Source organism: Engystomops pustulosus, chromosome 9, assembly GCF_040894005.1.
Source record: "Engystomops pustulosus chromosome 9, aEngPut4.maternal, whole genome shotgun sequence".
Classification (NCBI taxonomy): Eukaryota; Metazoa; Chordata; class Amphibia; order Anura; family Leptodactylidae; genus Engystomops; species Engystomops pustulosus.
The window spans coordinates 50,674,921-50,798,654 of NC_092419.1; the positions used below are offsets into that span (position 1 = coordinate 50,674,921).

General features: G+C 40.4%; 1 long non-coding RNA gene across 1 annotated transcript; it reads right to left on the minus strand.

Moving 5' to 3' along the window:
* Positions 1 to 43,640: 43,640 nt before the first annotated feature.
* LOC140077064 (uncharacterized) lies at positions 43,641 to 111,145 on the minus strand. Its single transcript, XR_011849695.1, has 3 exons — positions 111,063 to 111,145; positions 104,852 to 104,929; positions 43,641 to 45,546 (listed from the first exon to the last, which is right to left on the minus strand). It is a non-coding gene; the product is annotated as an uncharacterized lncRNA (long non-coding RNA).
* Between the last annotated feature and the right edge of the window lie 12,589 nt (positions 111,146 to 123,734).

A 123,734-nucleotide genomic window follows, 5' to 3' on the forward strand; every position in this document is an offset into this window, starting at 1 on the left:
GTCAGGTCAAATAAGAAGACCGCTGAAAGCTCCTAGCTCACTAAAGTTTTGGGTTTTTACCGCTACAACCATTCCAGATGAAAATGTTGTGCCACAATCGTAAACAGACGGAGAGAATTCTCTTCCACAGTTACTAAAGAGACTTTGGTGATTAAATTGTTTCTCAACTATGGCTTTGACTATATAATCTATCTAATAAAATGTACCTGGGGATTCAATATATAGGATACATAACACAAACATTGCCTTGCTGGTTCAATAAACATTGGAGTACTATAGAGAGTACATTTCCATTGCACAGCATGTACCAGAATGTTTCCGTACATCATAATAATAGACTGCAGGATTTCCAGGCAACACTGATAGAGCAAATAGGTACATCAGTCCCTTAGAGGTTACATTTTCAAGCAGAGGGAGATGTATTAGATCTTTAAGTTACAGTGCCCAGTGCCTTTGGAGTTAAATGAGAGCCTAGAAGAAATAACCTAACACTCTCAATTATTTTTGCATTGGTAACAAATATATCTCTGTATTCCCCACATCTAAAATATCCTTGTTTCCCATTGTTACTATTGTTTTTATGTTTTCTAGCTAATTTGTTCTCATATTAATTTTTTTTATAGTTTAATTTAATATTACTCGCTTTAACAGTTGTTTACTATACTTACTGCATTTCTCAATCCCCCTGTAACTGGTAATAATCTCATTTAGTTCAATGGGTGAAGTAATATTCCGTCATCACTGATCTATCTATGCTGGATAATGCTGGTCCTTTCAGTAATTTCAAAATGGTCCTTTATAAGATTATTCTTCTATATAAGATTGTTTTTATTGGTTAGTAGGTATGATTTTTACTGGTTTATTTGTAATCACATGTTCACATAATCATGAATTACATATACATTACCCATGCCAAACCTGATGAAGGGGGTTAACTTGAAACACATTATTGGGATTTTTTAAATATGTATTTTATTTGAACATTTTTTCATTATAGTTTAGTCTGTTTTTTTATGGACTATGACTACATGATTCTTGTTTCCACCAACCCCATCTAGACGATGGACTCTGTTTGTTTTTCTCTCCTTTTTGCTTTATTGTACATGACAAGCAATCAATATGCTCTAGGAAGAAGCAAAATATTTATCGAGGCAAAATTCATAGACACACAAAAACCGGATCAATAAATGCTTGAATTTGTAACTTATTATTATTTTGAGGAAAGAGTGGCGTTCCAGCACTTAGACCCCACCATCTTACATTTCTTACCTAGTAAATAATATATTGCTTGAAAACCCCCTTTAATGTGATGTATTACTCATGGATTCCTATTTGCTCAGAACTTGTTTATTTGGTATATTTAGGATTGAATATTTATGCTTGAAAATAGCTCCAGTGAGGAAGTGAAATGTCTCACCTGTACCATGAATAAAATCACAGAATATTTCCAGGAGTGCTGCTTCTCTGCATCTGTTTGGGATTTGACTTTATACACCTGGGAGTTTGGTATACCTGAGACCTGAATACTAATTGGGAATCTGATCCCTGCTACTAATTGTGCTGCTCTGCAGCTTGTGTTTTTTAGGCTACGCTGAAGTTTAGATGAGTCCTTACCTTGCGTAAGAGCCTATGTGGAGAAGCTTTTCAAAACAACACAAATTTTCATATGACAGGAAGTTTCTCTATGTGTATTTGTGTGACCACCCAGTTTTTGTGGAATGAACTGCATCTCTTTAGGTACCTTGTATACCTAGTGTAATATTGGATTGGTTTCATGAGATATTGGATTCCTTAACAAAAATTGACCTCAATTATGTTTACATATCTTTATGATTGTATCCTGTGTGGAAGCGTCAGATTACATGTAGAATAAAATAATCCCTAACAACGCAATAGTCATAAAGTATGAGTAACAGCTGGCAGAAAAACATTTCCATCTTTGCTTAACTTTTTACATAATTATGTTTTTGTTTATGGTTAAATCATTTATATAAAATCTTTAAATTCACCATATTTGATTAGCTACAAAGTGATCCACAGTTTACCTTAATTTATCAAGCTTGACAGAAGGTTAATTCTGTATACATTTATATTTTTACGGGTGTGTGCAAAGCACAAAAACTACCAAATGTTAAGAATAAAAATACTTAAAAACTGAAGGTGAAAGCAAATTTGGTATTAAGATGTTGTTGTGACAATTGCTGACTCAGCAATTAGTTTCCCAGCTTCATTTAGTATGTGGGAAACTGTGTAGAGATAGGTTTGGTATACTTCTGTGCACTTGACACTTTTATCACGAGCTTCAGTTCCCTTCTGTATCTTTGCTCCAGAGACTCACAGACAGCAGAAAGTAGGTTAACCAGTCTGCACGGATTCATCAAACAATATCAGATATTTCATGAAATTTGGAATAGGCTCTCCATACCACATTAAAATCACTTTTGAGTATTGTCATGTACACCAATGTACCGCATGAAGCAACAAGTGAAATAAAATAAAAGGTTAACACTTTAAGATCCCTCCAGTGCCTACATGAAAATTTTCATCCCCCGTCGCTGCAGTCATTGAAGCCATGTTTTTTTTTATAAATAGTTTAGAATTTTACATTTTAAATCATAACTATTCATTACAAGATCTCATTGCTATGAATAGAACTATAGCAGTTATATATAAGCCATACCATAAACACTGAAGATGATGGTAAGCACTGTATTATGTCTGTAGACAGCTCCATTAAGTTGTAATTTCTTGAAATCAATGGAGCAATTTTATTGTTCTGGTTCTGTTTTTGGGAGATTGTAGCTCTGATGCCACATGCTTCTTGGTGGGTATCTGTATGGGACCTTGTACATAAGGTCAGTTCTTTGCATAAACCTTGCAGTTGGCAGAATAGATGACGTTAATTTGTGTGTGAACTGTGCCCTATTGTGAGTCTTTGGATTAACTGAGCCACACCCTGCTCATTGCATTTCAGTCCTGCCCAGCAAGGGCTACTAACCTGATAGACAGTTGCCCCAGTGTGCTGCTGGAGGCGTGTCCAGGAACGGCCTTATATACCTGCCTATTCCCATCATACCTTGCTGGTTATTTTAAGTTTTACCTGTGTATCTAGTGCTCTTGCTATCTTGTTTGGTATCCTGTGTTTTGTATCCGATTCTGTACCTTTGCAGCCATCTTGGTTTTGACCCGGTTTTTTTGTCTCTGCTTGTCTGCCTGTATTTGTTGTTTGTCCGTCAGTATCGTTTACCTTGTAGTGTTGTCCAGCTTTCCCTGTCTCAGACCTGTGTTAGTATTCTGTGCACCAGTGTGAACACTGGTCTATTCCTGTATTCCAGTTACAAAGTAAGTCTTCCTAGTCATATTGTAGGGTCGCTCAAAGACCATCAGTTAGGTTCCTGATAGTGGTTTCATCCTTATCAGGGTGGTTTATCTGCTTTAGGCAGGGACTTAGCCCACAGGGATGTCGTAGGGTGAGTTTGCCACCACTTACCTAGTCTGAAAGCTAGCGCCAAGCCTGGTTGTGGTTTCGCGGTTTGCTGGACAGGTATTGACAACCAGATTATTTTTTTCCATTCTTGATGATTTTTCTTAATTACACTTCGAAAATGCACATGTTCCTACAGACAAATACAACATTTTTATACAATTGGTTACACACACACAAACATATATATTACTAACACAGCTATTTATAATAATAATAATAATATTTACAAAATCCACAACAACCAACCTTCCATTTGACAAAGAGTGTAAGGAAAAATTATATATACAAAATGAGAAATGAAAAGTTTTTGAAGTCAATGTACAGTATTTTTCAGACTATAAGGCGCACTGGAGTATAAGGCGCACCATCAATAAATTCCTGCTAAAACGTCTAGGTTCATATATAAGGCTCACTTGATTCTAAGGATGAATGACCAGCAGGTGGCAGACCTGTGCACAGTTCAAGGCAGCTGTTGTCAGTACGGTTCATATATAGTGCGCACTGGACTATAAGGCGCACCTTGATTTCTGAGAAAATCAAAGGATTTTTTTATGCGCCTTATAGTCCGAAAAATATGGTAATTTTATATTTATATTCAATTGTTCTCTTTTTTTCTCTTATATTTGGATTTTTTTTTTTTTTGGAATTTTCACTCACCTAGCAAAGTAAGATACACATGTTTCCTGCATGTGCGAAATCATCATACATGGTAGATCAATTAGATAACTTAAGGAGTAACCGTCTGGCATCTTCTAGCTAATCATTTTAGCGTCTATGTTTCTAAGCGATATAGATCTGTGCAACGCCATCTGCATCAGGTCCTTATCTTTAGTTCGGTATTAATATTATATTTTCTCCTGCCATTTAATCTGATTCCCTATCTCTACTGTACATCACCTTTGTAGTCTCCAGAAAGTAAGATAATAACACCTTTCCATAGCTCCTATATAGCCCAATGGGGAAACCTTTCCGCCTTGGGGATGAGCACCTTGAACAGGTGCCCACTGTCTCTTCTAGTTATAAACAGCCACCAAAGCCACCTTTCACCTTCCTGACACGGCCCATTTTTTCAAATCTGCCCTGTGTCTCTATAACTGGTTATAACTTTTAAACACTTTAACATATCCAGGTGATCTTGAAATTGTTTTCTCATGACGCATTGTACTCCATGTTAGTTAAAAAATTTGGTGATATGTTTTGCGCTTATTTATGAAAAAAAACGGATATTTGGTGAAATTTTAGAAAAATTCTCAATTTCTGAAATTCTAATTTTCTACTTTTTTGACACAGTCATAACAGCAAAATTATTTGATACATTACATTCACCGAATGTCTGCTTTATGTTGAAATGTTTTTTTATGTGTCCTCTCGTTTTTGCAGGTTGTTATGAGATTTTTCACATTTTCATAGAAAAACGCAAAATCATACTTTTGAGGGACCTGCTCTCATTTTAGGTCACTTTCATTGCCTAAATAATAGTAATACCCCTTAAATTACGCCAATAGAGAAACTACATCCCTAACCATATGTAAAACAAGTTTTTACAAAGCCTTTAATTCTTTTACATGGGTTAAAACCAAATTGTGTGCATTTTTAAACTTACCTTTTCTTTTTAAATAAATGCATTTTTCAAAAAATGTACACATTCTAAGTGGATAAAATAACAAAATGCTCCACAAAGTTTGATACCCAATTTCTCCCAAGTATAACAATACCCCATATGTGGTCGTAAACTGCTGTATGGGCACACACCAGTGTTTGAGGGGAAGCTGCGCCATTCAAAATAGTTTGCATTGTCACTTTTTAAGGGCTACACATTCCTTATTTTTTTGGCAATTTGGACACATAGTGGGTCCTCTGATTCCCATTCCACATTATGTCATTAGACTTTTCAAAAATCAAGGGGGCTGCCTTTCCAGGTAGCTAAGAATCAATGTTTTACTCATACCATCCTGGAAAACGTATTTGTATATTTTGCAGTGTTTTTGTCAGGGATTTTGTCATGGATTTTCCATCTGAAAGCCATTGGCCTTTCTAATATGGATTTTGTCAAGGTGCTTTACATCCATGTGCTTGACATGGTTGTGTGATCATACCTTTACAATCACACCAAAAATAACCTTACATGGATTAAACAGTAAGCTTTATTACCTTGACTTTTTCCTAGCAGAAAAGTTTTCACAAATAGTATTTGTTCCAAGTGCTTTATTTTTATATTCATGTAAATTGTGCTGTTATGTGCTAGTCTCACATGGTATAACAGTGTTATACCCTGGAGAAAGTGCCTGTTTAATGTGTCAATAACTGTCATTGAATTTCGACGCTACGCAAGCTCCCTGCATGCTGTATTAGTCGACGGTTGCAATTGCTTGATGATTGTATTTCAGCTGAACAAATTCAATCATTACGTTACTTAAACAAGGTATCAAGCCCATATTAGTAAAGTAATGAGATTAAAACACATTTTAGTAATGATCAGACTTGATAAATGCATAAATCATAAAGTCATGTAGTTAAAGGGAACCTGTCACCACATTTTTCACAAATACAGCTAGTGCCAGGTTCCCAAAGAACCCTGACACCCTTCTTCTAGCTAAATATTTTTTTCCCTCAGATCCCCATATAATCCACTGTATAACCCTGCCTTGTATATATGCAAATCTTTAGCCTGCTAAGATTTGCAAACTGTACCTCATGTATGAATCTGGTTACATGAAGTGACAGCATGCCTCCATGGAGGCATGGGGAGGAGCACAAGTCCATGCGGACATGCTGTGATTTCATGTAATTAGATACATACATGAGGTATGCTCATGTTTGCTCATCTTAGGAGGCTAAAAGACCTTAGATCATTTTTGTGTCATCACTTTTTACTTTCTATTTAAAACATAAGAAACATTTCATTCAATATGTGGGTCGGATGTTATAGAGAAGGAGGTACTGAGCAGATAAATATTTAATTTTGAGGGAAAGCATACAGTATAATTTTATTATATTCATTTGAAGGGAATGTGTCACCGAAATAATAAAATTAAATATGTAGAGATGTAAACTACTTTCTATTCATTAAGGATGATGAGGCTTTTATTTTGCCCCTATCGTGTGAAAAATTAAAAATCATAGATTTATTAAAAATGTATACCATTGCTGGCCAAATGTATGATGATTAGGGAGAGCTAAGAGTACTTCTTCTGAAAACTGTAGAGCAAATTTTGAAAACAGATGATACAGGCAGTCCCCTGGTTACATACAAGATAGGGTCCGGAGGTTTGTTCTTAAGTTTAATTTGTATGTAAGTCGAAACTATATATTTTAAATTTGTAGATCCAGACAAAAAGAAAATTTGGCCCCAGTGACAATTGGAGTTTAAACATTTTTTGCTGTAATGGGACCAAGGATTATCAATAAAGCTTCATAGCTTTACAGCTGATCATTGCAGACTGGGACTATAGTAAAGCATCCAGAAAGCTTCACCAGAGGTCAGAGGGGTCTGTCTGTAATTATGGGTTGTCTGTAAATCGGGTGTCCATAAGTAGGGGACAGAATAAAATCTGTACAGATTTTATTAAAAAACTGTATTTTAGAGGGGATTATATACCAATTTTAAAGGCCAGTTTGACTCAAGCCCAAACTGAAACTTTTGAAAAATTTACAAAGCTTCTACAAATTGAATCTTCACTGAATCACTCATCTCAATTGATTAACTGTTGTAAGATATAAGGCAGTTTTCAGTAAATTTTCACACCCTCTCTTTATGCAGGTAGCATACTCCCAACAAATTGATTACCAATTTATCAGTCAAGTGGAGAGAGAACCTATCAGGGTATCTCTCATACAAGGCAATGGCTATTTTGCACTACATGTGCCTCATCCAGCCACCCAGGTGTTCTATTGGTCAGCTGGTGGGGAAAATATTGTATTAGTTTTTTATTCTGACGGAATGGGATAAGGGTACTTATACGCACATGGGTTTGTTACTCGCATACTCTATGATTTTGGTGAATTTGCTGCCCAAACCTACAGCAGCAAAACTCAGCAGCTTTGTTTTTCTGTCTGGTAAATTTGCTAGATACAAATTCACTGTGTAGAAATAAAGATTGTTCACGTCTCTTATGTTAAGCTTATTCACTGTGGGTATGTCGAGAGTAAGATTGGTAATAAAACCTAACTTTTATTAATACATACTGATAAAAGGATAGAGACAACTAAATTATATACGTGTTAAAAACATTAGAGATCAGATCCCGGCTTCAGATAATTGTATGTCAATGCCTATAGGGATCTGAAGGATGTAGATGGGAGGCTGAGGCAGCTATCTAATGAGACGGAGACACTAGCCTGTACCTGTGCTGTTTAGGCACTAAACTCGCTAGGCTAGTCTGATATATTCTCTACCTAAAGCTAGCACTCCTCATGATAGTGTTATGATCCGACGCGTTTCCTGGAGAGAAGGAGAAAAGGGTGTAGAGGCAGACGGCGACGTAGGGACATCACAGGGAGAAACACCGCATCCCCCAATATGTTGTGAATCCTGTTGCTAGGGGACACATTTGTCATAGAAAACTCACAAAGGACAGGTTTTCATTGAGCCCCTTAGGGTCAACTGAGTCCAGGGTAAAGATCCATTTGGTCTCTTTTTGTTGAATTAGCCTGTCCCAGTTTCCCCCCCGTTTTGGTGGTCTCACTTTTTCTATGACTTGGAACCGTAGCAGTTTCGGATTGCTATTTCACAATAGCTGATCCCTGATGAATGTAATCAGGAAACGCGTCGGATCATAACACTATCATGAGGAGTGCTAGCTTTAGGTAGAGAATATATCAGACTAGCCTAGCGAGTTTAGTGCCTAAACAGCACAGGTACAGGCTAGTGTCTCCGTCTCATTAGATAGCTGCCTCAGCCTCCCATCTACATCCTTCAGATCCCTATAGGCATTGACATACAATTATCTGAAGCCGGGATCTGATCTCTAATGTTTTTAACACGTATATAATTTAGTTGTCTCTATCCTTTTATCAGTATGTATTAATAAAAGTTAGGTTTTATTACCAATCTTACTCTCGACATACCCACAGTGAATAAAATTTGCTAGATACACTAAGTAATTAAAGTGTAAAAATTTTTTTTTGAATGAATAATCATATATTAAAAATTTCAAACATAAAACAGTGCACATGTATACACATCACTGGCACAACTTAGTGGGGGACATACACCAAAGTTATAAATAGATAACAAACACATTAGTATAAAAATATGTGGAAATACATCAGCAATTCTTCAAGAGAGGTGACAATAGTGAATAATACTATTAATTACACATTCACAGGCCTGCCAAATACTAGCTGGGTTAAAATAAATAATGTACTATGTTAGCAAAATCACTATCCAGTAGTAGCAGTGCTCATGTTGTTTTGCTCATGGCACACCCACCATCCCCAAAATACGTTTCAGCTACCAAGCCTTTATCTGAGGGTGATGTCATATTAACCTGGGATAGTTTTTAAAGGTGATATCCACCAATCGTTGAGATATTACCAAGTGATCAAGGTTAAATATTAAAAAGAAACCGTTACCTGTTATCGGCACATGCGAACAAGCAGAAAAAAAGCTCAGAGACTTGGAAGTGATGTACCGCCCTGGTGTTTGCATGCATGACAGAGTAACCATGGTCATGAGATGCCGGCACGTCTGCCATTACACCCATGCAAGCGCACCTGGTGCGACAGACACAGAGAGCACCTGGTAAGTGTGTAGCATGTAGAAGATCATGGAATACCCCCAAAATATTAGATGTTATTGAATAGAGAGTACAATTCATAAATTTGCCATATCCATACCATATACAAAAATTGTCATATGCTGACAAAATAATATGAAAAAATAATATGTGACTGATAGACTGATAATGCTTTGTACTAAAAATGTGTCCATGCAAATAATGGATTATCTAAAGTGCATGAAGTGTTATGGATATATAAAATTGATTACATGTAAAAATTATTTTAACCAAAAATTCTTTATGAGAAAACATTATCCAATGGTTGATCAAGCAGGGAACAACACACAGGCTAACAGCAAACGGAATCCAGAATACCAAACAAAACTGTAAGAATTAAATAAGCAAGCTAAAAACAAACAAAGATAAATACAAACAAAACTAAAAAGAAGAGGGATGCAGAAAAACTACTAACACTTTTCATCATGAAACATACCAGTGATCAGACACTCATTAAAAACTAAAGGTTGCATGGTCTTCATATGGCAAATCCATTTAGTTTCTAATTGTTGTCATTTCTTCCTTAGAGAACCACTTTGTAAATCCATCTTGACAATGTTGATTCCATGAAAACATAGAAAGCTAGAGTTACATGAGTAATGTAGGAAAAAATGGCAATGGAATGGTTTTTAAATTCTCATCCCCGTCAGTTGCCGTAAGGGTAGCATTTGTAATTCCATTAAAATGTTCTCTTAATAGAGTTTTGATAAATTTATGGGCATGAGCACACAGACCGCATAATAAATCACACCTATGGTTGAACATATGATAGGCTAAGTTATATTTTAAGTAGTTGTGCGAGAAGAGTCAGTAAAAGATGTACAGTTGTCGATATAAGTACAAGCAATACAATTTCCACATGACATTCAGTCCCATATAGGCTTAGGTGCTCCAAAAAGCAGCTAAGTAGGTTGGCGGGATAAAAGCTATGTGCCAAGAGATCATGCAGGGTTTTATTGAAAGAGTTGAAAAAATGAGACAAGATTTGTGATATAATTGGATCCACAAGTAAAATAGGCCAATTTTTCTGGAGGCATGTCAACATGTCAGACTACTGATTGTGAAAAGTGGTGACAAATCTAATTGTATTGTTTCCTGTTGTCTCGGGCCATGGTTGTAATAGAGTACTTTGTGGGGCCTCCATTATGCCTTTTAAATGCAACTGATGAATATAATATTTATTATTAAAAAATTACAGCATTCCTGTTTCCTTTTGGAAAAAAGCATTACTTTACTTTTTTGATAAGGATGTCTAGAAATTCTATTTGGTTTGGATCTAATTTCCAAAAGAGTTTAATATTGACATCACTGTCATTTAAAGAATTTATAAACTCATTAAATTGCGTTTAGATGTCGTCAATGAACTGTGCCCAAAACATTACATGCTACAAAGGGGGATAGATATTCCTTAGACCACTTACAATGGCCAGGCTTAAATTACCTACATTATTTTTCAAAAAGTTGCACTCACGCAACCAAAGGAGCCCTTTGGCCATAAAATATAAAATTTTAAAGATCTTAATTCAGATCTATTTTGGACTGATACAATTGTGCATGTGAATAGTGACAATTAAAACAATGGTGGTGGTAGTGGCTATTATGTATTTAATGAGTTAGTATTTGTTACAGGTCTCTGGAATACAGTGTGTATTCGAGAATGATATGTTTTGTCCTTACATCATTTATCCTGATGCTGGGTTGTAATTATTATCTCACATCTAGACTTCGTGGGTACACACTTCTATTTCCTTGTCCCACAACTAGGTGTTATAGTCATACGATGATCATTGCTTTCGTCCCACACTCAAACCTATACGCACATACTTTTTTCTTAGGTAGTATTCAGGGATCTGACTCACTTTCCTGCCTGTAAGTATAATTATTATTATTATTATTTCCTAATACGTCTAGTCTAGTTGTCGCTGCAGTTCAACCCTAGATTACTCACTGAATGCTACTATATCACACCACTTCACTAAAAGAAATGCATTAGATCAATCAGCCCCCCCCCATCATGTTTCGCCATTTTTAATGGATGCCATTTAATTTTGGTAACCAATTAGACGAATCACGTAAATAAGAGGGCAAGAGCTCAACAAGTGGTTTGAGAAACCAATCAATGTACTTACAAATATTGTCTGTTAGATTCCCGCTACCAGAAATAATCTGTGATGATTTCCTCATTTACTCCGGTGTTTTAAGATCTGTTTGTGAATGGCACTGAAGGAGGATAAAGGATTGTATGTCAGTTTTCCAACATTGGTGTTGGTGGTTTGCGTTTCTTTCGTACATGACCTTAGGCCATAAAACCACATTACCTCCTAGTGAGATAATCCTAACAATAGTTTGTTCTTTCTCTTGTACTGTTAGGTTGATTAGATTGTAAGCCCCATGGGGACAGAGACCAATTTGGCATGCTTTGTGCAGCACGGCGTAATCTGTAGGCGCTATATAAATGAAGAATTATTATTGATGTATGAATAGTTACATCCCTAGTTCTCTTTTTGCATTATATTAGATAGCTTTTTTTGGAGTGTCAATATAAGAGAGGAGATTTAAATTTTATCACTGTCCAATCATGCACGTGTCTGCCTGTCAAGTTATCCATTGGACTGTGAGTGTATAATGTATATAGAGAGATACTGCTGCAAAATATTTACAGTGTTTAAAAAATGGAAATGGAAGTATAAAAAATGGAAAAAGTCCTGATTATTGGAATGTGGCTAAATACATATGCTGTATATATTTGTCATGTATTTGGCAGTTCCGTTACTAAAAATTTTTTAAATAGATGGCTAATGCTTTTGTCTATTCCTTTGATGTACGCACCGAGTCAGCGAATTATTATCGAAGCCATTGTAACCTTTCATCAAACACTTTTAAAAACATAAAAATATTCCACAAACAAACATGCTCAGCATCAGCAACACAATTCTCCATTGTATGCAGAAGAGAAGAGACTGGAGGGTTTATTTGTATTCATTAGAGATTTTTTTTTATCATTTGGCTCAAAGCAGAATGATGCAAACATCCATTAAATGCCATTAGTTCTCTTTTTTGTTAGGGGATCATTACACATGAACAGCTAAGATATGTTATAACATTAAATGAAATAGAAGCAGTAATTATGGGTATAAATCCTGAGCTCCATTGTGCTTGAACAGTCAAATGTGGATGGAGTGACGAGCCAATAAAAAAATAAAGCCGTGAATTATCCAGGCCAGAGATGGGAGACTTGTAATGGACGGTTCAGCACTTTTTTGCACTTAAAATAAAATGTGGATTAAAATGAGAGATACATTGCTGACTATAATGGTAAAAAAGAAACTTTCTCCGTTAAAAGCACATTTAAAATTGAAAAATGTGCTTGTTTTAAATAGCAAAGAATAAGATATTGAGAAACTTGAAACCAAAGTATTGTTTGTAAAGATAATGCCCAGCACTAAAGATAAACGAAGTCCCAAAATTCACTTCATGGCTGATTTTTGTTGCCAGATTTGTTCCAATCAAAATAATTTTGTTACATATAAAAAGTGCTCTGAAAAGCTCTACATTATACTCTGAGATATTCTATGACTGTATCCAACCCATATCAAGCTCTATTGCCAAGGCAATTATAAGGCCAATGCAAATGGCCATTTATATCTCATTTTGCTCTTCCACCTGAATAATAATAATAATAATAATAATAATGGAAATACCGTATATACCCGAGTATAAACCGACCCAAGCATAAGCCGAGGCCCCTAATTCTACCACAAAAACCTGGTAAAACCTATATATTTTTTACTCGAGTATAAGCCGAGTTTGGGTTTTCAGCACATTTTTTTGTGCTTAAAAACTAGGCTTGTACTCGATAATAATGGAAATATAACATATAAATAGAATAGATATAAAATTTGACATAATATATTATTAGATTATTAGATTTCTACCATTGTATTTTACATGTCTCTCTTCTTCTTGCTGCTGCATACTGCTCTTATTTTGAAATAAATATTAATGCAGGCTGATGACAAAACAGAAGAAGGATGGACTGTATTAACATGTCCCATATCTTGGTCTGGATTCAAGTTATTCACTGACTATTTTTGTTTTTGTTTTTAGATTTTGTGCATGCACAGTTTTACCCATTTGGTTTTATTTGGTGACACCAACTGTTTATGTACTGTGCTACCTAATGTTCACACGCTGCAATACGTAGCACTAGTAGCCGTATAGGATGCAACCAGGCACTTTGTTGAAGGTGCCATTTGACCCCGATACTATACAAACACAAAGTAAGATCTTATACCATTCACCTAATGTGATCTATGGTGATGTCCCAATGTTATTACATATAATAATGTGATTTTATGTTCAATTTTATGATACACAAAACAATTGTTAGTGATGTGCAATTTTATGCAATAAACACATGTTGACTAAAAGCAGCAAGCAGTGCATGGTATACATTTGAAATGTATCCAATTTTTTAAATATACCGAGGGGCACACTGTATTACTAGAGCAAACTTCCCACTAGGGTTTTGTCCAATAGGTTGAGAGTGCAATCTATAGATTCAAAACAGAAGAAAGATTTCTACTTTATTTTTACATTAAATATAAGTGGATGGAGGGGAATTTCTTTGTATCCATCATTTAATTTTACTGTAGCTTCATAATTTGAAATTAAAAAAAAGACAAAGATCCAATCTGATGAAAATGTAGTTGAAAACTTAACCTTTAATTCCTCCAATAAAAATACTAATTTAAACCTAAATCCTGATCAGCAAAATTATAATAAGAACCTGACCCAAAGGCATTTGTAATTCCCAGCCAATTCTGCCAACCTCAACATTCGTCCAAGGTCCAAGATCATTTAGACGTATTCACCAAGTATAGTTGGGACAAGATGCAGATATTCTTTCATGAAATAACACAGACAAATTTTGAGATACTTAAACGAGGCCCGAAAGGTCTTCCCATTGTGACTTGTCATCAAATTATACAATAGTGAGTTACGCTTGTGATTCTCTATAGTTCTAAGCCTCTGTGTTTATCTTTTCTTTCTTTTATTCATACTGTGGGACTGTTTGCACACTTGAAGGATGTGGGCAGAAGAAAACAGTTATATTGTGGGCAGGGCTTCAGGCTATATAGCGGGGGGGGGGTCAGGGGCTGCAGGCTATATAGTGGGGGGGGGTCAGGGTATGCAGGCTATATACTGGGGGGGGGGCAGAAGCTGGCATGCTATATACTACATGGGGGAAAGGTCATATACTACAGGGGCTGGCTATATACTGGGGGGCCTGTGACCAATGCATTTCCCACCCTTGGCTTATACTCGGGTTAATAGGCTTTCCCAGTTTTTTGTGTTAAAATTAGGGGTCTCTGCATTTACTCAGGTCGGCTTATACTCGAGTATATACGTAGGATCTATTGGCACCAAATAATAGGCTGGTAACAGTTCTTTTACTTCAACAGTGTAAGTAATGACCAGTATAGAGAGATACTGCCCAGAGAGTAAGAGTGTAAGGAGGTCAGAAATAAAATGTAACCATTGATCCCACAGATAAACTTAGATTCAGTACAGGCATACCTTAATATTCTTAAATCATGTTAAAAGACAAATGTATAAAGTTTTTCATAGGATAATATTAACCTCCTACTCGGCCTTATTGTACTTTAGAATCTTTTGCATTAAAGGGGCTTGCCCACGAAAGAAAGTTCTGAAATTTCAATCCCCTAGTAAGATAATAATAACCTTTAACACCTTTTTTCAAAATTGTGATCAGCTTTTTGTTGTCTGCTGCTGCTCCTGTCCCTCCATTAGCTTAGTGTAAAATTCTGATGCGTGGGCGTGGCCTAGCTGAGCAGTAACATGGAGGTGACTGGTGGAGGAGGAGGCAGTGCAAAAACCTTACAACATCATCCTATTGTTTCTGTATACACCTACAAGTCTTTCTGCTGGACACCCCTATTATATTAGGACAATGATGGCGAACCTATGGCACGGATGGGATGCCAGAGATGGCACTCAGAGCACTTTCAATGGGCTTCCAGGCTGTCTCCCCAGGACAGAGTTTACTAGACAGGACTCAAATCTTCCTGCAATCCCAGACATCTTGAGATTCTGCTCTTAATGCCCTTTTAAGGTGACAAATTCTTGACTGTTTAGAACTGCAGCAATAGTGAGAAGGGCCGGTTTATGTCCCTGCTGTCCAAAAGATTCTTCCTGTACAGAGAGAACCTGGAGAGAAGCTACAATGATGTCTGAATTTACCCTTCTGCTTTCATCTCACGCACACATCACCACCACTCTATCATACACACTAAAGAGCATCTCACCCACACATCACCGCCACCACTCCATCACACACACTGCAGAGCATCTCATCCACATAACACTGCCACCACTCCAACATACTCTCTGCTGTGCATCTCTTCCACAACTCCATCATACAAACTGCAGAGCATCTCATTCACATATTCTCTGCAGAGCATCTCACCTGCACATCACCACCATGCAGAGCATCTCCCCCATATAATCACCAGCACTACAACACACACCCTGCAGAGCATCTCACCCATACATCAAAGTAGCACTGGGCATTACTGGCACCATGTGCCACTCTCCTTCGCAGCAGGGGTGGCACAATGTGCTTTTCCTTTATGAAACGAGATTACCCAAGGCATCCTCACAGAAAACAGGAAGGGATCAGCAGGATAGAAGCAGGAGTCTATGAACGATTATTGCACACATCTACCTCCATAGAGCACAAACTCTAGGAGAAGATGGGTGTGGGGATGGAAGTATGGAGGTGCAGAGGGAGGGGCAGGGGCTTCACTAGGTCAAAAGATCCGGGACTTATGCCCGGATCTCCAGGACATCTGCCCAGCTGCCCAGAAGATTCCTTCCCTCTCTCATCACAATCTGTGTCCTCAGGACCAAGATCGCGATGAGAACGAGTGCAGGCACTACTTTCCCCTGTAAGGACCTAGCCTCCGGGACTCCCAGAGGCTGAAGGACCGGTGATGATGTCATAATCACATGACCTTCCGGGGAAAGCAGTGCACAGAGCTGCATCAGTGAGGTGAGGGGGGAGACATGATAGGGAAAGGGAAGAACATGGGGGGCTGTGTGGGCACATTACTTACTGGAGATCTGTGTGGGGCACATTACTTACTGGGGGGCTGTGTGGGGCACATTACTTACTGGGGGGCTTTGTAGGGCACATTACTTACTGGGGGACTGTGTGGGGGACATTACTTACTGGGGGGCTGTGTGGGGCACATTACTTACTGGGGGGCTTTGTAGGGCACATTACTTACTGGGGGACTGTGTGGGGGACATTACTTACTGGGGAGTTGTGTGAGGCACATTACTTACTGGGGGGCTGTGTGGTCACATTACTTACTGGGGGGCTGTGTGGGGCACATTACTTACTGGGGGGCTGTGTGGGGGACATTACTTACTGTGGATATGTGGGGGCTATGTCATTAACTATGGACAGAGCGGAGAAGGCAGAAGCGGTAATATAAACTGCATCTCCATTCTCCCTAGGGTCTTTGGGAGTCACTGCTAGTGCAGGAGCTATGAAAAACAGGTTAAATTACAAAGTATGTTATTTTTCTTTTATGAATGCAATTAAAAATTTTTGCCTTTGTGAGAATACTTCTTCAAGTACTATCCCTCATAATCTCACTGGGCAGTGCTTCCCCTGGGGAGGTGTGCACTGGTGGTGATTGGCTAAGGTCCAGTCAAGTGTCAAAAGAGTCCTCTGAATAGTGTCTTTGCCCAGGGAGACCTTAGTGTTTTTGCCAGGTAGCAGAAAGGGATGCCGGAACAAAGTGGTAACACTACCTAGTACCAGTCGGCTATATTATAGATATTGATAGGTCAAATAAAGTAACTTTGTTGAGATTGTGATAGCTGGTAATGGCCAACTGAAATATAAGATGTAAGAAGCAAGCTTTCGGGACAGCTTAGGTCCCTTCATTAGGCATGGTATAACAGGCTTTCTGAAGTGATACAGATTTTATATATATACAATGAACAGAGAAGCAATGCAAATAACGTAAACAAAAAGACAATAGCAATAGCATAGTTGAAACACCAGGTCCTTAACCCCTACGGGACACAGCATCTTTTGGCCTAAAGGACGCAGCCCCATTTTTCAAATCTGGCCTGTGTCACTATAAGTGGTTATAGCGTGGGAACGCTGTGAGATATCCAGGGGATTTTGAGATTGTTTTCTCGTGACATATTGTACTTCAAATTCGTTTAAAAATTTGGATGAAATCTTTTGCGTTTAGTTATGAAAAAAAACAAAATTTGGCAAAAATTTTGAAAAATTCTTTATTTTCAACGTTCTAAATTCTCTACTTTTGATTCAGAAAGTCATAGCACCCAAATAAATTCATAACTTACATTTCCCAAATGTCTGCTTTATGTTGGCATGGTTTTTTAAGATTCCACATATTTTACTAGAATGTTATGAGGCTCAGAATTTGGGTGCCATTTTTCACATTTTTTGTAAAATCGCCAAAACCTGTATTTAGATGGACCTGCTCAACTTCTAATTGACACTGAGAGGCCTAAATAATAGCGAGACTCGTAAATTACCCCATTGTGGAAACTACACCCCTCAACATATGAAAAACCACTTTTAAGAAGTTTGTTAACCCTTTACGTGTTTTATAGGGGTTAAAACAAAATGGAGGTGGAGTCTGCAAATTGTAATATTTTTTCACAATACACTCATTTTGGGTGGAAAATTTTACATTTCTAATGGATAAAATGAAAAAAGGCTCCACAAAGTTTGATACGCAATTTCTCCCGAGTACACCGATACCCTACATGTGGTGGTAACCTGCTGTATGGGCGCACGGCCGGGCATAGAAGGGAAGGAGGCGCCATTCAAATCAGATTTGCTATGTCACATTGTACAGGCTATAATTTTTTTCTTTTTTTTATTGTGCACCTATAGGGGCTTATTTCTTTTGCCACATGAGATGCACTTTTCTAATACATAATTTTGGGGCATCTATAGCTAATTGGTGAGATTTAATTAACTCTTTGTTGGTGGAGGAAATGAAAATCATCAATTTTTAGGAAAATTTTTATGTGTTTTTTTTTTTTGGCCGTTAACCATACCATGAAAATAGTATATTATTTTTATTCTTTGGGTCGCCACGTTTATGAAAATACTTCATTTATATATATTTTTTTATTTTTTCCCATTTTTTACTGTATAAAAAGTAATTTGGCAAAATTGTTGTTAATTTTAGCATCACCGTCTTTCATATGCATAACTTTTTTATTTTTCACCTCAAAAATCTGTTTAAGGGCTTATTTTTTGCAAGAATGATAGCTCTTTTTAGTGGTCTTATTTTAGATTGCGTAACTTTTTAAAATCACTTTTTTAGAGCATTTTTAAAGGGCATTAATAAAAAATCATCTTTAGCAGAGAGAGTTTTTTTAGGTTGTTTTTTACGGGGTTCACTTTGCGGATCTAATAACGATTCTGTTTTATTATACAGATTGTTACGGACGCAGGGATACCAAATATGTGGGGGTTTTGTGTATTTTATTCAATTGTACTGAATAAAAACTAATTTGGAGAAAATCTTATTCATTTTAGCATCACCATCTTTTTATATGCATAACTTTTTTATTTTTTGGCAGATAAATCTTGTTAGGGGCTTATTTTTTGCGAGAACAGTTGTTCTTTTTAGTGGGCTTATTTTGGAGTGCATAACATTTTTTAAATCACTTTTTAGAGCATTTTTTATAGGGTATTAATTAAAAATTATCTTTTTTCGGAATGTTTTTTGCGTTTTTTTCCTCCGGCGTTTACCGTGCGGGTCCAGTAACGATTCTGTTTTATTATGCAGATTGTTACGGACGCGGCAATACCAAATATGCGGGTTTTTTTTGTGTTTTTATGTTTTTTATACTTTATTAAGTTTTTTTATGGGAAAGTGACATTTTAGGGGCTTATATTTTTATGTATTAATTTTTTATTTATTATAATGTGTAGTGTTAACTGTTTTTGCATATTTTTACTTATACATACTTGAACTTAAACCAGTGATGCTCTGATCACTGGTTTAAGTTCAATACACTGCTCTACAATACTATTTTATTGTAGAGCAGTGTAATCTGTCTGGCATGCTTGCGCATGCTCAGACAGTTTACAGCCAGACCCGGAAGGGGTCTGGCTGCCATGGAGACCGGGCAGCTCCGGGGCACATGCCAGTCCTCGGAGCTGCCCGGAAGAGGATCGGATCCCCCGGTAAGCGGCACGGGGGATCCGATCCACAGCGCTAACACCGTTACACGCCGCGGTCATGTTTGACCGCGGCGTGTAAGGGGTTAACACCCGCGATCGGAGCCGGCTCCGATCGCGGGTGTTAGCGCAGGCTGTCAGCTGTACTAGACAGCTGACAGCCGCTGCTTCTGGTACCGGCTCCGTTCGTGAGCCGGTGCCAGAAGCAGGACGTTATAGAACGTCCCCGTGCGCTAAGTATCTAGCCCCGGGGACGTACTATAACGTCCAGGTGCGCCTAGGGGTTAATTGGATGACTTGGGCAGTTTGAATGTTTTATTGCCTCCAAGTTAATGACTCTGGGGTCTCTGATGACCTCACTATCTCAGGATAACATTTGTTAGATGTTGTAGCAGGTCATGAACCCCTTTGGTAGATTGAGTCCTGTGTGGAGGGTGTCAAAGAGGTTAATAAATTTCTATTCCCAAAATTTGTCTCTCATTTTGTGACGGGAAATTGCCCTTTAATACTAGAACTTTCATATCCAGGGTATCATGGCCAGGACTGCAGAAGTATTTTGCCACTGGTAGATGTTTCTGCTTACATTTTGTGTGGAGATGAGACCTTATCCGGGCTTTTAGTTTTTGTCCCGTCTTTCCTATTTTGTGCACACAATCAGGTAGACCACATTAGAAGTGGAACATGAGAATGTCCCCGGTATGTTATATTCCTGCTGTGTGTTGGGGTTCTGCATCTTGTCTGTGGTCAAAATCAAAAATCAGGTTTTGCAGCTCCTGACATTACAGGGGAAAGTCCCTTTTTGTATGTTAGATGGTAGGGAGCTCCTGACCACAATATTCCTCAGGTTTGAGGATTGCCTGTAGCACAGCACTGGAGGGTATGGAAACATTGTCTTTAGGCGGTCATCTTTATGGAATATGTGGTTGAGGTTATTCTTCATATTTCTAAATGTGGATTAAAAGTCACAACCAGTGGAATATGATTGTTGTTTACCTTTTTTTTTGTTCTGGAGAAGATGGCTCCTGGGTATCCTGGTGGCTCTACTGATTTCATCAGCATAGGATGGCATCCCTGATTTAGAAATCTTTTCCTCTTCCTTGGGTTTTGGATAAGATACAGCGATCCCACTTTCTACAAGAAAAAAAATGATTTCTAAAAAAAAAAAATTAATATAGCAAAAAAAATGCTAATTGAAAGCAAATAGTATCTTGAAATATCTCATACTACTTACATTCTACTCTGATCTGCATTTTCTCATGACCACAGTAGTGTCAACATAGCCAAAATTATTATGAAGTAATTATTAAACAGTTGGTAGGATCATCATTTAATTTATCATTGCCCTTTAATCCCTTTATTTATATCAACAAAAATATTGAAAACTTTATGCAAAAGTGATGCAAAACACAGTAGAAATGGAACTTGGCTGAATGGCTTTGATAAGCCGCCAGATACCATCTCTATGTATCATAGCAACTAAGAAAGTTGGTTTTGTTTTCTACATTTCACATTAATACTGTTACACACCTGTGGTCATCATCTGCAAAGAAAATAATTACAAAGCCATCTGGAATTAAATTTAATAAAGTTAATTTTATTCAAAACCGTTTGGCAATAGTTGTGAATATTTCTGTAAACTCATATTATTTGGTTTGTCTTCTTCTATACTTCATGTGCATATGGAAAACACAAAGTATTATTCCAATGTTACAATAGGCACAATTACATTTTCCAGTAAATATTCTATATCTAATAACAGTTATTCAAATACATAGTCAAGGAATGTGTTCTTTGTGAAAATTGAATATGCATCAATTTTCGGTAATATTTTTCATCTATGAATTAATTGTTCATTTTCATTCGTCTAAAATAACATCTTCCCACAATAAAAATATATATACAAATTTTTTAACATTTTTTGCAGGAAGCTCAAGTGCATGCTATAAGCTATAAAAACATTTTAAAAATTGTTAGGCCGCAAACAACCGACCTGTGGTTTGTGAGGACAGCTCACATGAGGGCTTGTTAACTTCAGGACAAATTGTACTTTTTCGTGGCACCATTTAATATTTCTTGCACTCTAGGCTATCCTTGTAGCCACTTGCCCTTTGATAATGTCACTGATTGCCATTGCTTACTCCTTACACGGCAGGTTTCAGCTGTATAACAAAGTTGGCACCTGCCTCTAACTGTTGCGGTTAGTTCTGGCACCGATAGTGGCAGTTAACCTTGGATGGCCAATCTGTGCCCACCAACAGTGCTGTTAGGTGCCACCTTTGGATTCAACCACAGCACTTAAAAATTCTCAAGTTGCAACCCTCTAGTGATGTTTACACAGCAAAGATAATTTTTATCCCATTCCTTTACAATTTTTCCTTTACAGTTTTATTGCTCTTTTTAAGGGTGTTTCATTTAGGGTACATTTTCATTTTACTTCTGTATATTCACACATAGAAAGAGAGGTGAGACAGATCATAGATGATGAAATCCATGAGACACATATTACATCTTCACAGCTGTACTATTACAGGCATAACATACAAAGATCTGCTATATCTCACCTACAACACTGTCAGATCTTATGTGCCTCCCCTTCCTTCCTGGATCTTATCTGTCTGTAGCGTTACTCTCCTCACGAGCTGCCTGTCGACAGGGAGTAAGTGTGTGTCTGTGTGAGCTTGTTCTGAAATGCAATGGTGGGTGCTCACTGAAGTGTCAAACAGAAGAGCAAGATGGCTGCTAACCCTTAACTCAGAAGAGTTCTTGTATGAGCTCTCTGCATACAAACCCAGCAGAGAGGTGATTAACATTAGATAAAGAAATGGTAATTTGCCCCTTTGACTACGCAGTCCAAACACCCTCCATAATGTATTTTCATATCTGTTATAATTATCCACAGCTCCTATCACCCTTTATTCTACCACTGGAACAGAAGTGTCTACTACTTTTACGTCTACCACATTGAGGGTGGGTGACTATAATCTATTTTTTGCTATCCCTTATGAATTTATTTAATTTAATTAATCTATTTACTGCTGTTCCTTATGAATTTATGTATTGCTACTACCTTAGACAATATTTATATAGTTGGGTCTATCAAAGTATAAGACACCCAATATAATAACTTGAATTAAAGAGAAAAGACGGATGTCTATGAAATTTTTCAATGCAAATAACAATTTTATTTAATTACAGAAGACAAATGTATTTTTAAAAACATTTAAAAAGCACAATTCTGTGCTGCACATGCCCCACTATCACAAATGGTAGATAAATCTGCTAAGGATATAGTAGGTAAATGGAGATATAGGTCATTGAGGCTAAAGTTAAAATGGACATAAGTAGAAATGAAAGACCAAGGTGAGCATCAAGCATATAGCCTATAGAAAGTCACAATTTACCTCAATGTCTAGATCCTCCAGCTTGGGGATAGAAGGGGCAAGAAACAGTCCCCACGCGTTCTGCCTGTCTGGGCAGGCTTCCTCAGGGGTAATGTGCAGAAAGGAAGTTCAGGGAATATATAGGGTACTCACCCCCAGAGTCTAACACTCAGCAGCTGTGTCCAGTGAGTGCCTGCGTGTGGCGTACGTTTCAGCTGGCCGGATGTGACGCAATGCGTTCCACCCGGTCAGTAAGACGGAAATGGCAATACATCACTTCCGGGGTTTGCGATCCACGATATTTAGGCGCTGCTGCGCCACAAAATCAATACATTCACACAGATACAAAGTGCACGCGCATAGGCGGTATAGCAATAAGTGAACAAGCGCCGAAAGCATTATAAGCCCTGCAATACCCTAGGGCTGGAAAAAAGTGCCTAAGTGCAATAGAACAATAAAGAATTTTTTGTTTAAAAAGTACAGGATATTGAACCAGCTGCCATAAGAGGGTCAGACTCTGAGGGTGAGTAAGAAACATAGAATAGATACCATATACAAATCTTATCAACATAATCAACTTACAAATATATTAGTTAAACACAATGGGGCAGATTTATCAAGTGTCTGAAAGTCAGAATATTTCCAGTTGCCCATGGCAACCAATCACAGCTCCCCTTTAAAATATTCATGAGCACTGGTGAAATGAAAGCTGAGCTGTGATTGGTTGCCATGGGCAACTGGAAATATTCTGACTTTCAGACTGCTTGATAAATCTGCCCCAATGTGTTGGAATTGGCTAAGATAGATAAATAGTGTGCATAATAATCAACAGTGATGAACAATATAGGTAATATAATTTTTGTAGTTTTAGGACTCAAAAGGTCAGAACCGTAAGGAGTTAGAGCGCTTAGTACCACAATATTTAAAATTTAAGACACATGGCAAAGTGAGAAATATGGACGAGAAGAGAAAAACCATATCCATGAAGATATCAGCTGATGCACATTCTTGGGGAAGTTTGAACCCAGGAGTGCAGCCTTCAATGCGGACAGATGATAAACAAGGTATCGAGGAAGTCGAGGGTTTCCGGATCAGGTGGAGTAATAAATTCATAACGTACAGGGTCATAACCATCTAAAAAGAGTGTTCCAAAAGAAATTGTAAAGTTAGTAAGTGATGGATATGTGGAAAACCTAGTAAACATAAAAAACAGGAGGAAGAACATATAGAAGCAAGCCGACTACACGGCGGTGACCCGAGGAATATCAAGTTCACCGCCGCGTAGTACAGCTGGCACCAATGTAGAAGAAGGTCCATTGAAAAATATATATCTAAATCATAAGAGGACCAGTGTGTAATAGAGTCATGAGCAAAAGATGAGGAGGATGATTCCTGTGAACAAGCTCCAAAAGGAGGAAGGAGAAGAGTGGGAGGAGTAGGGGAAGAGAGGAAAAGGGGTGGGGGGGGGGAAAGGGGGAAGGAGGGGGAGACTGGGGGGAAAGGGGAGGGGAAAAAGGGGGGGGAGGGGGAGGAGGGGGGAGAGTTGGAAGGGGAAGAATAGAAAGGAGAGAGTGAGTGAGAAAATGGACAGGTGAGTAAGTGAGAAATAGGAGACGATAAACCCTTACATAGATAGAAATTGTATATCTAATCCTTATAAAAACCCGCATATAGGAGGTCTTCGTTTAATCCCGAGGGGGCCAGTGAATTGAGTTGATAAATCCACTTAGATTCTATTCGGAGAAGCTCTTTAGTCCGATTCCCCCCCCCGTGGGTTCCAGTGTAACCTCTCCATTCCACAAACCCGAAGACTGTGGTTTTTGCCCCGGTGTACCTGATGGAAATGGGCAGCCACCGATGAGAGGGTCTTACCTTTCATGAGGTCATTGGCGGCCGTTGTGATGGAAGAGAGGTGCTGTTGTGTTCGTTTTCGCAGTTCTTGTCCCGTCTGTCCAACGTAAATCATGGGGCAGGAGCATGTGAGCAAGTAGACCACTTCTTTGGTCCTGCAATTTATATAGTCGTAAAGCCTATGTGATGATTGGTTGTTAGGATGAACAAAGGTATTTAGGATCCGTGGGCAGACTGAGCAGTCCCCACAGGGGAATGAACCCTTTAGGCGTTGACCCCTAGTGAGCGATGTGGTAGGTCTCTGAAAGTGACTGGAAGTGAGTACATCTTTAAGATTCCATGCCCTTCAACCTCGGTTTATCTGAAATATGAACATGTAATCTTTTGTCACTCAGCAAAATATCCCAGTTATTTTCCAAGATGTGGTAGATATCCAACCACTGATTGTTAAATGTAGTGATCAGGCAGGGTTTGGATTCAGTGTTCCGTACCTGAGGTTCCAGCAGGGTCTTGCGGTCACTGTCCCTGGCCCTGATAAATGCCTTGGAGATAACCTTCTTCGGGTATCCCCGTGCTTGGAATCTTTCAGTTAGGTCTTTTGCATGTGTACGGAAATCCATGTCATCACAGCAATTTCGACGGACACGGAGGAATTGTCCCACTGGAATGCTCGTTCTTAAGTGTTTGGGGTGAAAACTGGCAAAAGACAGAAGGTTGTTGGTAGCGGTCGGTTTCCTAAACAGTGATGTTACCAGACGGGTCCCATTCTTACCAATCTTCAAATCCAGAAATTCAACAGAGGTTTCAGAGGTATGAGCCGTGAGTTTAATTTTCCAGGGATTAGAGTTCAGACATCTGAAGAAATCTTGAAATTCATCAGTCGTTCCCTGCCAAACCAGAAGCACATCAACAATATACCTATGCCATCCCACCACATGAGCCCGGAACGCAGCCAATTGGTACACAATGCGCTCCTCCCACCACCCCAAAAATAGGTTGGCGTAGGCCGGAGCGCATCGTGCACCCATGGCGGTTCCTGAAACCTGTTTGAAGTATGATCTATCAAATATAAAATAATTTTGGTGGAGGATTAAGGCTAATAGGTCTAAAATGAATGAGTCGTGTCGTCGATCGAGTGATCCTTCTTTGTTGAGAAAGTATTTCACAGACTCCAGACCTACCTGATGGCCAATAATGGTGTAGAGGGATTCAACATCAAGTGTGATTAGTAGTGTGTAGTGTCACGGACATACGCAGGGAGTTTGAGGACCATCGGCTGTAGAAAGAAAGAAATCAACATATGAGCAGAGTTTTTCATTCAGTCCCCCGATTCCATCACAAAACACTCCGAACTTTAAACTTTTCCCAGCTATACAAATCTTCTTTGAGCGGGTAACGGCGGATATCAAAAAGTTGAGGGACGATAAGAACAGAATGGAGAATCTAACCAAACAGGAACGGCGAGCTTTGACGGGTTTACGTAACAACAAGAACTTCCTAATAAAGGAAGCAGACAAGGGGGGTAACATCGTGATTTGGCCTGTTGAATTATATATCAAGAAAGCGAAACGACAACTTGATAACAAAGATTTTTATGTTCAGCTTCCTTCTGACCCAACGCAGGTATTTAAGAACAAAATTGACCGCACACTTAAAGCGGCACTGGACTGCGGCATCATCAACAAAAAAGAAAATAAATTTCTGACGGTGGACAACCCAAAAATACCGACCTTTTATATGTTGCCCAAGATTCATAAGTCCCTACAAGAGCCTCCAGGTAGGCCAATAGTATCTGGAATCGGGGGACTGAATGAAAAACTCTGCTCATATGTTGATTTCTTTCTTTCTACAGCCGATGGTCCTCAAACTCCCTGCGTATGTCCGTAACACTACACACTTGATACAACAGATCGAAAACCTGACCATCCCGCCAATGCACTACTAATCACACTTGATGTGGAATCCCTCTACACCATTATTGGCCATCAGGTAGGTCTGGAGTCTGGGGAATACTTTCTCAACAAAGAAGGATCACTCGATCAACGACATGACTCATTCATTTTAGACCTATTAGCCTTAATCCTCCACCAAAATTATTTTATATTTGATAGGTCATACCTCAAACAGGTGTCAGGAACCGCCATGGGTGCACGGTGCGCTCCGGCCTACGCCAACCTATTTTTGGGGTGGTGGGAGGAGCGCATCGTGTACCAATTGGCTGCGTTCCGGGCTCATGTGGTGGGATGGCATAGGTATATTGATGATGTGCTTCTGGTTTGGCAGGGAACGACTGATGAATTTCAAGATTTCTTCAGATGTCTGAACTCTAATCCCTGGAAAATTAAACTCACGGCTCATACCTCTAAAACCTGTTGAATTTCTGGATTTGAAGATTGGTAAGAATGGGACCCGTCTGGTAACATCACTGTTTAGGAAACCGACCGCTACCAACAACCTTCTGTCTTTTGCCAGTTTTCACCCCAAACACTTAAGAACGAGCATTCCAGTGGGACAATTCCTCCGTGTCCGTCGAAATTGCTGTGATGACATGGATTTCCGTACACATGCAAAAGACCTAACTGAAACATTCCAAGCACTGGGATACCCGAAGAAGGTTATCTCCAAGGCATTTATCAGGGCCAGGGACAGTGACCGCAAGACCCTGCTGGAACCTCAGGTACGGAACACTGAATCCAAACCCTGCCTGATCACTACATTTAACAATCAGTGGTTGGATATCTACCACATCTTGGAAAATAACTGGGATATTTTGCTGAGTGACAAAAGATTACATGTTCATATTTCAGATAAACCGAGGTTGATCTCTAGAAGGGCACGGAATCTTAAAGATGTACTCACTTCCAGTCACTTTCAGAGACCTACCACATCGCTCGCTAGGGGTCAACGCCTAAAGGGTTCATTCCCCTGTGGGGACTGCTCGGTCTGCCCACGGATCCTAAAGACCAGTACCTTTGTTCATCCTAACAACCAATCATCACATAGGCTTTACGACTATATAAATTGCAGGACCAAAGAAGTGGTCTACTTGCTCACATGCTCCTGCCCCATGATTTACGTTGGACAGACGGGACAAGAACTGCGAAAACGAACACAACAGCACCTCTCTTCCATCACAACGGCCGCCAATGACCTCATGAAAGGTAAGACCCTCTCATCGGTGGCTGCCTATTTCCATCAGGTATACCGGGGCAAAAACCACAGTCTTCGGGTTTGTGGAATGGAGAGGTTACACTGGAACCCACGGGGGGGGGGGGGGAAATCGGACTAAAGAGCTTCTCCGAATAGAATCTAAGTGGATTTATCAACTCAATTCACTGGCCCCCTCGGGATTAAACGAAGACCTCCTATATGCGGGTTTTTATAAGGATTAGATATACAATTTCTATCTATGTAAGGGTTTATCGTCTCCTATTTCTCACTTACTCACCTGTCCATTTTCTCACTCACTCACTCACTTTCTATTCTTCCCCTTCCAACTCTCCCCCCTCCCCCCCCCCTTTTTTCCCCCTCCCCTTTCCCCCCAATCTCCCCCTCCTTCCCCCTTTCCCCCCCCCCCCACCCCTTTTCCTCTCTTCCCCTACTCCTCCCCCTCTTCTCCTTCCTCCTTTTGGAGCTTGTTCACAGGAATCATCCTCATCATCTTTTGCTCATCACTCTATTACACACTGGTCCTCTTATGATTTAGATATATATTTTTCAATGGACCTTCTTCTACATTGGTGCCAGCTGTACTACGCGGCGGTGAACTTGATATTCCTCGGGTCACCGCCATGTAGTCGGCTTGCTTCTATATGTTCTTCCTCACGTTTTTTATGTTCACTAGGTTTTCTACATATCCATCACTTACTAACTTTACAATTTCTTCTGGAACACTCTTTTTAGATGGTTATGACCCTGTACGTTATGAATTTATTACTCCACCTGATCCGGAAACCCTCGACTTCCTCGATACCTTGTTTATCATCTGTCCGCATTGGAGGCTCCACTCCTGGGTTCAAACTTCCCCAAGAATGTGCATCAGCTGATATCTTCATGGATATGGTTTTTCTCTTCTCGTCCATATTTCTCACTTTGCCATGTGTCTTAAATTTTAAATTTTAAATTTTAAATATTGTGGTACTAAGCGCTCTAACTCCTTACGGTTCTGACCTTTTGAGTCCTAAAACTACAAAAATTATATTATCTATATTGTTCATCACTGTTGATTCTTATGCACACTATTTATCTATCTTAGCCAATTCCAACACATTGTGTTTAACTAATATATTTGTAAGTTGATTATATTGATAAGATTTGTATATGGTATCTATTCTATGTTGCTTACTCACCCTCAGAGTCTGACCCTCTTATGGCAGCTGGTTCAATATCCTGTACTTTTTAAACAAAAAATTCTTTATTGTTCTATTGCACTTAGGCACTTTTTTCCAGCCCTAGGGTATTGCAGGGCTTATAATGCTTTCGGCGCTTGTTCACTTATTGCTATACCGCCTATGCGCATGCACTTTGTATCTGTGTGAATGTGTTGATTTTGTGGCGCAGCAGCGCCTAATTTGTCGCAGCAGCGCCTAAATAACGTGGATCGCAAACCCCGGAAGTGACGTATTGCCACTTCCGTCTTACTGACCGGGTGGAACACATTGCGTCACATCCGGCCAGCTGAAACGCACGCCACACGCAGGCACTCACTGGACACAGCTGCTGAGTGTTAGACTCTGGGGGTGAGTACCCTATATATTCCCTGAACTTCCTTTCTGCACATTACCCCTGAGGAAGCCTGCCCAGACAGGCGGAATGCGTGGGGTCTGTTTCTTGCCCCTTCTATCCCCAAGCTGGAGGATCTAGACATTGAGGTAAATTGTGACTTTCTATAGGCTATATGCTTGATGCTCACCTTGGTTTTTCATTTCTACTTATGTCCACTTTAACTTTAGCCTCAATGACCTATATCTCCATTTACCTACTATATCCTTAGCAGATTTATCTACCATTTGTGATAGTGGGGCATGTGCAGCACAGAAATATTGCTACTACCTATGAATGTATATCAACCCGAAACTGAATGCAATCTCTTTATTGCCACTTCTAATCTTATGCATTATCACTATATTTTTTCTTCATATCTTAACTACGTGGCTATACTTACTTTTATATATACTTAAATTTATTTTTATATATATTTTTATCGTTATATAAATTTTTATTGGTATATGAATTAATGTCATGCTTTACCCTTATATCATTTCTAACTATTTATTTATATTCACTATCCTAAAAGACGCACTTTATACCAGATTTTAAATACTATGTATTTATTGCACTGTTGTTCTTATACAATTTTATGTGAAATATTCTTCCAGAATATAATATCGGCCCTGGTGAAGGGAACGGTTCGTTCCCAAAACGCGTAGTCCACCCTGTACAAGTTTTTTGAAAATAAAAATCTGAATCCACTAAGCAGCGCATCACAAGACCTTATCGTTTTTGCATCTCTCCCCTAACATTAGATAAGAAGGCTTTCTTTTCCATCAATTTTATATTGTGGTATAAAGGAGTTATTCTAAAAATGACAAAATAAATTATTTTTGTCAGTATACACAGCTAGAATTGTATTCATCATGCCTGTAGAATTGTATTTAGTGTAGCTGCTGTATTCATTTGATGCTTCAAAGCTACTCTACAGTAGCTTATTTATATATCACTTTGCAAACTGTACTATTCACATGCTCAACATTTAGGGAAACTGCCTTGTTAATCCAGGAGAACAGAAAAAGTACAGCTTTTTAAATAAACTGAAACACTGATTTAAGCTACATGCACAATGCCGCTACATACACACGGCAGCGCAGTTAGAGGAGGCGGAGGTGAGCGCCGCTCACCCCCGCCCCTCACCATAGGAAGTCATGGCGCACGGCGCATGGCGCATTTCCTATCTTTTCCCGGGCTATGGAGCGGTACGGTGCCACACGTGTGCTGCACCGTACCGCTGCTGTACCATGCCGTGAGCCCATAGAAGTGTATGGTGGACGTATATCGGCCGTATATACGTCCCCCATACATGTGTGTGAATGTAGCCTTATGAGTAAGATATCTACTTATTGTACTAATAAGCTGGAATCAGCACCAGTGTGTACCAGCATCAATCAATCACCAGTGTGTCTTTCTCCTGTGTGTTGATTCTCCAAACTGCTTGTTCCTTATCTGGACACCCTCAAATATAGGGCTAAATCACGGCATACAAGATCCTATTCCAACCATAGTGACATCCATAAATTACCATCAATTGACATTAAGGGCTCTTTCACGTTGGCTTTCTTTTTCACCTCTGTGGTTTAATGATTTCCACGGATGCCTCATAGAGCCATTGATTTCTATTAGTGTTTTCACATTGGCTTGTATTACACTGATCTGTTGTCCGTGGAAAATATTATAAAAATAGTCCTACTTTTTTCCCAAATGTGGAACATGGAAGGCATTCGAAGTCTATGGGTCCTCAAAAAAAACAAACAAAAAAAACAATTGAAACATCCCGGTGTGATGTGTTCAAACTAATGTTAAACTTTCAGGTTTTTTTTGCAGACACAGAGACAAAACAGAAGAAAAACAGACACAACAGAGACAAAATGCAACGGATGCGCAACTGAAGCTGAACACCAATGCCAATGTGAAAGAGCCCTAGTTTGCTACTGTAGTGGATTTGAATATAATAATTTAATTCTAATATTTCTATAAAGGCATGATGAGTGTCATGCATCCTCTGGACAAGACATCACAGAGCTCATGGAAAACGTTGCTTTTATCCATTTCACATGACTTGCTGAGACCTGTTTGGTTTCCCTTACAGCTGTTCTTTGACAAATCATCCAAATTAGATGCGGCACTCGCTATGACTTTCCTAAGTGAGTTCATTTTGAAAATGTGGTATCTGAAGCAAGTAGGCTGGCAGCCCCTAGAGGGCTAGATAGAACCTTATCATCCTGCCTAGACTAAAGCTTTGTGAAACATAAAAATATACATTTTTCAGTTCTTCCATTAAAAGACTTTATATAAACAAACTAAATCTCAACCCTTCTGAGATGAACCACATCTGTAAGCAAACCAAATACATGCCATGAAAAATCTGCCAATATTATGCATTTGTGTAGGTGAAATATTGGTGAATGTTTAATGAAGTAACATAATTGGAAAGGGAAAATATTAAATATTTAGCATGGATCCAGTAGTTCAATAGGAAATCTACAACCACATAAACCTGTTGTGGTTCCTGGTAATGATCGCTGTTTTCAAGACACTTATTTGTTTTTCAGCGAAATCCACTGTTACTGTTTTGCTATTACAGATGCTTTATGTAACATTTGTTAGAATCTTTGCTTGCTGTTATGGCAAAGATGCAAGTTGTTTATTGGTATTTTTTACAAGACAGTCCAAAAAATTACACATTCCTCATTGGCACTGCAAAAAACAAGCAAAAACTCACTTTTATTTTATTTATTTTATTGATAAACTTTTAGAAACGTGTTTTTGTGGGTGATTACACCAAAAAAATTGTCATAATTGCATTTTTCCTACTTCGTTCATGCTGCAGAATTGTGGCACAAACAGAATTGTACAAAGATAGGTGGGGTGACACACACCAAATGATAAGGTTTCCCACATCTGAGTAGATAATTGTATAAAGTCAGACAAGAGAAAGCAGATGCAAAGGGATATCAATCTTTATTGAGCATACAAAAGGACTATTAAAAACATTTAAAAACCCATTTGGGTAAACAACACAAACTCCCCTTGAAGAGTCGTAAATATATTAAGGAACCAATTTTGTAAATGCACAAAAGAATAAGAGAGTAATGGAGATGCCCACTCCCCTTATTTTCACGGTAATGTAACCAATTTGTTTTTTCACACACGGCTGTTTATAGGAATTACCAGGGACTGAACAGTATCATGTACCATTGAATTAATACAGAGGGCACTTGCCTGTGTGGTAGACACAACGGAGGTGGACACAACGGGGGGATGTATTGGCACACTTGCGCAAAAATTCTGGTAGTTTTGCACCTAAAACACTAGATATATTCTGACTTTCAGACAGCTTGATAAATCTGCCCAATTATTGGTTTTCTCTTCCTGGCTTCAGTGATTTTTCACTCACCCCTTAAAGAACCATTGTTTTCTACTGGCTTTTTCATACTTCAGTTTGGATAACGTAGAATGTAGAACCTGTCCTTTATATGTTCACCAACAACATTGGATTAGTGGAAAAAAATTGGAGTGTGAAAAAGCCCAATGAAAAGAATGGTTCAGTAAAGCATCAGAGAAAAATCACTGGAGCCAGTAAGAGAAAAACAACTTTATGTGTCCATAAGCCAGAAGTAAGTACTTACCTCTACCATTAAACTCTTTTCTATGCCACAGTCACTTTGATTGAAGCATCTATGTAGTTAGTGACTGCCTTTGATCTTCTAGCCAGATCCATGCTCACTTCTGAATTACCCTCCGTAGGGTATAAAGCTGCCCTGCTATGACAACGGCACAGCCAGAAAAGGAAAGGATTTATTTGGCGATTACGTATACATAACTGTACATATTTCTTTATTGATAGCATGGACCTGTTTGGTTCATGTTTTGTAAAATGTGTTTGATGACTTATTTGTTTATTTCCAATATGTATCCTCACATTCATTACCCATACACATGCTCTACTGATAAAAGTTTGCGATTAGTTACTTTCACTTTTGCAAAGATGCAGTGATATTTAGTAGTTGTTTAAGATTTTTGGAGCAAGATTTTTATTTTAGTTACTCTTCCGCATTATGTATAAGTAGTAGATAAATAAAAAAAATAAAACAAAGAGAAATAAAACAAAGACTCCTAGTTTTATATCAAAAATCTGACTTGCTGACAACACTAAAGGATAAATGCCACATTTGCAATTGTTTCTCTGATGCCTGACCTTTAAGTAAATATAGTCGGTGTGTAAAGACATGCAAACTGTTTGGCTTTCTGACAGCACCTAGGAAAATGTTTATTTTTGCAAAAGGTCAGTTTTCACCAATTAATAGAAAAACACACAGGTAGATCGAGGTGAATCATAAAACTTCATTGCATATTTATATTTACTCATAGAGACTTGTGACATTTACAGTAATACAAAAAGGAATTCTTACAACAGGAAATGTTCTAAAAGTAAAAGAAAAATAGTATTACAGGAATTAGAGTTCACATAAAGCCTTAAAATTGCTTTATCATAACTAAAGAACAAAAAACTATTTATGGTGCCACAGATATAAAAATAAAACAAAAATGTTATAGTGTGAAAAGGATTATGGATGTTTTACATCAACCTAACAGTCAGCCTGTAATGGTCCAGAGACGACACATTGAGGTGTATGGAGAGTTTTCCAGGTCTACTCTGTGCAGAGACAGACAAAGATGGTAAGTGACTTGATCTTTGATCTTGGGTGAGTAATGACGGGTCAGTGGTGTTGAAATGCATGTTTTTCTCACTATTTGACATGAAATCAGAATAACCCTTTCCCTTTTTAGATAAATTAGGATTACCAGGATTATTTATTGCTAAAAAAGATAAAAAAAAACAAGCGCTTCCTGGTGCGATAAATTTGGGGTAACCCTGTTGAGTTTTTACTAATAAAATAGTGCGCCCACCTTGCGTGGTTGTGCGTATAGGCACAACACTATTGAAGCATGCATCGGGTGCTGCCTAGTCCACGCCGGCACAGGATTACCGGATACCAAAGTGCATCAGATCTCAGAGAGGCAGGAACTCACCTCCGTCCTCGCGGGTATAGAAGAAAATTGGGACTTTTTGAAGGCACTCTCCGATCCAAAAATAGTCAGCTTGAGATAAACTATTATATTTTTTATTGGTAAAACCAAAATTTTAAAAAGTAACAAAGAAGATAAAATGAAATAAAATAAGACAACAGGTTTTGCGTCCTTTACACTGGACGCTTCGTCAGGTCTGAATAGCTACTGCCAGCACCATGATATATATGTGTCTATACAAGAAGTGATGTCATCAGGGGAATGAACCTTAACTAATGCATAATTTTATACATATAAGAACCACCCAAAATACCGGCCTTTTATAGTATTAGATACAATAATTGTAATAGCAGAGGATATAAATTTCAATGTACTGAGCCTCCGATAGAAACTGTGAGGCATGTCGAGGCTGTAAAATGGAACGCAGAGTGACTACTCGTCGGAACGCAAGGTTCCGGAAGTGGTTGTGGATGAGCCGATCATGTGTTCAGAGTCAGGTGACCCGTGCTTCCTTCACCTATTTGGATACAAGATCGCTAACGGGTACATATAAAAAAACAACACGATCTAACCGGGGAGCTACGAGCGACCAGGTAAATCAAGGAAAGTGATGGAGTTTGCTTGATGCAAAAAGATATCCCCCAATCGTTTTCACAAAGGTATCTAGTAAAAGCGTTTGCATCATCAACTGAACCTGTCCATATTAGGATCAGGTCGTCTATATAGCGATGATAGAAATGTATAAATTGTCTATATGGGTGGTCAGATAGTATATACTTTGTTTTGAAGGCCCCCATAAATAAATTTGCGTACCGATAGCAGTCTCGCACTTCTGGTGAAACAGGGAGGTGTTATAAACAAAAAAATTGTTCTCCAATACCAGAGTAAAGAGTTGAAGAAGTAGGGACTTAAAGTTGGTAGTCAGGGATGGATCATCATCAAGGTACAATTTGATACACTCAATACCTATTTTGCGCTGTATGTTTGAGTAAAGGGCTGTAACGTGTAGTGCAGTGATGGGCAACCTTTTGAGCTTGGTGTGTCAAAATTCGAAAAAAAACTGAGCAAAACTCGGGTGCTGTGTCACCTTTAGAAAAAAACCTAATTTTTTAATAACATGTCCAGCAGCGGCCTCCCCTTATTAATAACATGTCCAGCAGCAGCCTCCCCTTATTAATAACATGTCCTGCAGCGGGCTCCCCTTATTAATAACATGTCCAGCAGCGGCCTCCCCTTATTAATAACATGTCCAGAAGCAGCCTCCCCTTATTAATAACATGTCCTGCAGCGGCCTCCCCTTATTAATAACATGTCCTGCAGCGGGCTTCCCCTTATTAATAACATGTCCTGCAGCGGCCTCCCTTCCCTAATAAAATACCCCAGCGGCCTCCCTTTACTATTAAAATGCCCCTAGCGGCCTTCCTTCCCTAATAAAATGCCCCAGCGGCCTCCCTTTACTACTAAATTACCCCTAGTGGCCTCCCTTTACTACTAAAATACCCCTAGCCGCCTCCCTTTATTACTAAAATACCCCTAGCCGCCTCATTTTACTACTAAAATACCCCTAGCTGCCTCACTTTACTACAAAAAATACCCCTAGCCGCCTCCCAGTGATGTCGTCTTCCCTGTAGCTTTACTGCAGTCGGCTCGGCACCTCCAGGTTGCACCGCGTGCCTCAGGTCATGTGACTGAAGTGACCTGATGTCAGGTCGCCTCAGTCACGTGACGAGCAGCGCACATTGCAGCCTGGAGGAGCTGCAGACGGTGGGCGGACCAACGTGGTGCCGGACAGGTAATTAGGGGGCAGAAACACAGGGACGGGACATTTACACAGGGACAGCACATTACACAGGGAGGGGAGGCGGATCGCGGGCGCTGACACGCGTGTCATAGGTTCGTCTTCACTGGTCTAGTGTAAGAAACGAGAAAGCAGCTGGTAAGTCTAAACTATGTAGTTCAGTGATCAATTGATCGGAATCTTTGAGGTAGCTAGGCAATTTTACAACATATGGCTGAAGATGTAAATCCACATAATGGGAAATATTGCATGTAGCTGACCCCATACTGCTATGATGGGACGTCCAGGTGGTGCTTCAGTGCCTTTATGAATCTTAGGGAGAAAATAAAAGTGGGACATGGATGGAAAAGGAGCAAAGAGAAATTTATATTCCTCTTTTGTGATCTAATACTATAAAAGACCGGTATTTCGGGTGGTTATTATACACTCACCGGCCACTTTATTAGGTACACCTGTCCAACTGCTTGTTAACACTTAATTTCTAATCAGCCAATAACATGGCGGCAACTCAGTGCATTTAGGCATGTAGACATGGTCAAGACAATCTCCTGCAGTTCAAACCGAGCATCAGTATGGGGAAGAAAGGTGATTTGAGTGCCTTTGAACGTGGCATGGTTGTTGGTGCCAGAAGGGCTGGTCTGAGTATTTCAGAAACTGCTGATCTACTGGGATTTTCACGCACAACCATCTCTAGGGTTTACAGAGAATGGTCCGAAAAAAAAAACATCCAGTCAGTGGCAGTTCTGTGGGCGTAAATGCCTTGTTGATGCCAGAGGTCAGAGGAGAATGGGCAGACTGGTTCAAGCTGATAGAAAGGCAACAGTGACTCAAATCGCCACCCGTTACAACCAAGGTAGGCAGAAGAGCATCTCTGAACGCACAGTACGTCGAACTTCGAGGCAGATGGGCTACAGCAGCAGTAGACCACACCGGGGGCCACTCCTTTCAGCTAAGAACAGGAAACTGAGGCTACAATTTGCAGAAACTCATCGAAATTGGACAGTAGAAGATTGGAAAAACGTTGCCTGGTCTGATGAGTCTCGATTTCTGCTGCAACATTCGGATGGTAAGGTCAGAATTTGGCGTCAACAACATGAAAGCATGGATCCATCCTGCCTTGTATCAACGATTCAGGCTGGTGGTGGTGGTGTCATGGTGTGGGGAATATTTTCTTGGCACTCTTTGGGCCCCTTGGTACCAATTGAGCATCATTGCAACGCCACAGCCTACCTGAGTATTGTTGCTGACCATGTCCATCCCTTTATGACCACAATTTACCCAACATCTGATGGCTACTTTCAGCAGGATAATGCGCCATGTCATAAAGCTGGAATCATCTCAGACTGGTTTCTTGAACATGACAATGAGATCACTGTACTCAAATGGCCTCCACAGTCACCAGATCTCAATCCGATAGAGCATCTTTGGGAAGTGGTGGAACGGGAGATTCGCATCAAGGATGTGCAGCCGACAAATCTGCGCCAACTGTGTGATGCCATCATGTCAATATGGACCAAAATCTCTGAGGAATGCTTCCAGCACCTTGTTGAATCTATGATGTAATTTTTTGTAACTTTTGCTGATGTTTCCACATGTATCTCACAATAGTTGGTAGCAATTTCTCCTGATATAACTGAGCCATGTTTGTAGGCTGCCTTGCTCACACATGCCTTTAGAGCTTTGCCCATAAATCTCCAAAAGGTTTAACTTAGATCAGAGCTTTGTGATGGCCATTTAAAAACAGTGACTTTGTTATCCTTAACCCGTTAACAACCTGGCCCTTTTTCAATTTTTTTTTTTCAATCTAACTTTTTAAATTTTTCAATGTAGAGAGCTTTGTGAAGGCTTTTTTTCTGCATAACAAATTGCACTTCATAGTGTTAGTATTTAATATGTACTGGGAAAAAAATTCCAAATGCAGTTAAATTGGTGAAAAAATGCATTTATGCCATTTTCTTGTGGTCTTGGATTTTGCAGCTTTCACTGTCGGTCCGATCACAGGGATAACAAATTTGAATAGGTTTTATAATGTTTTATTTTGCCATCTTCTGGTGCTAATAATTTTTTCATATTTTGGTTTATGGAGCTGTGGATGGTGTAATTTTTTGTAACTTTTGCTGATGTTTTCAATGCTTCTATTTGTAGGACTGTACGACCGTTTGATCACTTTTTATAGAATTTTTTATATTTTTCAAAATGGCAAAAAAGTGCCATTTTCGACTTTAGGCGCTATTTTCCATTACAGGATTAAACACAGTGAAAAACAGTTATTATATTTCAATAGAATGGGGATTTTTGGACGCAACAATACCTAATGAGTTTATGATTTTTAATGTTTATTTATATTAATATTAGTTCTAGGGAAAGGAGGGTGATTTGAATTTTTAAGTTCTTTTAATATAATTTTTAACTTTTTTTGTTTTTTTTCATATTAAATTTTTATTTAGTTTTCAAATAAAATTTTTACAAACAGCGCTCTACAGGAGCGTCTAGAAAACAAACATAATATAACAGTTACTACTGAGTCGAAACCCAGTATCAGACATTTAACAGCAATAACAAGGTCTTGACTACCTCACAAATAAAGGGTGAGGCGCACTCGTAACAATTGGTTTAACAAGATTGCGTGAGAAGAAGAAGAAAAAAAAGGGGATGGGAAATAGAGAGAGGTAAGAGGGTTAGGTAAGAGTAAAGAAAGAAAGGAGAGGCATGGGTCAGAGGGGGAGGGGAAGGCTAGGTCCCCCCATTCTCCCCAGCTCAGCAACCTTTTATGATCAGATCTCCTCAGACACCTCTGGGGCACCAGGCATCAGAGCATTGTAGGCCGATGAGGATTTAAAGACAAACCAGTGTTGCCAAGTCTTCCTTTACCGAGTCGCTCTCTTAGGATCAGCAGACTCTCCATCCGACTAATCTCCTCCACCCTCCCTAACCACTGGAAGACTGTAGGTGGTTCAGTAGATAACCAGCAGGCTGGTATACATGATTTAGCCATGTTCAATAAATTTAGAACCAGCGAACGCCTATATGTGGCAAGGGAAACCTCGTTATGATGTATCAAGACCCAGGCGGGGTTGTTTTGTAATGCTTTACCTGTCACCTCGCGAACCACCTCAAGGATGGGATCCCAATAAGAGGAGCGCCTAGGACACTCCCAGAAAATATGTAGGAGTGTTCCCTCTCCCCCCCCCCCCACATCGCCAGCAACATGAGGGGGCCTCTGGATACATTTTGTGTAAGATGTGTGGGACTCTATACCATCTCGTGAGAATCTTATAATTGGTTTCTTGGTAGAGTGTGCTTATAGTTGTTTTGTGGGCCATGACCATCACTTTCTCACGCTGTTCTTAACTTTTTTTGTTTTAACTATTTTTTAGACCCCCTAGGGCAGTGATGGCGAACCTATGGCACGGGTGCCAGAGGTGGCACTCAGAGCCCTTTCTGTGGGCACTCAGGCCATCAGCCCAGGCCAGAGTTCACCAAACAGGTTTAAATCCATTGACTGTTTGGAACTGCATGAAAAGTGAGAAGGTGTTGTGAAAGAACTGCATTATCTTTGGAGGTCATCCTGCTGGACCCACCATTCTTCCTAAACAGAGAGACCCTGGAGAGAAGCTACAATAATAGTCTGAATTTGCCCACTTTGCTTCAACTGTATGGGTGGCCTCAAGGGGCCGATACAATTAAAGAAGTGAAAGCACAGGTAACAGTAAGTTACTGCTTAAAATGGCACATTGGCACATCAGGGTAAATAAGTGGGTTTTGGTTGCAGTTTGGGCACTCGGTCTCTAAAAGGTTCGCCATCACTGCCCTAGGGTACTTTAACCCTAGGTTGTCTGATTCATCCTACCATATACTGCAATACTACAGTTAGAAGCCTCCTGCAAAGCTGATGGATGGGATAACAGCCGTGATCGGTGTTACCAGTAAGTCTTTGCTACAATATGCAGCAAAGACGTACTGGTTATGGAGAGGGCTAAGCTCGTGAGCCCTCTCCAAGCACCTGCAGATGATGGGCGCTGTAATATTACTGCGTTCGTTGTTAAGGGGTTAACCTACATTGTAATTAGTTTGGCAGTAAATTTCAGGTTATTCTCCATTTGAAAGACCCATTTGCGCAAACTTTTTAAAATTTAAATCTGACATTTCTAGTACAAGGACATAACAGCAAAAAGTTCTTGTCCAAATATACTCACTCCCATCCTTAACCCATTAGACAGGGAGTAGTCCAAGAATAGTTTGTCCATAGCGTCTATAGGGTGCCCACAATTTTGCCACAAAATGTTCTTTCCTTATTATACCATCTATTTTGTGAAGTCCACCAGTCTCTTCTGCAGCAAGACAACCCCACAACATTAATCTGTTTTTTTTTAATGTTTCTTTTGGAGTAATGGATTATTTTTGGAAGAGTGTCCTTTCAGCCTGTAGCGATACAGGACTTATTTCACTGTGGATAACTACACACTCTTACCAGCTTCAGCTAGCATCTTCACAAAGTCTTTTGCTTTTGTTCTTGTGTTGATATGCAGATTTTGGACCAAAATCTCTGGGACACAGAGCCATCTCCTTACTGAGTGATATGATGGATGGACATTGCAATCTTGTTTTAAATTTTCTGGATGTGCACATTTATATACTGTAGTTTGCATTGATATATTTTTTTATACTTCTAAGTGCCTGTCTAGCATCTCATGTAGATGGTTACAAGTGAGTGTTTGCATTGACTGCATGAACAGCTAATCTATGGCAAAAACATTAATTACATCTTTCTAAATATATCCCATTTAATCAGATTTTTTTGTAGGCTAAGCTAATTATCCCACTTCACGCCAACAAAATAAATTAGTAAAGTTAGCAAATTACATGCTACAATGATTATTTCAAAGATTTGGAGTAAAGTGAATATTTGATTACATTACTATACAACAATAACTGGTGTATAATTTTACAGGGTGCATTTGCAAAGTTAGAAGTAGTTACCGTTTGAGCATTAAATATTAAAAGTTTCATAATATACAGCATAGTCTTCTATAAGTACATATCATCACATTATATTTTACACTTCTGCAAATGTTTAACGTTTTTCTATCACTAGATGATCACAGTCCTGGGGATAATCTTCTAAAAAATAACAGATCAATGTCCAACAGGGTATTCAGAGGCAATCTTTTTAAACTCATATGCAGATAAGAGTAAGACTTTAAGGGAACCTGTCACCACATTATCACAAATACAGCTAATAACAGGTTCCTATGGAGCCCTATTAACTACCTGACACTATTTTATTAGGCAAAAAATTGTTTCCTTTACATCTTATATTCCCTTGAATCAGAGGGGGCATGTCTTGTCTGGCTGGCTCCTATCACCTACTCTTCCCCATGCCTTATACCTCCTTACTATTCAGCAGTTCATGTCATATGACCAGGGTGATGTCATCAAAGGTCCTGTACCCTTTACATTTCAAAATTTACCCCATGTATCTTTTTGATGACATGATATCTCAGCAGCCTCTGAGGACTTCTATTCCTCTCCATTCTGTATGAAGGCTGCTTTGATACGTACTGTACAGATACAGTACATACAATACATAGAGTACAGTGCGGGTAAAGTTTGCTAATATTAGAAAGCTAACGGACCTGAGATAATGTTACTCTGGTCACATGACATGAATGTAACACAAGGCTGTCAATCAAAATAATGGGGTGTGGTTTACTGGCAGCCCAGGAGACAGGAAGTCAGCAAAGTTAGTTTGGATATCAGTAAAACGTCTGTAATTAAGGTACATTGCCCCACTGGCAGCTCATTTTCGGTGATATGGGAAGGACTTGTAATCCATTATCAGCAGACATTATTGGTTTAGAGGGTAAAATTGTGGTGACAGGTCTTCTTTTATCTTCATTACTATTTAAAGTTTAAGGTGTCTTGTATTATAACGTGCCTAAAGTTACAGTCTCTCATTGATGTTAACACAGCATTCAGTATTTCTTGTATTCACTGTATATGTATGTTAGTACCATTTGTAAATATAGCGCTATATAAATATATCCTTGTATACCAGGGGTGTCCTCCAGTTCCTCCGGTTTCCTCCCACACTCCAAAACTTACTGGTGGGTTGATTAGATTGTGAGCCCCATGGGGACTGGGACCAATTTGGCAAGTTCTGTGCAGCGCTGCGTAATCTGTGTGCACTATATAAATAAAGAATTATTAATTATAAAACTTGTCTGTCTGCAGTACAGGGTTTGTTCTATCTAGGCTAGCTATCTGGCATTAGTCAAAAACAGGAACTCTAAACACTGAGCGCCGCCATCACTATCCCAGAACAGACCCCAGAGGAAGCCAATTTTACTAGTGAAACATGTCGGGGGGCTAATTCCCCTTAGATAGCTAGCCCAGATAGAACTAACCGTGTACTGCAGACAGTTGTGTTAGAATTATATACTATATACTCTTACTTGGAATGGAATATAGTTCCAGCAAAGCAGTACTGATGTTTAATACCCAGTCATATGTGGTTTGAGGAAGCGGATCTGGGATAAGTCCTAGATCTGTATGCTGGCCTCTTGGGGCTACAGCGATATATTTATATAGTGCTATATGTATAGAGACGGTACTTTGCAGAACTTAAACATTACTTTATCAAGATCCTGATGTATATGGCATTATCTCATCAGGGAAAACCTGTGGCTAAAAAAGATGTTCAGTAGTAAAATAGATAATGTACAGTGATATTCATGGCTAGATCTTCCTGGTTGCCATAAATGTAGATATAAGTGCTGCAAAGCATGTGATTAGATTGATAGTAACAATACCTTTACATCATTTGTTACACAAAAGACTTACAGAGTAAAGTCACACATCAATTGTAACTAGAGATGAGCAGGTTGGTCAAATTTTTGGTTCAATAGGTTTTTCTGAATTCTATAAAAAATGTTGATTTAGGCTCTGTACTTTGGGCCTCACTTTAACTTCAATGGGTTTGTGTTAAGGTTAGACGGGACCTGGATTTTAACAGCCAAAAATATAATATGGGGCTTATAAAGGGCAAGATTGCTGAAAATGGTGGAAATAACAGGGAAGTTATAAAAAAAGAGAAAAAAAAACCCAATTGACACTCTTATGCACTGTTGGCTGTGAAGACATCGCTTGGAGACAAACGCTGTGTTGCTACAGTTTAGTATCATCAAAGAAGAAATGGTGTTCTCCAGCAAACCCATTAAAAACATTTAAATTTTATTCCATACAGTTTACAAACATGATAGTGTGCACAATGTCAAAAAATAGTTAACGTGTTTCAGACGGAGAACCGTCCTTAGTCGTAACCTAATACATAGTAAAAGCAGCATGTTTATACTAAAAACGATATGACGAAACACGTTGACGTGTTCCATAATTCTTTTCTTAAATTTATGAAAAGTGCAGCCAATGTATTGTACATTGCAGATGTTACAAGTGATGAGATAGATGACATGAGTGGTATTACAATTTGTGAATCTATTAATGGGGTGTTGTGAGTGATTAGAACACAAAGAGAAAGGTACTACTATGTATGTAATGGCACATGCCACATCTTTTTTCACCACATGGATAATTGCTTTTATTCTGTAACCAAGTGTGAACAGAGGCAGACTCTGAAGAAAAGACATTAGGAGACGATCTGTTGCCTAGTGTTGTGGCTCTCTTGGCTCAAATTTGCAATCATTACTTAGAATTTGGGCAGTGATATTGTCTTGTTTCAGAATGGGCAAATTATTGCGTATGATACAGACAATTTTATTATATTCTGTACTGTACGTGGTACTAAATGTGACTTGATTTTTGTAAAAAGTTGGACTTAGAAATAGAGTTAGTGTTGGAAATATTAAAAAAATCATTTTCCCGGGATTTTTTTGGATACAATGTAATATTGTCAATGTAATATTGGTCTATTACCAAAGATATAAAACTATGTGCACACCACAGCTAATGCCCTTTGATCGTCATTCAAAATACAAACTTAAAGGGGTTTTCCCATGAAAGAAAGTTCTCAAGTTTTAATCCGCTAGTGTTGTTTACACAATAAAGATCCTTTTTAACCCCTTAATTTGCATATTTTACTTATTTTTAATGTTGTTTTTTTAGTTCTATCACTTCCTAGACAGTTCAGTTTAAGAATTCAGAGTGAGGCCAGGGACTCTCTAAGCAGCCAATACATGATTCCTCTGTGCTATACGTTGCAGTGTTGCAGTTGCAGCTGACACATAGAAAAAGAGAGATGAGACAGATCAGAGATCCAGAAAAGATCCATGAGATGGTTATAAAAACACAATAAAAACTCTCAGCTCTGCTCATTCATCTAATCAATAAATCACAGAGTCAACCCTGCTTATCTGTATGTAGCTTATAGAGTAAGCCTCTGCACACTGCGGCTTGCCAGCAGGAAGTGCCTGTGTCTGAGCTGATCTTGTAATGCAGAAGGGGAAAGGATCTGAAAGGATCTAAGATTCTATCTGGTATTGCCTATACAATAAAGGGATATTATAAACATAGTTACACATTTAAAGTATTTAGCCATGAGTGTGGCCAAAGAACAGAAAATTTACATGCCACGCTGCAAGCTACATCTTCTACACTTCTGAACCCTACTGAACGACACTATAAAAGGCAATTGATCTGTAGATGCCAATCAGATGAAATATGTTGCAATTTTATTTCTCTGTAAGATTGCACCCTGCTGTGACAGAGGAATTTATGGACAGGATATGCAAATGGATTATATAGAGAGTGAATCACTAATGAAACTGCTACCTATGAAGTATCAGGCAATTTTACCTTTGTGCGCTGTAATAGTAACATGTTAATACAAATCAGGACATGTCTTTGGTGAAAGGTCAGTTCTGACAATGACAAACTATTGTGCAGTGTTGAACAGGCATTTATCACCACCATTTATACTAGCAAACAAGGATTGCTTGTAATTGTTTTATCTGCCTTTGTTGATCTCACTATACTCAACAGAGTTTCAGACAGATGACAGAAATTGATACAGAAAGGATTGCCATTTTTCTACTTCATAAAAGAATGTATAATGGGTATGGGATCCCATTACACACATAAAAGTTAGTTATGGATATGGGCATTCATCACTTGACTTGGAACATAACCGCTGTTTCATTCTTCTTTGAGCCAAACAGTCCCTGTAAATGACACAAAACAAGTAGCACTACATGCTGCTCTTGGATTTCAACAAATCAGACAAATAAAAAGAGCAAAGCTTTTATATGCTTTTAATGGGAATTCTGATGCAAGCCAACACTTCAGGAGTGATATATAAAATACACTGCTTCTAGATTACCATAAGGACTGTTGCATTTATTGATTCAAAGTCTAATATTTCTTTCCTGATCAGAGCAGAGGCCTTATTCAGATGGCTATATTTGATCCATGAAATAAATACAGTGTGCTGATCAAATTTCCCACCCAAAATAATGCACTACCGTCACTAGAGATGCGTGAATCATTCGAGAATGGCTTCACTGAAACCTTGCCAAATTATCTGTAATATCTGATTGAGCCTGAATCTATTTAGCCTGAAGTAATCTTGGTTCAACTGTAGTCAAATCATGATTATTAACTACTGTATATAACAGAGCAAATAGTTGTTTGCGTGATAGGTAATTAGGTAATTGATCAATAATCAGCTGTTATACTATACAGTACCAAAATAACACAGGATAGTTGGTATCGTATCAGTTGCCTAAAAATAATAGAGGAGCTGCTCTCATTGAAGTATATCATCCCTTTGGTCATCCCTTATTCTGTTACAAAATGTGGGCTACCAGTAGTTTTTCATTTTAGATTCTCTCATATGTCAAGATTGTTCATATTTGAAGAATGCGATAACAGCTCTTGATAAACGGTCATTAATGTGTTATTAAGTTTACCATTCACCATTAACCACAAGTAATTGACTGTTGAGAACATAACTGTACTTTTTGTTTCCATGGTCCAAGTGCATAACTTTACATTTATCTACATTAAACCTCATCAGCCATTTCTTTGTCCACTCCTCAAGCTTCCACAAATCTTTGTAATGCTAAACTATTGGCCTCAGTATTATTTACTTTACAGAGTTTCGTATAATCTGCAAATATTGAAACTCTACTACTCTATGAGATCATCAATAAAAATATTAAAAGGAAATGGCCCCGATACTGACCCCTGTGGCACCCACATCTGAGATTGTGCCATTAGCAAGCTAATTGCTTACCCAAATCCACAGATTTTTCCCTAGTCCCAGCAGTATCATTTTATGCATAAAAATACAAAAAGTACACCTAAATATGAATAATGTTTACTGTGCAGCAGACCAAGGTAGCACAAGGTAGACCAAGGTATGCCATATCTCACTTTGTAGAAACATGTGTAGATAAATACCCATATATAGAGCCTATTGCTATAGGAAATTTCGCCTTCTGTAGTAATGTGTTAACTCAATATAGACAATAACACCCCTGCCGTTTACCTGCACTGGCCCGACAGTTTGTGGTGCATCTTTAACATAAGGCATGCAACAGACTTTGCATTTTAAATCAGGCTCATGGTCCGACTGATCGTCGTAGCGCCCCCTAATTTGTGTTGCATGGTGCCTAGTGCAGCTGCGCCACAAATAGTCGCATGCAACACATTTGTGGTGCAAACACTTTTTAAATACCTGTGCATGCAGTTTACACCTAAAAGAATGTGCAAAGTCCCTCAGAAAACTGTCACAAAGCCCTTAGTAACCAATCCCTCATAAACCCATGCTGATGCTAGGTTATAAGTAGAAATGGGCGAATTTTAAAAAAATTTGATTTGCCGAGTTTGCAGAATTTTCGGACAAAATTGAATCGAATCATGGCGAATCATGTTAAAAAAACAGGTATTTCTAGGCTGCAGAGAGCCTGTAGAGTGTTATAAAACGTTGTGCCATGCTCAAATATGCATAGGGAGCGTGGTTTGTTATTCAAACAAGAGGCTGTCGGTAGTAATTTTGCATTGACCTCACTGATCATTTTGCCCTTCTTTTCATCTGTCAGTGTCAAACAGGAGTTGATCCAAAACAGAGATGACCAATAAATGGGATATTTGCATGCCATCTGTTTCCGGATCCCCTTCTGCTTTTGGCTATTAATCCTGAAGCTTTTCATTCCTTCTGACAGATGGAATGAAGGGGAAAACCAAACATAGCGGCAACGTCATAGAGTGGTGGAGGGTGAAAACAGCATTATGGAAATCACAGGGTGTTCTAGGTAGACAGTGGTCAGTTGGCAGCAGCATGAGTAGACTGCAGAGTGGCACAATGAAAAATTATGGAGGTGGCAGCAACATCGTAGGCCACAGAGTGGAACAATTACAGAGTGTGGAGGTGGCGACAGCAGCATGAGGTCAGAGAGTGGGACAATGACAAATTCTGAAGGTGGCAGCAACATGGTAGGCCACAATGTGGCACAACAACAGAGTGTGGAGGTGGCGGCAGCAGCAGCAGGAGGCCAAAGAGTGGCACAATGACAAATTCTGGAGGTGGCAGCAACATAGTAGGCCACAGAGTGGCACAATGACAAAGTGTGGAGCCAGCAGCAGCAGCAGGAGGTCAAAGAGTGGCACAATGACAGAGTGTGTAGGTGGATGACAATTCCAGTCCCTGGTAAAGATGGTGGGAGTCAGATGGAGCATCTGGCAGCAGATTTGTGGCAGTATCAGAATAGTGGCTGAGGCAGGTAGTTAGAATCCAGACTCATTTTTCAACATCTGGGGGAGTCGTCATGGCTGATCTAATCTGAGGCATTGGTGTTTTGAAATTCTGGTCCATCCACGCCTGATTCATCTTGACATTCTCTCCACATTATAGGTGGACAAGCAGGTTCTCCTAGGGGTGACATGGCCCCCGCCACACAGGACACCTTCTCTACTGCAAACTCTGCAAGTTGCGGCCACACATAAAGTTTACCTGTCAGTCTACCTGTCTACCTGTGGTGGTAGAGTACTGTCCAAGTAGGCCACCACCTGCTGGTGCACCACCTGCTGGTGCAGTCCCTTAAGGACTCCTGACTTAAGCTGCTGCTGATGGAGATGCTACTGCTCCTACCCCCCCATCTCCCCACAGCAGCCAAGGCAGTAGTACGTGAGTGATGACTGCCAGGAATCCCCTGGTAAGACCTGACAGAGGATGGCCAACAGCGCACATTGCAAGTGGCCAACTGTCTGCACAGTATGACAGTTATTCCTCCCTCTTGGCAGCTGGAAAAAAGGCACTCATTTTGGACCAGTAGCAAGGTCATCCCTATGCCAGATGTTGACTATTCGGCTGTCACTAGTTAGGCATAGCAGCATGCTTCGGGCCATCTGACTCTGAGGGACTCCCGACCTTCATCTCCACTGTATACTGCCACGGTACTTCTGGGTCATCTGCCTCGATTTCTACCTCCTCTGGATGCTCCTGCTCCTCTTCTCCTGTCACCTGAGTAGAAAAGTCACTAATTTCACCAGACTCTGCTCGTGCTCCAATGTCTTCATCCTCCTCCAGTTCAGCCCCCACAGTTCTCATGTGGCCATGAGATGTAGTCGGGACTTCGCCAGTGCCCTGACCAGACAGATTTTGCATCATTTGTTCCAGGACATAAAGCAGGGGAATGACGTTATTCATCCCGTAGTCATGGCGACTGACAAATAACGTGGCTTCTTCAAAGGGCCTGAGCAAACGACAGGTGTCACACATGAGCTGCCAGTGGCTGACATCAAAGTTGTACAGGGGAGTACTCCTATCCGCTTGCATCATCAAAAAGTCCCTAAAGGCTTTTCTCTGTTCATACAGGCGGTCTAACATATGGAGGCTGGAATTCCAGCGGGTGGAAACATGGCATATGTTGGTGGAGGCTGTTCTGCCTCTGCAACTCGAAGAGGGTGGGCTTGGCTTTGTAAGAATGGATGAAGTGCATGCACAGTTTCCTGGGCATTTTTAGAATGTTTTGTAGATGGGTGGAAGATTTCAGGAGCCATTTGGGAACCAGATTGAACACGTGCGCCATGCAGGGTGCATGGACCATCCCTTCTCGGTGCAGCGCGGACACCATGTTCCTCCCATTGTCTGTCACCATGGTTCCGATTTTTAGTTGTTGCGGAGAAAGCCACACATTGATTTCTTCTTGTATGACATTCACCCAGGCAAACCAGGTGTAGAATTAGACCACCATATCTGAGACATGTTTCTCCCAAGCCATTGGATGGTGACACTGCATGTGTTGATGCAGGGCCGTGGTGCCAACGTTAGCTTCCTGGCCATGCTTCACTTTCTCCATGCAGATTATACATATACACACGCTCGGCTCCTCTGGTGTCTTTACAAAAAACTGACACACCGCGAGTAGGTAATTTTACCGTCAACACTCTATGACTACTAATGCCCCTGTGCCACTGCTTACTTGGACCTGCAAAGCGGGTTTTTTACCCCGCGGCCATTTGGCTCCCATCCTCGCACTGCTGCTACCCTGCTGACTCACAGCCACAGTAGCGATTTGCTACCTGGCCATGCCAACTAAGCGTTGTATCTGACAAACCCACACACTCTTGGCTGGGGTTGTCAGATGTCATTTGGGAGGACGTGGATGATGTAGTCAATGAACCCACACACTCTTCTCTTGGCTGGGGTTGTCAGATGTCATTTCGGAGGACGTGGATGACCTTTGGGTTGTTCATCAACACACTGACACTAGATGACACCGGCAGTTCTGACCTCACAGAGGCACAGATCTTTTCATATCAACTTTAGCAACAAAAAAAATAGAAATTTGGGGAATACAGAACCTCAAAAACTGACACCCTGGACTTTGAGCAAAAATCACTCCATCAGCTACTGAGTACAAGCAGCTAGACTCTAGAGACAGCACATGCAGTATGAAATGACGGGATTGCAAATGTACGTCTATTTTTATAGGGCTGTGACATCACATACGCCTGCCATTCACTGATTGGCTTAAATGTCTGCACATGTGATCCAGGGTGTTCCTTTCTTCTTCCCAGAGTTCTCTGCCCCATGTAACATGTTGTGCTCACGGCCTTTTGGCTAATTGAGGGAAATGAACAGGACAGAGGCTGGTTGAGTAAGGTGAGGGCCGCTGACCCGCACCTGGGCCATGCCAACTAAGGGTTGTATCTGACAAACCCACACACTATTGGCTGTGGTTGTCAGATGTCATTTGGGAGGACGTGGATGACCTAGTCAACCAATCGAGAACCTTTGGGTTGTTCATCAACACACTGCCACTAGATGACACTGGCAGTTCTGGCCTCACAGAGGCACGGATCTTTTCATATCAACTTTAGAGACAGCACATGCAGTATGAAATGAAGGGTAAATGGGCGTCTGTTTATATAGGGCTGTGACATCACATAAGCCTGCCGTTCACTGATTGGCTTGCATGTCTGCACATGTGATCCAGGGTGTTCCTTTCCTCTTCCCAGAGTTCTCTGCCCCATGTAACATGTTGTGCTCACGGCCTTTTGGCTGTCACCTTATGGCTTTTCACCGTAAGCTTTGGATTCATGCAGAATCTACAGTGATATACCCCGGAATAGCATCTCTACAAACCCCTAAAATATTTTCCCCTCAACAGATGTTAGACTTAAAGGTCTGTTGTTTCCAGGATCACTTTTTGATCATTTTTTCATAATTATTGGCACCACATTTGCTATGCGGCAATACTGTGGAACAGAACCTGTCCTTAAAGAAAATACCACCAGGATCAAGGACTGTAAGCCAAGCACACTGATGCCCCTTTGGCAGGATTTATTTTTCTTTAAGCTTCTTATCCCCTTGTTTTTAAGAATAAAAACCATTAAACCTATTGAGCTCGGAGCCCCTAAGGCTAATTTGCTTAATTTTAAAATCCTTTTTAAAGAAGCTAAAAGATTAGCAGATCCTGCTAGTTTACAATCCTTGATCCTGGTGGTAGACATCCTTTAAGGAATCTTCATAATTTATGCATATATTTCAGCCCCCCCCCCCCAACCTGTAATTTTGATATTCTGTCTGTTGGTTAGGATATGGTCCAAAAGTTCCCCCACTTTTGTTGGCTCCAGGACTAGTTTTGACAGGTAATTGTCTTTTATGACTGGAGCAATCTGAGTATGGCACAGGTATTTGTTACAACATGCATACACTGTATCTATTATATACATCTTTGAAACAATATTTATTGCATGTTTATGTATGAATTCTAGTGATGTAGACATTAGAACTAGTATCTTTATATATGCAGGTGAATGCCATGTGATTTCCACTCCAATTCATTCTAGCTGTTGGCTCATGTAAGGCTGATACACTTACCATGAGATTAGAAGTGATGTTTTCATTGCTGCCGCTTGAATAAAGTGACACACAGCAGGGCACATTTACTAAGAACAGTGCGAACTACACTTTGTTTGCAGGGGGCACCAGATCCAGGATTCCTTGTGCATGTTCTTCATGAAGAATAGAGTGCACCCTTTTTTTTCTGGTGTACCTTTAACATAGCATGTGCAACACATTTCTGTCGGAATTTGCATGATGATTGTGGTCCGGTATAATTTGTATATATACCGGTATTTATAATGCCTTTTCTTAAAAATTTGGATCCTGAAAGTCAGCCCCGGTGGAAGGTCTAATGTTTTTTTTTTCTTGGGTCCCAAGGAAGGAATATCCTTCACTGGATCGGTCAAGGGCTGCGACTCTTCTACATTTAAAGAGTGATTAAGAGAGCTGTGCCTGCAAGCACAAACTCCAAAAAATATAACCTAAAAATGTTAACTTAAAAATATCCACCGTGAATAATCTTGCACCAAAAGGCACTTTTCCTCCGTAGTTCATTTCACACTCTAGAGAATGTTATTCAACCTGATATGTAATAGTGGCATACTATAAAAGATCATTTGAAAAATCCCAATACACTACAGTAGAAATGCTGTATTTGGCAGGTTCAATCAGACCCCATAAGTTTCAAGTACCCTAGGGGATAAACAAAATGTGAAAAATGTAAAACATTTATGGAAACCTAAAAGCTTAAATCAACTCCCTTTCCTTAGAACTGATTACAAAATAAAATAAAAAGATGTTAGGTATTGCAGCTTCCCAATATGTCTGATCTATAAAATATAAAAACAGTTATTCCCACGATAAACACCCTTAACAGAAGATAGCACCCAAATGTAAGAATAGACACTTTTTTACCATTGAACAAATGGTCACAAGGTCCCAGAAATTATAACAATGAAAATGCCATCTCGTTCCTCAAAAGTACGGTAACACCTTACAAAGTTCCATACACATATATATGAAAAAGGTATTGGCCTCAATCTGGTTTTGTACAAAAGATTGAACATCTTTTTAAATTTACTAAAACATAATAAAAACTATATGATGGGTCTGTCATATTTCTGGTCATACAGACCCAAAGAATAAGAGAAAGGTGTATATGGTTTATAATCTGAATATTTCATGTTTTATAAATGTCATTTTTATCTGTTCTATTTGGATGACTTTTCATACATTTTATTAACCCATTTCCGTAACTTCATCAGAGATTGTTTTCTCACATCAAGAATAAGCCGGCTAATTATATTACCATAACTTAGAGGCGCTGTACAGAAAACTTGTCCCACAAGCAGCTAACTATTTATTTTGCTCGCTCTACAGCAAATTCTCTTGGGGAGATGATAACATCTAACATGAAATAGTGTTTTGAAAATTAATATAATGCAATTATTTATATATTTCATTTTATATTTTAATCTATTTCTTCTGGTTTTTACACTTCAAAGCCTTACACTTTCCTATTTCTGTTCAGAACATCAGCATGATTTGCTCCCAGGTACAATAATTTATTATCAATGCCATTTCTCCAAGAGGGATATTGTTCTACAACTTTCCAGTAATATAACCTGATCATAAAGTATAATTGTTTCTGAAGTGTTCATTACCAATATTGTTATAGGAGAGAAAGACAAATTAAAATGAAATCAGGGATCTCAGTATGATATTTAATTAAATTTTACTCATTAATTAAAAATGTATTTACTCTTTTATTTAAGTACCTCTGGAAATATTGCCAAGTTCCATACAAACTACATCTCGTATAGACTAAGATGAAGTTACAATAATCAGTGTATTCCAGTACATTTAAAATATGTTTTTTATATTGAAATCAATATCAGAGATCTTGGGAAGCAGTTGGCCCTGCAGTCTGCGTAGTTGCCAGGCTTTGAAACTACAGGTTGTTACTCCGATATTCCTCTCCCAGACACTACACAGAGCCAACTTCTAGATCCGTTCTCGGAGTTTTGCCAACCAGCATCTGGTCAATGAAGGGCTATGGTGATTTTATTGGCCAAACCAGAGAATAATCATCAATATCTGATACTCGCCCCAGCACTTAACAACTGTTTGGGTTCCATGCTAAGCGGGCTTATCAGAGAGCAGTTGGCCCAGTAGTGGAAAAACGAAATCCATCTCATCAATCCAGTGTATCATTACTTTGGTGCATGGAAAAGAAATAAAAATCCTACGATACAGCATAAAAACAAAAGCACTCCAGCATGTCCACGGAAATATAGGCTAAAATTTTCTTCTTTATTCAAGTCATACAAAATCCACAGCAGGCAACACATAGATATGGACATAGCATATATAACGACATGTTTCACACTTAATTATGCCCTTTAGACTGTGTAGTAGACTGTGTAGTTGCCAGGTACTGAAATTGCAGGTGGCTGCTCCAAAACTCCCTCCCAGACACTACATACAGCCAAGCACTAGATCCATTCTCTCACCTGTTTTGTTGACCCACACCTTCTAGTCACTGCATGGGTCAGGTGATTTTGAAGGGCTAATCAGACAACAAACCAACACCATCTAAGCCAATCAATTGAAAAGGTTTTTAGTTTTAAATAAAATGTTACTTGTTTTAAATAGTATTTTAATTAGATTACTATTTTATAAAACTTATTAGATGAAGTCTGGTAGCAATATTAATATAGTTGTGTCAAGACAGAAAAAGGCGTGCAGGGGTGCTGAGCTAGCACATAACCCGATTCTGTACCTAATTGCCTCATCTACTAATCTCTTTATGTGCTTAGAACAGATCACAAACGCGGTACAGACAGACAAGAGTGTTGGCATGATAACCAGGTCAAACCAACGTGGCAGCAAGGTACAGAGTAGTCAAAGACGTAGCAAGAGTCAGGTACACAGTATTTAGCAAAGAAATAGAACAGAAAGATGAGTAGAGACAGAGCAAATATTTAAAGGAGTTTGGTTGTCCTTCACTCAACCCACAGCTGAGAGGTACACTGAGCTCATAGATACCATCCATTTTTCCATAAAACACACACTCAGATCAGCCGAAGAAACTGACTCTGCAAGGCAGCTGTCAATCACAGCTCAGGGCAGAACATCCCTGAGTGTGGTTCAGAGGCTCAAATCTCTGCAGCATGGACCATACAGAGAGTTATGACAGTTTGATAAACAAGTACACAATGCTTTGTAGTTTAGGGTCTCCACATCACAGTAGGCTACTTTCACACAATTATTATTTTTCTTCTGGCCGCAAACTAAGGCTCTCCTGCCACGTGTCATTCAAATGTTATCAGTTTTTGTGGAACAGGCTGGTACATAATTGTGTTATCTTGCAACTGATCCTTAAATACGGATGGCACACAGATGAAAACTGTTTCAACTGTACATTTCACAGTCCCATAAACTCTATGGGAGAGCAATGCAATGGACCTGTGCATTATTTGGTCCAGGAACAACAGGTTGTGTGTCAGAGCTTGCAGCTGCTCTCACATGTACATAGGACTCCCCTGCCACAAAGACATGTATAAATCAAAAAAAAAAAAAAAGAAAAAAAACCGAAAACAGAGGGCAGCGCCTTCCAGAAAAGAAGAAATATAACCAGCCCTAAATAGGGGTGCTCAGCCTGGTGACGTCTTGTCTTATGGCCAAATACCCAGGGCACGGGGTGCTCGAATGACCGATGGTCTCTCTGTATGGATATGTTGGATCCTGACATGATTTTGCAGCCACTCGCCAAAAAGTTCCTAAAGGTTTCAGAAAATAGGAACTTGGAATCACTATGCATATACACTCACCGGCCACTTTATTAGGTACACCATGCTAGTAACGGGTTGGACCCCCTCTTGCCTTCAGAACTGCCTCAATTCTTCGTGGCATAGATTCAACAAGGTGCTGGAAGCATTCGTCAGAGATTTTGGTCCATATTGACATGATGGCATCACAGAGTTGCCGCAGATTTGTCGGCTGCACATCCATGATGCGAATCTCCCGTTCCACCACATCCCAAAGATGCTCTATTGGATTGAGATCTGGTGACTGTGGAAGCCATTTGAGTACAGTGAACTCATTGTCATGTTCAAGAAACCAGTCTGAGATGATTCCAGCTTTATGACATGGCGCATTATCCTGCTGAAAGTAGCCATCAGATGTTGGGTACATTGTGGTCATAAAGGGATGGACATGGTCAGCAGCAATACTCAGGTAGGCTGTGGCGTTGCAACGATGCTCATATACATACATATATAAGTATACTATAAAAAAGATAATAAAAGTCCTTACTGACATGTTTCGGGTATAACACCCTTAATCAAAATACAGGACAGAAATTCAAATTCATTTCTGTCCTTCATTTTGAGAAAGGGTGTTATACCCGAAATGCATCAGTGAGGACTTTTAGTATCTTTGTTGTCTAAAGTATCATAGTATCATAGTATATAAGGCTGGAAGGAGACGCAAGTCCTTCAAGTCCAACCTTTAAGAATTAAATAAATGTTTTATCCCCATAACCCGTGATATTTTTGCTCTCCAGAAAGGCATCCAGGCCTCTCTTGAACATGTACATAGAGTCCGCCATAACAACCTCGTGCGGCAGAGAGTTCCATAGTCTCACTGCTCTTACAGTAAAGAACCTTTGTCTATGTTGATGGTAGAATCGCCTCTCCTCTAGGCGTAGAGGATGCCCCCTTGTCCTGGTCACAGGCCGAGGTATAAAAAGATCTTTGGAGAGATCCTTGTACTGTCCGTTCAGGTATTTGTACATTGTAATGAGGTCTCCCCTCAGTCGTCTTTTTTCTAAACTGAATAATCCCAAATTTTTTAATCTGTCAGTGTATTCTAGTTCCCCCATTCCCCTAATAATCCTGGTTGCTCTCCTCTGCACCCGTTCCAGCTCTAATATATCCTTTTTATACACTGGTGCCCAAAACTGTACACAATATTCCATGTGTGGTCTGACCAGGGATTTGTATAAGGGCAAAACTATGTCTTTATCATGAGAATCTATTCCTCTCTTGATACATCCCATTATTTTATTTGCTTTAGCAGCAGCCTCCTGGCTCTGGTCACTAAAATTAAGTTTACCATCCACCAATACCCCCAAGTCCTTTTCAGCTTCAGTTTTACTAAGTAATTGACCGTTTAGAACATAATTATACTTTTTGTTTCCATGGCCCAAGTGCATAACTTTACAGTTATCTACATTAAACCTAATCAACCATTTCTTTGCCCACTCCTCAAGCTTCCACAAATCCCTCTGTAATGCTAGACTATCGACCTCAGTATTTATTACTTTACACAGCTTAGTATCATCTGCAAATATTGAAACTTGACTGTGTAAACCCACTACAAGGTCATTAATAAAAATATTAAAAAGAAGTGGTCCCAATACTGACCCCTGTGGCACTCCACTGGTAACATCAACCCAATCTGAGAATGTGCCATTAATGATGACCCTCTGTTTTCTATCACTAAGCCAATTACTTACCCAAATACACAGATTTTCTCCTATTCCCAGCAGTCTCATTTTATATACCAACCTTTTATGTGGCACGGTGTCAAATGCCTTTGAGAAGTCCAGATATACAACATCCACAGCGTCCCCCAGATCCAGTCTTGAACTTACCTCCTCGTAGAAACCAATCAGATTAGTCTGACAGGACCGATCTCTCATAAACCCATGCTGACGCTGGCTTATAAGGTTGTGCACAGTGAGATACTCCAAGATAGCATCTCTGATAAACCCCTCAAATATTTTCCCCACCACAGCAGTTAGACTCACGGGTCTGTAGTTTCCAGGATCGCTATTTGATCCTTTTTTGTATATTGGTACCACATTTGCTATGCGCCATTCCTGTGGAACATAACCAGTCCTAAGTGAATCTTCAAATATTAAAAATAACGGTCTGTCTATCACCGTACATAATTCATGCAGAACCCGGGGGTGTATGCCATCTGGCCCAGGTGATTTATCTATCTTAGTGGTTGCGAGGCGGCGCCGTACCTCTTCCTGGGTTAAACTGTTGACATTATAAAAAGAATTAACATTATTCCTCATTGTGTCTTCCACCAGGGGATTTTCCTGGGTAAAGACAGTTGAGAATGTGACATTCAGTAGATTGGCCCTTTCCTCATCTCCGTCCACCATGACCCCCATGTTATTTCTAAGGGGACCCACACTCTCTGTTTTTAGTTTCTTATCATTTATATACTTGAAAAATAATTTGGGATTATTTTTGCTCTCCCTGGCAATATTTCTCTCAGTCTCTATTTTTGCGGCCTTTATCTGCTTTTTACAGGATTTATTTTTCTCTCTATAATCCTGTAATGCCTCATCACTACCTTCACGTTTTAGCACCTTAAACGCTTTATCTTTCTCGCTTATTGCTTTCCTTACACGACTAGTTAGCCACATAGGGTTTTTCTTGTTCCTTTTATGCTTTTTCCCATAAGGTATGTGTTTCTCACAGGACTTTTTCAGAATATATGAGAAAAAGTCCCATTTTTTGGGGGGGGGCTTTTGTCTTTGAGAACATTATCTTAGTCTATGCCTTTAAGGTCTTCCCTTAGTTGCTGAAAATTTGCCCTCCTGAAGTTTAGAGTGTTGGTTGCCCCTTCACTAGCGCTCTTAGTAAAGCGTAATACAAAATCAATGATATTATGATCACTATTCCCCAGGTTCCCCCCAACCTGTAGTTTTGATATCCTATCAGGTCTGTTGGTAAGGATAAGGTCCAGCAGTGCCCCCCCTCTTGTTGGCTCCTGGACTAGTTGCGACAGGTAATTGTCTTTTGTTGTTGACAAGAACCTGCTGCCTTTAAAGGACCTGCAGGTTTCTGCCCCCCAGGTCAATATCTGGGTAATTGAAGTCTCCCATGATAAGTACTTCACCATGCTTTGAAGCCGCATCCATTTCACTTATCAGCATTTCCTCTGCTGCCTCCATTATATTTGGAGCCTTATAACAAACCCCTAGTAATATTTTATTATTCTTTTTCCCTCCCCTTATCTCCACCCATAGGGACTCTACATTTGCATTTGCATTACTGATGTCATCTCGCAGGACGGGCTTGAGGCAAGAATTCACATATAAACAAACCCCTCCCCCTTTTTTATTTATACGATCCTTTCTAAAAAGACTATAACCATCTATAGTAACAGCCCAGTCATAGCTACTGTCCAGCCATGTCTCGCTGATACCCACTATATCATATTTTTGCTCCAACATCAAGAGTTCCAGTTCCTCCATTTTGTTTGTGAGGCTTCTGGCATTTGTGTACATACACTTTATATGGTTTTCCCTGTCCGTATTCCTTTTGTCCTTATTCCCCAATCTCATTCCAGCCCCCCTTCCTCCCCCATGGACTATGACTCTTCCCAGCTCTCTATCTACACTGTCTATTTGCTCTGCACAACTACACGTTGCCCTCCCCCCAGGTCTCTAGTTTAAACACTCCTCCAACCTTCTAGCCATTTTTTCCCCTAAAACAGCGGCCCCCTCCCCATTGAGGTGCAGCCCATCCCTACTGTAGAGCCTGTAGCCAATAGAAAAGTCAGTCCAGTTCTCCATGAACCCAAAACCCTCCTTCCTACACCAACTTTTGAGCCACTTATTTACCTCCTTGATCTCCCGCTGCCTTTCTGGTGTGGCACGTGGTACAGGCAGTATTTCGGAGAAAATTACCTTTGAGGTCCTTGCCCTGAACTTATGGCCTAAATCTCTGAAATCATTTTTAAGGACCTTCCACCTACCTCTTACTTTGTCATTAGTGCCAATGTGGACCATGACCGCTGGTTCCTCACCAGCCCCTCCCAGTAATCCGTCAACCCGATCCGCAACATGCCGAACCCGAGCACCCGGCAAACAACACACTGTTCGGTATGCACGGTCTTTGTGACAGATTGCCCTGTGTGTTCCCCTAATAATGGAATCTCCCTCTACCAGCACCCGTCTGACCTTGCCTGTGCTCCCATTACCCTTCTTACTGGAGCACACATTCCCCTGGTTGCTAGCGGCCACGTCTTTCTGCAGCATTGCTACCCCAGAGCTGATATCCCCCTCATCCGCCAGCCTGGCAAACTTATTGGGTTGCGCCAGATCAGTGGTTGTCTTCTTTCAGCAAATTTTCAATATGCTTTCTGTAACAATTCTTCGCTGTTTTATCCCCATTCTATCTCTGCTTGCTGACGTTCAAAATGATGCCCCATTGTTAACATCCTGTGGAAAGAAATCTGTCCATAGAAATAAGATGTCACACAGGTGCACAGTCACTTTAACACACAGATGTGATTACTCTAGAGAACAGTGAAAAATCAATACACAACAAATTATTTGATGAAAGTGGACCCATACTTTAAGACTTACCATTGTCTTTTCTAGGTATACTTCATAAATTGATATATATATACCTGTACACACACTTTATTTAATTGAGCAAATCTTTAGTTAGATATTTCCTTGCCTCTGGCGAATTTCAGGGTAATACCTTCTCACCCATGTCTCCACATAACCCAATTATCCTATAAAGTGTATTCAATTTTTATCTTGGCATATACTGGACATGCACATAAGACATAAACACTACATTCAAAGAACATGAAGGATGTTTCAGAAAATGGGCATTGCTGGCATTGCTGGCATGTGAAAGCAGCATTGACTTGTGTTCTTCCTATGCTGCTTGGTAATTGGCATGGGCCTGTTCAGGTCAGCAGCTCAATTAACGAAGGCAGCTTCAACACATCACATATATGTTATATACATATTATGCTGTACAATGTGCAGCATAATATGTATAGATTGATGCACATCCTCCATTCTTTAGTGTCAGGATGGTTGACTGGGCCCCCTAATGGTGGGCTACCACTGTAGTTATGCTCCTGACTCCCAGTTAGAAGGTGAACAGAGGAACCCTGTGAATGGAGCACTAGTGCGTCTGTGGCCTGTGCTCAATTTTAATTGTAACATATCCCGATTTTCTATGCATAGAGACAAGTTACTTTTGGGAAAACACTTTAAGTTAAGTGGATTACAATAGTGGAATTCTAAAATGTCTTAATACAGTATGTACCTACAATTTTACATTTAGTACAGAAGCAGGGCATCATGTAGCGAGGAAGAGGCAAACCATGAAACATCTATTAGATTCCATCTCATTAGATAAAATGCTAAACTAAGTATTTTATTCTGGCAAAATCAATTTCACTTTTCAATTATATTTTATGCAAACTGCAGAGCAGATCTCTTTGATATTCTTTTTATAGAATCAACTTGTTTGTGATAAGCACATTGGTTGAAATTTGGGTTCATCCAAATATTAGAGGAAAATCTGGGACCCAGACTTTGGCACAAATGTGAAGCAATGGAGAAAACATACACCTTTCCTCTTACTGCAGTCAAAATTCAGTTACTGCAAATTGTGACAATTTCAAGTTTAAATTCTGTTAACGCAGCATTGCACTCACTACCAACTTATTCAAATGCACAACTAAGTTGTGTGGGATCCATGCCTTGTTTATCATATTGAACATGAGGATGTCCATGTTAGCTGCACAATCTACCTCCTGGTACTACATGCCATACCTGATGGTAGTGAAGGTTGAAGAGAGTTTAACATGGCATTACACATTGTGGCCATGCTCACTCTCCCTTTCCAGGTGGTGCAGATTTCCCTGTTGTGTTGGGAACTTTATCTTCTTTCTCCCCTCTCTGTCACCGTGCTTTCAATGACACATGGTAATGACTCCAGAAGTGCACCACTAGAGTGTGATTGTACTCCCTCGGTTTTGTCTTATACTCTACTAGTGATTCCTCCACTGATCGCTTTGACTTGGCCCCCTTTTGCTTGCTCTGCCAGCTGCCTTGGGCTTCCTGACCACCACCTCTTTGTTCAAAATATCATTGTTTTTCGCCCATATAGGGTCTAGAACCTCATCGTCCCCCCTTGCTTCTTCTACCACCAAGCCCACACCACTGCCCTCCTTCTCCACCTGCACTTCAGAGAAAACCACAGCAGTTGATAGTTGGGGTTAGTCACAGCCATTAGCAGTTGGGGTGTGCAGAGTGTGCTAGATTCAGGATTTCTGGTGCAACTATAGAATCTGGTGCCATTTGAACAGTGCACAATTTTAAATTTTTTAATGCTCCTTTAACATGTGCCGGACAACACATTTCTGTCAAACTTTGCATGTTAAATCTGGCACATTGTCCTACTGAGCACCTGAATGCCCCTTCAGTGCAGAAATTTGTGCCGCACGAAGAATAGTGCAGCTGCGCCACAAAACAGTTCAGTTCAACAAAAATGTAGTGTGACACCTGTAAAAGCAGTATGCACTGAATAGAATGTGCAAAGTCTACCCGAATACTGGCACAAGGCCCTTCGAGTGTGCCCCTCTATGCCTGGGAAAGGGGCAGTTGGATGGGCCACAGAATCCCAGCCAGGAAAGTCATCATACAGCATGACTAACTGCTCCACGACTTTTGTCTGAGATGGCTTTGCTGTTTTGAAAGGGGTGAGGTGGAGGGCTCTGCACTTTGAACAGAGGTTGAGGTAGGGAAAGATAATCCAATGGAAGTTGAGGCACTGTGTGCCATGTATTTTACCAATGCCTATACTGTGACCAGTATACACTGCACACCCTGGTGCCTGCTTGCACCAGAGAAATTTGGAGCAGACAGAGACTGAACAAGTCCTTTGCCCTGCAGCACCAGCTACACCTCCACCAGCAGCATCACAGTCATGTCCCTTAATTTCTGCTTTCCTCATTATAAAAGATCGGCAGTACTGTTTGAGGATATAGGTGAAACAAGGAATAACAATGGCACTTCAACGTAGCACTGAAGGATGCACATTAATCTACAGCGTAATATAACACTGATGCAAATACTTGTAAAACTGGTAGAGTGAAATAAAAGTCATGCAAATAGGTCAAAGACTGATGGGAGTATTTGCATCATTGTTGACTTACACTAAGACTGGTGGTGTAAGTTAACAGTGATGCAAATAAATTTAAAACTGTCTGGAACTGCACTATAGCAGTATATCACTAGATTAATGCCAATGTTGGGAAGGAAATAAAGTACTTACCACACATCCACACATACAATGATCTATTGCGGCTAGACTACATTTACAGATTTGAGGTTCTTAGTTACATTGTAATCAAATTGCATAAGCCCACTATCCACTCCTGGCTGAACTCATTCTAGTAGGTTTGCTATTAGCTACAGCATCACAAGGCATCCACCAACGCTGCAACACAGCACCACCAAGGACTAAAAACCAGTTGACCCCAGCACCCATACTCAGAGGCGTAGCTTAATGACATTCTTCACAGTACCCTAAAAAGAGCATATATTTCAGATTTCCACCTGTCCCTCATTACGGGAAGTCTCTGCCTGGCTGACCAACACTATGAAGAGATGTAACCTCTCCCTTGCTCTCTCTCTTGTCTCTTGCTCTTATACAAGGTCACATGTCCCACTTGGCCAATCACATCCATGTCCACAGAGGACATACCTGTTGCTGCTAAGGGGCTGCTTGCTGGTTGATTGGCTGCTCGGTTTGCTATATTTTCGGCAAACACAAAACTGAAGCTCAAACATTGGTGGCTGTTTGGCTTTAGGGGTTGTGGGTGCCGAATCCAACAAATTTAGTACAGACCTGAATTTTGCAGTCCATAAATAATCATGTGTCACATTCTTAGCTTCTGTTTATAGTGTTGCTCCTCAAAAACCTTATGCATCTATACACAGTATATGAGACCACAGGAGATGATTTATAGTATATGTTGTATTTGTCAGCAGGTGCTATTTGTTTATTGAGATGAGACTTCAGTCCTTTAAAATAAGGTAATTGACACAGAAATGAGCAGTATTACTTGGAAAATTGTATCTTTTCATTTCTCCTAGATGGCCTATAAAATGTCACTGTATGCAAAATAGCCCTCACCGGACATATAAATGACTGGAGTGAGAGATGCACATGTGTAAAGTAATATAACCACAATCAGAATGGGCAAAAAAACTTTCATTTTATATGAACAATGTGATGTTGTATAAAAGAGACCATTTAGTGGCATCTGTGCTGAGACAAATCAATACTTCATTTATAAGAAAATAGAGCTTTGTTTATTACAGGAAGAGCCTTCATTTCATCTAAGTAAATAAATTAACCCTTTATCCCTGTATATTCTGGGGTTAAATAACAAAGTAATTTTGTTCTGTTTTTCTTCTTCACGTTATAAGAGCTGCAGCTTTTTGATTTTTAGCAGCGCAGCCACATGAGACCTTAATTTTTGTAAGATGAGTTGTATTTTTAATCTCTTTTTAAGATTATTAAAACATCAATTCTACTGTAACATGTATGCCAGTTCGTGCTTCAGCGCCATCCTTTGTAGCACATCCTCTGCCAAACTTTATGAACAGACTTTTTTGTACTTATTTTGTGTTCTGTCCAGGGGCGTAACTAGGAGAGGCTAGGTCACATAGTAGACTTTTGAATGGGCCCCCCTTTGCCTGGCAGTCTTCTTATCCCATGGGGGTTGATAGCATATTTCTCTTGTAGTAACTACAGACCACATGGGGAAAGTAGAGAGAAGGTAGAGATGAGAAATTTTGAATCCTGCTGTCCACTACAGAGTTCCCTCTGTACTGTAGATGATTTCACTGTTATATAACTATTATGATGTACAAAATGTAGCATAATATGTATCTAGCGCTGCACATTCACCATTCTTTCGTGTGTCAGGTTGGATGATGGGGCCCCCTGACACTGTGGGCCCCATAACAGCCGCTATGGCCTCAGTAGTTACCACAGTAGTTAAGCCCCTGTTTCTGTCATGCACTAGTCTGAACCCTGTCCTACTTCATACCTAGCTGTCATAATTGAATTCTACCACACCTGTCTCTCTTCTGCTGATTCTGTTTTGGTCTGCAAATGGTTTTCAGTATTTGGTAACTATAACAGTATAACTTTAGTATGACTACAGCAACATTTAATTTAGTGACCCTTATTACAGCATTGTTTAGGTGGATTAATTATTATGAGAATGTTATAGTTCAAATCATTATAGATACCATTTTCTATATTATTTTCTATAAAATTTCCTTACATTACAATTTATGGTTTTTTTTTTACTTAACAAAATGTGACACCCACTGAAATCACCACTGATCACTGCTAAGACCAATCACTGTTGTTAACCTAGCCTTACTCACTCTCGGTGTCGTCATCAGGGAGCATCAATGTATCCCCATGACAGACTGGACTCTGTACACATACTCCAGAAATTGTCATTTCTGATGATCACTTGCAATAGCAAATACAACATATACTGAAAACATTGCTTTGTAGTAAATGGTAGGAATGATTAGACCCCCTAGGGTTAAAGTACTCAATCACAGTGAAAAAAGAAAAAAGTAAATCAAACCTAAAAGTTCAAATCAACACCTTTCCCTTAGAACTGACATAAATTTCACAAAAAAATATATATATAAACGTTAGGTATTTCCCCATCCCAAAAGTCTATCAAATATGATAACAGTTATTCTCAGTGGTGAACCCTGCAAAGTCTGAATCACCTTTTTATCGCCATTTTTCTGGCAGCAACCATGGCTATTAAGTCTTTAATAGCTGCTGGCAAAGTCACTAGTGGCATTTAATTATCACTCACGGGGTGGCAGTAATGTAAGTGCTGTTGCTAACTTTACCAGAGGCATTTAAACAGTTAACTCATACTATCGGTGCCAGTTACTTGGGGGTGTCGAGTCCATATTTTGTACCTGGACCATAATGCATTTTTAAAATTTTAATGGGTCCACTCATCACTGGTGAAGGGCCATCTGTGTAGTTGTGTGGACCATATACTTTATGTTTTATTACCATTGGGGGGATCCCACATTGTTGTGCAGGGACCCAGGGAACCCATGCTAAAGTCTGCATAAAAAGGTTTACTGCTGATCACTGAGCAAGTAAGAAATATTAGAAAAATAAGGTGTATTTCGTGAACTGAAATGTAAATGTGGATTGAAATCCATATATAACTCTAATTGACATATTTTTATTCTAAGAGATAACCTGTCAGGGTTCTGGGTCTGTGGACCCTCTGTGTGCCCCCCTGCGGGAGGTGATACTAGCCGACACCTGGGACCGGAGTCTAAGTGGCACCTGGTCTTCACCAGAGCGGGATGGTCTTGCTGCGGCGGGGTGCCACCAGGTCGTCCACAGGTGCGACTAGCCTGCGGTGGCTGCCAAGGTAGTAATGCAGGGCATAGTTCCTCAAACACGGAGCGGAATTCAGCCAGAAAGGTAGTATGGGTAACCGTGACTGGATTGTTTCTGTCCCAAAGAGGGGTAGCCCAGGGCAGAGCTTTCCTGGAAAGGAGGCTGAGGATAAATGTTACCTTGGAGCGTTTGGTAACAAACTGAGAATGCATCAGCTCTAGATGCAGCGCACACTGTGTAATGAAGACCCTGTACAGTTTGGGGTCGCCATCGTATTTATCAGGTATAGAAAGTCTGAGCCTTGGTCCTGGTGCTGGTGGATAAGCCGGGATGACAGTAGAAGTCGCAGGGGTAGTCGCACGAACTGCCACAGGAGCCTGATGCTGGGAGTCAAGCAGCTGTTGAAGGGCGGTGGCAACTTGGCCTAGGATTTCTCCTTGAGAAGCAATCTGGCAGGCGAAAACGCCAGAAATATCAGGCAGTAACCGACATGGCTCCTTGGCGGGGTCCATGGCCGGATCTTACTTTCAGGGTTCTGGGTCTGTGGACCTTCTTGACCACAACGGGAGGTGGTACTAGCCGACACCTGGGACCAGAGTCTAAGTGGCATCTGGTCTTCACCAGAGCTTGGCGCAAAGCGTGATGGTCTTGCTGCGGCGGGGTGCAACCAGGTCGTTCCACAGCTGCAACTAGCCTGCGGTGGCAGTCAAGGTAGTAATGCAGGGCACAGTCCGAGCCCGGGTATGACAGCGGAAAACAGCGCTGGAGGGGGCACTGGAACTCACAGCAGGAACACAGGAGCAGGAACACGGAACAGGAATGCAGGAACACTGGAACACAGCAACACAGGGACAGGTTCACGGGAACACAGGAGCAGGAACACAGGAGCACAGGAACACTGGAATGCAGGAGGGCTTTCACTTCACATGGAATGGCTTGAAGATCCGGCTAGGAATGATGGGAACTGCCAGATTATATAGCAAACCCAGAAGTGGCCAGCGCCAATCACCTTTTAAAACTACGAGTGCCGGCGTGCGCGCGCCCTAGGGAGCAGGAATGCGCATGGGCTCTAGGCTGGACGGGAGCAGGAGCGTGGAGGGGTAAGTCCGGAGCCAGGGCAGCACCACAGAGAGGGGCATGGGTGTGCCCACTATCCATGTCACGGATCGTGGACACACCCATGCCCCTCTCCGTGGGGCACCCGTGACATAACCCTCATAAAAAATCTATTCTCTTCCCATTTAAAAAAAAATTCAATTTCAAAAATCTGTCTGGGTTTTATTTTATAAGTGTTCTCTGCCCCTCTACCCTTCAATCAAACTTAACATATTCCTAAGATTTTTATTTCCTTATTATCGCTCATTGAAAGATAGTGTTCTACAACTATCGATTCATTTAAACATCTTCACCAATATTGTATAGAAAGGGCTGATCATCCTTACATTTACTCATTATTGTTTTCTTTGGCAAAATTTTGTTAGGGCAAACAAAACATCCTTGCATGCCCCTTTTATACCTCACTTTATACCCAAAATACATACAGAGTAATGTATGCAACACTATTCTTTTAATCACAGCAATCATGAGTCAACAACAGAGAGATAACTACAGTGGCAGCAGCCATAGCAGCTGCTATGGGGTCCACAGTGTCAGGGGGCCCTGGCATCTGGGATATTTCATGTGAATAAGCCGATTTGAGATGTGTATATGATGTATGTCTATGAATATGGTGTGTAATATAAATATATATATATATTTATAAGTATGTATGTTTTTAAGGGATAAGTGGGGCTCTGTTCAGAAGTTCACTATGGGGTCCTGCCTCTCCTAGTTATGCCACTTGTTTACAAACATGGAAGTCAAAAGCCTCTGTTCAGAACAATTGGTAGCCCTTATGTGAAACATTATATTCCCTGTACTAATTTTATTTGAAATACCCTATACATACAGTATTGTAATGAAAGTGTCCAACAACAGCGCAACCACAAGAAGGTTTAGGGCTACCTGGCAGACTGGGTAAGTTGTGGCGAACTCACTCTGTGACGTTTCCTGTGGGCTACAGCAGATAAGCCACCCTGATAAGGACAAACCCACTATCAGGAACCTAACAGTCCCTCGGTGACTTTAAAAGGTGGCCGGGAAGACTTACTTCATCTGTGACCTGCTAGATGGTGGAGTAGACGGGAAACAGGAAAACTGAGATAGACCAGTGTTCCCATAAAACACAGAAAACTAACCAGTCTGAAACAGAGAAAGCGGGATGACACCGTGAGATACACAACACTGATGAACAAACAACAGACACAGACAGACAAGCAGAGTCAAAACCAAGATAGCAGCAAAAATACAGAATCATATATCAAGAGAATGGTCAGTAAGCGTAGCAGAGGTCAAATATACAGAAAAGCAAACAACAAAATAGCAGAAGCACTAGAGAGCAGAGAAAAGACTGAATAACCAGCACCCTCTGAAAGAACTGGGCAGAATATAAAGGGAGCAATGGACACTGCCTCCCGAAGATCAGAAAGGATCTGACAACTTCAAGAACAGAGGATGACGTTTGCACAGATGTTACAAAGTATGTGTTAAGTTGAACTGGATTTCAGCAGGTACAGAAATTAGGGTTTGTCCACTTCAATAACTTTTAAGGCTTGTGCTTCATTTTTGTTGTATTTTATTACATACGTCTGGCTCCAATATTTGTTATAGTTGTTGTGATGTGTTATGACTGGGTTTCTTGTAAATAAATATAAATATTATTTTTTTTATTTATAAATACTGGTTAACAACTCTAACATTAGCACATTAAGGTTAATTAAAAGACACATTTTGTGATCTACCTAAATAAATGCAAATACGCTGGATGCATACCCTCATACATATGTGTGGTGATCTAGAACAGTGTGGCAGTCACCTGCTGGGAAAATAGAAATCAGTTGTTCAGCCCTGTGGCATATCTAAATATTCCTCAGCAGGTGGAAAGGGTTATTTCAGCTGCAACTGTGATACAATGAACGGCAGATACATTTGAGTAATTTTTCTTGGCAACAATAATGTAACAGAAGTCTTCTATGATTTAACAATTACACATACAGCATTGAGAATAAACCTTTCATGTAATATGGGTGGCTCCTGATTCACTTCTCCATTGGTATTCTTGCAGATAACCATTCTGTAGCACAGCCAAGGACAATAGTTAAATATTTAGTATCCTAAATAAGTATGCTTTGAACAAATGCTTGACTATTATTATTCCAACCAGGCGGGTTTGTCTGATGTAAAACTGCATCCGAGAACCAGGCTCTAAAGCATAGGTTATGTCATGTTGTCAAACACCAAATAATTGAGTACTCCTAATGCTCTTCTTGACAGAAGGTGGAACATATCAAAGTTGGAAGTAAAAGGTGGCAATGGATAAATTCATGAAATTATCTATTATTTAGTTAAGTGGTGATGCCAGAGCACAGATAGAGTCACCTTTCCTTTAGAATAAAATATATAAACAGCAGTGCACTGAAATAATGATGCAAAGTTCACTCTGTAGCTATGGAGAGCAAGACTAATACATCATTGCTGAAACATGTTTGATATACATTTACTAATGGGTATTGCAGTAGGGTAAGGTGTACTGTACTTAAACCATATACAAAGCATGGCTACCTAAACTCCAACAGTGCCCAATTCCTTTACACATTGAGGCACATTTACTAACAATAGTGCAAACTGCACTAAAGGCAGTTTGCTTGTGTAGTGCGCAGAAGGTGCCAGATTCAGGACTCCGACTGGGTGCACATTTAACATGGGTATGCAACACACAACAACAAATTCTGTTGGACTTTGAATCTGGCACCCGGTCCGACTGAGCACCGGAACGCACCTTAATTTGTGTTGCATAATGACTAGTGCTGCCGCACCACTAAAGGTCGTGTGCGACACAACTGTGGCGCGGTTACTTCTTAAAGTCCGAAAGAAAACTGGTGCACGGCCTTGAGTAAATGTGCGCCATTGTGCATTTCCTGGTGATGAAGCTGGCATAACAGTTGGCTGAAATGCATCTGAGACGATCTGGTGAAGCTGAATAGCACCTAGCGCTATAGGCTGATACCTTTTGGGTTAAATACCTTCCAAGGCGGTGTCTGGAATACATCATTTCAAAAGGGTATCCATATACATCCATTGCTTCTAAATCCCTACTTCTGACTTTCAGTCTCAATTCTCAATTCATACTTACATTACTTGGGCCTAAACAATGTGATTACTGTACTAACCAAGATGGATTTTTTCCATTTTACGCCTTTCACACCCCCAAAAATGTATAGAGCTGTATGTGGACTTATTTTTTGCATAAAACAATTGTACTTCCTGGTGGCGGTATTTTATAATCTATGCTGTGCACTGGGGAACTGGAAAACAAATTCCAAATTGACAAGAAAATGCATTTACACCAATTTCTTGTGGGCTTTGTTTTTACAGATTTACTGGCACTCTATTTACTTAATTCTTGCGAAAATCATACTGATGCCAAATTTTTATAGGTTTTATAAGCTTTTAATCGATTTACATCTTAATAAATTTTGTACAGTGTAAGCTGTCATTTTTTGTAGGACGAGTTGACGTTTAAAATTTATAAAATATATAAAAAAAAGTATTGGACATTTGGACATATATTTTTAAATGTTTTATTATTTTTTTTTGTTTACTGTATTTCTAGATCCCCTAGGATACTTGAACTCTAGGGGGTCTGATCACTTAAACAATATACTTCAATACTACTCTATTGGTTAGGGTCCTGGCTGTTATAGCAACTGGCCAGTTTAATCTGATGACATCACAGGGGGTGCCAGTCTGATCAAAGATGGCAATGCCATGCAACATCGTCACTTAAGTGCCATGGCAAAAACCTGCTGTATATGAGTAGGCTTAGTCTGTGAGCCCACTCCATACATGTTAAATGGCAAAAATTGGATGTACAGCCTGTATTTAGGGGTCACACAGAGTGTAAAAAGAAAGAAATTGTGTTATCATACATTGCATGTTGAGACCCCTCGGGTTAAAAAGATTTAAATCCCCTCTATCCCTAGAACATATTAATAATTAAAAAAAATCAACATGTTAGGCATGTTCACGTCACAGAATGCACAATCTTTTCAAATATAAAAATACGCATTCTAATACGCAATAGAAAAAGAGTCTGAATCAGCATTTTTTCTCCATTTTGCCTCCCATAAAAATCGTTCAAAAGGTCAAACAGGGGAATCTCCCCTGATTGTTAGAGATGGACGAAAAAAACTATTTTTTTTCCCCTTTTTTTTTTTTGCTCCCCCACGAGCACAACATGTTACATGGGGAAGAGAACTCTGGGAAGAAGAAAGGAACACCCTCGATCACATGTGCAGACATATAAGCCCATCAGCGACCGACAGGCTTATGTGATGTCACAGCCCTGTAAAAACAGATGGCCATCCCATAAAGTTGATATCAAGAAATCTGTGTCAAATCCACAAAGTTGCTGGAGTGATTTCTTCTCAAAGTCCAGGGTGTCAGTTTTTGGGGTTCTATATTCCCCAAATTTCAATTCTTTTTTGTTTCTAAAGTTGATATCAAGAAATCCGTGTCAAATCCACATAGTTGGTAGAGTAAATTTTTCTCAAAGTCCAGGGTGTCAGTTTTTGGGGAACTGTATTCCCCAAATTTCAATTATTTTTTGTTGATATCAAGAAATCCATGTCAAATCAACATAGTTGATGAACCAATATGTCAGACAGAGAAGTAACAGATGGAGCAGGCACAGGTCACAACACGGTAAGGGGATGTCGCAGCAGGGATGACTCTATGAGGCCAGAACTGCTTGTGTCATCTCGCGACAGTGTGTTGATAAAGAATCCAAAGGTTCTCGATTGGTTGACTAGGTCATCCATTTCCTCCCAAATTACATCTGACAACCCCAGCCAAGAGTCTGTGGATTTGTTAGATACAACCCTTAGTTGGCATGGTCCAGGAGCAGGTCAGCGGCCCTAACCTGTCCTCAACCAGTCTCTGTCCTTTTCATTTCTGTAAGCCAGAGATCTACTAGGTGGTCTGGGCTCAGTGCCACTATACAGCAAGGATAAACTCTGTGAGGACAGTCAGAAGCTGCTTGGCAGTGAAGAGGTGGGGCAGACATCCGCTGCTTTGTGCAGTAAATGGGAGAGATGTGGAGATTGGCACAGGAGGTTATTTTGCACTTGCAAGTAGTCTGGGTGTTCCTGCTGAGACGATGTGGCAGTTTTTTTGTTAAGACACCAGAGGAACCGAGCATGTGTGTATATAGAATCTGCCAGTCAAGACTCCAGCACCTCTGCCAAAGGGAGCCGTTTGTCTTTGACATCATCTCCCGGTGCAGATGCTCCTGCTTCTCGCTACGCAGTTGTTGAACGAGTCGATTACAAAGAGACAACTGTATGCGTCCAGCCATCCTAAGGTGCAGAAGCTGACCGTGCTCCTGTCCAAGTTGTTGGTTATGCAGTCCTTCCCTTTCCAAGACTCTGCATCCTTCAGAGAACTAATGGCTTGTGCTGAACTAAGGTGAAGAGGTTCAAGCTGAAATTTATTTTCCAAAATGGCAGTACCAGCCCTTCACAAATATGCAGAACAGAAGGTGGGCCAGTACTTGAGCTTATGTTTTTTTTCCAAGGTGCACGGCAGCGTGGACGTGTAGAGCTGTAACTATGGTCAGGGCCAGTACATGTCCTTTACAGCCCACTGGGTGAAGGTGGTTCCCGCCCAGCCACACCAACAACTTGAACGGGAGATGTCGTTTTCTCCTCCGCGTTGCCAAACTGCTGCCCCGGCGCCAAAGTCTGCCTCCTCCTCCACCTCCTCAGCCTCCACAAGTCTAACTACTGCTCCATCATACCAGATGTGTAGGACACAGCGGTTTAACCCAGAAAGCAATGTGTGGCTTTCTCTGTGATAACTAAAAATTGGAACCAGGGTGACAGACAATGGGAAGAACATGGTGTCCATCGCGGAGAGATGGGGGCTAGGTGCAGTAGCAGCTCCATCAGCAGCAGCTTAAGTCTGGAGTCCTTAATGAGCAGCTTCATTTACCCGCCTAGTGAGGAGGGTAGATGCCACCAGCAGCAGGACATGGAGCAGACCCTGCTCCAGTAGGTGGTGGCCTACTTGGACAGCACTCTACCACCCCAGGTAGAGGACCTCCTGGATTACTGGGGTTTACAAACTTGATGTGTGAATGCAACTTGCAGAGTTTGCAGTAGAGAAGCTGTGGAGAAGGCTGTCTCATTTTAACCCATTCATTATAATGTGCTAATTGCACATTGTAATGAATGAGGAAGAAAATCCCCATATACTGCCATACTGTAGTATTTCAGTATATGGTAGGATCGATCAGACAACCTAGGATTAGTAAGAAAAATAGTAAAAATAAAAATAAAATAAGTTAAAACAAAAAAATTATAAAAAACATAAAAACTCAAATCAACTCCCTTTCACTAAAAGTCATATAAATATAAATAGACAGTAAAAACCATAAACACATTAGGTATCGCTGCGTCGGAAAATTACCGATCTATCAAAATATAAGAACGGTTTTTCACTAAGTTTAACCCTGCAACGGAAAATAGCGCCCAAAGTCAAGATGGCAGTTTTTTGTGATTTTGAAAAATATAAAAATATTCTATAAAAAGTGATCAAACGGTCATACAGTTCTAAAGAATTGAAAACATCATAAAAAGTTGCAAAAATGACACCACCCACAGCTCTGTACACCAAAGTATGAAAAAGTTATTAGAGCCAGAAGATGGCAAAATCGAAAAAAAAAAAAAAATTTAATTTTTGTAAATGTATGAAAACATTATAAAACCTATACAAATTTGGTATCCCCACGATTTTTCCAACTCAGAGAATAGTAGACACGTCATTTGGGGTGCACAGTTAAAGCCGTAAAATCCAAGCCCACAAGAATATGGCTTAAATGCATTTTTTCATCATTTTCACTGCATTTGGAATTTTTTTTCTGCTTTCCAATACACGGCATAGAATATTCAATACCATAACTATGAAGTGCAATTTGTTATGCAGAAACAAGCCATCACACAGCTTGTTATGTGTAAAAATAAAAAAAGTTACAGATTTTTGAAGGTGGGGAGTGAAAAGTGAAAAATGGAAGTGAAAAAACAAAAAAGGCCCAGGTCGTTAAGGGGTTAATAAATTTGGGCCAGGGTCTGTAAGAAAATGGCACTACTATGTTTTTTAATTTTATTTGGATTTTCCTTGCTTTCCTGGACAGTACATGGAATATTAAATTGTTACATTAGGGAGTTCAAGCCAAACCAATAAGCATCTTTAACCCCTTAACGCTCTGCGCCGTAGCTCTACGGCGCAGAGGTATAAGGGAAGTATGAAGAGGGCTCACGGGCTGAGTCCTCTTCATACAGAGGTGGGGGTTTTTGCATTTTGCACCAAACCCCCACCGCTAATAACCGCGGTCAGTGCTTGCACCGATCGCGGCTATTAACCCTCTCAACGCCGCCGGCAAAGTCGCTGGCGGCGTTTAAAAGACGGCGGCGCGCGGGCGCCGCCATCTTTTTTCCGATCGCCGCGCCCCCGAATGTCATCGGGGGGCAGCGATCAGATATCATGGTAGCCTCGGGTCTTCGTTTGACACGAGGCTACATGGCTTATGCAGGTTCGTTACAATGAGCCAGTGGCTCATTGTAATGTATGACCTGCAAAAATGCCATATATTGCAATACTGTAGTATTGCAGTATATGGTAGGAGCAATCTGACCATCTAGGGTTAATGTACCCTAGATGGTCTAAAAAATAGTGAAAAAAAAAGAAAAAAAAAAGTTAAAAAAATAAAAAAAATTAATAAAATATTAAAAGTTCAAATCACCCCCCTTTCCCTAGAACGGATATAAAACATAATAAACAGTAAAAATCACAAACATATTAGGTATCGCCGCGTCCCAAAATGCCCGATCTATCAAAATATAAAAACGGTTACGGGCGGCGGTGACCTCCGAGGCAGGAAATGGCGCCCAAATGTCCGAAATGCGACTTTTACACCTTTTTACATAACATAAAAAATGAAATAAAAAATGATCAAAATGTCGCACATACCTCAAAATGGCAGCAATGAAAACGGCGCCTTATTTCGCAAAAAATGACCCCTCAAACATCTCCGTGCGCCAAAGTATGAAAAAGTTATTAGCGTCAGAAGATGGCAAAAAATTTTTTTCTTTTTTGTACACATTCGTTTAATTTTTGAAAATGTATTAAGACACAATAAAACTTAAATAAATTTGGTATCACCGCGATTGCACCGAACCAAAGAATAAAGTAGGCGTGTTATTTGGAGCGAAGATTGAAAGTCGTAAAAACTGAGCCCACAAGAACGTGCGTTTTTTTTTCAATTTTTCCACATTTGGAATTTTTTTCAGCTTCACAGTACACGGCATGTTAAAATAAGTAACATCACGGGAAAGTAAAATTTGTTACCCACAAAATAAGCCCTCACACAGGTCTGTACACGGAAAAATGAAAAAGTTATGGATTTTTGAAGTTGGAGAGCGAGAAATGAGCCGAAAAACCCTGCGTCCTTAAGGGGTTAAAATCTAATATAATATCTAGAGATGAGCGAGCACTAAAATGCTCGGGTACTCGTTATTCAAGACGAACTTTTCCCGATGCTCGAGTGCTCGTCTCGAATAACGAGCCCCATTGAAGTCAATGGGAGACTCAAGCATTTTTCAAGGGGACCAAGGCTCTGCACAGGGAAGCTTGGCCAAACACCTGGGAACCTCAGAAAAGGATGAAAACACCACGGAAATGGACAGGAAACAGCAGGGGCAGCATGCATGGATGCCTCTGAGGCTGCTTAATCGCACCATTATGCCAAAATTATGGGCAACAGCATGGCCATGACAGAGTGACAGAATGAGGCTAGATAGCATCTAAAACATGCAATAATTGACCCTGACACTATAGGGGACGTCATGCAGAGGCAGCGGCAGCAGTGGCAGGCTAGAGAGTCTCATGGCGACATACCCTAAATGGACTCAGGTTTCACCAAAGGAGGTGAAATGATTTCCTATGTGAACAAAAGGTTGACGGTATATTTAGTCGATAACACAGCATGGTGGCGACATAGTGACCAAATTCCATAACGTATTTGGTGAAACACCCGAAAAATGAGCCTGACACAGCTCTTTTGATAAAGGGACGACATGTGGAGGCAGCCATGGAGACGACTTCCATGATTAAGAGCGACAGTATGGGGCATTCATATTGCGCTGCTATGATTGCAACTTCAGGTCTCCAGCATTGCGGCGACAGATGGGCCGAGTTCCACTATGTATCTGGTGAAACACCTGAAAATTCTGCCTGACACAGCTCGTTTGATAAGGGGATGATGTGCTGCATATCCTCTCGTGCTCCAGCGTCTGGGGTATAGAGAGTTGAAATGAGACATTGGTGGACGCTGTGGAGGATCGTGGAGGCAAAATGGACAGGAAACAGCAGGGGCAGCATGCATGGATGCCTCTGAGGCTGCCTAATCTTGGGATGGAGCTGGCGGTCCACTGCCAGGCGAGCTTTCGCCTGTCCAAGCCCCTGTCTCTCGGCTCCTCCCCACCCAAAATGGGCCTGGGGGCCAGAAGCGTTTACTTTGAAAAAATTATAATTTTCAAATCAGGCCGGGTCGTTTGAATATTTCACCTAGGAATAATGGAATAGCATAGTGGTTCTATTTTTAATTGTTTTTACGGAAATGGTTCCATGATTAAGAGCGACAGTATGGGGTATTGCGCTGCTATGATTGCAACTTCAGGTCTCCAGCATGGCGGCGACAGATGGGCCGAGTTCCACTATGTATCTGGTGAAACACCTGAAAATTCTGCCTGACACAGCTCGTTTGATAAGGGGACGATGTATGGAGGCAGTGAACTAGTAGTAGATTAAAGGTGCTGCAGTTAAAACTATGTTAGTTGGATCTTGAGATGGAGCTGGCGCTCCGCTGCCAGGCGAGCGTTCGCCAATCCAAGCCCCTGTCTCTAGGCTACTCCCCAAACAGCACTTCTAAGAACCTTTTGTATAAGATCAAGTGTAGTAGCGTTCTTATAAGTTTAGGATATGGCGGGTGAGGGGAATGTAAACAGATGCGCAAGAAGCGCTGAAATAATATTGGTAAATGATAAAAGTTTGCCAGTATATTTTGTGGATTACACAGCAGGGTGGCGACAAAGTTAACAAGTTTGATGTGGAAGCCATGAAAAGAACCCAAAATTCTGCCTGACATAGTTTGTTTGATAAGGAGACAATGTATGGAGGCAGCTATATGGATGACTTTTGGAGGCAGCTATGGCGATGACGTGTGGAGGTAGCAATGGAGACAACGTGTGGAGCCAGCTAAAAAGACGACATGTGGAGGCTGCTATGGAGACAATTTAATTTGGATAGTGCCTGTATGTGGCAGTCCAAAAAAGTTTTCAAACCAGAGGAGCAGGTAGGTGGTCCTCCAGAAAAATTAAATAAATTGAGTGCCTGTATGTGGCAGTCCAAAAAAGTTTTCAAACCAGAGGAGCAGGTAGGTCTGCCGAGTTGCAGAGCCGCCACCAGGTTACGGCCGTTGTCACACACAACCATGCCTGGCTTCAGGTTCAGCGGTGCCAGCCACAGATCAGTCTGCGCCGTGATGCCCTGTAATAGCTCTTGGGCGGTGTGCCTTTTATCGCCTAGGCTCAGCAGTTTGAGCACCGCCTGCTGTCGCTTAGCGATGGCACTGCTGCTGTGCCTAGAGCTACCGACAGATGCCCACGGATGGTAATTCGAAGGAGGAGAAGGTGGAGGAGTGGTGGGAGGAGGAGGAGGCATAGAAGGCCTTTGAGACCTGGACCGAGGTAGGCCCCGCAATCCTCGGCGTCGGCAGTATATGAGCAGCCCCAGGGTCAGACTCGGTCCCAGCCTCCACCAAGTTAACCCAATGTGCCGTCAGCGATATATAGTGGCCCTGCCCGGCAGCACTCGTACACGTGTCCGTGGTCAGGTGGACCTTGTCAGAAACGGCGTTGGTCAGGGCACGCATGATGTTCTCTGACACGTGCTTGTGCAGGGCTGGGACGGCACATCGGGAAAAGTAGTGGCGGCTGGGGACCGAATACCGAGGGGCGGTATATTTTAAAAGGCCTCGGTCTCTACCAGCCTATAGGGCAGCATCTCCAGGCTAAGCAACTTGGAGATGTGGACGTTGAGGGCTTGGGCGTGTGGGTGGGTTACGCTATACTTCCTTTTGCGCTCCAGCGTCTGGGGTATGGAGAGCTGAACGCTGGTGGATGCTGTGGAGGATCGTGGAGGCGAAGATGGGGTTTTCGCACGGGAGGTGTTTGGGCCGTGGTCCTGGGCAGGGGGCTGACTAGCAGATGACACAGGGGAAGGAGCAGTGGTGTGCCCGGCCGGAGGTGAACGGGCTTGGTGCCATTGAGTGGGGTGTTTAGCATTCATATGCCTGCGCATACTGGTGGTAGTTAAGCTAGTAGTGGTGGAACCCCTGCTGATCCTGGTTGCACACCACAGTCCGTCGGTCATCCGGTGTTTCTTTAAAGAACCTCCAGACTTCTGAAAATCTAGCCCTCGCCACGGGAGCTTGACTAAGGGCAACATTTGGCGCTGATGCACCAGCTCTGGCCCTGCCTCTCCGTCTGGCCCCACCACTGCCTCTTCCAACCTGTTCTGCTATAGGACTCGCCTCCGTCTCAGAAGCACTGTGTTCACCCGGCCTATCAACCCAGCTTGGGTCTGTCACCTCATCATCCTCCGATCCCTCAGTCTGCTCCCCCCTCGGACTTCCTGCCCTGACAACAACTTCACCACTGTCTTACAACCGTGTCTCCTCATCGTCTGACACCTCTTTACACACTTCTTCCACTACGTCAATAATGTCATCATCACCCACAGACTGCGACTGGTGGAAAACCTGGGCATCGGAAAATTGCTCAGCAGCAACCGGACAAGTGGTTTGTGACTGTGGGAAGGGTCCAGAAAACAGTTCCTCAGAGTATGCCGGTTCAAATGCCAAATTTTGCTGGGAGGGGGCAGACTGGGGGGAAGGAGGCTGAGGTGGAGGAGCTGGAGGAGTGCTGATTTCGGTGACATGGGTGGACTGCGTGGAAGACTGACTGGTGGACAAATGGCTAGAAGCATTGTCCGCAATCCACGACATCACCTCTTCGCACTGTTCTGGCCTCAACAGTGCTCTACCACGAGTCCCAGTAACTTGAGACATGATGAACCTAGGGAGTGTAGCTCTGCGGCGTTCCCCTGCTCCCTCATCAGCAGGTGGTGTCTCACCCCGCCCAGGACCACGGCCTCTGACCCCTGCAGTAGTCGGACGCCCACGTCCACGCCCTCGTCCTCTACCCCTAGCCCTCGGGTTAAACATTTTCCAAATTAAAGTGTAAACTTTTAAATTTTTTTTTTGTATTTTTTTATTTTTTTTTAACAAAACGATGCTATCCTATTGCTTTGGCTAGTTTCTTACCTACACTGACAATTTACAAAAAAAGGCCAGAGAACCGGCCTCACTAAGACCCATTAGTCATATATGTGGGGGTATTTTTATTCCCCATAAAACTTATAACCTTTATTTGTTTATTTAAAAAAAGTTTTTATGTTTTTTTGATGACAATTATAAAGAGAGAAAACCATTAAAAATCTACAAGCAGGGACTTGTTTCGAGGCACCCCTGAGGACGCCACGCAGTGGCGAAACATGTCGGGGGGGCTTTAGTGTTCTGTTAGGTTTTAGATAGCAGCAGGAGGACTAGAAATAATGGCAATAAATGTGTGATTGTGGCTGTGTGAGTGGCATGGGAATCCTAATACCTAAAGTATGACAGTGTGAATTGGACCGATAGATGTCTTTGGAGAATATAGTGAGATAGAAAGAGCACTAGTTGAGTGAGATCTATAGATACATTCACGCACGGGTCACTTTGCAACAGTGATACAAGCCACGTTTATCTGACCAGTACGTCTGGCAATTATGGTCAACTAGTGCATCATTTGGAAAAAGGGTAGAAGTTTTTTCTACCAAAGATCCATATAGTGGTGGGAACAGAACTTCTCACTATACTCCATACAGCAATAATACTATGGTCCCATGCTCACAAAACATACCACACCTGAGTCGCAAATGAAAACACATTCCTATGAATTCCTATGAGTCCCTGCTTGTAGATTTTTAATGGTTTTCTCTCTTTATAATTGTCATCAAAAAAACATAAAAACTTTTTTTAAATAAACAAATAAAGGTTATAAGTTTTATGGGGAATAAAAATACCCCCACATATATGACTAATGGGTCTTAGTGAGGCCGGTTCTCTGGCCTTTTTTTGTAAATTATAATTTTTGATGTGGACCCAGTCCAACTTCCATCCACGATCTACCTTTTGGTATTTTTGTTAACCTACACTGACAGCACACAACTGGATTTTGTGCTGTGCCTGATGACTTTGAGCTATAAAATGAAATAAAGGTAAAAAAAAAAATAAATCAGCAGACTCTGCCTAATTCTAATCAAACCCCTAATAAATTGTCCCACTTCAGTGTTTGAGGTGGATATGCATGTCACTAAGAGCTAAACACAACGGTCGCAGGTCTCCCAGCAAATTCCTCACAATATGGTACTAGCTGCACTACTAATGCCAGCAAGCCCAGCCACAAGCAAACAAAAAAAAAGGAAAATATAACGCTATTGTAGGCCTAAGTAAGCCGTTGGGGTTCTCCTATGGCTATTTTGTAGCCTACACTGAAAGCACACTGCTTTGCAAGATGAGTTTGAGCTATAAAATGAAATAAAGGTAAAAAAAAAAAAAAAATCAGCAGACTCTGCCTAATTCTAATCAAACCCCTAATAAATTGTCCCACTTTGGTGTTTGAGGTGGATATGTGTGTCACTAAGAGCTAAACACAACGGTAGCAAGTCCCCCTGCAAATTCCTCACAATATGGTACTAGCTGCACTACTAGTGCCAGCAAGCCCAGCCACAAGCAAATAAAAAAAAAAAAAATGTATAACGTTATTGTAGCCCTAAGAAGGGCTGTTGGGTTCTTGTAGAATCACTCCTGCCTAACACTATTCTAATAGAACACCCTAACGCTTTCCCTGACCAGCAGCAGCTCTCTCCCTAGCGGCATCCAGACACAGAATGATCCGAGCAGCGCGGGCAGGGGCTAGTCTATTCCAGGGTCACCTGATCAGGCCAGCCAACCACTGCTATCGACGTGTAAGGGTACCACGTCATGCTGGGTGGAGTGCAGAGTCTCCTGGCTTGTGATTGGCTCTGTTTCTGGCCACTAAAAAGCAAAGCGGCGGGAGATGCCATTTTCTCGAGCGGGCGAAGTATTCGTCCGAGCAACAAGCAGTTTCAAGTACGCTAATGCTCGAACGAGCATCAAGCTCGGACGAGTATGTTCGCTCATCTCTAATAATATCTAAATAGTTATTTATTTTTGCTTATGTGGCATATACTGTAATGATGACAGAAAAAATGGTGCTTACCCTTTATTTCATCCTGTACATTTCTCCCACTGCCGAAGATGGCTGCTCTCTGAGCTGGTCACATGTCCACATCACATGTTCTGCACAACTTCCAGGGTAAGTCATGTGATCATCACTATGTTAGGTTGTAGCTGGTTTGCTCTCAGTAGGTTTGTTATTATGGAAGGGGCGGGACTTATCACGATTTTGGAGTGAATCTATTAACAAGGACCAGAGAAGATTAAGATATCTCAGTTCATGGAGGAGAGAAGCGAATTCAACATGTCCCCTCCATATATCTCTGAACTCGTCAGGTAATACCACCCCACAAATATTATCTGCTCCTCTTAGGACCTTCAGCTTCACTCTACTATCATCAGCTCTTCTCCCATCCGTATCCAGGACTTCTCCCGTGCTTCCTCCATACTCGGGAACTCTCTACCAAAATGTGTCAGACTGTCCCCCACTTTCCAAACCTTCAAACGTAATCTGAAAACCTTCCTGTTCAGGATCACCTATAATGCACATTAACTGCTCTGCTTCCTCACCTCATGTCTCTATTTCCCCCACCATATTGATTGTGAGCCCTCACAGAGAGGGTCCTCCCCCTTTTTGTCTCCAGATCACTGTAGTTTTGTATTTCGTATTTGCGCTTTGTCTTAATGTAATGTATGTGAACCGCTTAATGATTGTACAGCACCATGGACAGGACTGAATGTACAAGAGTAATATCATTTATTTGGGAAAATCATGTTAGTAGGGCCAAGAGGAATATATTTCCATGGGATTTCATTTTACATAAGACTGCATTTTAATGCTGGAAGGACAAGCGGTATGTATTTACATGGGACTGCATGTTAGGGGCTGATGGGATGTATTTACATATTACTTCATTTAACACTGAAAAGACAGGAGGAATGTTTTTTCATGGGACTGCATGTTAGGGGCTGGTGGGATGTATTTACATAGGAATGCATTTTTAGCGCTGGAGGACAGCAGGGGCGTATTTAAATGGGAAAAGCAGTCAAGAGACAACAACCAAAAAATTACCAGTTATTAAATTGGGTGAAGCACGCAGCTCAGGGTCCTGGTGTGTAGGATCCAAAGTCCAATATAGAAAGGAAAAGGCCACAGCATCCAATATGATGAAAAAGGTGATAAACCTTTATTCACACAGGCATGAAAAAACTGCATATTGGGCCTGGAATGGCCTCTCTACTATATACATTCTGCACATGCATGGCCCCAAAATTACACGTATTCACAATCGTAAATGCATGAGCCCCAACACATAGGGGCAGATTTATCCATCAGTCTGAAAGTCAGAATATTTCTAGTTGCCCATGACAACCAATCACAGCTCCCCTTTAAAATATTCATGAGCACTGGTAAAATGAAAGCTGAGCTGTGATTGGTTGCCATGGGCAACTGGAAATATTCTGACTTTCAGACTGATTGATAAATCTGCCCCATAGTGTGTATCACATTGTACAGCTGGGTAAGTTGTAAATGCGTCTCCCGTGGATGGCTTCTCTGGTGGGGCCTGGTGTAGAATTGCGCTATAATCTTAGTCAGAAAAATACAGGTTATAGCTAGTGCAAAGGTGTGGAGGTGGTATAAGGGGGGAAATAATAGCAATTCCTGGCAGTTCACACAGAATTGCAATTATTTCAAGGCTTGTATGCTAAAAAACTGGGGTGCAAGCCTTGATAAATGCCCCAGATGTTCAGCTTATAATCAGCTGTCTTTGCAAAAGCTATATCATACTGGTAGAAAATCTGTATACATAAAAATACATGCACACAAGCATACATCCACATATTGAGATCCCTATGCACTTTACACATACATACACAATATAAAAAAAACACATATGCATGTTTTTCTGACATTAAATCAGAATAACCCTTTCCCATTGTAGGGCAATTAGGATTACCAAAATTATTTTTATTTTGAAAATACCAGAATAATGAGAGAGAGAATTTATAATGCATTTTTATTACTTTCTACAAATGTAAAAGTTGAAAGACTAACCTTTCAACTATTTGGGAAAGCCTGTATGTTGATGTGATGTCTTTGGAAGCTTCTGATCTATTGGCAACATTTAAGTTTATTGGTGGCACACCTGTGGATGTATTTTAAGGCACACTCGAAACACACTGAACTAGTTTTATAAAAAGTTTGATACACTGATATAGAAACATATCTTGTTTAATTGCTGAGCTGTGTGGTTTTGCTGAAAAAATAATGATAAAATTCAGGATAATGAGGTTCTGTCGATCCTATATTTGACAGGGTACATATCCTTTTGCACTGCTCAGGAGAATGATGTAATCACTGACAGGCAGAAGTAATCAATTGCTGCACCAACCCTGCATCTGCTGTGAATGAATGATCCAGCTCAAGTCTGGACAGTTTAGAAAGCTCCATGTTATGTGTTTATGTGGTAAGCTGCATGCAACTCAGAATGATCCAGCTCAAGGTCCTGAATTTTATAATAGTTTTCTTTTTAGCAAAACAACTCAGCTCAGGAATTAAACAAGATGTAGCTACAGCATTCTCAAGGTATGTTCGGTTCATAATGCATGAAATCAAACAGTAGATTTCCTTTAATCCTATTCTTTATAGTCATAAAGACACCAAGTGGAACATAACTTTACTACCATATTGCTAATATATAACCCCTCTATATGTTCTTAGACACGTACAACCCCCTGAAAATTATGTAAAACTCACCCCCTGCATAACACAAATCCCCAAGATAAGATAGATGATGGGATGATACGAAGATTCTAAAACATTTAGGTATATATATATATTGAAGGATGTGTGTATCAAGTTGTATTATAGTTATCATGTGAGAAATATTTTTCTTAAATAGACTTCTTTACCCAGTAATTTTTATTGTTGATATTTTTGCAAATTGTAACTTTCAGTCACTGCTGCACATAGAAGGAGAACAGTGGCGCCTGCAGAGAGCAGTAAAAAAATGTGAATTGTTTTGTGATCCCTGAGTTGATTTTAATTTTTTCACACCAATAACTATTAGCTCCATAAATGATTCAAGGCCTCTCTCAAAAAACACCACTTTTTTTGTCAAAATGCTATGTTTGAAATGTTCTACAAAAATACAGAGTTGTCTTGACAACAGTAGCTAGTAGTAGACTGTCTTTTAGGAATAACCAGTGGAATATTTACAAAAAAAGGTAAGTTTGTATACCTAGATATACACTACAATATATGTTCACAAAAAAAAATCATAGACTCTGGTAGAGTCTGGTGGCTGGTAAAAAAACAAGAATAAAAAGCGTATTTTCATATATTTAATTTAAGAAGGCAGTTTAATTCAAATATACTGTATATATAGCAGTTTATCTAGTGTTGAATCAAAATGGAAAATGCAAAAAGATGAAATACAAATCAGGAAAAGTGCACTTATTCCCAGGACCTGGAGCCCAAAGAGGTTACAAGTACTATTTTACTTTTGGATATGAATATTTAGTTAGATACAAATATATATTCATTCAAATTTGGAAACTGTATAACTGTATCTTGGGACTAGGGTAAAATCTCTGTATTTGGGTAAGCAATTATCTTATTGATAAGGTTAGTTGTTAGTGGGAAATTCTCACATTGGGGTAACGTTACCAGTGGGGTGCCACAAGGGGTCAGTATTGGGGACACTTCTATTTAATATTTTTATCAATGACCTCTTAGAGTTTTACAAAGTAGAGTTTCTATATTTGTAGATCATACTAAGCTTTGTAAAGTAATTAATGCAGAGGAAAATAGTATAGCATTACAAAGGGATTTGTGGAAACTGGAGGCGTGGGATGACAAATAGCAGATGAGGTTTAACATAGATAAATGAAAGGTTATGCACTTGGGTAGAGGAAATGAAAGTATAATTATGTTTAAAACAATACATTTCTTGGTATAACTGATGGAGAAAAAGACTTGGGGATATTGGTGGACAGTAAACTCAATTTAAGTTACCAGTGGGGTGCCACAGGGCTCACTATTGTCCTCCTCACTTTTTAACATTTTTATTAATTACCTTAACGCAGGGTATTTTCGCTCATTTCTTGTTCTCCATCTTCAAAAATCCATTGCTTTTTTCCATGTACAGAGCTGTGTGAGGGCTTATTTTGTTTGTAACAAATTTTACTTTCCTGTGATATTATTTATTATTCCCTGCCATGTAGTGGGAATCCAGAAAAAAATTGTGGAATTTTTTTTTTAAAAAAAGCATGTGCTTTCAACTCTTCGCTCCAAATAACACCTATACATTATTCTTTGGTTTGCTTCGATCATGGTGATACCACATTTATACAGGTTTTATTGCGTTTTAATACATTTTCAAAAATTAAACGAATGTGTACAAAAAAATTAAAATTTTGCCATCTTCTGACGCTAATAACTTTTTCATACTTTGGGGTACAGAGCTGTGTGAGGTGTCATTTTTTTGGTTTTCATTGCTACCATTTTGAGGACTGTGCAACATTTTGATAATTTTTAATGACATTTTTTATGTCATGTAAAAAGGTGTAAAAGTCGCGTTTTGTACATTTGGGCACCATTTTCTGCTCCGGTGGTCACCGCCATAACCGTTTTTATATTTTGATAGATTGGGCATTTTGGGATGCGGTGATACCTAATGTGTTTGTGATTTTTACTGTTTATTATATTTTATATCAGTTCTAGGGAAAGGGGGGTGATATGAACTTTTAATATTTTATTAATCTTTTACATTTTTAAACTTTTTTTTTCGTTCCTACCATATACTGCAGTACAACTCTATCGCACTATATGGCATTTTTGCAGGTCATTCATTACAATGAGCCACTAACTCTTTGTAATGAATATGCAGAAGCCATTCAGCCTCAGGTCTCACAAAGATCCGAGGCTACCATGGCAACCAATCGCCGCCCCTGATGACATCTGGGGGAGCGACGACTGGAGGTAAGACGGCGGCTCACATGCGCCGCCATGCTTTCACTGCCGGCGGTGACTTTGCCGGCGGAAATCAACAGGTTAACACCATCGATCGGTGCAAGCACTGGCCGCGGGTGTTAGCGATGGATCTTTGCTGCGATATGCAGCAAAGCCCATCTCTGTATGAAGAAGGCTCAGCCAGTGAGTCCTCTTCATACACCCTTCATAGCTCTGTGGCGGATATATCCGTCACGGAGCTTGAAGTGGTTAACACAGTAAATTTAAATATTTGCAGATGATACTAATCTTTGTAAAGTAATTACAAGGCGGATGGTATAACATTACAGAGGGATTTGTGAAAGCTGGCAGAATGGGCAGAGAAATAGCTAATGGTGCTTAATGTAGATAGATGTAAGGATATAGACCTGGGGCAAACAAAAAGTACAATTATGTTCCAAACACTAAACAGTCAATTATTTGGTAAAACTGCAGCTGTAAAACACTTTGGGGTGTTGGTGGATGGTAAACTTAATTTTAGTGACCAGAGCCAGGCAGCAATTAAGGAATAAAGCAAATAAAATTATGGGATGTATCAAGAGAGGAATAGATTCTCATGACAAGGACATAGTTTTAACCTCCTGGGCACCAATGTATAAAAAGGACATACTAGAACTGGAACGGGTACAGATCAACCAATATTATTAGGGGAATGGGGAGACTAGAATACATTGATAGATACTAAACTTAGGGTTATTTAAGTTAGTGGAGGCATCCTCTACGCATAGAGGAGAGGCGGTTCTACCATCACCATAGACAGGGTTTCTTTACTATCAAAATTTGTGAACAAAAATGGGGAAACATTCAAAGTTCAGTTCCTCATATCTATAGTTACATATATAGTATATTAGAAAGGCTTAAATGGTTCCTCAATCCCCACATAGACACCAGCCTTTAGATTTACTGAATCAGATATCGGTTCCATAGTCTCACTGCTTTTACAGTAAAGAAACCCTATGTTGCCTGTTGTATCCCAATCTAAAATTAAAAGGCAAGGCACAATATTTAACTGAGATAAACTTTATTATTTCTGTTTATCAACACATTGAAAACAGCAACAGGTGTGAATCAGATGGAAAGTTACCCTCGAAAAATACCTGGAATAGTGCAATAAATGACAGACATTTAAATGCTCATGATGATTTCTTTAGCAGCTATGGGCTAAATGGAGTGACTGGCATCATGAAGTAAAAAATAACTGATGGTACATGTATATGTCTGAAAAAGATCCAAAACTCAACATTATCCCCTTAAGAACGCAGGGTTTTTTCGCTCATTTCTCGCTCTCTACCTTCAAAAATCCATAACTTTTTCATTTTTATGTGTACAGACCTGTGTGAGGGCTTATTTTGTGCGTAACAAATTTTACTTTCCCGTAATGTTATTTATTTTAACATGCCATGTATTGCAAAGCTGAAAAAAAAAATTCCAAATGTGGAAAAATTGAAAAAAAACCGCACGTGGTCACATTTTTGTGGGCAGTTTTTACGACTTTGACTCTGCACTCCAAATAAAACCTCAGCTTTATTCTTTGGTTCGGTGCGATCGCGGTGATACCAAATTTATACAGGTTTTATTGTGTTTTAATACATTTTCAAAAATTTAAAGAATGTGTACAAAAAAGAAAAACATTTTTTTGCCATCTTCTGAAGCTAATAACTTTTTCATACTTTGGAGCACGGAGCTGTGTGAGGTGTAATTTTTTGCGAAATGAGCCCACCTTTACATTGCTACCATTTTTAGGTCTGCGCGACATTTTGATAATTTTGTAGTCATTTTTTATGTGATGTAAAAAGGTGTAAAAGTCGCATTTCGGAAATTTGGGCGCCATTTCCCGTCACCGCCGGCCGTAACCGTTTTTATATTTTGATAGATCGGGCATTTTGGGACGCGGCGATACCTAATGTGTCTGTGATTTTTACTGTTTATTATGTTTTATTTCAGTTCTAGGGAAAGGGGGGTGATTAGAATTTTTAATATTTTATAAATTTTTTTTATTTTTTAAACTTTTTTTTTCCCACTATTAGACCATCTAGGGTACATTAACCCTAGATGGTCAGATCGCTCCTACCATATACTGCAATACTACCGTATTGCAATATATGGCATTTTTGCAGCTCATTCATTACAATGAACTACTGGCTCATTGGAACGAATCTGCAGATGACAGCCTCGGATCAAACGAAGACCCGAGGCTACCATGGCAACTGATCGCCGCCCCCCGATGACGTTCGGGGGTGTGGCGATCGCAATAAAGATGGTGGCGCCCACCGGCGGCAACGAAAGGGTTAATAGCCGCGATCGGTGCAAGCACCAACCGTGGTTATTAGCGGTGGGGGTTTGCTGCAATATGCAACAACCCCCACCTCTGTATGAAGAGGCCCTTTTCATACATTCCCTGTACCTCTGCGCCGTAGAGCTACGGCGCAGAGCGTTAAGGGGTTATAGTTGATTTTATAAAAAGTAAGACTCATCACTGGTAATAGCACCCAGGAATAGATGGTAGTGCTTTCCCGACACATGTTTCGGCTGTAACTAGCCTTCACTGTTTGCTTCACTGTTGAGGTTTTTAACTTGTTCTTAGACAGAAATAATAAAGTTTATTTCAGTTAAATATTGTCCCTTGGCTTTCATTTTCCCTAGATTGGGATACATTAGGCAATATAGAGTTTCTTTACTGTAAGAGACTGTGAGACTATGGAACTGTCGCAGGAGGTTGTTATGGCGGATTCTTTGTACATGTTCAAGAGAGGCCTGGATGGCTTTCTGGAGAGGAAAAATATCACTGGTTATGGGGAAAAAACATTTGCTTAAACTTATAGGACTTGATGGTCTTTTCCCAACCTCATATACTATGATGCCAAACTTCTTTAAAGAGGACCTGTCACCCAAAATTTCAGCACTAGGAGCTGCTTACTAAAGTAAGTGGCTCCTAGTGCTTGAACAAATGCCGCAGTGTTAGAAGGATAACGCTACCGGAAACCTCTTGAAACGCTATCTAACACTGTGGCGGGGTACAGTGTAATCAATCCGGAGAAGAAGCAGCGCCTCGGACTGCCCCCTCATGAATACGTGGGACCGTTTTGCAAACGGTCCGACGATTACACTGTACCCCACCACAGTGTTAGATAGCGTTACCGGAGGTTTACAGTAACGCTATCACTCTGACACTGGATTAAGCACAAGGAGCTGCTTATTTTAATAAGCAGCTCCTAGTGCCGAAATTATGGGTGACAGGTCCTCTTTAAAGGACATCTACCACCAGAAAGACTGTATGCAAATGAGCCTGAGGGGCTCCAGGCTCCATAAACACCTATAAAGTCTGTAGCCCCTCAGGCTCATTTGCATACAGTCTTTCATCCTGGTGGTAGATGTCCTTTAATACAAATGATATTCTCTAATGTATTTCCATTGAGACGGAATCCTTCACAAGACCAGTTTTGTTTAGAATTGTTAAAAACCTGGGTCTGTCAGCAGGCCTGTGATTACAGCTTACGGTGCCTTATTTGCCCACTAAAGGCCCATACTCGACAATGATGTTTGGTTGGAATCAACAAAGAAGATAGTGTTATTCAGCAATTGTAATCACTTCACTCCTAAAGACGATTTCATGTGCTGAGAAATTAGCACGTTAGTAGCTCATCTGCAGTTCTTGGGAACTAGCAGCTACACAGGACAGAGCCAGACTTCTCGCCAAATGTCGTAACCCACCAATCTAATATTGTTGCTATTGCAACATCCCCCCACCGGGGCCTAGCCCTTTGCGGTGAGGCCTGGAGACAGCCGGGGCCCGCGGTACCGGAGTGGCTGGCGGTTGCGGCCTAAGCACGCTGTTGTCACGGTGCTTGGTACGGGGGAACCGGAGGGCTGTCCTACAGCCTGGCAGGTCTCCAGCAGGGTGGTGTTGGCAAGAAATGATGAGGGAGCGGCTGCTATAGCGGATCTCCCTGGGGCAACCCCTTAATGTCCCGAGTGTGAGTCTCTGGGTGATGGACAGGGTGCCGGTGATGAAGGCAGCCGTATTAGCAGGGACCAGACGGAGACAGAAGTTGAAGAAAACAACTTACAGTTCTTTATTTGAACCGCAGGAACCGCAGCAAACGTGCCTTTAACAGGTAGATGGGGTGCCGAGATGTGAGTTGGAGGGAGCCTCAGGAGATAGTTCACCAGCCTGGATGTAGAGGGCAGGCTGGGAGGCAGCTGTGTCCTGGTAGGAAGCTTCAGCTTGTCCTGCAGGGCTTCAGGTATCACCTTTAAAGGTAAGATGATACCCCTTTTCCTCACTACACTAACTCTAGTCTAATGCTCCACTCTTCAGAGGCAGGGGCTAGGCTCTTCCTGCTCTGGTATGGGCTAGACAGAGATTACTCACGCACTCACTGATTCTCCTAGGATTCCACACTAGAATAATAATCCAGAACATTCCTGGCCAGGGAGTTTTATTACCTCCCTTTTGTCAGGTGGTGGCTGCTCCTCCAATCACATCTCAGCTTACAGAGCACAGGATGTAACACATATCATTGGATAACAGCATCTTGCATTATACAAAATACTTAACCTCTGCCTTGCCAGGCAGGATTAACCACTGCAATATCCCTATGTCCTATCAGAACCATGTTGTGTAATGGGATTACATGCAGGTGGGACGTATTCGCAAACCCTACCTCGCCATTGCATCGGCGAGGGTGTTGCACTATATCCTATGGATAGCTCATATCTGAATGTTGGACAACCATTACATTTTAAGTGGTCACTGAATATCTTCTGACAATTAGTTGCTAGCTTGCTATCCATTGACCATGTGTGATGAATGGTAAACATACAGACAATACATCATATGGACCACATAATATTATCACATTCATATGATCTCTATTTTGTATTAGGTTTTATGTTGCTATTAGCGCTGCTACAAAAATGCCTTTCCAGGCGTAGTGTCTTACTGACTTTTTCTAAAATAACTGAGCCCAAATAGTTAAAATGATCTATTTATTGTCAGGGAACATTCCTTAGCCAAGATCAAGGACTAGAGCTGTGGAAGGAGCCACTTGTGCGTCAGAGGCAGTTATGCCCATGACAAATAGTATTCTTTTGATTTACTATCCAATTCATGTGAAAAATAGGCCTTCCCGGATGATGTATTAGACTTTCCTGCAGGTTACTGTAGCTGCCTTGCGTGGTCCTGGAGCACTACCCAATTTTCTGTTTTAGTTTCCAATGAATTTATAATTGTAACAAGCTTTGTGTTTAACACCATGATTGTTTTTCTCACTAATAATTAAGATGACATCATTATTAACATTAGATCACTGAAAGACATACAAGTTCCAATAGATATTTCCTATCCTGCAGTATCAGCTGTTATTCCCTGAAAGAGGTTCATTCGTTTTTATTAAGAAATGGGAGGGGATGTACAGTGTTTATCCAGCTGCAGTAGTAAAATGAATGAACAGGGACCTGCAATGCATTGCAATGGCTCCGTTGTATGACCACTGAATAGAACTGCAGAGCTGTATATTAACTTATCTGCAGTGCTCACTCTTGTAAACTAGCAATTAAACTTTATATTGCCTGTCTTAAACCAAATATGTTCTTACATTCAGATTTATACCTTGGTTTAACAATGGCACTAAATGAATTACACAAAACTCAATAACTAAGCCCAATAATAGCAATGTGTTATTCTTCAAGAGAAATTAATTTTTTACAAAGTCTTATAAGACACACTGAGACAATAGAAGGTGATTTAAGGAGAAACTGTCACTCTCAATAACCCAGCCTTTCTGTTTATTGCACGGACATTAAAGGGTTTGGTAACTTGATGGTTTTTTTAATGTGATGGTGCTATTTATCTCATCAGCTCCCATTACTGTCTACAAATGGCAGCAGATGAAGAGTCATGTGATCTCTACATGTCAATGACCAATCTACCTTCAGGACCTTATAATAGTATTCATCATAACAAGATTAAGGCCCTGTTAGGATCACATGACCATCCAGCACCTGATATTTTAAGGTCAAGTATTGTAGCTCATGAAGTAAAAGACATTTCTGAAGCAGGGGTTTTACTTTAAATATCATGAAAGTGTTCAAAACTTTTAATAGATGTGTATTGATAAGTAACCTTACCACACGTTCCAGAAACATGAAGTTAAGTGGTCATCCTATATAAAGGAGTTGTCCATTTTTTATTTAGTAAATTACTTCATTGGGGGTCATTTACTAAGGGCCCGATTCGCGTTTTCCGGACGTGTTACCTGAATATTTCCTATTTGTGGCGATTTTCCCTGTATTGCCCCGGGATTTAGGCGTACGCCATCGTGTGCCATGCATGTGATGGAAATCGGGGGTGTGGCCGAATGAAAACCCGACAGATTCGGAAAAACTGCCGCATTTTAAAAAAAAAAAGTGTTACGGGACTCGCTCTTACCTTCACCAGGAATAGGCCGGTGAACTTCAGTGCATTCCGGCGGGCCTCGGCGGACTTCAGCACAGCAGCGCCACCTGGTTGATGTCGGAGGAACTACTTAGTGAATCCCGGCCGGACCCGAATCCACTGCAGAGAACACGCCGCTGGATCGCGAATGGACCGGGTAAGTAAATCTGCCCCATTGTGTTCCCTTATTAAGAATGGACCATTATAAAATCTCTTATACCTCTTGTGTCACCCCTTCATCCTCATAGACTGTAAGCTCTTGTGAGCAAGGCCCTCACTCCAGTTGTGCCATAAGACTGCCTTTAGTCTGTAAATGTCTTATTTTATGTGTATATGTCCACCACTATTTGTAAAGTGCTATGGAATATGATGGCACTGTATAAATAAAATATTAATACATTTTGTCCCTCGGTCTCACATCTCTTGCAGTGTGGCAACCCGGGATCTTGTTGACTCCTCCAGCTGTGTTGGAAGTTGTGATGGTCACATCAAGAAAAAGGTATGAGCACTACTTGCTTCTGCCTACCCATGACTTCCAAACTTGGCTAAAAAATAGTGCTCTTACTGTAACTTCAACAACGGGGACCTTCGCGAGATGATGTAATGTGGAAGAAAGCCAGTGAGCACCAAGGTAAAAATAGCAGGTTAAACCCTTGGTGGATGATAGACTAAAATTACCTCTGTACAAAATGATTTTTATGCCATGTATTCGATTCAAGAAGTGTTTTAAGATTGCAGTACACATGTATGTATATAGGAAAGGCTCCTGTCATGAGGCTCTGGACTTTACAGGACCTAAATTAATTACTAAATGATTTCAGCTAAATAATCAAGCATGATTTGTTTTATATTCCAGAAATAAACTCAGAATAAATCATTTTAACCAAGTGGGTGCCATGCTTAACTGGAAAATGTGTTTATTTATTTAAAGAACAAAATGTAACCATGGTAACCGTGTGGAACAGAAGAATCCTTGCGGCTTTCTTTTAACATTTATCTGAAGATTGACTTTCTAAATAAATGAGACTCTGGAGCTTAATCTAACCCAAACTGTTTCATTCAATACCATGACAGTCCTTAATTAACAAGGCTTTCCATAATTTCCATAAAGCACTTACTCAATTTTTCCAATATTATTGTCTGTGGTCTATCTGCAATGTGTTGCTCAATGCCGGCCTGACCATTGAAAAGGTTTATTTATGGTGCATGCAAGAAAAATAATCAGTGTTGTGTATTGATCAAAAATTCAATGAATCAAAGAGGTTGTTAAATAAACCTAATGCTAATGTAAGGATAAAAGTCACATTTCTTATTAAAGAAAGAGAAAGTACCAAAGTAAATGTATGTAAAATTAGGGCATTAATTAATCCATATTTGGATTATGTATTTTTGCCCCAAATCGAATCATGTTAAGTCCTAGCCCTTTCTTGTGGCTTGGGGGCAGCCAGGGCCCAAAATACCGGAGTGGCTGTCTTGCACGGCCTTGGGGATGCTGTGGTCACAGTGCTCGGTATGGGGACTGGAGGGTTTACCTACAGCCTGGCAGGTCTCCAGCATGTGGTGTGTGCAAGAAATATTGTGGGAGAGGCTGATGCAATGGTTTCTCCCTGGGGCAACCCCTGAGGTGTAAGTAGGATGAATCCCTGGGTGACTGATAAGGAGCCCATGATGGTAAGCAGCCCTATTCAGGGATTAGATGGGATTAGCTGGTCCGCAGGAAGGTTGTTCAAACCCGGTAGTAGCTTCAGACTGGGCTAATAGAGATGGAGCTGAGTCCAGATGGTAGATCTCGTCTTCTGACTAACCCTAATGTGTCATGCAGCTTGCCTTAAAACTTCTGCTTCCTGGTATTAAGGAGCTGACTTGTGCTCAAAAATGGAGTTTCTCACTCTTTTTTCTCACTCTCTTTCTCATAGCCTGACACCATGTGCTCTTGCTCACCAGGGGTTTATATACTCTCTTGGTGAGGTGGTAGCACTCTCAAATCAGCTTCCACCAGGCAGTGGCTACAGCTGCAATTACAAAGTTCTCGACTACTTAGAGACCTTCTAGAGTCTCCCTATCTGCTCCTCACATGGAGAGGGTGCTATGTACCAGCTTGACTTTGCATTGGCGGGGTGTTGCAGATGTTATATCAATTAATAGATACTTAACATGTTGATTTTATGGCTTGAGTCAAAATGTAAAAACAATACAAATGATATTTTCTGTACATATTTTTTTTAATTTAACATTTTTAAGGGAACCTGTGTCCAGAGACCCTCTTTTAGTCTCATCAATGTCCCCACAGAAACTAAACAGCATATCCCCAAACAGTTTGTATAAAAGTTCTGCCATTTTACTTAAAACTATAAAATTAGATTAAGGCTTACCTGCCTCCCTGACAGCTTGTTTCCTAGGTCCCCAGGGTGTGTTAAGCAAGGAGAAGAGTTCTCCCGCCCCCTCATCTCTGGAAAATGCTTGTCATCAGGCACTGTAAGAAAAAACAAAGCCACCCTCCTCCCTTTCATTCCTTGCCTCCTTTTCTTCCTCTTTTCGCTAACCGCAGAAAGCGAATATCGTGCTTGTGTGGTCACCACCTTCTCCTGGATATGTGCAGATACATAGGAGACAGCTGGCTATCTGCGCATGCCAGAGGCATGATGTGGTGCATGCTCAGATAGCAGTAAAGACATGTGATACAAACTATTTGACATCCCTCTTGACACCATTTTAGAAATGTAACCTACTAAGGTAACCCTTGTATATACATAAAGACGAAAAATTTCTCCTATAATTGCAAGTACCTCAATCAATAAAAAAGCGACGGCGCAAGGGGAACAGAATGGCAAAGTCCGACAAAAAACATAAAATCCAAACAGCAAATAAGTATGTTCCTCTGCTTCTACGTCCTCCATTTTTAGCCGATGGCAAGGAATTTGAGAAGAGACACAGTACCTTTCCAGTTTAAGATCGTAAATCTTGAGTAGGGATAATGTCCTATTGCAATCTTGTTGTCCTAAGGCGGCATTTCCTCTGGGTGTTTGATGGTCTCGGGGCTAGCTCCTGTGTTGTTCCTGGATCTTCTGGCTGGGAAATCCAGCCTCCATACCGTTAGTTCCGCCTTTTTTCCGTCCCCGCCGGCTTGTTACTCAGGATGAAAAACAGTAGAATCGCAATAGTGCAACAGGTTTCAAAATACTTTTAAAGTTATTTTATTTTCCATCAGAATACTGTAACATGAATGTATAAAAAGGCCTTATATATAAAAAGCACGCTCAGTTGATTCTGCTAGACGAGCTTCGCCTGAATGGCTTCTTCCGGGGCTTACTGGTCAGCTCTCCCAGGGAGGGGCAGTGGAACATACTTATTTGCCATTGTATATACATATGTTATAATAAATCATATCATAGATGTCATCTAGGAAGCAGAGGAACATACTTATTTGCCCTTGTATATACATATGTTATAATGAATCATATCATAGATGTCATTATCAAATATCTAACAAACACTAGCTCTTGGGTTGGCAGAAGGGTCTATTCTTATAAAATGGTACCTCTTCAAAATATACAAGAAGGACCTTAAAATGCTCACAATAATGTTGTTTGGTGACGGAATGGTGTTCTGGAGAGGTTCAACATGTAGACCAAAAAGTGGACACTCATTATAAAAACGGTCATTAATATCAGATTTGAGGCTTCGTTCTCTGTGTACTGGGTGAAACAAGTCACTGCTGCTCAGCTCCAATTCAAATAAATGAACAATAACTTAGACTATTTGTAAGCTACTGAGAACAGCGGATCAATGGGGGCGCTGGGTGTGACAGCCCCATCAATCTGAAATTGATGACATATTCTTAGGGTATTATAAGTTTGGAAAACTTTCAAATATTTTAGCCCCGGTTAAAATAAAAACAGTATGTGCAGGGAAATGTTCACATTACTTAGAATAAGCTATGAGCCACCTTACATATGGGACCCTAGAAAGCATCCAGAATTTGTGCCTAAACAGTATAACAAATAATATTGTATTTCGCAGTTGATATTGTTGATATACACTGCAGTGATATGAAAGCAAATAATTCAATAATATCTTCTGTTTAATGAAAATTGTTGAGCAGCATTCACAAGGATTCTTAGAAGTTTTTTTATTTTTCTTTGTATAAAATATGCACCTTTAGTATGAATCATGAAAAATACTATTATATCAGTCTGGTGTATATGATATTCTAGGCTTCCTTTGTTTATTATACTGAAACATTAATATTTAAATATGCTAAAAAAGGTGTTTGGAAAGAAGACTATGTCCTTAACGAACATCTTTGACAGATGAAAAGCAGTAAATTAAAATGGAAGCTACGTTATAAAAAAATAAGAGCAATTTTCATATGTTGATGCAGAACTGTTCATTTCCAAGAATTGATGAGTCCTTGTTCTCAGTAAAAATATCTAAATATGTTTTGAGTAATTGGTATCTGATACTAAGGACATTCTTAAAGAAACAGCTCATTATAGGTTTACTGCCTGCATTCCTCTGCTGCAGGTCTTTAGAACCATGCTGTTTGCCAGTTTTCCTGAAGTAACTAGAATTTCCAAAAGAAATCTATGTTAACAAAGAAACACTTCATTTTTATTTTAGTGTTGAGCTTTGTGCGGACTTCTCATTAGTGTAATTTTTGACTACTTGCAATTATTTGATATGTTTGTTTTGTGTTTTGATAAGTTGCCAAATACAGCTCTTGGTTCTCACTTGTGGACTCAAAGACTTTCTGGGGTTGATTTATCATATGTTTGCGGTCACACTCCCCCAAGTGACGATGGACATATCAATAGGCTTAGGCCATATGACCAAAGTTTGCTGGTTTTTCAAAAGAACACAGGCAAGGGGCAGAAATGCCCGCCAGTGCCCACCTCTTCCACTGACCACCCCTCTTTGACCCCTCCATGCCCACATGGCCTAGCGGTGGCGTAGATGCTATTGTAGTCACAAATTCTTGCACTATAGAGGAATTAGCAATTACAGGCGGTCCTCTACTTAAGAACACCCGACTTACAGATGACACCATGTTACAAATAGACCTCTGGTTGTGGGTAATTCACTATACAGTTCTGACAAATTCAATTAAGAACAAACCTACAGAACTATGTAACCTGAGGACTGCCTGTATTTTATTGCTTCTACGAAAGAAAGCTAGAAGCAGTGATAAATCTCCTCCAAATGTGAATTCTGAAGATGCCCAACAGTATGCTTGGCAATTTCCTACACTCCAGTTGCATGAAATGGCTTGGCATGGTTCCATGCTCATGCTGTAGCTCCATCAATAAGGTAGAACAGGATCTCCATTCTTGTAATCAGTGCTGGTCCAAAAAAGTAGGAACAAATATCCTGTTAGGGGATGACAAATTAACTTGAAACAAACAATTTTAAGGCTTTGACTGCTACATTAGAATGGTTGCACAGGCAGATGAGCCGCTACTGTGCCTTATAATATATTGACGAGCAAGAACCTTTATGATATGGGACTAAAATTGGGGGACGAAATAACACCTTTTCCCTTTGCAGCAGATTGACAGGTATTTATAATTTCACCCCACATTCTTCTGTATTAATACATAGTATACACTCATGTTATAAATGAGATTTATATTTTTACACTTAAATTTTCAACACTGAACATTATTTGATATTTTTCAGGTCCTGTACACAGTATCCAATTTTTTATCTTGAGTAGTTCCAGAGCTAAAATAGCGAAGAGCCGACCTATAGAGCTTCAAGATCGGACAAGTTCAGCAAAGCCGAACCTCAAAATTATGTTCAGGGTGAGATCCAAGGACTGAATCGCCACTGATTAACACATGTGGGTGTTAACTATTTACATGCTGCCAGCAGAGCTGCTGGCAGAACATTAAAGGGTGATGATGCCCGTACAACGCCATTTTCCCGGGGATTGTTACTTCCTTTGCCGTCATCAGGGTACAACAACTCTGGGAAAATGGTGGTTCAGCGCAGTCACATAAGCGGTGTGCACATGCCATCTTTGTTTAAATGTCCCCAGTGGCTTTGCCAGAGGCATTTGAAGAGCTTACACCTGTGATTGGTGTTAAATGGGGGGGTTCGGGCCTAACCCACAATGTTAGGCACAGATCCAAAAATTATGGATTCGAGCTCATTACTAAAAAAATGAATCAATGCAATTTCTTTTTTTAGATGTACAGAAATGTACATCTGTAGAACATAAGAGATCATAAAGCACAATTGACTTATAGAAGCTTAGAAAAAGAGCGTATGAAAAAGACATTGCGCTATTTACAGCATTATCTATAAATTCCATTCCTACTTATTTCTCCTTAGGTCTGTAAGCTTTATATCACTTTGGAGCTTCTATAAGCAGCTGTTGTTAACAGCATATGTTGAACACTCTAATACATCATTTCATTTATTGCCAAGGAGACCAAGCAAGAGAGAAGTTTCAATGTGTAGCAGTGAAACTTTTGTGTGGGCTGAGTTGTGTTTAATGAGTCAAAGTTTCTTTAACTCTTTTAGTGAGAGATGTTCAGAGTATTATATTTATATCTTTTAATAAGTATTGTGGTTTTAACTGGATTTTTAGGATATGTAAATTTAACTCCTTAACAACTTGAAATTTTTTCACTTTTGGCTTTCCTTACTTTACAAAAGCTATAACTTTTCTTATTTTTCTGTTTACAGGAACGTTTGGGGGTTTGCTATCTGCAGGACAAATAGTACTTCCAAGTGTTTAACCCCTCAACATTTAGGTTCTTTTAATTATTTCCATTTTCTGGTTTTCTGCTTAACAAATTGCACTTTGTAGTGATGGTATATAATATTAAATGCCATGTACTGGAAAGCCAGAATAGAAATGTAAAAAAATGCATTTGTGCCATTTTTTGTGGGCTTGTTTTTTACAGCTTTCAATGCCCAGAAACTAGACAGCCATGGTGTTATAAAGATCCAATGCTGTCATGAAGACAGATCGTTGCTCCCCGATGACATCACGGGGTGTGAAACGTCGCTAAAAGGAATCTTGTGATCTGCTGTTACATTATATGATTCTTTAAGATTTTGTGGTGGAACTGTAAACAATATGATAATGAATTAAAAGAAAATCGTTCTTCTCTACTATATACTGGGGCTGAGCACCCGACGCAAACACCATCCGCATTTCATTAGGAGTGCGGTACCCTTGTTTCTTAGGAGAAAAAGGCCAGTCCAGTGGCTCTCAGTGGCATGGCTTTTTTTCAAGCAATTTTTTAAAAAACAAAACAAGCACGTCACTTGCATGTTGTGCCACCAGAAGAAGAAGAAGACAGCAGCATCTAAGTATATGACAAAGCAACCAGCAAACAGTGAATGACACAAAAAAAACATGGAAAAACCTGAAATTCCCTCTGCTGGTTTGGCTAACTAAACCTCTACCAACACCTCCAGAGTGACAAGGCTACCTGTCTTTCCACAAAGGCAGCATGTGGCACCCCCATCACCAAGCCTGTGAACACTATACAAGGGAACCCTTCAGCTTTCTATGCCCCTAAACAATGGAGAAAATGTTTAACACTTCTCACCCATGAGCCCTGGCCCTGACTTGAACAGTTGCAAACTTGCTGGCCTTTGAAGAGCATCCATTGCAAACAAATTTAAAAATCTTAAGGCAGTGGCTGTGCCAAAATACCTCAAACCACCGCTACTTTTCTGGGCAGGCCATACTTGCCTGCACCATGTTGTGGAGGAAATCAGATGTGCTCTAAGCATTGTCATTAGTCATGAGGTGCTTATCACAAATGATACGTGGAAAAATACGAATGTAGTGGTAGGTGGTCTTGAGGTAGGAGGTGATCTAGCACCCACCCAGGATCACCAAACACCAGTCCTTGCCAGTGGCGTAACTAGAAGAGGCTGGGCCGCTTGGCAAACTTCTGCATGGGGCCCCCTTTCCCTGAAAAAATATATACATATTTGTACAAACATATTTATACAATTACAGTTTGTGTGAATAGCGTTCTTGGAAATACAGACACAGAGGGGGGGCGGAGTTTGGGGGGGCTGGCCAGAGTGACACAGAGGGAGGCCCCTCCCCCCAACAAGCCTGGTCAAAGTCGCACCCTCTGTGGCTGCAATTGATACACCCTTTCTTCTCGCCTTTTCCTCTGCTTTCTTTACTCCAACCTCCTCATCTAGTGAGCGTTGGGTCTGCAACACACCAGTTTCAGCACAGCCATGGAGAAATGGCAGCAGGCATGCTAAATCTCATCTGTCCGAGCATAATAGCTACCCAAAGTTTTGAAAAATTCCCTGCCGACCCCATAGTAACTCCCTGGATTGAATGAAACTTTTGTCAAAAACAGAAAAACTGGAACTTAAAAAAAAAACTTTTTGGGAAAAAACGTACTTTGTGGAAGAAAAAACTATTTTGGAAAACAGAACCTTTTGTGTATTTCAGCATTCACACCCTGCTGCTGCTCACCTATCTGTAATGCAGAGGAATTTTTGCCAAACCAACCCACCTCGTATGTATCATACCAATTTTGCATATGTTGGAAAGAGTGTGAGAGCAGCAGCAGGTAATAGTTGTATTCCAGCTCCAGAATGCCCTGTTGAGTTGAAGTAGTGACCAACAGTACCCCCAACAACAGGTCCTGTGCATAACCTTACAACCTAACATCATTATGGGTTTATGAGGGATCGGTCCACTCCTGTCAGATTAATCTAATCAGCTTCTACAAGGAGGCAAGACTGTACTTTGGGGGGAGTGTTGGATGTTGTGTAACTAGACTTTTCCAAGGCATTTGATACAGTACTGCATAAAAGGTTGGTACATAAAATGAGATTGCTGGGACTAGGGAAATCTGTGTATTTGGGTAAGCAAATTGCCAAGTGATAAAAAACAGAGGGTCATCATTAATGGCACATTGTCAGATTGGGTTTAATTAATGACCTCATAGAGAGTTTACAAAGTAGAATTTCAATATTTACAGATGATACTAAGCTCTGTAAAGCCTGGGCTGACAAATGGCTGATGAGGTTTAAAGAACATAAATGTAAGGTTATGCATATATTTATGTGTTAAATGATACATTTTTTTGTAAAAGTGATGGAAAAAACGACTTGGCTGTATTGATGTATAGCAAACTTAATTTTAGTGATTAGAGCCTAGCGTCTGCTGCTAAAGCAAATAAAATTATGGGATGTATAAAGAGAGGAATAGATTCTTATCATAACAACATAGTTTTGCCCATATACAAATTGCTGGGCAGACCACACATGGAATATCGTGTACAGCTTTGAGTACCAGTGTATAAAAAGGACATAGTAAAACTGGAATAGGTGCAGAGGAGAGCATACAAGATTATTAGGGGAATGGGGGGACTAGACTACAATGACATATTACTAAACTTGGAGTTACAAAAAGAAAGTCCAAGCAGCACAAACCTTCAGAGAAAAAGAAAATTGGGTGCAGGCAACCCAGGACCGGGCCTCAGGTCCTCCAGTAGTAGTATAAAGAAAGCGGGCAGCACTCCGTTGTAGATAAAAGTAAAAAAGTGTCTTTATTCCATAGTGAGCAACTGTGACAGCGACGTTTCGGCTCTGCAAGAGCCTTTCTCAAGCCATTCAAACAGTGAAATGGTGGCCATATTTAAATACAACAGGTGATCACATGACAAATTGGGATACTCCCACCATTTTTGTATAACTGTGATATAATGCTTATTACATAGTCAAATTACATATCGTGAACATTAAACATAGTGCACAATGTAAAATACATGTATATGTATGTGATAGACGTTAAAATTGTGTTATATATAACAAACAGCTTTATTAGTGACACAGATTAGTCCAGCCATTGGTCTTGTCTGTGTAAAGGTGCTCAAGTGCTTCTGTGTTGACAGCAATGCTTCCCAGCTGTTTCCACGTGTCGACCTTCCCTGATCAGCAACAATGTTCTCCGATACATATAAAAAAATTTTTTTGAAAAAAAATTTTTTTGAAAAAATTTTTTTGAAAAAAGAAAAAAAATTTTTTTTAAAAAAAGGGAAGAAAAAAATTTTTTTGAAAAAAGGAAGAAAAAAGGAAGAAAAATGCTCCATGGAACGCAAGCTGAGCGCCAAAATGTGCGCATAAAAGATATGTCGCACGGTGGGACACACACTATGCGCCTGGTTCTGCGCATGTGTATTATGCCCCAGCAAGAGCGTCTGGTGCTATGGAAACCAAAAAATGAAAAATTATCAGATACAACATAGATAATTCTGGAATGCAATATTCATGCAATTTACATAAAGGAAAAGTCCACGATGTGTCAGCCATAAATCAGGACCAATTGGCTGTGATAACAACCATGTTGGATGCACGTTGATATTGATTCACCAACGATTGTATAACTCGCAAATATAAGGGACGACCTTGCTGAATATACCCCTAATAATAAACGGGGCAGACGGCATCATCAATCCCCTAAGTTTTTGACTGTACTTGTATAAAAGACAGTGTGGTCCCTGGCTAGACACACCAACCGTAACCTATGAAAGAACAACAATATACAAAATATAGGGAAATGGATGGAAATACGTTTACCATAGCACTTGACAATTGCATGAACGGCGCATCGATTTGCGCTCTTGAAGCACCAAATGACAAAAGAATATTTTAGGAGTTGTGTAGGGAGGCTTCCACGAGGAGACATCTGGGATAGGCTCATATTCTAAAAGAAGAAAAAAAAGACATATAATGTCAAAAATTGTTATATCACAGAAAGTTACTCATTGCTACTCTGATGATGGACTATAGAAAAGGAACTACAGCTGGATCAACAGGATCATAGGGACCAAAGTTTAAAATCCACATTGAGACCCTGTGGTCTCAGTGTGTCAAGAGTATAGATCCAATGTAACTCACGCTTTTTTAGAATAGCTACTCTATCACCACCACGTCTAGGAAGTGGCACGTGATCAATGAGACGGAAACTGAGATGTTTCTCTAGATGTCCAGCTTCTGAAAAGTGTTTCGGTACCGGGAGATCTTTGCGGTTGGATCGTATCGTGTATCTGTGTTGGTTGAGGCGCGTCTTAAATTCAAGTGTCGTTTCTCCCACATATAATAGCCCACATGGGTAACTTAAAATATAGATCACAAAAGAGCTATCACATGTCAGGTAATGTTTAATGTCATAACGTTTGCCTTTATGTTCGAAAAAGGAACCTTTAGTCATATATTTGCAATTGATACACTTGCAACATGGAAAACAACCCTTCTTAAGTTTGCCCAGTATGCCTGGTTGTATGCTGCTTCTGCGTGGACCAATGTCTGCTCTAACTATTCTATCCTTGACCTTTTGAGCATTCCTGTAGGACATTAATGGTGGAACTTGGAATTCAGGCGCAATTTTATTGCAACCTGTTAGTTTAGACCAATGTTTATTGATTATTCTAGCGATGTTATGGCTCTGGGTATTATAGGTGGTAACAAAAGGTATTCTATCTTGTCGTTTTTGTGTGCTATTTGTAGAAAGTAGCTCCCCCCTATTCTTGGTGTTTGCTTTACGTAGGTTCATCTCAATGATGTGCTTAGGGTAACCTCGTTTCCTGAATTTGTCAGTCATTGTCTGTAAGTTTGTCTGAAGTTTTTGTGGTTCACTGGTAATTCTTATTACTCTTAACAATTGACTATAGGGCAACGAGTTGATAGTTTTGCGTGGATGGCTACTCTCGTAGCGGACCAGAGTATTCCTGTCCGTTGGCTTCGTGAATATATCAGTCTCAAGTGTGTTGTTACTGATGGATACTGTGACATCCAAGAACTGTAGTTGCGTTTCAGAGGAAACTACCGTGAATTTAATTGACTCATCAATGGTGTTCACAAAATCATGAAACAATTCTAGTTGTTGTTTAGTGCCTTGGAGTTATTTATCTTAGAAAAAAGATGAGGGGAGACCTCATTACAATGTACAAATACCTGAATGCAGTTGAATGTAAGAGACGCCGCGTTTCATGGACGAATTGTCCTCTTCTTCAGGTCCAATAACAGTATACACTAAAAAACATGTTAAATGGGACAGAGAAATAAAAATTAAATAACTGGGTGGAACCCATGAATTCACAAACAAATGATGGCTATGTATGCTAGAATATATATTTTAAACAGTTTTAAAATAGAACATACAAAAACATGTCAAGCAATAAATATCAGTTGCTAAAAATATAGAGTAAAAATATACATAGAATATAAAATACATATACAAATTATGTGGCTGACAATATGGGGTAGTAGTTGGGAAAGGGCGAGGGTGGTTGGGCTTACCTTGGTGCAGAGATGGATGGAGAGAGTATGGGGGGTTTGATAAAGCAATAGAAAGGGGGTTAAATGGAAATTACCTTAGAGAATGTGTAAGCCGATGCAAGGGGCAAAGGCAACAGGACACATATTATTGATCGGAGGTGCTGCCAATCTGCATGAAAAAGGGAGATTGTCTTGACCATGTCTACATGCCTAAATGCACTGAGTTGCCGCCATGTGATTGGTTGATTAGAAATTAAGTGTTAACGAGCAGTTGGACAGGTGTACCTAATAAAGTGGCCGGTGAGTGTATAAAGCAACACAAAAATAAATCCTGCCCGGCTAGGCACAGCCTAATACAATATCAGATCCTAGCTATACGGGTATCAGGCTGCCTGGCACACGCTCCTCGTCAGCTCTCCAGGTAGGGCCTCTCTTACTGCTTCTGGCCTGCAGAACAGGCTCTAACGAGGCCTGTGACCCGCACCTGTGGGCTCTACAGAAACCCAGGACCGGAGCCCGGATGGAGTAGGAGTCCCACTACCAGCCTACCCCTACTCCATAGTAAGCAGGCCCAGTACGGACATTACAAAGGTGTCTATGCTAGCTAGGCCAACATGGACCAAACAGACTATTCCTGCTTACTATATGTCTGCATTAACCCTTGGGTTACTGCAGACAAATCCAGGACTTTTACCACCTGCATTTTATCTGCCTGTAAGACACATAGCGGTCTTCCCACACAACACCTCTCACTTTCTCACAGATGAAAAAGAGAAACAATGTTCAGAGGAGTGTTGGAATGAATAGGGTTATTGTAGTTAGCTGGACGGACAAATGGATTTTAATACAAATTATCGAAATGAAAAATTAATAAGAAATATGAATACAGTTAATTGACAATTACAACCGAATGGATTGATACATACCATATATACACATACAAATGCAGTAAGATAGTTGTATAATAAAGATGAATTAATACAGAATATGCATATAAATAAACCCATTAGAATATATATGATACTTATAGTTAATATATAATAAATTACAAAGGTAAAAATTATACTGCTTATTTCGAAAAGGTGGTGACTAAGGATAACTGCTAAAGGACAATAAAATTAATATATGAACATCTAGATAAATACATATACCATAACAAAATATAAGGAATAAAATATACAGTATATAAAGGGAAGCAAATGAAAATGTATAAATACCATATGAGTACCATGAACAGTATATATGAGTATTACACAAAGTCTTATAAAAGTATTATACATAGCCTGCTATTGTGCTGTATCTGGTGTCCATACTCAAGTCTAGATCTTTTTTCGTCGTATTCTTGAGGTGGTATTCATTCAAACCCTTTCCAGGGACTCGGTGAAGCCATTCGGATGTAGTGTATTAAGCTTGAAGATCCAGAAGTTTTCCTGTTTGATCACCTGGGTCTATTGGGTGAGTTCTAGGAATTTGCTCAATGGGGATCAGGGAGAGGATACACAAGTCCCTATCATAGTGGGAGAGGCAGTGTCTTGAGACGCTAGGAGAAAGCCTGACTTGACCTCACCATTAGTAATTTTGCTGAACTTAAGGGGGCCTATCAATGCGAAGCAATGGAATGCAAAACCTGCAAGATCCTAACACACAGGTCCACCACTTTCTCCTCTAATACCACCAAAGAGACCTTCCCCATCAATTAATTTATCAACTGCAGTTTAGATTATGGTGTCTATCTCCTTGAATGCCCTTGTGCTTTGCATTACGTTGGGCGTACATCACAGACGAAACAACCACAGAAGTAAGGTAAAACACATTATAAAAGAGAGGCTTGAGGCTTTATGCATTTTGATTGGGATGTAAATGTTATTAATAATAATCTTAAAGTATATTTCAGTAAAAAAAAATGCAGCTACTATCCTTGCTCTATTGGATGGTAGAAGTATAGAAATGTAGGTACCTATAATACAGTATGAGGGTGTAGATGAAATTAGTTACTGGCCCTGTGTCATAGCAGCATATCAGTATAAACATGCAATTCTTCAGACTGCCCTGAAAGCGGCAATAATTCCTGAGTGACCTTAACTGCAGTAGAATTCTCTCCATAGCTCTGTCCTGACCATAAAATAATAGAAATGTTATTAGTTCTGTCAGGGATCCAGTGAATATTGCAATTAACCCCTTAAGGACCAGGCCCTTTTTCGTTTTTGCGTCTTTATTTTTCACACCCCACCTTCAAAAATCTATAACTTTTTTATTTTTCCATGTAGAGAGCTGTGTGATGGCTTGTTTTCTGTGTAACAAATTGCACTTCATAGTGATGGCATTTAATTGTCTATGCCATATACTGGGAAGCAGGAAAAAAATTCTGAATGCAGTGAAAATGGTGAAAAAACGCATTTGCGCCGTTTTCTTGTGGGCGTGGATTTTACGTCTTTCACTGTGCGCTCCAAATGACATGTCTAATTTATTCATTGGGTCAATACGATCACAGGGATACCAAATTTGTGTAGGTTTTATAATGTTTTCATACATTTACAAAAATTAAAACCTCCTGTACAAAAAAAAAATTCTTCATTTTGCCGTCTTCTTGCGCTAATAACGTTTTCATACTTTGGTGTATGGAGCTGTGGGTGGTGTCATTTTTTGCGACTTTTGATGACGTTTTCAATGCTTTTATTTTTTAAATTGTACGACCTTTTGATCACTTTTTATTGAATTGTTTATATTTTTCAAAATGGCAAAAAAATGCCATTTGCGACTTTGAGCACTATTGTCCGTTACGGGGTTAAACGCAGTAAAAAAACATTCTTATATTTTGATAGATTGGGCATTTTTGGACGCGGCGATACCTAATGTGTTTATGATTTTTACTGTTTATTTATATTTATATCAGTTCCAGGGAAATGGGGGTGATTTGAATTTTTAGGTTTTTTTACCCCATGCGCAATAAAACGTACAGGTATGTCTTATTGCGCTATGGGGTTAAGAAACACACGGATGCACTATGGTATTACTGCGTGCTATTCAATGACAGGAGCACCTTTAGGATATAGGTATTACTGCATGCTATTCAATGACTGGAGCACCATTAGGATATAGGTATTACTGCATGCTATTCAATGACAGGAGCACCTTTAGGATATAGGTATTACTGCGTGCTATTCAATGACAGGAGCACCTTTGGGATATAGGTATTACTGCGTGCTATTCAATGACAGGAGCACCTTTGGGATATAGGTATTACTGCATGCTATTCAATGACTGGAGCACCATTAGGATATAGGTATTACTGCATGCTATTCAATGACAGGAGCACCTTTAGGATATAGGTATTACTGCGTGCTATTCAATGACAGGAGCACCTTTGGGATATAGGTATTACTGCGTGCTATTCAATGACAGGAGCACCTTTAGGATATAGGTATTACTGCATGCTATTCAATGACAGGAGCACCTTTAGGATATAGGTATTACTGCATGCTATTCAATGACTGGAGCTCCTTTAGGATATAGGTATTACTGCGTGCTATTCAATGACAGGAGCACCATTAGGATATAGGTATTACTGCGTGCTAATTAATGACAGGAGCACCATTAGGATATAGGTATTACTGCGTGCTAATTAATGACAGGAGCACCATTAGGATATAGGTATTACTGCGTGCTATTCAATGACAGGAGCACCTTTAGGATATTAGGATATAGGTATTACTGCGTGCTATTCAATGACAGGAGCACCTTTAGGATATAGGTATTACTGCGTGCTATTCAATGACAGGAGCACCATTAGGATATAGGTATTACTGAGTGCTATTCAATGACAGGAGCACCTTTGGGATATAGGTATTACTGCGTGCTATTCAATGACAGGAGCACCATTAGGATATAGGTATTACTGCATGCTATTCAATTACTGGAGCACCTTTAGGATATAGGTATTACTGCGTGCTATTCAATTACTGGAGCACCTTTAGGATATAGGTATTACTGCGTGCTATTCAATGACAGGAGCACCATTAGGATATAGGTATTACTGCGTGCTATTCAATGACAGGAGCACCTTTAGGATATAGGTATTACTGCATGCTATTCAATTACTGGAGCACCTTTAGGATATAGGTATTACTGCATGCTATTCAATGACAGGAGCACCATTAGGATATAGGTATTACTGCGTGCTATTCAATTACTGGAGCACCATTAGGATATAGGTATTGCTGCACGACAGCAACACTTTTAGGACTTAACCAAAAAAAACCTCAATAGCACTGAGTAAGTAGAGTAACCTATACTTCATAGGGTGCACATAATTAGTCTTTATTCATCACATCAGTCATACACAATTACCAGAAAAAAACACCCCGTTAAAAGAGATACACGTTGAAAAAAAACAAAAAAACAGACAGTGTGATAATATCTGGACTAGGAGTTATCATTAGAGATGTGCGAATCGATTCTAATGAATTTACAATTTTTTTTTTGTTCCCTTTATTAGCAAAATGTCCGCAAGCACCATGTGTTACATGGGGCAGAGAAGTCTGGGAAGTAGAAAGGAACACGGCGGTACTGTTTTTCACTGTATGGGGGTAGAATTCCTCACTGTGTGGCGGTAGTATCCCTCACTGTGTGGCGGTAGTATCCCTCACTGTATGGGAGTACTGTTCCTCACTATATGGGGGTAGTGTCCCTCACTGTGTGGCAGTAGTGTCCCTCACTGTGTGGCAGTAGTGTCCCTCACTGTGTGGCAGTAGTGTCCCTCACTGTGTGGGGGTAGTGTTCCTCACTGTGTGTGGGGGGTCGTTCCTCACTGTATGCCGGTAGTGTTCCTCACTGTATGGGGGTACTGTTCCTCACTGTATGCCGGTAGTGTTCCTCACTGTATGGCAGTAGTGTTCCTCACTGTGTGGCTGTATTCCTCACTGTATGGTGGTAGTGTTCCTCACTGTGTGGTGGTAGTGTTCCTCACTGTATGGCTGTATTCTTCATTGTATGGTGGTAGTGTTCCTCACTGTATGGGGGTAGTGTCCCTCACTGTATGGGGGTAGTGTCCCTCACTGTTTGGTGGTAGTGTTCCTCACTGTATGGGGGTAGTGTTCCTCACTGTATGGGGGTAGTGTTCCTCACTGTATGCCGGTAGTGTTCCTCACTGTATGCCGGTAGTGTTCCTCACTGTATGGCAATAGGCATACCAAATTTGTATGGTTTTTATAATGTTTTCATACATTTACAAATTAAAACCTCCTGTACAAAAAAGGATTTATTTTGTCATTTTCTGGTGCTAATAACTTTTATTATATTGGTGTACAGGGTTGTGGGTGGTGTCATTCTTTTGCGAACTTTGACAATGTTTTCATAGCTATCACTTTAAAGACTATGATCTTTTGATCACTTTTTATTGAATTTTTTTTATTTTTCAAAATTCAAAAAAAGTACCATTTTGGACTTCAGGCGCTATTTTCCGTGAGCAATAACTAATGTTTTTATGATTTTTACCGTTTATTTTAATATCAGTTCTAGGAAAAGGAGGGTGATCAGCAATATGCTGATCAAAAACTTACCGGCTATGGAGAGGGCTCAGCCCATGAGCCCTCTCTATGCACCCGTTACCTCACATGCCGTGATTCGTTAAGATTCGATTCAAATCTAATTTTCTGTGAAAATTCTGCAAACTGGGTCAAATCAAATTTAGATAAATTTGCCAATCTCTAGTTATCATATATCAAATCTATAACAAGGTAATGGTAACACATAATAAATATCAGAGCAGAAATTAAACATTTTTAGGGGAACACAGAAGGTTAAATACACATAGTCACATAGTCTAGTTCAATACTCTAAATCACCCCAAATTATTTTGACACAGCTATGACACAACCATAATACCAACCAATGGCCATACTTCAGAAGTCCAGTACCACACTGTCCTTCTGCCAGCGTCACAGATCCAGCGCCACCTTCCAAACGATGCAGGAAGTGAGGTAGGGATCAACTTCCTGTCATGCGCACAAACATCCCAAGCATCGTGGTGGCCATCTTGGAATTGGGCAAAATTGCCCTATCCTCATAAATCGCCATTTTAACATATCCTTTATACCAAACACGATTAATTTATTTTAAAGTGGTAAACCAGGTTGACTCTTGTTGATACAAGACACTTATAGCTGAAACTATATCATTTCGCTATGTGAAAGTTCATATTATTATATCACCATTCCAAGAATAGATGGTGCAAACAGTAAATACATAATATACAAAAAGGTGTTAGAATATAAAAAAGTGCTATGAGCCTAAAGTGCATTGTGCAAAAAAAAAAAAAAAATCAAAAAATACAAATTATTATTTTTCTTTTTTTTCCTCCCATTTTCTTTCTTTTTTTTTTCCTTCCTTCCCCCTTTTTGACTTTTTCCTCTCCCCTCCCATCTCTTTTTCTTTCCCTTATGTATAAAATATAGTTAAAGGGATATTGGTCCAATAGTAGTGTAAGTGACGAATTCTACTATGGTTCACTCCTCTCATACAGCAAACAAAAAAGTGCTACAAAAGTGAGACAAGACACACATCAAAACAAACACACAAATGACAGTATATAATGTAGACATAAACATCCACTGTAATATAAAGTGTATACAGCAACATACGAAACAAAAAGATTAGTACTACAGCAAAAGGTCTCTTTTAAATTTAGTATCCTTTTAAGAATAGTATAATTTCAGATGCCTTTTTTTTATTATCCAAACAACTACTAGAGTCAATCCAACGCCCTTTCTCAGATATAAGCCATCAAAACCTATAACCTACAAAATGAATACAATATCACAATTATGGTCCAATAAATAATCACAATCAGGGCCGGATTAAGGTTGGTGGGGGCCCCTGGGCGCAAAATCTGGTGGAGGCCCCCACTGAGTGCAGCGTGCATACACGTCCTCCTGCTCACTATCCACTATCCCCGCAGTAACACAGCTACATACAGCCGCCTCGCCCCCAGTAACACAGCTATATACAGCCCAGCCGCCTTGCTCCCAGTAACACAGCTACATACAGCCGCCTCACTCCCAGTAACACAGCTACATACAGCCGCCTCACCCCCAGTAACACAGCTACATACAGCCGCCTCGCTCCCAGTAACACAGCTACATACAGCTGCCTCCCCCCAGTAACACAGCTACATACAGCCGCCGCGCTCCCAGTAACACAGCTACATACAGCCGCCTCACTCCCAGTAACACAGCTACATACAGCCGCCTCACCCCCAGTAACACAGCTACATACAGCCGCCTCACCCCCAGTAACACAGCTACATACAGCCGCCTCACCCCCAGTAACACAGCTACATACAGCTGCCTCGCTCCCAGTAACACAGCTACATACAGCCGCCTCGCTCCCAGTAACACAGCTACATACAGCCGCCTCGCTCCCAGTAACACAGCTACATACAGCCGCCTCGCTCTCAGTAACACAGCTACATACAGCCGCCTCACTCCCAGTAACACAGCTACATACAGCCGCCTCACCCCCAGTAACACAGCTACATACAGCCGCCTCACCCCCAGTAACACAGCTACATACAGCCGCCTCGCTCCCAGTAACACAGCTACATACAGCCGCCTCGCCCCCAGTAACACAGCTACATACAGCCGCCTCGCCCCCAGTAACACAGCTACATACAGCCGCCTCACCCCCAGTAACACAGCTACATACAGCCGCCTCGCCCCCAGTAACACAGCTACATACAGCCGCCTCACCCCCAGTAACACAGCTACATACAGCCGCCTCACCCCCAGTAACACAGCTACATACAGCCGCCTCGTCCCTAGTAACACAGCTACATACAGCCGCCTCACCCCCAGTAACACATCTATAGACAGCCGCCTCACCCCCAGTAACACATCGTATCTACCTTCACCCCTACCAGATATGCAGTCCCATTTAACATACACCTCAGCCCGTACCAGACATGCAGTCCGCAGTTTATACAATTACACACATTTATACACTGATATATACACACTTTTATATACACACAAAGTTCTACACTCATATGCTTGCATATATATACAAGTATACACACACATTTATGTAAATACAGAGTATACACAAACTCATACAGTATATATACACATCACACATACGGCATACACATATATATATATATATATATATATATATATACACACTTACAGTATACACTGACCATATATACATATACATGCAGTATAAAAACACCATATACACACATATACATACATATACATACAGCAAATACAGACACATTCAGTATATACAGCATTTTCACACACATATGGGAAATACACACACACACATTCAGTATACAGAACATATACATACATACCATATACACAGCATATAAACATACATCATATATACATATATGCATATATTTAAATGTGCACATATTTATGCTTATACAAATATATGCGTGTATAAATACAGTAGATGCATATATACACAGTAGATGCATATATACACAGTATTTACATATATAGACAGTAGATGCATATATACACAGTATATAAATATATACACTTTATATACACAGTAGATGCATATATACACAGATACACAGTATATACATATATACACAGATACACAGTATATACATATATACACTTTAGATACACAGTATATACATATATACACTTTAGATACACAGTATATACATATATACACTTTAGATACACAGTATATACATATATACACTTTAGATACACAGTATATACATATATACACATATACACAGTATATACATATATACACACAGATAAATAAATATGTAATGTATACTTACCCTTTTAGGGTGTTCGGCTGTCCCGTCAGGAGGGTGTTCGGGCGGGGGGAGCTGAGGACGGCTGCTTGTTCCAGCTGGCATCGGGGGCCTTGCGAAGGATGACTGCTTCATAGCTCCCAACCGTCCCGATTTTGACGGGACTTTCCCGTTTTTCTTACCTCTGCCCCGCGAAACGGGCAGCTGTCAGATTGTCACGGATTTTCCCCCCAGGTCCCGCTGTGTCCCGGTGCTGTGTCCCCATAGTAAATACTTTGAAAGTCTGAACTCACAGTACAGAATGGCTTCTACAGACATCGGGAGGGAATCCTTTTCAGAGAAGTGTCGGCTTAGCGGAGAGCAGGGACCACGTCATCAGCTTCAGATCAGCATCTGTCCATATATGGTCACTGCATCTCCTAGGGTTCCCCAGAGCAGACATCGGGAGGGAATCCTTTTCAGAGAAGTGTCGGGCTTAGCGCAGAGCAGGGACCACGTCATCAGCTTCAGATCAGCATCTGTCCATATATGGTCACTGCATCTCCTAGGGTTCCCCAGAGCAGACATCGGGCAGGGAAGCCTTTTCAGAGAAGTGTCGGCTTAGCGGAGAGCAGGGACCACGTCATCAGCTTCAGATCTCTGTCCATATATGGTCACTGCATCTCCTAGGGTTCCCCAGAGCAGACATCGGGCAGGGAAGCCTTTTCAGAGAAGTGTCGGGCTTAGCGAGAGAGCAGGGACCACGTCATCAGCTTCAGATCAGATCTGTCCATATATGGTCTCCAGGGCTTCCCCAGACACAAGCTCTTTATATAATTAAATTAAATAAAGTTTTGCCCAGGCTGAGATTCAAACCTGGGACCCTCTGCACTGGAGACAGGAGCTTAACTAACTGAGCTATAAGCCCAGTGATACAGAGGTGAGGATTTCTGGTAAGTAAGAAGTGTTATCTGCCATGTACACTGTGATACAGACTAATGCACTGATATATAGAGAGGGATCTTCTCAGAGGTTATTATTGTAATTATTGAGACTATTATTATTATTATTATTATTATAAATTTTATTATTTTTATTATTATGGAGATGATTATTAATAATGGTAAAAATAATAATAATCATCTCAATAATAATAATAATAGTCTCAATAATTACAATAATCTCTGAGAAGATGTGTATCAGTAGCAGTCATAGTTCTTAGTTACCAAAATTCTACACCTGGATAATCACTGAGATTATAGCTCAGTTGGTTGGGGCACTGTGACATTATTGTACATGGACACTGCAGGTTCTGGGTTCTAATCCCAATGAGGATAATATATATATATTTTTTTTATTGACATAATTTTTATTATTATAATATGGCTAAACTTTGGGGCATGGCCAGGGAGTGATTGGGGGTGTGGCTTAGGGGAATCGCCGCGGCATTTTGTCCCTCTTTCCCTTTCACAAATGTTGGGAGGTATGCTGCTTGTTGGGGGGGGGGGGGTTGAACGGAGGGCGGCTTCGTGACCCGGCGCCGGGGGGGGGGGGGGATATGGGGTCCTTCAGGGCCCTGGACCGTTGTCAACTGCATGTTCCACGGCGGGGAGAATGTTCCCGCCGGGGGGGGGGGAGTGCGGACAGCGGAGGACGGCTGAATGCTCAGGCGGGGGGGAGTGGTGGGACCGGAGGACTGCTGAATGTCCCGGGTGGGGGGCGGGGGTGCGTGGAGCGGAGAACGGCTAAATGTTGCATGGGGGGGGGGGGCGGCGAGCGGAGGACGGCTGAATGTTCCGGCGGGGGGGAGGGGGTTGTTGAGCAGAGGACGGCTGAATGTTCCGGGGGGGGGGGCTGGTGCGCGGGGAGCGGAGGACGGCTGAATGTTCCGGTGCGGGGTTTGCGGAGGACGGCTGAATGTTCCGGCGGGGGGGGGGGGGTGCGCGGGGAGCGGAGGACGCTTGAATGTAACGGGGCGGGGAGGAGTGGAGGAGTGGGAGATGCGGAGGATGACTGCCTGTTCGGGCAGGAGGGGGGTGGCGGCGGGGGGATGCAGGGTAAGGCTGCGGGATGGGCGGCCAGGGGGAGGACGGCTCGGACATGCAGCTGAAGGGCGGGGAGGCGGTAACTTGTGCCGGGGGGCGGACAGGTGGGCGGGCAAGCCATGCAAGGGGATATCCGTGGAGGTGGTGACGTGTGCCGAGGGCGGACGACTAAGGGAGGCGGCGGGTGAGGAGTCAGGGACCGGGGTACGCGATATGGTGGGGGCCCCCTGGGGGGGCAAGATGATGGGGGCCCCGGCCCTGATCACAATATATAATATATCCATGGCACAGTAAAAAAAAAATAGCGCATCAGAGCCCACCTCAATTTTATCGTGACTTGCAGAAATTCAACATAAATCAATCCTAACCCAGATTGCATATTAGGCCATCTTATTCAATCCTCTTGGAGTTACTGTGCATAGCACTGATCCATTTCATTTCCCATTGAGCCAGGGCTTTTTTAGATCCCCGCCTCTACACCCCAAAAAGACTTTGTGGACGTCTCTGAATTTCAGATTTCACCAATTGTCATTATGGTAGTCGCGAAAGTGACTCCGTATTGTTTTCAGTTTTTGGATTTGTTGTGGATCCTCAATGCCTCGTTCCTGATATCCCTAGCATGCTCAAGGATTCTCACTCTCAGTTCACAGAATGTTAGTCCAATATATATCAGGCCACATGGGCATTGGGCATAATAGATTACATTAGAGGTTCTGCACGTGATATGGTGCACATTTTTATACTCATTTGTCTGAATCTGTAAACATATTGCATCATTCCATTAGGGAGCAAGCACTCCAATCCCAGCATTGTATTGAACCCCATCTGGGACCTCTACAGTGGAAAATGTATTTGGAAGTGTCAGCCACATAGTGACTAGTAGTGACTAGTTGGTCACGCAGATTGGATGATCTATGAGTGGAATCACTTTATTAATATCTCTGTTCGTGTGTAATAGGGGCCACAACCTTTGTAATATGACTCGCATCGCCCCCAACTGTACATGATATTTGGTGAGTAATCTTACCTGGTCATCACATCTTTTTTTAGATTTTGTCTGAAAGATTTTGTCTGAAGGAGTGTTGCTTTTGGAGTTTCTTTGGCTATCTCATAACCCAAACTGATTTTCTTGGTTCTATAGCCCCTCGCCGGGTGGTGCAGCGTCAATTCATGTGATTGTTGTTCAAAGGCCTCCAAGGAAGAGCAAATCCTTCTAGTTCTCAAATATTGACCAGTAGGTATTGCTTTGATGACCTGCGATGGGTGAGATGATTTAGCACTTAGAAGGGAATTCACAGTGGTTTGCTTCCTATGAATCTCAGTGTTAATAGATCCATCTCTGCCTTTATAAATCCCCAAGTGCAAAAAGTCAATTGAATGAGATTGAAATTGGATGAGACCCAAATGTTCATCACCCGAAACACGAAACCTTCAATAAATGGTTGAAGGTTTGACACCTAACCCTGTCAGATAAACAAGATGTCATCTATAAAGCGCATCCATAATAGGACCATACCATCATTCCCAGCTGGCAGGACGAGGTGCCTTTCCCAAAAAACCAAAAAGAGTGCGCCCCCATAGCCACGCAACGCATTTGTAAAAAATAATGGTGCTTGAAAAGAAAAAAATTGTGATATAAAATAAACTCCAAAAGTGTCAAGATAAACTCAATCAGGTCAACATCCAAATTTGTAGCTCTCAAAAAATATTGAGTGGCATGTAATCCCTGCTCATAATCGATTCAGGTGTAAAGTGACTCGATAATCCTTTTCATCTAGGATAATGGTATCCAATCAATTTAAAACCTCAGTGGAATCCCTCAAATATGAGGGCAATGTTTCCACTAGAGGCTTTGAATAATAGTCCACAAATTTCGCAATGGGTTCACAAAGGCTACCATTCTCTGAGACGATTGGACGTCCCGGGTGGTCCTCTGTGTTTTTGTGGACCTTCGGTAGTAAATACAAAGTGGCCACTCTAGGATTATCCAGAGTCAAACCATCAAAGACTGTCTTCGGGATAAAGTTCATTTCAAACGCCTTTAACAGGATATCATCCAATTCCACTTTATAGCGACTCAATGGTGTACAGTCCAATTTTCTGTAACAATTGACATCATTAAGTTGGCAAAATGCTATTCACACCTTTAGGATATAAGTGTTATTGCATGCTATTCACTGATAGAGGCACCTTTAGGATTTTTCTGGAGCTGAAGACTTTACAGGGATAGAACCTTCAATCTTGGTAGATAATGCAGTAAATGCTAATAATCCTGTCTGGTCTTGCTGGTATTGCTGTATTGTCCTCTATAAGAGCCAAGAATATGCATCCGCTATAGTAGCCTATCAGTAGCTTAATGCAGTTCTTCAGAGTATTCTAAAAACGCCAATTATTTCAGATGTTCACCTGTCCCTAGTAACAGCAGCTTCCTATCGTTACCTAAGTGCGGGTCTGTAGTTTCCAGGATCGCTATTTGATCCTTTTTTGTATATTGGTACCACATTTGCTATGCGCCATTCCTGTGGAACATAACCAGTCCTCAATGAATCTTCAAATATTAAAAATAACGGTCTGTCTATCACCGTACATAATTCATGCAGAACCCGGGGGTGTATGCCATCTGGCCCAGGTGATTTATCTATCTTAGTGGTTGCGAGGCGCCGCCGTACCTCTTCCTGGGTTAAACTGTTGACATTATAAAAAGAATTAACATTATTCCTCATTGTGTCTTCCACCAGGGGATTTTCCTGGGTAAAGACAGTTGAGAAGGCACCATTCAGTAGATTGGCCCTTTCCTCATCTCCTTCCACCATGACCCCCATGTTATTTCTAAGGGGACCCACACTCTCTGTTTTTAGTTTCTTATCATTTATATACTTGAAAAATAATTTGGGATTATTCTTGCTCTCCCTGGCAATATTTCTCTCAGTCTCTATTTTTGCGGCCTTTATCTGCTTTTTACAGGATTTATTTTTCTCTCTATAATCCTGTAATGCCTCATCGCTACCTTCACATTTCAGCACCTTAAACGCTTTATCTTTCTCGCTTATTGCTTTCCTTACAAGACTAGTTAGCCACATAGGCTTTTTCTTGTTCCTTTTATGCTTTTTCCCATAAGGTATGTGTTTCTCACAGGACTTTTTCAGAATATATGAGAAAAAGTCCCATTTTTTGGGGGGGCTTTTGTCTTTGAGAGCATTATCCCAGTCTATGCCTTTAAGGTCTTCCCTTAGTTGATGAAAATTTGCCCTCCTGAAGTCTAGAGTGTTGGTTGCCCCTTCACTAACGTGCTTAGTAAAGCGTAATACAAAATCAATGATATTATGATCACTATTCCCCAGGTTCCCCCCAACCTGTAGTTTTGATACCCTATCAGGTCTGTTGGTAAGGATAAGGTCCAGCAGTGCCCCCCCTCTTGTTTGCTCCAGGACTAGTTGCAACAGGTAATTGTCTTTTGTTGTTGACCTTTGAAGGACCTGCAGGTTTCTGCCCCCCAGTCAATATCTGGGTAATTGGAGTCCCCCATGATAAGTACTTCACCATGCTTTGAAGCCGCATCCATTTCACTTATCAGCATTTCCTCTGCTGCCTCCATTATATTTGGATTGGAGCCTTATAACAAACCCCTAGTAATATTTTATTATTCTTTTTCCCTCCTCTTATCTCCACCCATAGGGACTCCACATTTGCGTTACTGATGTCATCTCGCAAGACGGGCTTGAGGCAAGAATTCACATATAAACAAACCCCTCCCCCTTTTTTATTTATACGATCCTTTCTAAAAAGACTATAACCATCTATAGTAACAGCCCAGTCATAGCTACTGTCCAGCCATGTCTCGCTGATACCCACTATATCATATTTCCGTTCCAACATCAAGAGTTCCAGTTCCTCCATTTTGTTTGTGAGGCTTCTGGCATTTGTGTACATACACTTTATATGGTTTTCCCTGTCCTTATTCCTTTTGTCCTTATTCCCCAATCTCATTCCAGCCCCCCTTCCTCCCCCATGGACTATGACTCTTCCCAGCTCTCTATGTACACCGTCTATTTGCCCTGCACAAGTGTAGTTGCCCTCCCCCCAGGTCTCTAGTTTAAACACTCCTCCAACCTTCTAGCCATTTTTTCCCCTAAAACAGCGGCCCCCTCCCCATTGAGGTGCAGCCCATCCCTACTGTAGAGCCTGTAGCCGACAGAAAAGTCAGCCCAGTTCTCCATGAACCCAAACCCCTCCTTCCTACACCAACTTTTGAGCCACTTATTTACCTCCTTGATCTCCCGCTGCCTTTCTGGTGTGGCACGTGGTACAGGCAGTATTTCGGAGAAAATTACCTTTGAGGTCCTTGCCCGGAGCTTATGGCCTAAATCTCTGAAATCTTTTTTAAGGACCTTCCACCTACCTGTTACTTTGTCATTAGTGCCAATGTGGACCATGACCGCTGGTTCCTCACCAGCCCCTCCCAGTAATCCGTCAACCCGATCCGCAACATTCCGAACCCGAGCACCTGGCAAACATACACTTTTGTTCATAATGATCTAAAGTTAATTAGAGGGCCACACCTCTTCAATAAAAATGGGTTAGGAGGAGAAATCCATCAGGAAAAATTAAAGAAATCGTTTTTTCAGGAAAAAATCTGTTTACTTTCAAGTGAAAATTTGAAATGCAACATGGCAGATTTTATTTGTTGACAAATTATAACAAATTAAATGAATAACCAACATTTATTATGGTTGAAATTGGTTTTTAACTTTGGTATAGTATAGTACAGGCATCTAAATTAGATGGTTCGCATTACATTAAAACCATGGACAAAATAGTAAATTAGTTTACTTACTGTGCTCCTGCATCTTTCCTATGTTGTTCTATGTTCCTATGTACTAACAGCTTGGCCAGTTGTGCAGGGAGTCACAGGACCCTTTTTGGTCAATCATTGGGATCATTGAGATGCCCCTTGTTACAAGAAGGACATTGGATAGCTGTATAGAGTCCCGCTAAAGGGGAACTTCTGCTAGAGCTTTAAATGATGAACACCAGAAGACACATTTAATGGAAGTCTAAAGGATCGTATTATAGTTTATAAGGGCCATTTAGGCACAGTTTATAAGATATTTACACAGTAAAGTGAAATGTAAACCAAGGTGAGTTGATTGCTCTTTTAGAGGATATGAAGCATGATAAGCCTGGGACACTTAGTCATAAATCCAGGACACTTGTGACTGAAGTAATCTTCTTATTTAAAACATTTAAAATTATGCTAATGAATCAGAAGGGCTACCCACACCCCTCTGTTATCTGTGTTACACTGTGCAGCAACACATCTCAGTCCCACCCTACCCCTTGCACTTCCTGTAATCTCAGTAGTAGTGAGCACACAGTGGGAGGGGGTAAGTGATTCTTCACACTAACAGCCTGTGTGGGTACACAACAGAGGGCCTAAGGTAGCCCTTTTGGTTTATTAGCATCATTTTAAAACTTTACCACAGTCACAGTGCCTGGATCTAAGAGCCCCTGGTTTTTTTAATGGATGATTTTGATGGTAGATTTCCTTTCAAATAATCTTCATTATGTAAAGTAAAAAATGAATAGTGAATTGTTTTAGTTATAGTAATAGTCATACATTGTGTTGTTAAGTCAAAATTAAATCAGTCAAATTATTTACAAATCTGTTCTATCATAAAAGTTTAGCAATTTTTCCTTCCAAATGTTTAATCCATAAATAAGAACTAAAACACTTTAAGTTGGAAAATGTCATACACATTATGACTGTCCGAAGAGAGTAATTTTTTTTCGTCTATTCACCATTTGGATTATCATTAACTTACAATTTCCTGTCTCTAAAGGTATTTGAGTGCCCTGTGACTTCTCCTTCTGGAGCGAACACTTTAAAAGGAAAAACAACATCAGGAGGGAGGTGATGCATTAAAAGATAAGCTGCGGCCTGTCTTCCTAGTCTGTATTTTGTATTAATGCAGTTTCCGAGTGCCATCAAAAGAAGTGAATGTTTGTTCCTGAAATATGAATGTAGTTTGGGTTCAGGATTTGTGATAGGAAGCTCAGTGCTGAAATCCTCTAGGTACTGATAAGCGGGCCCAGACGAAAGCAGCGTGTTCTCTAACGCAAATTGAAAGGGATTTCTCTATACATTGTTAATTCAGACCTTGATCTTGTTTTAAATATTAGCACAATCTTGCACTTCTTCAGAGCTGCCCTGAAATCTGCTGACATATGTTAAAATCTTGCAAGTGTGGCGTTCTTTTGACCTACCACTGTAATTTACGTTTTCCTTTAATAATGTATTAACCTTAAAAAAATGTACTCACTGTAATTCACTTACTTTACAGAAGATATGTTAGAAAAAAACATAGCATGCCATGCTTCATAGACAACATCCTTTCAGGGAAATCTTATCTCTGCTCCCTGTAGCAGGCCAGACTAGGATGATTGAATGTGTGCCCAATTGTTGCTCAACAAGTGGACACTTGCTTAACCCCTTAACGCTGAAGCCACTTTTCACCTTCCTGACACAGCCCATTTTTTCAAATCTGCCCTGTGTCACTACAAGTGGTTATAACTTCGGAACGCTTTAACATATCCAAGTGATTTTAAAATTGTTTTCTCGTGACTTCATGTTAGTTGAAAAATTTTGGTGTTATGTTTTGCATTTATTTATGAGAAAATCAGATGTTTGGTGAAAATTTGGAAAAATTCTTGATTTTCGAACTTCAAAATGTTTTACTTTTTCCATACATAGTCATAACCGCAAAAAAATGTAATAACTAACATTCACTAAATGTCTAATTTATGTGGACATGGTTTTTTATGCATACTCTTATTTTTGTAGGATGTTATGGGCCTTTGAACGTTAGGTGCGATTTTTCACGTTTTCATAAAAAACGCAAAATCCTGCTATTGAGGGACCTGCTCAGGTTTTAAATCACTTTGAGAGGCCTAAATAAAAATAAAACCCCATAAATTACTCCATTATAGAAACTACACCCCTCAATGTACGTAAAACAACTTTTATGAAGTTTGTTAACCCTTTAATTGTTTTACAGGGGTTAAAACAAAATCGGATACAATTTTGAAAGTAAACTTTTTTGGCTAAATGAATGTGTTTTTCAAAAAATTTACAAATTCTCAGTGGATAAAATACCAAAACGCTCCACAAAATTTGATACCCAATCCCTCCCGCGTATAACAATACCCCATATGTGGTGGTAACCTGCTGTATGGGCACACGCCAGGGCATCGAAGGGAAGCTGCGCCATTCAGAGCAGATTATGCATTGTCACTTTTTATTGGCTATACAATCTTTATATTTTTGGCAATTTGGACATATAAGGGCTTATTTTTTGCGACATGAGATGCACTTTACAAATAATTCAGTTTCGTGGGTCATTAACTTATTGATGAGATTTTATTAACTCTTGAATGTATGGGTGAAAAGAAAATTGTCAATTTTGGTTTACTTTTTTTTCGTATTTTTTTTGGGTCGTACACCGTTCACTAAAAATACTATATTATCTTTATTCTATAGGTGATTACGATTATGGTGATACCTCATTTATACAGTTTTTCATTTATTTTTACAATTTTACTGGATAAAAACTAATATAGAGGAAATCTTATTTGTTTTTGCATCTCCATCTTTTCGGAGACGTAACTTTAATATTTTTTGGTTGACAGAGCTAGTTTTGGGCTTATTTTTTACGAGTTGAGTTGTTCTTTTCAGTGGTACCATTTTGGCACA